Source organism: Populus nigra, chromosome 2, assembly GCF_951802175.1.
Source record: "Populus nigra chromosome 2, ddPopNigr1.1, whole genome shotgun sequence".
Lineage (NCBI taxonomy): Eukaryota > Viridiplantae > Streptophyta > Magnoliopsida > Malpighiales > Salicaceae > Populus > Populus nigra.
In genome coordinates, this window is record NC_084853.1 from 41,343,033 (window position 1) to 41,482,329 (window position 139,297).

A 139,297-nucleotide genomic window follows, 5' to 3' on the forward strand; every position below is an offset into this window, starting at 1 on the left:
TAATATATTTTTAAATAAAAAATAATTTAAAATATAAATACAACCACACTACCAAAAATATTGTTTAACTAGTAGACGAGGTAACAGGGATTGATATAATTCAAACGATGCGTGCGCTTGAAGCTGAAGGAAGCAGCACTGCTCCCTATTATATAAGCCCTTGGATTAATAAATGGTAACCCAAATCCAACAGCTCAGAGAGCAGCCACAGAACTAGCATTACATCATACCACTTCATATCTCTGTCTTTGGACTCGTTTCTTATTTCAAGTTCATCAACTACTCCCATATTCCGTTTCTTCTTCTGTAAGTAAATTCCCTCCCTCCCTCGCTCTGTGTGCGTGTTTTTTCCTTGATTAAAAATGGACTGGAATCTTGTTTTCTGTTTAATATATATATATATATATATATATATATATATATATATATATATATATATATATATATATACCGTCTCTCCTTCATCGTACTTGACGACTACTTCGATTTATCACTTCAAGATCAACTAACTGCTGCTGCGTTTGCTGTGAAACAAATACAGCAATGTATTTAGTAATAAGTGAAATTGTGTTTTGTATTGCGGATTTATTAAAAAATTAAGTATGAAATGCAGTATAAATCAGTTTTTTTAATTAAATATTGTAAAATCTTGTTTATTTTTGTGTTTTAAAAGTGTTTTTAAAAAAGGTTAAAATTTTTATATTTTTTTATTTCTTTAAATTGATATATTTTTTATCTTTTCAAATATTTTGATAAGTTAATATCAAAATTAATTTTTTTAAAATAAAAAAATATTATTTTAATATATTTTCATTTAAAAAACACTTTGAAAAGCAATTCTAATCATACTTTTACCAAATATTTTATATATATTTTTTGTTACACGTAAACTTCAATTATAATTTTACTAAATATATATTTAAATATAACTGCCACCAACTAACCATATTTTTTTAAACTTATTTTTTTAAAATCATAATCACAAAAACTACCTCAAAAAAATCACACACTAACTAAAAACCAATGTCTCCCATTTTCTGATCCTTTATTATTATTATTATTATTATTATTATTATTATTATTTTAATCTTTGGTTGTATTCAAATGACCTCCATTAAAAGTTGCTGATTTTTTTTGCGCTCTAGTGCAGCCGCAATACAAGTCTCTGCATATTCTGAGAGCAAATTGAGGATTAGATTAGTATCTTGAGGTTCGAGCGATGGCTGTCGAGAACGGCAGAAATGGTGATAAGAGTATGGATGACGCGAGCCCATCAAAAAGCCTGGAGGTGGAGGAGAAGAGTTCTGGTGGAAGGGGGGACCAACAAGAGACAGTGAAGAGTAAAGGAGATGAGGAAACTAAAACCGTTCCCTTTCTCAAGCTCTTTTCATTTGCGGATTCTACAGATATTTTGTTGATGATCCTTGGGACGATTGGTGCTGTTGGAAATGGAGCATCCTTTCAGATTATGTCAATACTGTTTGGTGATATGCTTAATTCTTTTGGACAAAACCAGAATAACAAAGATGTTGTGGATTTAGTTACTAAGGTAAACATAATCAACATATATGCCTGTTTCAATCGAAAAAAATGCTTTCAAGGATAAGTAACATTATGCACCTTTCTTTCTGCTCTGGAAGATGTACAATTGAATTTTTGGAACTCAGTTTCTGATATAGATATGCTACGAACTCTTCTTAGGTGTCTCTCAATTTTGTCTACTTGGGGATTGGTTCTGCTGTAGCAGCATTTCTTCGTAAGTACATTATTAACTCAACAATGCTACCTTACAGTTACAAAGGACTTGTTTAATGCATCAAGCATTGTGGATTTATAAACCTGTTCTTGTTGTTTGTCAGAGGTGGCTTGCTGGATGGTCACGGGAGAGAGACAAGCTGCTCGGATAAGGGGTACATATTTGAAAACCATACTGAAGCAAGACGTTGCCTTTTTTGATAAGGAAACAAACACTGGAGAGGTTGTTGGTAGAATGTCTGGTGACACTGTTCTTATACAAGATGCTATGGGTGAAAAGGTACAACACTGTTCTTATCAGATGGAAAAAAACACAGTGAATTTTATCCATATTGCCAATATTTTTTCTGGCTAAATAACCCGTAATGTTCGTGCAGGTTGGGAAATTTATACAGCTGGTATCAACATTCATTGGAGGCTTCATCGTTGCATTTGTTAAAGGGTGGCTGCTTACTCTTGTCATGTTATCCTCCATTCCCCTGGTTGTGATTGCTGGTGCAGGACTGGCCATCATAATAGCTAGGATGGCATCTCGTGGCCAAACTGCTTACGCTAAAGCAGCGACTGTAGTAGAACAGACTATTGGTTCAATTAGAACAGTACGTGTACATATAAAGAACAAGATATGCCTGGATACAAATTCACTATAGAATGTTAATTGTTTAACTTGTATCCAGGTTGCATCATTTACCGGGGAGAAGCAAGCCATAAGTAATTACAAGAAGTTTCTTGCTACTGCGTATAACTCTGGTGTTCAAGAAGGCTTTACTGCTGGATTAGGTCTTGGCATCGTTATGCTACTTGTGTTCTGCAGCTATGCTTTGGCAGTATGGTTTGGTGGAAAGATGATTTTGGAAAAAGGATACAATGGGGGTGATGTGCTTAGTGTGATTTTTGCTGTTTTAACCGGCTCTATGTGAGTTCCATTATGAAGCAATATCCACTTTAAAAAATTCTATGTTTGTTTAATTTTATGGTTTAATCATATGAATGGTTCAGGTCCCTAGGGCAAGCATCTCCCTGCATGAGTGCGTTTGCAGCTGGTCAAGCTGCAGCTTACAAGATGTCTGAGACTATAAATAGAAAGCCAGAGATAGATTCTTCCGATACAAGGGGAAAGATATTGGATGACATCAGTGGAGATGTAGAGTTGAGGGATGTGTATTTCACTTATCCAGCCAGACCAGATGAGCAGATATTTTCTGGATTCTCTCTTTTCATCCCTAGCGGAACAACTACCGCATTGGTTGGACAAAGTGGAAGCGGAAAGTCAACGGTGATCAGTCTGATAGAGAGATTTTATGATCCACAAGCTGGTGAAGTTCTCAAAGAGTTTCAGCTCAAGTGGATTCGGGAGAAAATTGGTCTTGTCAGCCAAGAACCTGTGTTGTTTGCATCCAGCATTAAGGATAACATTGCATATGGAAAAGATGGTGCAACTACTGAAGATATAAGAGCTGCAGCAGAACTTGCCAATGCTGCTAAATTCATCGATAAACTACCTCAGGTTTTAAACTGGTTCCCTCTTCACAAATTTCTAGTGGCGTCATTTTTTTATTTTTTGGAGAGGAGGAGGTTCAGATGGCCTCAGTTTTTTATCTAATTTGGTTTCAACTTTTGTATCCAGGGAATAGACACCATGGTTGGTGAACATGGAACTCAGCTGTCTGGGGGACAGAAACAGAGAATTGCCATAGCAAGAGCCATTCTGAAAGATCCACGGATTTTACTTTTGGATGAAGCTACAAGCGCACTTGATGCAGAATCAGAAAGGATAGTACAGGAGGCATTAGACCGCATTATGGTCAATCGAACAACTGTAATTGTTGCCCACCGTTTGAGCACTGTGAGAAATGCTGATATGATTGCAGTTATTTACCGTGGGAAGATGGTTGAGAAAGGTATATAATTAAGCATGCATGATTATCATATGAAGAAACATAAAAATATCTCGCGATCCTGCTGAGAAATTCCGTTGCTGTAAACTTTCTGGTCTCTGCACTGCCACATATTCTCTATAGATCCAGGATCCAAAATATTTGATATTTTCAGTCATTTTAAGGATTTTTATACACATCATACATTTTATCATACATCCTCCTTATTTACCTAGTTTCACATAGGCATATAGCAGATATATATTCTATGCTGCACCATCATGATTCACGAACTCATTTTCTGCAGCCAAATCATTTCTGCATTCTGCAATCTTAGTTAGGGTAATTTTCTGATTAATTCCTGAACTTGTTTAAGTCTTCTGGATAAGAGGGGTCAAGGGAACTTTCTGGATTTTCATACATTATGTGAAATATCCATTTCATTGATTGATCAGGTTCACATTCAGAACTCCTCAAGGATCCTGAAGGAGCTTATTCTCAGCTTATACGCTTACAAGAAGTTAACAAAGAGTCCAAACAAGAAACAGAAGACCCCAAGGAGTCATCTATTTCTGAAGAGTCCTTAAGACAGTCAAGTCAAAGAATCTCACTGAAGCGGTCCATAAGTCGAGGATCATCTGGTGTAGGACATAGCAGTCGCCACTCGTTGTCACTGTCATTTGGTTTGCCCACTGGATTCAATGTCCCGGATAATCCCACATCGGAATTAGAAGTTTCTCCACAGAAACAACAAACTCCAGATGTCCCGATCAGCCGCCTTGCGTATCTCAACAAGCCAGAGGTTCCAGTGCTGATTGCTGGATCTATAGCTGCAATTCTCAGTGGGGTCATATTTCCGATTTACAGTATACTACTTTCCAGCGTAATTAAAACATTTTTTGAACCACCTGATGAATTGAGAAAGGATTCCAAGTTCTGGGCACTAATGTTTATGACGCTTGGCCTGGCATCATTTGTGGTGTATCCATCACAAACATACTTATTTTCGGTGGCCGGTAGCAAATTAATCCAAAGGATCCGATCTATGTGTTTTGAGAAGGTGGTTCACATGGAGGTCGGTTGGTTCGACGAGCCTGAGCACTCAAGCGGAGCAATTGGTGCTAGGCTGTCAGCAGATGCAGCAACAGTGCGTGCTCTGGTCGGAGATTCTCTTTCCCAGTTGGTTCAGAACATCGCATCAGCTGTTGCGGGTTTGGTCATTGCCTTTGCTGCATCCTGGCAATTGGCATTGGTAATCCTTGTACTCGTTCCTTTAATAGGACTCAATGGATTTGTACAAGTAAAGTTCATGAAAGGATTCAGTGCAGATGCAAAGGTATACTCTTTAATTCATGACCTAGTGTTTTATTACAGCAGCGAGCAAAAGAATATGAGTTGACATTTAAAAGGAGTTTAATTCATGTTCCACGGAGCCTTTCTTAGAAATCACCATTTGCTGCCTTTTCTATTTTAAATTAATCATCAAATGTGCCAAAAAAAATAATCACTTTCCCTGCTCTAAATGGTTGTAGAAAATGTACGAGGAAGCAAGTCAAGTTGCGAATGACGCTGTTGGCAGCATAAGAACTGTTGCCTCTTTCTGTGCTGAAGAGAAGGTGATGCAATTATACAGAAGGAAATGTGAAGGCCCTATGAGGACAGGAATAAGGCAAGGGATGCTCAGTGGAACAGGATTTGGAGTCTCTTTCTTTTTACTGTATTCTGTCTACGCAACTACTTTCTATGTGGGAGCTCAACTTGTCCAGCATGGGAAAACAACTTTCGCGGAAGTTTTTCGAGTGGGTATATCTTCCTTGTGTATAAATTTTTCGATGAGATCTTTATAGACATTTTAATAATACTAAATTATGTGTCTCCTCGTAGGTTTTCTTTGCTTTAACCATGGCAGCAATTGGAATTTCTCAATCAAGCTCCTTTGCTCCTGATTCCTCAAAAGCCAAGGGAGCAGTTGCTTCCATATTTGCTATTATAGACCGAGAGTCGAAGATTGATCCAAGTGATGAGCCGGGAACGACATTAGACAATGTGAAAGGAGAAATTGAACTTCGTCATATAAGCTTCAAGTATCCAAGCAGGCCGGACATTGAAATTTTCCGAGACCTGAGCTTGGCTATTCATTCTGGCAAGGTCAATTATTCATGCTTTAAATCAAATCCTTTCAAGCATATAGTTTTAAGAACAATGGAATTCTGAAAGTAGGGAACTCATATCATTTAAAATGCCTTCTTTTAGACTGTTGCCCTGGTTGGAGAAAGTGGAAGTGGGAAATCAACGGTGATCTCATTATTGCAAAGATTTTATGATCCCGATTCAGGCCATATAACTCTTGATGGAATTGACATTCAGAGTCTCCAACTTAAGTGGTTGAGGCAGCAGATGGGGCTTGTGAGCCAAGAACCTGTTCTCTTTAATGAAACAATCCGTGCCAACATTGCATATGGAAAGGAAGGGAATGCAACGGAAGCAGAAATTCTAGCAGCATCGGAGCTGGCCAATGCACACAAGTTCATTAGTGGTTTACAACAGGTTAGAATTAACATTATATCAGTAATTGTTTCCATTGATATCATCTTCTGCAGGTACAAGTAGTAACTTAATTTGCTCAAGCAAGCAGCTGTGATATAACTTCCAATAGGCCTTTTGACTGATAAGAATCAAAGATAATTCATGCACTATCTTTAGGTTGTTGTTATCAGATTGAATATTTTGCTAAGATGCTTGTGTAATTTTGTTGACTGACGACCATGCAAAATGCAGGGGTACGATACTGTTGTCGGGGAGCGAGGAACCCAATTGTCAGGGGGGCAGAAACAAAGGGTGGCTATTGCTCGCGCTATGGTCAAAAGTCCCAAAATACTTCTATTGGATGAGGCTACCAGTGCGCTAGATGCTGAATCTGAAAGAGTGGTTCAAGATGCACTCAACAGAGTAATGGTGAGTAGGACTACAGTGGTTGTCGCCCATCGGTTATCGACAATCAAGAATGCAGATGTTATTGCCGTGGTGAAAAATGGAATTATTGTAGAGAAAGGAAAGCATGGGACTTTGATCCACATCAAAGATGGCTTTTATGCCTCCTTAGTAGCTCTTCACATGAGTGCCTCAACTTCTTGATTCACCCCTGCAATTTTTCTAGCACCCATTATTTATGAAGGGTTGTCATCTTTATTACGCATATAGCAGGATCCCCAAGATTCTCCTCAAATCATGTTGTATTTGTTAACAAAACTCAATCCCATGATTCTAGGCAATTCTTTGATTATAGACAGTAGTTATATATAGAAGGATATATTAACTCTGAATATTAATTACCTTGTTGTAATATTGCAAAAGAAACTCTATAAATGAGAACTACACCACCGGACAAAGACACGGTGGTTTTAATAAACCTTATAATGGTATCAGAGCTTCTCTAAGAATTCTCCTCTCTCGATCCAAATAGCCTTTGAAACTCCGTCCTCCACTCTGTCTTTCAACACAATGGTTCGTCTCTTGACCATCAAGTTATCTTCTTCCAACTTCCTCCTCTGGCGTAGCCAAGTGCTGCCATTACTGTAGTGCCAACATCTTCTTGGATATGTTGATGGCTCTATTAAACCTCTTGCTCTCAGTCCCTGCCTAACTCCCCTGTTAGTGCATTCCTTGAACCTGCTTCCATTTCAGTTGCTGACCCACCAATACAACCCAATCCTATACCACGTGCATGTGGATCTTGCTTAATTGACCCATCTGTTAGTGTTGTGCCTCTTTCAGGTTTACAGGCTCCTGCTATTGACTCCACTATTCCTTCGATGCATGAGTCTTTGTCTGCCTCACCTTTTATGTTTGCTGACCAAGATCCTATCCCTGATGCATCCTCTCCTATAGCCCCCAGCTATCCTTCCCAGAGTGTCACTCATCCGATGCAGACTAGTTTCAAATCAGGCATTTTCAAACCTTCTCATCGCTCCTATGTGTGCACAGTTCCTCACTCCAGCTTGTTCCATTCTCTTCTCACCATGCGCGAGCCCAAAGGCTTCAAGTCCGTTGCTAAACATCCCGGCTGGATTGCTGCTATGGATGCAGAAATTCAGGCCCTTCATCACAATCACGCCTGGGATCTAGTACCTAGATCACCCAACCAAAATGTTATAGGCTCCAAATGGGTTTTCCGCATCAAATACCTATCTGATGGTACTGTGGATCGTCTTAAGGCTTGTCTTATCGCAAAGGGCTACACGCAGCAACCGGGCATTGACTTCACCGATACTGTAATGTTTTGAATATAAAGACATAGGAAAAGGCAGGAAATACCCATGCTAACAGGGTAGTGTTAGTCTTTGTGCACATCGTATCTGAACCCTAGTTGGTCGGGGGAGTCACCAATCTCTGTGGACTGATCATCCCACAGTACGGAGCCTCATGCTCATTGCATTTTGATTTTCTGATGAACTTTACCATTTGATCTTCTTGTTATGGCCTATTTGAGAAACCTTTCTATAAGAACCTAGAGCCATACTTGTATATATATTTCTCATTGTTGTATTACCTCGTATGTGTATATTGAACGTTATCTATTCACTGAGTTGTTGAACTCACCATCTCATTATTTATCCTTTTCAGGCTTATAGCTTGATAGCAAGTCATTTTGTTGGACCTTCAGAACCTATTTTTTTGTTGTACTTTGTACCTTTCCTTTATGTCTAGTCAGTGCTCCAAAACTCTAAACTTTTATAAACTCTTGTATTAAGACAATTCAATTATATTATGAAGTTGATTTTGTTATTAATGCTGCGTTGAACTCTGATTGAGTTAGGATAAGTTTGTGTGTAAGTTTGGGTTCGCATAGGTATGGAACCTTGCAGGGGAACCTTGCCTATGTGTCGGTCATGGATCCGGGAATCGGGTCGTGACAAATACATTTAGCCCTATTGTCAAAGCTTCCACTGTTAGAGTTGTTTTGTCCCTGACAGTCTTAAATAATTGTCCTCTCCAGCAACTTGACGTCAATAATACCTTTCTTAATGGACTTTTGCAAGAAGAAGTTTACATGGATCAGCCATCCGATTATGTTGATTCTAAACATCCTACACATGTCTGTCGGCTTCGTCGTGCTCTTTATGGCCTCAAGCAAGCTCTCCGCGCATGGTTTCATCATTTCAGCTCCTTTCTCTTAGCCATTGGCTTCACTTATAGTTCTGTAGACCCATCTTTATTTGTGCTCTCCAAAGGTGATGACTTAATATACATTTTACTGAATGTTGATGATATTGTCATGACTGGCAGCAACTCAACACTCCTTCATTCCTTTATTGGCAAGCTAACTCATGAATTCTCCACCAAGGACCTTGGCTCTTTGAATTATTTATTGGGCTTGGAGGCTCATCGCACATCTACTGGTCTCTTTCTTAACCAAGCCAAGTATGCCTATGAGATTCTACAGCGTGCACAGTTGGTTGACTCCAAACCGGTGGGCACTCCCATGGTAGCTGCCCAACATCTTTCCATGGTTGGCCCTGATTTTGATGATCTATCTCTTTACCAGTCGCTTGTCTGGGCTCTTCAATATCTTACAATTACTCGTCCCGATATTGCTCACGCTGTAAGTGCTGTCAGTCAGTTCATGCACAAGCCATCTATTCTTCATTTTCAGGCTGTTAAATGGATACTACGTTATGTTAAGGGGACTCTTCGCTTCGGCGTATCCTTCACTCCATCTTCTTCTAAAGAACTCATTGCTTATTCGGATGCTAATTAGGCTGGATGTCCAGATACCCGTCGCTCAGTTTCTGGCTATGCCATTTATTTTGGTGGTGCTCTAGTGTCCTGGAGTTCTAAGAAGAAACCAACGGTTTCTCGGTCCAGCTGTGAATCTGAATATCAAGCATTGGCTCATACTGCCACAGAGGTTAAGTGGCTACGACATCTTTTTCAGGACCTTCATGTCTCTTCTCCATCTCCTCCGGTCCTGCTCTGTGATAATCAAAGCTCCATTTTTCTTGTTGTCAACCCAGTCTCCCATAAGCATTCTACGCATATTGATTTAGATTATCATTTTGTGAGAGAGCTGGTGACCTCCGGATCTCTCACCATTCGTTATGTTCCCACTCACTTACAAATTGCCAACATTTTCACCAAAAGCCTTAGCCACCCTGCATTTATTTTTTTTCCGTTCCAAGCTTCGCATCTCTGATTTTGAGATACTAGGCTTGCGGGGGGTATTACGCATATAGCAGGATCCCCAAGATTCTCCTCAAATCATGTTGTATCTTTTAACAAAACTCAATCCCATGATTCTAGGCAATTCCTTGATTATAGACAGTAGCTATATATAGAAGGATACGTTAACTCTGTATATTAATTACCTTGTTGTAATATTGCTAAAGAAACTCTATAAATGAGAACTGCACCACCACACGGTGGTTTTAATAAACCTTATCAATCTTCTTGTTTCAAACACTGACGAAATTTTGTAAACATCAAGTTTTCTTGTTTCTTTTACGGAATAACACTGCAATTTCTGGTATACAAGCGTGAACAACAGAAAAGGTTCCACTGTTGTAGTAATTGATTATCAATTAACACAGCTAATTAGCTTATTTTGGGAATTAGAACACATGAATGCTAATTAAAGCATCCATTGTTTATCTAATTTTTCCTTTTCAGGTTACCCAATTTAAATGTGGGGGTTTTGTGATTGGACTCATATTCTGCCACGCTATCTGTGATGGCCTTGGTGCTGCGCAATTCCTCAACACTGTTGGGGAGAATGCTAGAGGCCTTGAGCATCCAAGCACTACACCAGTGTGGTGTAGAGACTTTTGTCCGCTCCCACCCCAGCAAGAAAAGATGAATACTTTGCCAATACTACCACCAACAATGCCCAATTACAGGCTACAGCATGCCAACATAGACATTTCTCTTGATCAAATTAAAAAGGTCAAGACAGAATTTCATGATTCAACTAGTCAAATGTGCTCCAAATTTGAAGCCGCCGCGGCCACATTTTGGAAATTCCGGACTCTAGCTGTAAACTTCGAGCAAAATACTGAGGTCAAGATTGTTTTCTTTGCAAACTGTCGTCAGCTCTTGGAACCTCCGTTGCCTAAAGGATTCTATGGCAACTGTTTCTTCCCAGTGACAGTCACAACTTCAAGTGAGACACTAGCACAGGCATCAAATGTTGAGGTGATAAAGCTAATACAAGAAGCAAAAGGTAACCTACCAGTAGAATTCTCCAAGTATATGAAGGGTGACTATATGAAAAATGGAGAGGACCCGTTTGCACCACCGCTAATCTACACCACACTGTTTATATCAGAATGGGGCAGATTAGGATTCAATCAGGTGGATTATGGATGGGGTCCTCCAGTTCACATTGTTCCAATTCAAGGGTCTAGCATTATTCCTGTTGGCATTGTTGGATCACTGCCATTGCCGAAGAAAGGCATCTGTTTGATGACATGGTGTGTCGAAGAGGTCCATCGCCAACCATTCATCGATCAAATGATGAAAGTTATTTGAATTCCTGCAAATGCAAATTTGACAAAATAAAACAATAAATCGTTTTACTCTGAATTTGAATGTTTTTTTTAACTATGAAATAAAGGAGGATCGATGAAATTTAAGCATCTTTTTTTAAAAAAATGATAGAAGTAATGGTCCAAGCCTTGAACAGGTATGGTTTCTATATGGGCTTTGGGCGCAACCTTGAATAAAATACGGATCAGCCCAAACGTTTATCAATGGATTGAAACTTAATATTTTTTGCAATAGAGGAACTATGACGAGCCTCTGAAAATCACCGTTTGGCTTGTTGATCAAGAAAAAAAGTGTGTTTCCTTTTTCAATTTTGAGTTTGAACTTTGAGTATAACACTCGTATAAATTTTTTTATAATATAGAATTATGTTCTTAAGATATTAAAAATTAGTTAATTGAAGTATAATTTTATCAAGTAATATTTCTGATTGTTCAAATAAATAAAATAAGTTAAAAATGCAAAAAAAATAATCATTATATAATGCTACAGTTAATCGACTACTTACTATATCATGCTTGTAAAACAATCATGTTAAGGCCTCTAACGAACGGAAAGTGATTTTTTAGAAATTATTTTTAAAATTTTTCTATATTTATTTGTTATTAGAAAAGTTGATCCATGAAAAACACTTTCCAGTTAAAGAAAAATTTGGCTTGGTTTCCAGGAAAGTGTTTTCCTTTTATTTTGGATGGAAAACACTTTCTGAAAGTTGTAAAAAATTTAGAAATATTATATTATTTGCTGATTATATCAAATTTGGTCCTCAAACTTTTGATTGCTATATATATTTTGTTTTGAATATTTTTTTTCAATATCATCCCTTAGAATTTGATTTTTATATTAATTTTGGTCCTCATTTTTATAATTGTTATTTACTTTTCCCTTATTATTTTTTAATTTAAATTTTTTATCTATCAAATTTGGTTCTCATTGTTTTGATTGTTACTTATTTTATTTAAAATAATTTATGAAATGATAATTATTTTTATTTTTATTTCTTCATATTTCAGTTTTTTTATTTGTTAGATTTGATTTCTATTATTTTGATTATTATTTATTTTATGTGAAATAATTTATAAAATGATAATTATTATTATTTTAATTTCTTCATCTTTTAATTTTTTTTATTTGTTAGATTTGATCTATATTATTTTTATTATTATTTATTTTATTTGAGATAATTTATGAAATTATTTTTTTTCAATTTCATTCTCATTCAACTTTTTAATTTGTAAGATTTGTTCCTCATTATTTTAATAAACTTGAAAAAAATAAAACATTAATAAGTTATTTTTTAGCTCATTTTTCATGACATAACCAAATACTGAAAAGTGTTTTCCAACTTATTTTTCATTACACTAACAAACATCGGAAAATAATTCACTTTCTCGGAATTCACTTTTCAAAAAGAAACTACTTTTCAACAAACAAATGGAGCCTTATTTTGAGCGGAAAATACTTTCTGGAAGTTGTGAAAAATTTAGAAATGTCATATTATTTGCTGATTATATCAAATTTGGTCTTCAAACTTTTGATTGTTATATATATTTTGTTTTGAATATTTTTTTTTCAATTTCATCCCTTAGAATTTGATTTTTATATTAACTTTGGTCCTCATTTTTATAATTGTTATTTGCTTTTTCCTTATAATTTTTTAATTGAAATTTTTTATCTATCAAATTTGATCCTCATTCTTTTAATTGTTATTTATTTTATTTGAAATAATTTATGAAATGATAATTATTTTTATTTTTATTTCTTCATCTTTCAGTTTTTTTATTTGTTAGATTTGATCTCTATTATTTTAATTATTATTTATTTTATTTGAAATAATTTATAAAATAATAATAATTATTATTTTAATTTCTTCATCTTTCAATTTTTTTATTTGTTAGATTTGATTTCTATTATTTTGATTGTTATTTATTTTATTTGAGATAATTTATAAAATTATATATATATATATATATATTTAATTTTATTTCCATATTATAATTTTATTTAAAATTATATATATATATATATATATATATAATTTTATTTCCATTCAACTTTTTAATTTGTATGATCTGTTCCTTATTATTTTAATAAACTTGAAAAAAATAAAATATTAATAAGTTATTTTTCAGTTCATTTTCCATGACATAACCAAACACTAGAAAGTGTTTTCCAATTTATTTTCCATTACACTACCAAATATCAGAAAATAATTCACTTTTCCATAATTCACTTTCCAAAAAAAAATTATTTTCCAGCAAACAAACAGGGTTTAAGTTTGAAAAAAAAATATACTCTCTTTTTTTTCTTTTTTGCTTATGTTTTTCTTTTCTTTTCTTTTTTATGAAAAAAAATCAAATTCTAGAATTTAGAGAAAGAAGGGATGCTAATATCGATTGAACTGCAACTTCTTTGTAATATATATATATATATATATATATATATATATATATATATATATATATATATATATATATATATATATATAAAGTTTTCCCCCACCTAGTTTTGTTTTTTAAAGAAAAAAGAGGTGATGTATTATCTACTGTCACAAATTACAGCCATCATTGGTGGCTGAAAAATCCAGCAACAACTCTCTAAGAGTAAAAACTTTATTTTAATCTATTTTTTCAGTTTAAAACATTTAAAAAAAATCATAAAAATATCAAAAAACCAAATTTTTGATATTAAATCACCATTTAATTGATTAAAAAAATAAAATATCAACATGAATTAAAAAAAAATTAAGGTCGATCTAATGTTTTTTTGAAAAGAAAAATGAAACATAAGATTTAAATGAAACTCTACTATAAGTTTCATAGCAAAAAAATGAGTGTTTTTAACTTTTTCTTGTTCGTTGTAATCTAATAACTCTATCTTTTCTTTGAAGCTTTAAAACTCAAATGAAATAAAAATAAAACTTTGGATTTAATCATATAATTTCAAAACTAAAATGATCAAAAATAATTTTTGACAAAACAAAATGCATAGAGGCGCCAACCATTTTTTTTTAATATATATAAATAGGATGACAAATAATATTATTTTTTTAATATTTCATTGTCATTGAATGTTGGAAAGTTCCCTCTCACCAGCGAACCGCCAACCTCATCTAATTGTAAACTTGGTGCTAAACATCAAAAGTTTGCAGGAGAGGCAACTTTCCCAGCACAAGAACCTTGTGATTGTGCAGCTATCTATCCTCTCAATAAAACTTATCTCTTATCATCATCTTCTATTAAAAAATAATATAAATTATATTTTAAAATATTATTGAATAATTTAAATTATTAAATTGAAATAATTTTTTAATATAATATCAGAGTTTTTGATAATCAAACGGTTCATGAGTTCGAATTTTACCATTCTTATTTATTTGATAAAAATTAAATACAAGATAATATTAGTCTGTCTAAGTTTCAAGTCCAAAAATCTTTCATTTTAGATGACGTGTTAGAAAATAATATAAATTATATTTTAGAACCTCACCTGATAATTTAAATTATTAGATTAAAATAATTCTTCACAAACTCGGAAATTAAAAAGTGAAAATATAATCTTCACACAGATTCTCTCGATTTCAATATTAATCATGCTTATTTTTTTATCTAACTGGAAAAATAATTTTAGCTAGCATAGAGTATCATTTCCCACTTTATTCTACTCTACGCATAGGGGTTGACAGGAGGTGTTAATAGCATTTGAGCTGGAAGCCATTAATATGAATAAAGAAATCAACCATGTCTTGGATCATCCCTTTCTTAAAGTGGATATTCTTAAAGTAGGAGTAATTTCTTTTCCAAGATGAATATTCTACTTTTTCCGTCACTATGAATAAGGAAATCGGATCATTGCCATGGATGTATCCACTTATTCTGAATTTGGAATATTGAGTCATTCTTCACCTGTAGTTATTGTCCGACGTACCCAAAGCCATTAAACATCTCGAACCGCCCCCACTACTCAGAGTCCCACTCACAAAGAAGAATCATAACAAGGCTTGATAAGGTAATAAAATATCATATGACTTCATTGCGTTCGGTATGATTGTTAATATTCCGCTTCTGTCCGCTTTTGCTTTCTAATTTCTGGATGGTGAATGAAGGATATGCCCAGCACGATTGATGCCATTCATGACTTTCAATGGCTTTTGCTTTCTAATTTCTGGATAGTGAATGAAGGATATGCCCAGCACGATTGATGCCATTCATGACTTTCAATGGCTTTTGCTACAATGAAAGAGGCACTTGCTGTATATTTCACTATGCCCCTTCTCTTTCCCAAACTCATGGCCTCAGGTAGTGGGTTTGTCAGCGTTGGATTTCCCTTTGCATGTAACCAATAGCCAAAAAGGCTAGCAACATATCCCTCCTCAATCCAGAAAATGGGTTCCATGTCGAATTATCATTTTACTACTTGGCTCTGTCGCTTCATCATGACCATCCATGACCCTCTCTTCATTTTCTTAATATATAACCATCAAGCACGAACACACGCATGACCATACAATAGAACATTGAAAAAGGTCTGCTCCTGGTGGCTGAGCTCAACTAGTCAGGAGCTCCTCCTGAGTACAAGATCTGTGGCAAAATAATTTCTTGGTGCTATCAATATGATTGCAACATTATTTCTCCAATTTAGTCAATGTTTTATAACAACAATACGTGTACTTTTAAAAATGACACAACTCTATTTTAAAAAAAGCTCAAATCCACATCTTACATTGGAGATGCTCTAAAAGAAAGAAACTGGGGGCTGCTCTGTGTTTCCCATTTGAACAGGGGGAGGCCAATATTTGTGTAGATGGCCTTCACTGATTATTATCAAAACAACTAAATCAATATTTGAGATATATGAACCAGGTTAAATATTATTTGTTTAATCATTTTAATAACAGTTGCGTGCTGGAGCTCAGTGCTGGTTAATACGTAAGAGTGTAGGGATCACGTTAATGGAAGCAAAATATTTCACTTTTATTATTTTATACGGCTACAGATTGAAATATTGTTGCTTATTTTTTTCATCTAATTAAAAAAAAAAAACTTATTAAAACCAACCAGGGCTCTATAAATCGCTTCCTTTAGATTTCTTATTTTTTTAAAATGCATTTGTAGCACCTAGACTATAGTTGTCCTTTTCTTATTATAATTTTAGTTTCTATTTTAATTTATACCTTCTTTTGATATGTATTTTTTTAAATAATAAATTTATTTGTATTTCAATTAATGCCTCTTCTTTATGATTTTTTTTCTTATTTAGCCTTTTTTATATATATTTTTTTAAATATTTTATACGTATTTAAGTTTTGAAGATATCATTTTGATTCATATATAATTTTTTCATGTTTTATATAAATGATTTATATTTTTAAAAATTTATTTTTAGATAATATTTCTAATATATGTAGTTTTACATAATATTTTTTTTATTTAATGCAGTCAATTTCAAATGTGTGTCTATTTTCATTATTGTTTTATTGAATAAAAAAATAATTTTAATAGATAGTGTTTGGCGCTGTGGTTGCGGCTGCAGCTGCGTTTACAGAAAAACGCTATTTTATATATGTTTGGTTATGGTATAAACACAGTTTAAAGTTTGTGGGCTCCATTATAATCTGCGGTTAAACTACAAGATTTGCTGAAGCAACTTCAAGCTGCTTTGTTGTAAACTATGTTACAACACAGTAACCAGAGGCGCACAAGAAAAAGAGCAGAAACAATGCAAAAAAAAAGTTAACAGTGAACAATGAACAATGGAGAGCATTGGACCGTCAGTTCACCACCGACCTCCGTCATTTCCACCGCCAGCGTAGCCGACTCTTCCCTTTCTTCTTCTTCTTCTTCTTCTTCTTCTTCTGCACTTCCCTGTCTCCACTGTTCTGCAACGTGAACAGTGGAGAGCAGCTCCCTCACGACCGCCCTACACGCCCAGGGCCGCCAGCTCTTCCCCTTCTCCTTCTCCTTCTTCTTTTGCACTTCCATGTTTCCACTGTTCACGTTGAATAAAAATGGAGAGTAGCTCCCTCACCATTGCCGTTAACGCCCATGGCCGCCAGCTCTTCCCCTTCCCCTTCTCCTTCTTCTTCTTCTTCTACCGTATTTAGCTGCTCTCCACTGTTCTGCAAAGTGAATATTGGAGAGCAGCTCTATTGTTTATGGGTCAAACCGGGTCTGGCCTCAACCTAAATGCATTGAACAAGGTTTGATCCACGCCTAAATGCATTGGATCGGGCGTGACCCAGTAAAATAAAAAATCCAAAAAAAATTCTCAGATATTGTGTTTTATTCAAAAAAACTAATGTTTAACACGATTCAATAGCACTACATAATTACATTTGAAGAAGATCATATGATGACGTAGCATTTGCAGAATTTGATCGCAACCCAATTTTGTTCCTGATGATATTTTACTTGATGTTGTTGCACACTCAGGAAACCATGGAAACTATAGTTCTTATCAGATAGATTTCGTACGTGATGAAATTGCACATAGTTTAATGCAACAATAAAAAATACTTTATATAAAGTATTGTTTATTTCATAATGTAATAGCAGTAGTTAAATCTATAATATTTCAATTAAAAACCATCGATATTAATATGTCTTTTTTAGTTATTTTATAACCTCAATTTGAAAAACATTCTTTAACCAAATACATTAAACTACTTTTTGTTCAATCTCAATTTCAACCACAGTTTTAACCAAACAATATTTATCTAAACCAACCTCAACTAAAAGTACTTTTTATAAAAACAATTTTTTTTAAACCACAACCACAACAACTACCACAATACTAAAACACCCTAAATAAACTAGAGTTACCCCCCGCCTCTCTCACTGTTCATATGAATAGTAAAGGAGATGATTTTTTTTCTTTTTCTTAATTTGTTTTTTTAATTCTATTTTCCATTTTTTTTTCATGCATCATTTTCTATTAAATGCTTTTTAGTTTTTTTTTTTAATTTTATTCATTAAAATTTTATTAATTTTAAATTAATCATCATATTTCATAACTAAGGCTCACTACTCTTGCGGTCAGATAGAAAGCATAAAACACAATGCTAGAGAATTGTACCTGCCATGTGAAATTATTAATAAAGAGATTCGTTTTTTTTTTTTGTTACAATAGCCTTATGAGTTAAGAATTGATTAGGGAAAAAAAAAAGTAGACGAAGAAAAGTCTAAAAAGGATATTCAACCATGCAAGATAGCCCTAAAAAAAAATATATATGAACTTGCTTCAAAACCGTACTCAAACTCAATAGAAACCTGTTCATATGATGGTCTCCATCATCGCAGTTTATCCATAAAATATAACAAGTGTTTGTTTTTATGTTATAATTTGTTTTTTCTTTTAAGATCTTTTTCCAGTATTTTTAAATAATTTTAATTTGTTGATGCTAAAACTAAAAAAATATTTTAATATATTCTTAATTAAAAAACACTCTACAACACAATATCATATCATGCACATTTTAATGTAAATATCATCGAGATAGTATTCGATATTATGATAACGGTTGTTTTTTACGTGTTTTTTAGATAGAAATATATTAAAATAATATATATTTTTTATTTTTTACATTAATACATCAAGATAATTTAATAAAATTAAAAATTAATTTTTTAAAAAATTAAAAACTAATTTTTTTCATTGCAAAAATAAACATCGACAAGAGTAGTGGAATATTTGGATTCACTGCATGTACTAGTTGGCAAAAGGAAACCTTTTCTTCTTGACCACGCAAGATAAAGGGCAGAAAAAATCCAAACTCCTTTTGAAAAGAGGTGAAAAGCTCGTCTCTTTCTTGGGCACGTGTGTAATTAAAGATTCTGCTTTAAGAAAATCCCACATGTGAGAAAATTCAAAATTGAAATACGTCTATTTGAATAATTAAATAAATGGTTGAACTGAATTATTATCTTTTTGTCAACGTCATAGGTACAACTCGCTTGCAGTCAATTGGGTTTCTGAGTGAGATAGTGTTTGGTTTTTAATTTTTTTTAAAATATATTAAAATAATATTTTTTTTTATTTTTAAAAAATTATTTTTAATATCACAACATTAAAATAATTCAAAAGAATAAAAATAATTTAAAATTAAAAAATTAAAATTTTCATAATTCTTGTTTAAAATGCAATATCAAACAAGAGTTAAGTTGAATCGAGGCCACCAAAGAAATTGGTCTCATTCAAGAAGAAGAAACTAAAAAGGTTTATTTTATTTTTTTATTTTTACATTTAATCTTTGAAACTCATATTTAAATAAGTTTAATAATTTAACAAAACAGCACACCTTTTCATGTAAAAAATTAAGAAAAATAAATAAAAAGAATTAGGTAATTGGGTAATTATTAGAATAGAAAAAAAAATAAAATAATATCAGAAATGCTTTTTGATAAAATGATATTTTTTAAAAAGTCACGATTTACCGCTACAATTAATTAATGTCACGGTTTATAATCATAATATTAAAAATCTTAGTGTCCGTTTAGTATTGAAGATGAACATGTTTTTTTATTAAAATTTAATTTTTTTTAAAATTAATTTTTATTTAGTAGTTTTAAATCATTTTAATATATTAATATCAAAAGTAAATTTTAAAAAATAAAATAAATATTATTTTAATATATTTTCAAATAAAAAATACTATAAAAATATTACATTACAATCACACAGTATTATAGATTCGTTGCTTGCCGATGCCGTATAGCATTTGGGGTCTATGAAAAAACAACATTAAGGATTTTGCTTCGGTTTGTTTTTGCATTTTAAAAGTGTTTTTGAAAAAATTTAAAATTTAATTTTTTTTATTTTTTATTTGTTTCAAATTAATATTTTTTTAATGTTTTCATATCATTTTGATAGTTAATATTAAAAATAATTTTTAAAAAATAAAAAAATTAATTTAATATATTTTTAAATAAAAAACCAACACTACCAAACATATTCTTTAACTAGTTGACGAGGTAACAGGAATACCATTCAAACGATGCGTGCGCTTGAAGCTAAAGGAAGCAGTACGGCTCCCTATTATAAGCCCTTGAATTAATAAATGGTACCCCAAATCCAACAGCTCAGAGAGCAGCCACAGAACTAGCATTACATCGTACTACTTCATATCTCTGTCTTTGGACTCGTTTCTTATTTCAAGTTCATCAACTACTCCCATATTCCGTTTCTTCTTCTGTAAGTAAATTCCCTCCCTCCCTCGCTCTGTGTGCGTGTTTTTTCCTTAATTAAAAATGGACTGGAATCTTGTTTTCTGTTTAATATATATATATATATATATCTCCCGTCTCTCCTTCATCTTACTTGAAGAGTACTTCGATTTATCACTTCAAGATCGAACTAATAGGTGTGGTCAATCTAGGTGCCATTTTTCCCCCCCCTTGAACAGCTGAATAAGGCTGAGTTTGGTTCACTACTTCATCTTACTTGCTGGGTTTGCTGTAAAACAAATACAGCAATGTATTTAGTAATAAGTGAAATTGTGTTTTGTATTGCAGAATTATTAAAAAATTAAGTATGCAGCAATTTTTCTATGGTTTTTTTATTGAATTTTTTAAAATCTTGTTTATTTTTACGGTTTAAAAATGTTTTTTAAAAAAATTTAATTTTTTTTATTTTTTTCTTCAAATTAATATATTTTTGTTGTTTTTAGATCATTTTAATACGCTGATATTAAAAATAATTTTTTAAAAATAAAAAAAAATAATTTTAATATATTTTCAAGTAAAAAATATTTTGAAAAGCAACTCTAATTATACTTTCATCAAACATTTTATATATATTTTTTACTACACAAAAACTTCAGTTATAATTTTTATCAAACATGTATTTAAATTTATTTAAATACAACCACCACAACAAATCATACTTTTTTAAATTTATTTTTTTAAAATTATAATCACAAAAACTACCTGACAAAATCACACACTAACTAAAAACGAATGTCTCCCATTTTCTGATCCTTTATTATTATTATTATTATTATTTTAATCTTTGGTTGTATTCAAATGACCTCCATTAAAAGTTGCTGATTTTTTTTGCGCTCTAGTGCAGCCGCAATACAAGTCTCTGCATATTCTGAGAGCAAATTGAGGATTAGATTAGTATCTTGAGGTTCGAGCGATGGCTGTCGAGAACGGCAGAAATGGTGATAAGAGTATGGATGACGCGAGCCCATCAAAAAGCCTGGAGGTGGAGGAGAAGAGTTCTGGTGGAAGGGGGGACCAACAAGAGACAGTGAAGAGTAAAGGAGATGAGGAAACTAAAACCGTTCCCTTTCTCAAGCTCTTTTCATTTGCGGATTCTACAGATATTTTGTTGATGATCCTTGGGACGATTGGTGCTGTTGGAAATGGAGCATCCTTTCAGATTATGTCAATACTGTTTGGTGATATGCTTAATTCTTTTGGACAAAACCAGAATAACAAAGATGTTGTGGATTTAGTTACTAAGGTAAACATAATCAACATATATGCCTGTTTCAATCGAAAAAAATGCTTTCAAGGATAAGTAACATTATGCACCTTTCTTTCTGCTCTGGAAGATGTACAATTGAATTTTTGGAACTCAGTTTCTGATATAGATATGCTACGAACTCTTCTTAGGTGTCTCTCAATTTTGTCTACTTGGGGATTGGTTCTGCTGTAGCAGCATTTCTTCGTAAGTACATTATTAACTCAACAATGCTACCTTACAGTTACAAAGGACTTGTTTAATGCATCAAGCATTGTGGATTTATAAACCTGTTCTTGTTGTTTGTCAGAGGTGGCTTGCTGGATGGTCACGGGAGAGAGACAAGCTGCTCGGATAAGGGGTACATATTTGAAAACCATACTGAAGCAAGACGTTGCCTTTTTTGATAAGGAAACAAACACTGGAGAGGTTGTTGGTAGAATGTCTGGTGACACTGTTCTTATACAAGATGCTATGGGTGAAAAGGTACAACACTGTTCTTATCAGATGGAAAAAAACACAGTGAATTTTATCCATATTGCCAATATTTTTTCTGGCTAAATAACCCGTAATGTTCGTGCAGGTTGGGAAATTTATACAGCTGGTATCAACATTCATTGGAGGCTTCATCGTTGCATTTGTTAAAGGGTGGCTGCTTACTCTTGTCATGTTATCCTCCATTCCCCTGGTTGTGATTGCTGGTGCAGGACTGGCCATCATAATAGCTAGGATGGCATCTCGTGGCCAAACTGCTTACGCTAAAGCAGCGACTGTAGTAGAACAGACTATTGGTTCAATTAGAACAGTACGTGTACATATAAAGAACAAGATATGCCTGGATACAAATTCACTATAGAATGTTAATTGTTTAACTTGTATCCAGGTTGCATCATTTACCGGGGAGAAGCAAGCCATAAGTAATTACAAGAAGTTTCTTGCTACTGCGTATAACTCTGGTGTTCAAGAAGGCTTTACTGCTGGATTAGGTCTTGGCATCGTTATGCTACTTGTGTTCTGCAGCTATGCTTTGGCAGTATGGTTTGGTGGAAAGATGATTTTGGAAAAAGGATACAATGGGGGTGATGTGCTTAGTGTGATTTTTGCTGTTTTAACCGGCTCTATGTGAGTTCCATTATGAAGCAATATCCACTTTAAAAAATTCTTTCTTTGTTTAATTTTATGGTTTAATCATATGAATGGTTCAGGTCCCTAGGGCAAGCATCTCCCTGCATGAGTGCGTTTGCAGCTGGTCAAGCTGCAGCTTACAAGATGTTTGAGACTATAAATAGAAAGCCAGAGATAGATTCTTCCGATACAAGGGGAAAGATATTGGATGACATCAGTGGAGATGTAGAGTTGAGGGATGTGTATTTCACTTATCCAGCCAGACCAGATGAGCAGATATTTTCTGGATTCTCTCTTTTCATCCCTAGCGGAACAACTACCGCATTGGTTGGACAAAGTGGAAGCGGAAAGTCAACGGTGATCAGTCTGATAGAGAGATTTTATGATCCACAAGCTGGTGAAGTTCTCATAGATGGCACTAACCTCAAAGAGTTTCAGCTCAAGTGGATTCGGGAGAAAATTGGTCTTGTCAGCCAAGAACCTGTGTTGTTTGCATCCAGCATTAAGGATAACATTGCATATGGAAAAGATGGTGCAACTACTGAAGAGATAAGAGCTGCAGCTGAACTTGCCAATGCTGCTAAATTCATCGATAAACTACCTCAGGTTTTAAACTGGTTCCCTCTTCACAAATTTCTAGTGGTGTCATTTTTTAATTTTTTGGAAAGGAGGAGGTTCAGATCGCCTCAGTTTTTTTATCTAATTTGGTTTCAACTTTTGTATCCAGGGAATAGACACCATGGTTGGTGAACATGGAACTCAGCTGTCTGGGGGACAGAAACAGAGAATTGCCATAGCAAGAGCCATTCTGAAAGATCCACGGGTTTTACTTTTGGATGAAGCTACAAGCGCACTTGATGCAGAATCGGAAAGGATAGTACAGGAGGCATTAGACCGGATTATGGTCAATCGAACGACTGTAATTGTTGCCCACCGTTTGAGCACTGTGAGAAATGCTGATGTGATTGCAGTTATTTACCGTGGGAAGATGGTTGAGAAAGGTATATAATTAAGCATGCATGATTATCATATGAAGAAACATAAAAATATCTCGCGATCCTGCTGAGAAATTCCTTTGCTGTAAACTTTCTGCTCTCTGCACTGCCACATATTCTCTATAGATCCAGGATCCAAAATATTCGATATTTTCAGTCATTTTAAGGATTTTTATACACATTATACATTTTATTTAATATTTTATTAAACCTCCTACTTATTTACCTAGTTTCACATAGGCATATAGCAGATATATATTCTATGCTGCACCATCATGATTCACGAACTCATTTTCTGCAGCCAAATCATTTCTGCATTCTGCAATCTTAGTTAGGGTAATTTTCTGATTAATTCCTGAACTTGTTTAAGTCTTCTGGATAAGAGGGGTCAAGGGACCTTTCTGGATTTTCATACATAATGTGAAATATCCATTTCATTGATTTATCAGGTTCACATTCAGAACTCCTCAAGGATCCTGAAGGAGCTTATTCTCAACTTATACGCTTACAAGAAGTTAACAAAGAGTCCAAACAAGAAACAGAATACCCCAAGGAGTCATCTATTTCTGAAGAGTCCTTAAGACAGTCAAGTCAAAGAATCTCACTGAAACGGTCCATAAGTCGGGGATCATCTGGTGTAGGACATAGCAGTCGCCACTCGTTGTCACTGTCATTTGGTTTGCCTTCTGGATTCAATGTCCCGAATAATCCCACATCGGAATTAGAAGTTTCTCCACAGAAACAACAAACTCCAGATGTCCCGATCAGCCGCCTTGCGTATCTCAACAAGCCAGAGGTTCCAGTGCTGATTGCTGGATCTATAGCTGCAATTCTCAATGGGGTCATATTTCCGATTTACAGTATACTACTTTCCAGCGTAATTAAAACATTTTTTGAACCACCTGATGAATTGAGAAAGGATTCCAAGTTCTGGGCACTAATGTTTATGACGCTTGGCCTGGCATCATTTGTGGTGTATCCATCACAAACATACTTATTTTCGGTGGCCGGTTGCAAATTAATCCAAAGGATCCGATCTATGTGTTTTGAGAAGGTGGTTCACATGGAGGTCGGTTGGTTCGACGAGCCTGAGCACTCAAGCGGAGCAATTGGTGCTAGGCTGTCAGCAGATGCAGCAACAGTGCGTGCTCTGGTCGGAGATTCTCTTTCCCAGTTGGTTCAGAACATCGCATCAGCTGTTGCGGGTTTGGTCATTGCCTTTGCTGCATCCTGGCAATTGGCATTGGTAATCCTTGTACTCGTTCCTTTAATAGGACTCAATGGATTTGTACAAGTAAAGTTCATGAAAGGATTCAGTGCAGATGCAAAGGTATACTCTTTGATTCATGACCTAGTGTTTTATTACAGCAGCGAGCAAAAGAATATGAGTTTTAACATGTAAAAGAAGTTTAATTCATGTTCCACGGAGCCTTTCTCAGAAATCACCATTTGCTGCCTTTTCTATTTTAAATTAATCATCAAATGTGCCCAAAAAAAAAATCACATTCCCTGCTCTAAATGGTTGTAGAAAATGTACGAGGAAGCAAGTCAAGTTGCAAATGATGCTGTTGGCAGCATAAGAACTGTTGCCTCTTTCTGTGCTGAAGAGAAGGTGATGCAATTATACAGAAGGAAATGTGAAGGCCCTATGAGGACAGGAATAAGGCAAGGGATGCTCAGTGGAACAGGATTTGGAGTCTCTTTCTTTTTACTGTATTCTGTCTACGCAACTACTTTCTATGTGGGAGCTCAACTTGTCCAGCATGGGAAAACAACTTTCGCGGAAGTTTTTCGAGTGGGTATATCTTCCTTGTGTATAAATTTTTCGATGAGATCTTTAAAGACATTTTAATAATACTAAATTATGTGTCTACTCGTAGGTTTTCTTTGCTTTAACCATGGCAGCAATTGGAATTTCTCAATCAAGCTCCTTTGCTCCTGATTCCTCAAAAGGCAAGGGAGCAGTTGCTTCCATATTTGCTATTATAGACCGAAAGTCGAAGATTGATCCAAGTGATGAGTCGGGAACGACATTAGACAATGTGAAAGGAGAAATTGAACTTCGTCATATAAGCTTCAAGTATCCAAGCAGGCCGGACATTGAAATTTTCCGAGACCTGAGCTTGGCTATTCATTCTGGCAAGGTCAATTATTCATGCTTTAAATCAAATCCTTTCAAGCATATAGTTTTAAGAACAATGGAATTCTGAAAGTAGGGAACTCATATCATTTAAAATGCGTTCTTTTAGACTGTTGCCCTGGTTGGAGAAAGTGGAAGTGGGAAATCAACGGTGATCTCATTATTGCAAAGATTTTATGATCCCGATTCAGGCCATATAACTCTTGATGGAATTGACATTCAGAGTCTCCAACTTAAGTGGTTGAGGCAGCAGATGGGGCTTGTGAGCCAAGAACCTGTTCTCTTTAATGAAACAATCCGTGCCAACATTGCATATGGAAAGGAAGGGAATGCAACGGAAGCAGAAATTCTAGCAGCATCGGAGCTGGCCAATGCACACAAGTTCATTAGTGGTTTACAACAGGTTAGAATTAACATTATATCAGTAATTGTTTCCATTGATATCATCTTCTGCAGGTACAAGTAGTAACTTAATTTGCTCAAGCAAGCAGCTATGATATAACTTCCAATAGGCCTTTTGACTGATAAGAATCAAAGATAAATTCATGCACTATCTTTAGGTTGTTGTTATCAGATTGAATATTTTGCTAAGATGCTTGTTTCGACCATGCAAAATGCAGGGGTACGATACTGTTGTCGGGGAGCGAGGAACCCAATTGTCAGGGGGGCAGAAACAAAGGGTGGCTATTGCTCGCGCTATGGTCAAAAGTCCCAAAATACTTCTATTGGATGAGGCTACCAGTGCGCTAGATGCTGAATCTGAAAGAGTGGTTCAAGATGCACTGGACAGAGTAATGGTGAGTAGGACTACAGTGGTTGTCGCCCATCGGTTATCGACAATCAAGAATGCAGATGTTATTGCCGTGGTGAAAAATGGAATTATTGTAGAGAAAGGAAAGCATGAGACTTTGATCCACATCAAAGATGGCTTTTATGCCTCCTTAGTAGCTCTTCACATGAGTGCCTCAACTTCTTGATTCACCCCTGCAATTTTTCTAGCACCCATTATTTATGAAGGGCTGTCATCTTTATTACGCATATAGCAGGATCCCCAAGATTCTCCTCAATTCATGTTGTATTTGTTAACAAAACTCAATCCCATGATTCTAGGCAATTCCTTGATTATAGAAGGATACGTTAACTCTATATATTAATTACCTTGTTGTAATATTGCTAAAGAAACTTTATAAATGAGAACTGCACCACCAGACAAGTTTTAATAAACCTTATCATGGTATCAAAGCTTCTATAAGGATTCTCCTCCCTCGATTCAAATGGCCTCTGAAACTTCGTCCTCCACTCTGTCTTTCAACATAATGGTCCATCTCTTGACCATCAAATTATCTTCTTCCAACTTCCTTCTCTGGCGTAGCCAAGTGCTGCCATTACTGCAGTGCCAACATCTTCTTGGATATGTTGATGGCTCTATTAAATCTCTTGCTCTCGGTCCTTGCCTAACTCCCCTGTTAGTGCATTCCTTGAACCTGCTTCCATTTCAGTGGCTGACCCATCAACACAACCCAATCCTATACCACGTGCATGTGGATCTTGCTTAACTGACCCATCTGCTAGTGTTGTGCCTCTTTTAGGTTTACAGGCTCATGCTATTGACTCCACTATTCCTTCTATGCATGAGTCTTTGCCTGCCTCACCTTTTATGTTTGCTGACCAAGATCCTGTCCCTGATGCATCCTCTTCTATAGCCCCCAACTATCCTTCCCAGACTGGCACTCATCCGATGCAGACTAGTTCCAAATCAGGCATTTTCAAACCTTCTCACCGCTCCCATGTGTGCACAGTTCCTCACTCCAGCTTGTTCCATTCTCTTCTCACCATGCGCGAGCCCAAAGGCTTCAAGTCTGCTGCTAAGCATCCCGGCTGGATTGCTGCCATGGATGCAGAAATTCAGGCCTTTCATCACTGTAATGTTTTGAATATAAAGACATAGGAAAAGGCTAGAAAGCCCTTGAATGCTTAGATGTAGGAATAAATTAAATGAGGGGTATAGTAGTAATTGAATAAAGAGATGATAAATATAAATAGGAAGTAAAAAAAAAAGGGAAAGAGGGATCTGAATTTTGAGAGAGAACCGGCAGGGGAGAAAGGGAGAAAGAAGAAGAAGAAGAGAAAAGAGAGAAATTAGAAGGAAAATAAAAAGGAGTTGAAGGAAATAAGTTTAAAAGTAAGATTATGTATAAATATGTGTTAATTAAGCTTTAATTTCGGTTTTGATAAATGTTAGGGTTTGAAAATTTGTGTTTTGGGTTAATTGATGAATTAAGTTGAATGTTATGGGTTGATTGTTGTGGGTATTTGATTATTTGGTTGATTTTGAGAGATTGAATTGAAAGATGATGATTTTGAGTTATGAATTGTGTAAATGGTGAATGTTGAGTTAGAAATTTGGCAAGAACAGTAGGTAATCTGTGAGAATTCTGGGTTGGAGGTTGAAGATGATGAAAATTCAATTTGGTCCCTCAATTTTGGAAAATTACAGTTTAGTCCCCAAACTTTGGAAAATTTACAGATTGGTCCCTGGAGCATATTCCAAGATTCTGAACAGAATAACATATGAATTATGGGCAGAATTACTGTATAGATATGAAAATTTAACACTTTCAATTTGGTCCTCTAATTTGACAAAAAATACAATTTAACCCTAAAAATTTGGTAAAAATCCAGAATGGTCCCTGGAGCATATTCTGAGATTCTGAACAGAATAACATATGAATTATGGACAGAATTACTGTATAGATAAGAGAATTTAACACTTTCAATTTGATCCTCCAATTTGACAAAAATTACAATTTGACCCTAAAAATTTGGTGAAATTCCAGAATGGTTCCTGGAGCAAAATGATATATCCTGGATAGAATTGAGGATTAATAATGGTCATAATTTCAGTTTGGTCCTCCAATTAGACAAAAATTACAATTTGGCCCTAAAAATATGATAAATTCCAGATTAGTCCCTAGGTGTAATATTAGCTTTTTCAGATTAGTTTGATGAATAATTAAGGGTTATTTAGTGAATTATTGGCAATTTTATTAGTTGTTTTATTATGGATTAGATTTCGGAAAAACCGTTAAATTTTGGGTTTTTGAGAAAATTGACTAGTTAGTTCAAAAACATATAGGGTTACGGAATACACTATTAGTTAAGTTTATTAAATAGGTTAAATGTTCTTTTGAGTCGTTCTTGAATGTCTTCTTTGTATTCAGATAATCCTGATATTCTACCGACAGGACGTTAGTAGGATTTTCTTCGATGTCTGCTTTTGGCTTCTGTTTGCTTTTGAGTCAGGTGAGTGGATACTTTTCCATATGCATGAGAAATAGTATAAATATTTGATTTGTTAATATGAATTGAATCATTCTTCTTGATAATATATATGTTGATTATTATCCTTGTGATGATAAAGCATGATCAATTATTGAATCTGAATTCTTGATATGAACCAACATATATTTTGAATTGACTTCTGAATTGATAGCTCCTCATTTGATTGATATCATGAGTTGAGCTTTGAGATATGAATATGTTTGTTAGATTATGATTATGAACCTATGGTATGTCAGTCAGAATACCCATGCTAACAGGGTAGTGTTAGTCTTTGTGCACATTGTATATGAACCCTAGTTGGTCGGGGGAGTCATCAACCTGTATGGACTGATCATCCCACAGTACGGAGCCTCATGCTCATTGCATTTTGATTTTCTGACTAGTTTTACCATATGATATCTTTGTTATGGCCTATTTGAGAAACCTTCCTATAAGAACCTAAAGCCATACTTGTATATATATTTCTCATTGTTTTATTACCTCGTGTGTGTATATTGAACATTATCTACTCACTAAGTTGTTGAACTCACCCTCTCATTATTTATCCTTTTCAGGCTTATAGCTTAATAGCAGGTCACTTTTGTTAGACCTTCAGAACCTGCTCCTTTGGTTGTAATTTGTACATTTTCCTTTATGTCTAGTTAGTGCTCCAAAACTATAAAATTATATTAACTCTTGTATTAAGACAATTCAATTATATTATAAAGTTGATTTTGTTATTAATGCTGTGTTGAACTCTGATTGAGTTAGGATAAGTTTGTGTGTAAGTTTGGGTTCGCATAGGTATGGAACCTTGGAGGAGAACCTTGCCTATGTGTCGGTCATGGATCCGGGATTCGGGTCGTGACAATCACAATCAAGCCCGGGATCTAGTGCCTAGATCACCCACCAAAATGTTATAGGCTCCAAATGGGTTTTCCGCATCAAATACCTATCTGATGGTACTGTGGATCGTCTTAAGGATCGTTTTGTCGTAAAGGGCTACATACAGCAACCGGGCATTGACTTCACCGATACATTTAGCCCTATTGTCAAGGCTTCCACTGTTAGAGTTGTTTTGTCCCTAGCAGTCTCAAATAATTGGCCTCTCCGGCAACTTGACATCAATAATCCCTTTCTTAATGGACTTTTACAGGAAGAAGTTTACATGGATCAGCCATCCGGTTATGTTGATTCTAAACATCCTACACATGTCTGTCGGCTTCGTCGTGCTCTTTATAGCCTCAAGCAAGCTCCCCGTGCATGGTTTCATCATTTCAACTCCTTTCTCTTGGCCATTGGCTTCACTTGTAGTTCTGCAGACCCATCTTTATTTGTGCTCTCCAAAGGTGATGACTTAATATACATTTTACTGTATGTTGATGTTATTGTCATGACTGGCAGCAACTCAACACTCCTTCATTCCTTTATTGGCAAGCTAACTCATGAATTCTCCACCAAAGACCTTGGCTCTTTGAACTATTTCTTGGGCTTGGAGGCTCATCGCACATCTACTGGTCTCTTTCTTAGCCAAGCCAAGTATGCCTATGAGATTCTACATCGTGCACAATTGGTTGACTCCAAACCGGTGGGCACTCCCATGGTAGTTGCCCAGCATCTTTCCATGGCTGGCCCCGATTTTGATGATCCATCTCTTTACCGGTCACTTGTCGGGGCTCTTCAATATCTTACAATTACTCGTCTCGATATTGCTCACGCTGTAAGTGCTGTCAGTCAGTTCATGCACAAGCCATTTATTCCTCATTTTCAGGCTGTTAAACGGATACTACGTTATGTTAAGGGGACTCTTCGCTTCAGCTTATCCTTCACTCCATCTTCTCGTTATGTTAAGGGTCCAGATACCCGTCGCTTAGTTTCTGGCTATGCCATTTATTTTGGTGGTGCTCTAGTGTCCTGGAGTTCTAAGAAGTTTCTCGGTCCAGCTGTGAATCTGAATATCGGGCATTGGCTCATACTATTACAGAGGTTAAGTGGCTACGACATCTTCTTCAGGACCTTCATGTCTCTTCTTCATCTCCTCCGGTCCTGCTCTGTGATAATCAAAGCTCCATTTTTCTTGCTGTCAACCCAGTCTCCCATAAGCGTTCTAAGCATATTGATTTAGATTATCATTTTGTGAGAGAGCTGGTGACCTTCGGAGCTTTCACCATTCGTTATGTTCCCACTCACTTACAAATTGCCGACATTTTCACGCAAAGTCTTAGCCACCTTGCATTTATTTATTTTTCGTTCCAAGCTTCGCATCTCTGATTCTGAGATACTAGGCTTGCGGGGGGTATTACGCATATAGCAGATCCCCAAGATTCTCCTCAAATCATGTTGTATCTTTTAACAAAACTCAATCCCATGATTCTATGCAATTCCTTGATTATAGACAGTAGCTATATATAGAAAGATACGTTAACTCTGTATATTAATTACCTTGTTGTAATATTGCTAAAAAAACTCAATAAATAAAAACTGCACCACCAGACAAAGACACGGTGGTTTTAATAAACCTTATCAATCTTCTTGTTTCAAACACTGATGAAATTTTGTAAACATCAAGTTTTCTTGTTTCTTTTACGGAATAACACTGCAATTTCTGGTATACAAGCGTGAACAACAGAAAAGGTTCCACTGTGTAGTAATTGATTATCAATTAACATAGCTAATTAGCTTATTTTGGGAATTAGAACACATGAATGTTAATTAAAGCATCCATTGTTTATCTAATTTTTCCTGAAATCAGGTTACTCAATTTGAATGTGGGGGTTTTGTGATTGGACTCATATTCTGCCACGCTATCTGTGATGGCCTTGGTGCTGCGCAATTCCTCAACGCTGTTGGGGAGAATGCTAGAGGCCTTGAGCATCCAAGCACTACACCAGTGTGGTGTAGACACTTTTGTCCGCTCCCACCCCAGCAAGAAAAGATGAATACTTTGCCAATACTACCACCAGCAATGCCCAATTACAGGCTACAGCATGCCAACATAGACATTTCTCTTGATCAAATTAAACAGGTCAAGACAGAATTTCATGATTCAACTAGTCAAATGTGCTCCACATTTGAAGCCGTCGCGGCCACATTTTGTAAACTTCGAGCAAAATACTGAGGTCAAGCTTGTTTTCTTTGTAAACTGTCGTCAGCTCTTGGAACCTCCGTTGCCTAAAGGATTCTATGGCAACTGTTTCTTCCCAGTGACAGTCACAACTTCAAGTGAGACACTAGCACAAGCATCAAATGTTGAGGTGATAAAGCTAATACAAGAAGCAAAGGGTAAACTAACAGTAGAATTCTCCAAGTATATGAAGGGTGACTATATGAAAAATGGAGAGGACCCGTTCGCACCACCGCTAATCTACACCACTCTGTTTATATCAGAATGGGGCAGATTAGGATTCAATCAGGTGGATTATGGATGGGGTCCTCCAGTTCACATTGTTCCAATTCAAGGGTCTAGCATTATTCCTGTTGGCATTGTTGGATCACTGCCATTGCCGAAGAAAGGCATTTGTTTGATGACAGTGTGTGTCGAAGAGGTCCATCGCCAACCATTCATCGATCAAATGATGAAAGTTATTTGAATTCCTGCAAACGCAAATTTGACAAAATAAAACAATAAATCGTTTTACTCTGAATTTGAATGTTTTTTTTAACTATGAAATAAAGGAGGATCAATGAAATTTAAGCATCTTTTTTTAAAAAAATAATAGAAGTAATGGTCCAAGCCTTGAACAGGTATGGTTTTTATGTGGGCTTTGGGCGCAACCTTGAATAAAATACGGATCAGCCCAAACTTTTATCAATGGATTGAAACTTAATATTTTTTTCAATAGAGGACTAATGATGAGCCTCTGAAAATCACCGAAATATATATTTTTTCAGCCCAAAACATCTAGGAAATACTATAAAAACATTAAAAAAAAAGCTTATTTTTTTGGTATTAAATCACCATTTAATCGAATAAAAAAATAAATATCAACTTGAATCAAAATAAATTTTTTAAGCTTGATCTAATTTTTTTATGAAAAATAAAATCTAAATGGATTTCTCCTAAACAAATAGAACTCTTTAACATCAATAATAATAAATTTCATCACTAAAAAATGAGTGTTTTTAATTATTTTTTTCTCTTATTTGCCGTAATCTAGCAGCTCTCTCTTCTCTTTCAAGTTTTGAGACTCAAATGAAAAAGAAGAAGAAGCTTTGGATCTAGCCATGTAATTTTAAAAACTAAAATGACCAAAAATAATTTTTGACAAAACAAAAAAGGAGGCGCCAACCATTTTTTTTAAATATATATAAATAGGTTGACAAACAATATTATTTTTTTAATATTTCATTGTCATTGAAAATGGGAAAGTTCCCTCTCGCCAGCGAACTGCCGCCCTCATCTAATTGTATACTCCGTGCTAAACATCAAAAGCTTGCAGGAGAGGCAACTTTGCTTGCACAAGAACCTTGTGATTCTGCAACAGAGCCACGTATCCTCTCAATTAAAGTCAACTCAAAAATTACAATGTGGAAATATAATCTTCACACAGATTCTCTTAATTTCGATGTTAAATATACTAAAAATATATATGATTTATATTAAATTATTCATAACCTTTTAACCCAGCATATTATATGCGCGCGCGCATATATATATATATATATATATATATATATCTTTTATTCGAGTAATTAATTTATAAGCTAAAAAACTATATATTAAAAATAGAGAGTTAAACGAGATGTTAATTTATAACCCAATATTTTAGTGGAGGCAAATTCTCATCAACAGGCTTGGACTTGTATACACAAAAAAACGCAACACACACCAGATAAACAAATAAATTATACCCAGATAATTAAATATATACATATAAATAACAAATAATTTATTGTTTATTTTGTGTAAGTTTACTTAATATTTTATTCTATTGACGGCACAACCAAGAATAAAAAATATATAAAAAGGAAGAGTTTTAAAAATACTATAAATTTTTTGAATTATTAAAATGATGTAAGAATTTGTCTCTAATATTGTCTTTTATAACAACAATACGTGTACTTTTGAAAAGGACACAACACTATTTTAAATAATGCTTCCAATCCACATGCATCTTACGTTGGAGATGCTCTAAAAGAAACTGGGGGCTGCCTGCTAGCTCTGTGTTTCCCATTTGAACAGGGGGAGGCCAATATATATTTGTGTCCTAGCTAGGCTGATTGTTATCAAAACAACTAAACTATTAATTTCAGATATATGAACCAGATTAAAATATTTGTTTAATCATTTTAATAACAGTTGCGTGTTGCAGCTCAGTGCTGCTTAATACGTAAGAGTGTAGGGATCACGTTAATGAAAGCAAAATATTTTATTTTTAAAGTCTGATTGAGAGTTGGTTGTTTTTTATTTAAAAATGTATTAAAATAAAATATTTTTAGGGTTTTTTAAATTATTTTGACATGCTGATATAAAAAGTAAAGTAAAAAAAATAAAAAAAAATTAATTTTTTTTAAAATATTTTTAAAACATAAAAACAACCAAAATCTAAATGATAACATATTAAAATATTAGTGCTTATTTTTTTCATCTAATTTTTTAAAAAATTATTAAAACCAGTCAGGGCTATGTAAGTCGCTTGCTTTAGATTTCTTATTTTTTTGAAATGTATTTGTTTAACTTAGACTATCGTTGTTTTTTTTTCTTATTTTAATTTTAGTTTTTATTTTTATTTATAAATTTTTTTGATATGTATTTTTTAAAATAATAATTTTATTTATATTTCAATTAATGTCCTTTCTTTATGATTTTTTATTTTTCTTATTTAGCCTTTTTTTAATAGATTGTTTTAAAAAATATTTTGTATGTATTTAAGTTTTGAAGATATCATTTTTATTCATATATAATTTTATATATATATATATTATATAAATAACCTTTATTTTTAGATAATATTTCTAATATGTGCATTTCTACATATATTTTTTTAATTTAATGCAATCAATTTTAATTGTGTATCTATTTCTATTTCTATTATTATTTGATTGAATAAAAAATCAAATTTAATAAACAAATTCAATAAAATAATTATGAAAATATCTCATGTTATAAAATCAAATATTTTGATTTATATATGCCTTTTAATTTTTTTAATTTTATTTTAGTTATTTTTAATGACTTTTTATTTATTTATTTGTAAAAATAAACATTGACCAAGAGTAGTTGAATATTTGAATTTATTGTATGTACTAGTTGCCAAAAGAAAACCTTTTCTTCATGACCACGGCAGAAAAAATCCAAACTCTTTGAAAAGAGGTGAAAAGCTCGCCTCTTTCTTTGGCACGTGTTGAATTAAAGATTCTGCTATAAGAAAATCCCACATGTGAGAAAATTCAAAAGTGAAATACGTCTGTTTGAAAACATTAATTTAAAAGTGTTTTTTTAAAAAAAAATTATTTTAAATTAATATATTTTTTAATATTTTTAGATTATTTTTTATACTCTGACATTAAAAATAATTTAAAAAAATAAAAAAAATTATTTTAATATATTTTCAAATAAAAATCATTTTAAATAACAACCGCAACTACACTCCCCATCATTTTTTAAATAAATAGTTGAACTAAATTCTTAAAAGGTGGCTAAGAAGGTTGATTTTATTTTTAATTTTTTACATTTAATCTTTGAAACTCCCATTTAAATAAGTTTAATAATTTAACAAAATAGCCCACCTTTTCATGTAAAATATTAAGAAAAATAAATAAAAAGAATCGGGTAATTAGTATAGAAAATAAAACAACAAAATAATATCAGAAACTTTTTTTTAATAAATTGACATACTATTAAAACTTTCAATATACTATTACAATTAATTGATATCCCGATTATGAATCACAATATCAAAAATCTTAGTGTCGTTTAGTATGAAAGATGAACATATTTTTTATTAATTTTTTTTTAAATTAAATTTTATTTAGTGGTATGTGTTAATGTAAAAATTAAATTTTTAAAAATAAAATAAATATTATTTTAATATATTTTTAAATAAAACACTTTAATTTTAAAAAAAAAATAACAAGAAACACGCTGCAAACACTTGGTATTATAGATTCGTTGCTTGCCGATGCCGTATAGCATTTGGTGTCTATGAATAAACAATATTAAAGACGTGGACTAGTTGACGAAGTAACAGGAATTAATATAATTCAAACGATGCGTGCGCTTGAAGCTCAAGGAAGCAGTGCTGCTCGCTATTACATAAGCCCTTGAATTAATAAATGGTAACCCAAATCCAACAGCTCAGAGAGCAGGCACAGAACTAGCATTACATCATACTACTTCATATCTCTGTCTTTGGACTCGTTTCTTATTTCAAGTTCAACTACCCATATTCCGTTTCTTCTTCTGTAAGTAAATTCCCTCCCTCCCTCGCTCTGTGTGTGTGTTTTTTACTTTATTAAAAATGGACTGGAATCTTGTTTTCTGTTTAATATATATATATATACCTTCTCTCCTTCATCTTACTTGAAGACTACTTCGATTTATCACTTCAAGATCAAACTAATAGGTGTGGTCAATCTAGGTGCCATCTTTTTTTCTTGAACAGCTCAATAACTGAAAACGAATGTCTCCCATTTTCTGATCCTTTCTTATTATTATTATTTTAATATTTGGTTGCAATATAAATGACCTCCATTAAAAGTTGCTGATTTTTTGTGCTCTAGTGCAGCTGCAATACAAGTCTTTGCATATTCTGAGAGCAAATTGAGGATTAGATTAATATCTTGAGGTTCGAGCGATGGCTGTCGAGAACGGCAGAAATGGTGATAAGAGTATGGATGAGGCGAGCACATCAAAAAGCCTGGAGGTGGAGGAGAAGAGTTCTGGTGGAAGGGGGGACCAACAAGAGCCAGTGAAGAGTAAAGGAGATGAGGAAACTAAAACCGTTCCCTTTCTCAAGCTCTTTTCATTTGCGGATTCTACAGATATTTTGTTGATGATCCTTGGGACGATTGGTGCTGTTGGAAATGGAGCATCCTTTCCGATTATGTCAATACTGTTTGGTGATCTGGTTAATTCTTTTGGACAAAACCAGAATAACAAAGATGTCGTGGATTCAGTTACTAAGGTAAACATAATCAACACATATTCCAGTTTCAATCGAAAAAAATACTTTCAAGGATAAGCAACATTATGCACCTTTCTTTCTGCTCTGGAAGATGTACAATTGAATTTTTGGAACTCAGTTTCTGATATAGATATGCTACGAACTCTTCTTAGGTGGCTCTCAATTTTGTCTACTTGGGGATTGGTTCTGCTGTAGCAGCATTTCTTCGTAAGTACTTTATTCACTCAACAATGCTACCTTACAGTTACAAAGGACTTGTTTAATGCATCAAGCATTGTGGATTTATAAACCTGTTCTTGTTGTTTGTCAGAGGTGGCTTGCTGGATGGTCACGGGAGAGAGACAAGCTGCTCGGATAAGGGGTACATATTTGAAAACCATACTGAAGCAAGACGTTGCCTTTTTTGATAAGGAAACGAACACTGGAGAGGTTGTTGGTAGAATGTCTGGTGACACTGTTCTTATACAAGATGCTATGGGTGAAAAGGTACAACACTGTTCTTATCAGATGGAAAAAATACAGTGAATTTTATCCATATTGCCAATATTTTTTTTCTAGCTAAATAACCCGTAATGTTCGTGCAGGTTGGGAAATTTATACAGCTGGTATCAACATTCATTGGAGGCTTCATCATTGCATTTGTTAAAGGCTGGCTGCTTACTCTTGTCATGTTATCCTCCATTCCCCTGCTTGTGATTGCTGGTGCAGGACTGGCCATCATAATAGCTAGGATGGCATCTCGTGGCCAAACTGCTTACGCTAAAGCAGCTACTGTAGTAGAACAGGCTATTGGTTCAATTAGAACAGTACGTGTACATATAAAGAACAAGATATGCCTGGATAAAAATTCATTATAGAATGTTAATTGTTTAACTTGTATCCAGGTTGCATCATTTACCGGGGAGAAGCAAGCCATAAGTAATTACAAGAAGTTTCTTGCTACTGCGTATAACTCTGGTGTTCAAGAAGGCTTTACTGCTGGATTAGGTCTTGGCATCGTTATGCTACTTATTTTCTGCAGCTATGCTTTGGCAATATGGTTTGGTGGAAAGATGATTTTGGAAAAAGGATACAGTGGGGGTGATGTGATTAATGTGATTGTTGCTGTTTTAACCGGCTCTATGTGAGTTCCATTATGAAGCAATATCCACTTTAAAAAATTCTTTCTTTGTTTAATTTTATGGTTTAATTATATGAATGGTTCAGGTCCCTAGGGCAAGCATCTCCCTGCATAAGTGCGTTTGCAGCTGGTCAAGCTGCAGCTTACAAGATGTTTGAGACTATAAATAGAAAGCCAGAGATAGATTCTTCCGATACAAGGGGAAAGATATTGGATGACATCAGTGGAGATGTAGAGTTGAGGGATGTGTATTTCACTTATCCAGCCAGACCAGATGAGCAGATATTTTCTGGATTCTCTCTTTTCATCCCTAGCGGAACAACTACCGCATTGGTTGGACAAAGTGGAAGCGGAAAGTCAACGGTGATCAGTCTGATAGAGAGATTTTATGATCCACAAGCTGGTGAAGTTCTCATAGATGGCACTAACCTCAAAGAGTTTCAGCTCAAGTGGATTCGGGAGAAAATTGGTCTTGTCAGCCAAGAACCTGTGTTGTTTGCATCCAGCATTAAGGATAACATTGCATATGGAAAAGATGGTGCAACTACTGAAGAGATAAGAGCTGCAACTGAACTTGCCAATGCTGCTAAATTCATCGATAAACTACCTCAGGTTTTAAACTGGTTCCCTCTTCACAAATTTCTAGTGTTGTCATTTTTTTATTTTTTGGAGAGGAGGAGGTTCAGATCGCCGGCGCCTCAGTTTTTTTACCTAATTTGGTTTCAACTTTTGTATCCAGGGAATAGACACCATGGTTGGTGAACATGGAACTCAGCTGTCTGGGGGACAGAAACAGAGAATTGCCATAGCAAGAGCCATTCTGAAAGATCCACGGGTTTTACTTTTGGATGAAGCTACAAGCGCACTTGATGCAGAATCAGAAAGGATAGTGCAGGAGGCATTAGACCGGATTATGGTCAATCGAACAACTGTAATTGTTGCCCACCGTTTGAGCACTGTGAGAAATGCTGATATGATTGCAGTTATTTACCGTGGGAAGATGGTTGAGAAAGGTAAATAATAAAGCATGCATGATTATCATATGAAGAAACATAAAAATATGTCGCGATCCTGCTGAGAAATTCCTTTGCTGTAAACTTTCTGGTCTCTGCACTGCCACATATTCTCTATAGATCCAGGATCCAAAATATTTGATATTTTCAGTCATGTTAAGGATTTTTATACACATCACACATTTTATTTAATATTTTATGAAACCTCCTACTTATTTTCCTAGTTTCATATAGGCATATAGCAGATATATATTCTATGCTGCAGCATCATGATTCACGCACTCATTTTCTGCAGCCAAATCATTTCTGCAATCTACAATCTTAGTTAGGGTAATTTTCTGATTACTTCCAGAACTTGTTTAAGTCTTCTGGATTAGAGGGGTTAGGGGAACTTTCTGGATTTTCATACATTATGTGAAATATCCATTTCATTGATTGATCAGGTTCACATTCGGAACTCCTCAAGGATCCTGAAGGAGCTTATTCTCAGCTTATACGCTTACAAGAAGTTAACAAAGAGTCCAAACAAGAAACAGAAGACCCCAAGAAGTCAGCTCTTTCTGCAGAGTCCTTAAGACAGTCAAGTCAAAGAATCTCACTGAAACGGTCCATAAGCCGGGGATCATCTGGTGTAGGACATAGCAGTCGCAACTCGTTGTCAGTGTCATTTGGTTTGCCTACTGGATTCAATGTCCCTGATAATCCCACATCGGAATTAGAAGTTTCTCCACAGAAACAACAAACTCCAGATGTCCCGATCAGCCGCCTTGCGTATCTCAACAAGCCAGAGGTTCCAGTGTTGATTGCTGGATCTATAGCTGCAATTCTCAATGGGGTCATATTTCCGATTTACGGTCTACTACTTTCCAGCGTAATTAAAACATTTTTTGAACCACCTGATGAATTGAGAAAGGATTCCAAGTTCTGGGCACTAATGTTTATGACGCTTGGCCTGGCATCATTTGTGGTGTATCCAACACAAACATACTTATTTTCGGTGGCCGGTTGCAAATTAATCCAAAGGATCCGATCTATGTGTTTTGAGAAGGTGGTTCACATGGAGGTCGGTTGGTTCGACGAGCCTGAGCACTCAAGCGGAGCAATTGGTGCTAGGCTGTCAGCAGATGCAGCAACAGTGCGTGCTCTGGTCGGAGATTCTCTTTCCCAGTTGGTTCAGAACATCGCATCAGCTGTTGCGGGTTTGGTCATTGCCTTTACTGCATCCTGGCAATTGGCATTGGTAATCCTTGTACTCCTTCCTTTAATAGGACTCAATGGATTTGTACAGATAAAGTTCATGAAAGGATTCAGCGCAGATGCAAAGGTACACTCTTTGATTCATGACCTAGTATTTTATTACAGCAGCGAGCGAGTTTTGACATATAAAAGAAGTTTAACTCATGTTCCACGGAGCCTTTCTCAGAAATCACCATTTGCTGCCTTTTCTATTTTAAATTAATCATCAAATGTGCCCAAAAAAATAATATTCACATTCGCTGCTCTAAATGGTTGTAGAAAATGTACGAGGAAGCGAGTCAAGTTGCAAATGACGCTGTTGGCAGCATAAGAACTGTTGCCTCTTTCTGTGCTGAAGAGAAGGTGATGCAATTATACAGAAGGAAATGTGAAGGCCCTATGAGGACTGGAATAAGGCAAGGGATGATCAGTGGAACCGGATTTGGAGTTTCTTTCTTTTTACTGTTTTCTGTCTACGCAACCACTTTCTATGTGGGAGCTCAACTTGTCCGGCATGGGAAAACAAATTTCGCGGATGTTTTTCGAGTGGGTATATCTTCCTTGTGTATAAATTTTTCGATGAGATCTTTATAGACATTTTAATAATACTAAATTATGTGTCTGCTCGTAGGTTTTCTTTGCTTTAACCATGGCAGCAATTGGAATTTCTCAATCAAGCTCCTTTGCTCCTGATTCCTCAAAAGCCAAGGGAGCAGCTGCTTCCATATTTGCTATTATAGACCGAAAGTCGAAGATTGATCCAAGTGATGAGTCGGGAACGACATTAGACAATGTGAAAGGAGAAATTGAACTTCGTCATATAAGCTTCAAGTATCCAAGCAGGCCGGACATTGAAATTTTCCGAGACCTGAGCTTGGCTATTCATTCTGGCAAGGTCAATTATTCATGCTCTAAATCAAATCCTTTCAAGCATATTGTTTTAAGAATAATGGAATTCTGAAAGTAGGGAACTCATATCATTTAAAATGCCTTCTTTTAGACTGTTGCCCTGGTTGGAGAAAGTGGAAGTGGGAAATCAACGGTGATCTCATTATTGCAAAGATTTTATGATCCCGATTCAGGCCATATAACTCTTGATGGAATTGACATTCAGAGTCTCCAACTTAAGTGGTTGAGGCAGCAGATGGGGCTTGTGAGCCAAGAACCTGTTCTCTTTAATGAAACAATCCGTGCCAACATTGCATATGGAAAGGAAGGGAATGCAACGGAAGCAGAAATTCTAGCTGCATCGGAGCTGGCCAATGCACACAAGTTCATTAGTGGTTTACAACAGGTTAGAATTAACATTTTATCAGTAATTGTTTCCATTGATATCATCTTCTGCAGGTACAAGTAGTAACTTAATTTGCTCAAGCAAGCAGCTGTGATATAACTTCCAATAGGCCTTTTGACTGATAAGAATCAAAGATAATTCATGCACTATCTTTAGGTGGTTGTTATCAGATTGAATATTTTACTAAGATGCTTGTGTAATTTTGTTGACTTACGACCATGCAAAATGCAGGGGTACGATACTGTTGTCGGGGAGCGAGGAACCCAATTGTCAGGGGGGCAGAAACAAAGGGTGGCTATTGCTCGCGCTATGGTCAAAAGTCCCAAAATACTTCTATTGGATGAGGCTACCAGTGCGCTAGATGCTGAATCTGAAAGAGTGGTTCAAGATGCACTGGACAGAGTAATGGTGAGTAGGACTACAGTGGTTGTCGCCCATCGGTTATCTACAATCAAGAATGCAGACGTTATTACCGTGGTGAAAAATGGAGTTATTGTAGAGAAAGGAAAGCATGAGACTTTGATCCATATCAAAGACGGCTTTTATGCCTCCTTAGTAGCTCTTCACATGAGTGCATCAACTTCTTGATTCACCCCTGCAATTTTTCTAGCACCCATTATTTATGAAGGGCTGTCATCTTCTTGTTTCAAATACTGACGAAATTTTGTAAACATCAAGTTTTCTTGTTTCTTTTACGGAATAACACTGCAATTTCTGGTATACAAACGTGAACAACAGAAAAGGTTCCAATGTTGTAGTAATTGATTATCAATTAACACAGCTAATCAGCTTATTTTGGGAATTAGAAATTAAGGAGAAGGCAACATAAGAGGCAATGACTAAAGTTTTCATGAAATCCTCAGATTCATGCGAAGCTGGATATGAATCTGTTGTTGAGATCAAAGTAATGGATGACAGGTTGTGACCCATGTCCTATGGTTTAGTCTCGTCACCGTTTGTTGATACCTTGACACTGTAGTCATGCTAGATTCAAGGTTGGCCCTCCAATAATCACATCGCAGGCCTCATTAAATTAATAATAATCATTCCCTCTGCACAAGAGCATAGAAATTAATTAATATATAAAACAATCGTAGATACACTCAGGTAGATCAGTCGCCCATTAACTTGCAAGTAATCGATGTTGAATCTAAGATGACTTGATGTTCAGTAGAAAGTGACTGCCATATTAATTTTAACAAAACTTGCACTAGAAGCAAAAGGAAGACTCACTGCATAGGAGTGGTGGGAAAATTAAAAGCTGAAACAGGGAGAGCAACCACAAAAACTAGATCTGAAATAATGACTGTCGACCCAGTTGTTCGGTAACTTTTTGCTGATTCTTCTTTTAATAAGGTTTTTGGCTATCTTGATTTTTCTCTTTCATTTGTTATTTTCGCACTCTTTCGTTTTTTTTTAATGTTAATTAGTACTGTGCATGCTATTTTGTCTTTGAAGAATTTGGACTGCTGGAATTTATTTCTTCTAGAGGTGTATTATATTTGTTTCAGTAAAAATTTAGTAAGGCCTGCGATTTAATGTTGCAGATCTGCTTGTGCTCTGCAGCTGCAAACTTCGTTATATATATTCCGAGAGTAAATTGAGAAGCAGTAATACCTTTAGGTTGGTGTTATGGCCCCAGAGAACGGCAGAAATGTTGAGAGTATGGACGAGGCCACCACATCGAAAAGACAGGAAGGGAAGGAGAAAAGTTCAGGCCCGAATAATGAACTAGAAAAGCAAGAGAGGAGCAAAGAAGATGAGAAAACTAAAACTGTGCCATTCCCCAAGCTCTTTTCGTTTGCAGATTCCACAGATACTGTTTTGATGATCATTGGCTCGATTGGTGCTGTTGGAAATGGAATATCTTTGCCCCTTATGTCAATTCTATTAGGAGACGTGATTAATTCTTTCGGACAAAATCAGCATAATGAAAATGTGGTGCATTTAGTGTCCAAGGTAAGTACAATGAGCATTAATGTTTCTATCAGCTGAGATGCCTTAAGCACAAGTTAGTTCTGTATGTTTCTGATCAGGAGCATTAGATTTTTGGTTCTGTAATTATTTTTCTTCGCATAAAGATGTTGCTAATTTGTTAACTGCGAACATTTCAGGTATCTCTCAAATTTGTCTACTTGGCAGTGGGGTCTGGTGTAGGATCATTTCTGCGTGAGTACATACCCAATAATGCTAACGTACGGTAAGTGTCTTATTTTTCAGGAATTTGGGATTTATTAAAGCTTTTCTGTTGTTTGTCAGAGGTGGCTTGCTGGATGGTCACGGGAGAGAGGCAGGCTGCTCGGATACGGGGTACATATTTGAAAACTATACTAAGACAAGATGTTGCTTTTTTTGACAAGGAAACAAACACCGGAGAGGTTGTTGGTAGAATGTCTGGTGACGCTGTTCTTATACAAGATGCCGTGGGTGAAAAGGTGCTAAACTGTTCTTGTACTCTAACCAGAAGGAAAAACTACAGTGGATTTTATACAGATTGCCATGTTTTTGTGGTTAAATAAGCCTTGTTATTTCATTCAGGTTGGGAAATTTATACATCTGCTGCTATCAACATTCTTTGGAGGCTCTGCAATAGCATTTGTCCAAGGATGGCTTCTTACTCTTGTCATGTTATCCTCCATTCCCCTGATTGTGATAGCTGGTGCGGCCATGTCAATAATAATATCTAGGACAGCATCTCGTGGACAAACTGCTTATGCAAAAGCAGCAATTGTCGTTGAACAGACACGTGGCTCGATCAGAACTGTATGTTTACGTACGAAGAATCTAGTAACTTTCTCCTCTCTTTCAAGCTTTAAGACTCAAATGAAATAAAAATGAAGCTTTGGATCTAACCATGTAATTTCAAAATTAAAATGACCAAAAATAATTTTTAAACAAACCAAAAGGAGGCGCCAACAATTTCTTTTTTAATATATATAAATAGGTTGACAAATAATATCATTTTTTTAATATTTCAAGTCATTGAATGTGGGAAAGTTCCCTCACCAGCGAACCGCCAACCTCATCTAATTGTAAACTTGGTGCTAAACATCAATAGTTTGCCGGGGAGGCACCTTTGCGAGCACAGAGCTACGTATCCTCTCGATTAAAGTTCTACTCAAATTCTCACCAACAGGTTTAGACTTGTATGCACAAAAAACATAACACAATCTTAAAGTGTAGCTCACTGATCAAGTCTGAGATTTGCTCTTTAAAAATTACCAGTTTGAGTCTTATAAACCTCAAAGTTATTAAAATTTTACATGATTATTAACTTCAAAACCCATGAACATCCATAATAATAATAATAATAATAAAAGATAACACACACCAGATAAACAAATAAATTATACCCAGATAAATATATACATATAAATAGCAAATATGTGCACATAATTTAGACTCCTATTTTTTTCTCTCAGGTTCGTGCAAACGTAAACTTGAACAAACATATATAACTTGAACAGAAGCATGACAAGTATTTATCCAGAACTGGAATTTTCCCTTACAGCTATTTTTTTCCGATCTATTTTATTTTTTATTTTTCCCATATCAATAAAACTACAAAGAAACTATTATGCAACACAAAATTTCTTTACCCAGAGAATCAATGCAACAAGTATGCAAAGAATAGACAGCGAGGAATCTAACATAGCCATGGAATTTAACAGAAGATATCTACTTTACTTTTCCTACTAAAATCAACTTTTTATCTATGTCAACATGCAACCAGTTTATTTTTTACAAATTATTTATTTCATGAATAACCATATCGTATACATATATAGCCAAAATAAATTATTTTAAGAGGATATTCGACCATGCAAGAGAGCCCCAGGAAAAAAAAAAAATGAACCGGCTTCGAAGCCGTACTCAAACTTAATCAAAACCCGTTTATATAATGGTCTCTAAACATCACAGTTTATCCATAAGATATAACAAGTGTTTGTTTATATCTTATAGTTTGCGTTTTATTTAAAAAAAATTAAGTATTTTAAAATAATTTTAATTTGTTGATATCAAAAATTAAAAAAAATTAATACATTTTTAATTAAAAAGCCCTCTATATCACAATATCATACCATATATATTCTAGTGTAAATATCATTGAGAAAATGTTTGATATTGTAAAAACATGCTTTTTAAATATAAATATTTTAAAATAATATTGTTTTTATTTTTTATATTAATACATCAAAATAATTTAATAAAATCAAAAATTAATTTTACAAAAATTAAATTTTTTTTTTTCATTGCAAAAATAAACATTGACATGTGTAGTTGAATATTTGGATTCATTGCATGTACTAGTTGCCAAAAGGCAACCTTTTCTTCATGACCACGCAAGATAAAGGGCAGAAAAAATCCACTCTTTTTTAAAAGAGGTGAAAAGCTCGCCTCTTTCTTTGGCACGTGTTTAATTAAAGATTCTGCTTTAAGAAAATACCACATGTGAGAAAATTCAAAATTGAAATACGTCTATTTGAATAATTAAATAAATGGTTGAACTGAATTATTATTATTATTATTATTATTATTATTATTATTATTATGTTAACGTCGTAGATACAACTTGCTTGCAGTCAATTGAGTTTTTAAGAGTATTATTTTTTAATGTATTTTTATTTAAAAATATATTAAAATAATATTTTTTTATTTTTAAAAAATTACTTTTTATATTAGCATTAAGATCAAAATAATTTAAAAATAAAAAAATATATAATTTTAAATAAAAAATTCGAAATTTTCATAATCCTCATTTAAAACACAATACCAAACAGTAGTTAAGTTGAATTTATGCCACCAAAGAAATTGGGTCTAATACAAGAAGCTAAGAAGGTTTATTTTTTATTATTATTATTATTTACGTTTAATCTTTGAAACTCCTATTTAAATAAGTTTAATAATTTAACAAAACAGCCCACCTTTTCATGTAAAAAATTAAGAAAAATAAATAAAAAGAATCAGGTAATTGGGTAATTAGCATATAAAAACAAAAAACAAAATAATATCATAAATTTGTTATTGATAAAATAACATTCTTTTAAAAATAAGAATTTACCACTACAATTAATTAATATCACGGTTTATAATTGTAATATCAAAAATCTTTGTACCTGTTTATATTGAAATTAAAGATGAATATATTTTTTATTAAAATTTAAAAATATAATAAAATTAATTTTTATTTAATAATTTTAAATCATTTTAATATATTAATATTAAAAATAATTTATAAAATATCACACTACAATCCCACAGTATTATAAAAAAAAAAACAACATAAGGATTTGGACTGGTTGACGAGGTAACGGAATACAATCCAAACGATGGGTGCGCTTGAAGCTAAAGGAAGCAGTACTGCTCCCTGTTATATAAGCCACACACTCCCAAACAGGCTCCCGGGGTGAATGAATAAATGGTAACCCAAATCCAACAGCTCATAGAGCAGCCAAAGAACTACCATTAAATCATATCATACTACTTCTTAATTATTTCAAGTTCAACTACTCCCATATTCCGTTTCTTCTTCTGTAAGTAAATTCCCTCCCTCCCTTGTTCTGTGTGTGTGTTTTTTCCAACATTAAAAATGGACTGGAATCTTGTTTTCTGTTTAATATATATATATATATATATCTCCCGTCTCTCCTTCATCTTACTTGAAGAGTACTTCGATTTATCACTTCAAGATCAAACTAATAGGTGTGGTCAATCTAGGTGCCATTTTTTTTCCCCCTTGAACAGCTCAATAACTAAAAACGAATGTATCTCCCATTTTCTGATCCTTTATCATTTATTTTTTTTAATCTTTGGTTGCAATATTAAATGACCTCCATTAAAAGTTGCTGATTTTTTGTGCTCTAGTGCAGCTGCAATACAAGTCTTTGCATATTCTGAGAGCAAATTGAGGATTAGATTAATATCTTGAGGTTCGAGCGATGGCTGTCGAGAACGGCAGAAATGGTGATAAGAGTATGGATGAGGCGAGCACATCAAAAAGCCTGGAGGTGGAGGAGAAGAGTTCTGGTGGAAGGGGGGACCAACAAGAGCCAGTGAAGAGTAAAGGAGATGAGGAAACTAAAACCGTTCCCTTTCTCAAGCTCTTTTCATTTGCGGATTCTACAGATATATTGTTGATGATCCTTGGGACGATTGGTGCTGTTGGAAATGGAGCATCCTTTCCGATTATGTCAATACTGTTTGGTGATCTGGTTAATTCTTTTGGACAAAACCAGAATAACAAAGATGTTGTGGATTCAGTTACTAAGGTAAACATAATCAACATATATTCCTGTTTCAATCGAAAAAAATGCTTTCAAGGATAAGCAACATTATGCACCTTTCTTTCTGCTCTGGAAGATGTACAATTGAATTTTTGGAACTCAGTTTCTGATATAGATATGCTACGAACTCTTCTTAGGTGGCTCTCAATTTTGTCTACTTGGGAATTGGTTCTGCTGTAGCAGCATTTCTTCGTAAGTACATTATTAACTCAGCAATGCTACCTTGCTGTTACAAAGGACTTGTTTAATGCATCAAGCATTGTGGATTTATAAACCTGTTCTTGTTGTTTGTCAGAGGTGGCTTGCTGGATGGTCACGGGAGAGAGACAAGCTGCTCGGATAAGGGGTACATATTTGAAAACCATACTGAAGCAAGACGTTGCCTTTTTTGACAAGGAAACGAACACTGGAGAGGTTGTTGGTAGAATGTCTGGTGACACTGTTCTTATACAAGATGCTATGGGTGAAAAGGTACAACACTGTTCTTATCAGATGGAAAAAAACACAGTGAATTTTATCCATATTGCCAATATTTTTTTTCTGGCTAAATACACGTACTGTTCGTGCAGGTTGGGAAATTTATACAGCTGGTATCAACATTCATTGGAGGCTTCATCGTTGCATTTGTTAAAGGGTGGCTACTTACTCTTGTCATGTTATCCTCCATTCCCCTGCTTGTGATTTCTGGTGCAGGACTGGCCATCATAATAGCTAGGATGGCATCTCGTGGCCAAACTGCTTACGCTAAAGCAGCTACTGTAGTAGAACAGTCAATTGGTTCAATTAGAACAGTACGTGTACATATAAAGAACAAGATGTGCCTGGATAAAAATTCATTATAGAATGTTAATTGTTTAACTTGTATCCAGGTTGCATCATTTACCGGGGAGAAGCAAGCCATAAGTAATTACAAGAAGTTTCTTGCTACTGCGTATACCTCTGGTGTTCAAGAAGGCTTTACTGCTGGATTAGGCCTTGGCATCGTTACGCTACTTGTGTTCTGCAGCTACGCTTTGGCAATATGGTTTGGTGGAAAGATGATTTTGGAAAAAGGATACACTGGGGGTGATGTTACTAACGTGATTGTTGCTGTTTTAACCGGCTCTATGTGAGTTCCATTATGAAGCAATATCCACTTTAAAAAATTCTTTCTTTGTTTAATTTTATGGTTTAATCATATGAATGGTTCAGGTCCCTAGGGCAAGCATCTCCCTGCATGAGTGCGTTTGCAGCTGGTCAAGCTGCAGCTTACAAGATGTTTGAGACTATAAATAGAAAGCCAGAGATAGATTCTTCCGATACAAGGGGAAAGATATTGGATGACATCAGTGGAGATGTAGAGTTGAGGGATGTGTATTTCACTTATCCAGCCAGACCAGATGAGCAGATATTTTCTGGATTCTCTCTTTTCATCCCTAGCGGAACAACTACCGCATTGGTTGGACAAAGTGGAAGCGGAAAGTCAACGGTGATCAGTCTGATAGAGAGATTTTATGATCCACAAGCTGGTGAAGTTCTCATAGATGGCACTAACCTCAAAGAGTTTCAGCTCAAGTGGATTCGGGAGAAAATTGGTCTTGTCAGCCAAGAACCTGTGTTGTTTGCATCCAGCATTAAGGATAACATTGCATATGGAAAAGATGGTGCAACTACTGAAGAGATAAGAGCTGCAACTGAACTTGCCAATGCTGCTAAATTCATCGATAAACTACCTCAGGTTTTAAACTGGTTCCCTCTTCACAAATTTCTAGTGTTGTCATTTTTTTATTTTTTGGATAGGAGGAGGTTCAGATCGCCTCAGTTTTTTTATCTAATTTGGTTTCAACTTTTGTATCCAGGGAATAGACACCATGGTTGGTGAACATGGAACTCAGCTGTCTGGGGGACAGAAACAGAGAATTGCCATAGCAAGAGCCATTCTGAAAGATCCACGGGTTTTACTTTTGGATGAAGCTACAAGCGCACTTGATGCAGAATCGGAAAGGATAGTGCAGGAGGCATTAGACCGGATTATGGTCAATCGAACAACTGTAATTGTTGCCCACCGTTTGAGCACTGTGAGAAATGCTGATATGATTGCAGTTATTTACCGTGGGAAGATGGTTGAGAAAGGTATATAATTAAGCATGCATGATTATCATATGAAGAAACATAAAAATATGTCGCGATCCTGCTGAGAAATTCCTTTGCTGTAAACTTTCTGGTCTCTGCACTGCCACATATTCTCTATAGATCCAGGATCCAAAATATTTGATATTTTCAGTCATGTTAAGGATTTTTATACACATCATACATTTTATTTAATATTTTATGAAACCTCCTACTTATTTACCTAGTTTCACATAGGCATATAGCAGATATATATTCTATGCTGCACCATCATGATTCACGCACTCATTTTCTGCAGCAAAATCATTTCTGCAATCTACAATTTAGTTAGGGTAATTTTCTGACTAATTCCTGAACTTGTTTAAGTCTTCTGGATAAGAGGGGTCACGGAACTTCCTGGATTTTCATACATTATGTGAAATATCCATTTCATTGATTGATCAGGTTCACATTCAGATCTCCTCAAGGATCCTGAAGGAGCTTATTCTCAGCTTATACGCTTACAAGAAGTTAACAAAGAGTCCAAACAAGAAACAGAAGACCCCAAGAAGTCAGCTCTTTCTGCAGAGTCCTTAAGACAGTCGTCAAGTCAAAGAATCTCACTGAAACGGTCCATAAGTCGGGGATCATCTGGTGTAGGACATAGCGGTCGCAACTCGTTGTCACTGTCATTTGGTTTGCCTACTGGATTCAATGTCCCCGATAATCCCACATCGGAATTAGAAGTTTCTCCACAGACACAACAAACACCAGATGTCCCGATCAGCCGCCTTGCGTATCTCAACAAGCCAGAGGTTCCAGTGCTGATTGCTGGATCTATGGCTGCAATTCTCAATGGGGTCATACTTCCGATTTACGGTCTACTACTATCCAGCGTAATTAAAACATTTTTTGAACCGCCTGATGAATTGAGAAAGGATTCCAAGTTCTGGGCACTAATGTTTATGACGCTTGGCCTGGCATCATTTGTGGTGTATCCAACACAAACATACTTATTTTCGGTGGCCGGTTGCAAATTAATCCAAAGGATCCGATCTATGTGTTTTGAGAAGGTGGTTCACATGGAGGTCGGTTGGTTCGACGAGCCTGAGCACTCAAGCGGAGCAATTGGTGCTAGGCTGTCAGCAGATGCAGCAACAGTGCGTGCTCTGGTCGGAGATTCTCTTTCCCAGTTGGTTCAGAACATCGCATCAGCTGTTGCGGGTTTGGTCATTGCCTTTACTGCATCCTGGCAATTGGCATTGGTAATCCTTGTACTCCTTCCTTTAATAGGACTCAATGGATTTGTACAGATAAAGTTCATGAAAGGATTCAGCGCAGATGCAAAGGTACACTCTTTGATTCATGACCTAGTATTTTATTACAGCAGCGAGCGAGTTTTGACATGTAAAAGAAGTTTAACTCATGTTCCACGGAGCCTTTCTCAGAAATCACCATTTGCTGCCTTTTCTATTTTAAATTAATCATCAAATGTTCCCAAAAAAATAATAATCACATTCGCTGCTCTAAATGGTTGTAGAAAATGTACGAGGAAGCAAGTCAAGTTGCAAATGACGCTGTTGGCAGCATAAGAACCGTTGCCTCTTTCTGTGCTGAAGAGAAGGTGATGCAATTATACAGAAGGAAATGTGAAGGCCCTATGAGGACTGGAATAAGGCAAGGGATGATCAGTGGAACAGGATTTGGAGTTTCTTTCTTTTTACTGTATTCTGTCTACGCAACTACTTTCTATGTGGGAGCTCAACTTGTCCAGCATGGGAAAACAACTTTCGCGGATGTTTTTCGAGTGGGTATATCTTCCTTGTGTATAAATTTTTCGATGAGATCTTTATAGACATTTTAATAATACTAAATTATGTGTCTCCTCGTAGGTTTTCTTTGCTTTAACCATGGCAGCAATTGGAATTTCTCAATCAAGCTCCTTTGCTCCTGATTCCTCAAAAGCCAAGGGAGCAGCTGCTTCCATATTTGCTATTATAGACCGAAAGTCGAAGATTGATCCACGTGATGAGTCGGGAACGACATTAGACAATGTGAAAGGAGAAATTGAACTTCGTCATATAAGCTTCAAGTATCCAAGCAGGCCGGACATTGAAATTTTCCGAGACCTGAGCTTGGCTACTCATTCTGGCAAGGTCAATTATTCATGCTCTAAATCAAATCCTTTCAAGCATGTTTTTTTAAGAGTAATGGAATTCTGAAAGTAGGAAACTCATATCATTTAAAATGCCTTCTTTTAGACTGTTGCCCTGGTTGGAGAAAGTGGAAGTGGGAAATCAACGGTGATCTCATTATTGCAAAGATTTTACGATCCCGATTCAGGCCATATAACTCTTGATGGAATTGATATTCAGAGTCTCCAACTTAAGTGGCTGAGGCAGCAGATGGGGCTTGTGAGCCAAGAACCTGTTCTCTTTAATGAAACAATCCGTGCCAACATTGCATATGGAAAGGAAGGGAAGGCAACGGAAGCAGAAATTCTAGCTGCATCGGAGCTGGCCAATGCACACAAGTTCATTAGTGGTTTACAACAGGTTAGAATTAACATTTTATCAGTAATCGTTTCCATTGATATCATCTTCTGCAGGTACAAGTAGTAACTTAATTTGCTCAAGCAAGCAGCTGTGATATAACTTCCAATAGGCCTTTTGACTGATAAGAATCAAAGATAATTCATGCACTATCTTTAGGCGGTTGTTATCAGATTGAATATTTTGCTAAGATGCTTGTGTAATTTTGTTGACTTGCGACCATGCAAAATGCAGGGATACGATACTGTTGTCGGGGAGCGAGGAACCCAATTGTCAGGGGGGCAAAAACAAAGGGTGGCTATTGCTCGCGCTATGGTCAAAAGTCCCAAAATACTTCTATTGGATGAGGCTACCAGTGCGCTAGATGCTGAATCTGAAAGAGTGGTTCAAGATGCACTGGACAGAGTAATGGTGAGTAGGACTACAGTGGTTGTCGCCCATCGGTTATCTACAATCAAGAATGCAGACGTTATTGCCGTGGTGAAAAATGGAGTTATTGTAGAGAAAGGAAAGCATGAGACTTTGATCCATATCAAAGACGGCTTTTATGCCTCCTTAGTAGCTCTTCACATGAGTGCCTCAACTTCTTGATTCACCCCTGCAATTTTTCTAGCACGCATTATTTATAAAGGGCTGTCATCTTCTTGTTTCAAACACTGATGAAATTTTGTAAACATCAAGTTTTCTTGTTTTTTTTACGGAATAACACTGCAATTTCTGGTATACAAACGTGAACAAAAAAAAAGGTTCCACTGTTGTAGTAATTGATTATCAATTAACACAGCTAATCAGCTTATTTTGGGAATTAGAAATTAAGGAGAAGACAACATTAGAGGCAATGACCAAAGTTTTCATGAAATCCTCAGATTCATGCGAAGCTGGATATGAATCTGTTGTTGAGATCAAAGTAATGGATGACAGGTTGTGACCCATGTCCTATGGTTTAGTCGCGTCACCGTTTGATGGTACCTTGACACTGTAGTCATGCTAGATTCAAGGTTGGCCCTCCAATCATCACATCGCAGGCCTAATTAAATTAATAATACTCATTCCCTCTGCACAAGAACGAAGAAATTAATTACTATATAAAACAATCGTAGATACACTCAGGTAGATCAGTTGCCCATTAACTTGCAAGTAAACGATGTTGAATCTAACTCAGGTAGATCAGTTGCCCATTAACTTGCAAGTAATCGATGTTGAATCTAAGATGACTTGATGTTCAGTAGAAAGTGACTGCCATCTTAATTTTAACAAAACTTGCACTAGAAGCAAAAGGAAGACTCACTGCATAGGAGTGGTGGGGATTATTAAAAGCTGAAACAGGGAGAGCAACCACAAAAACCAAATCTGAAATAATGACTTTCGACCCAGTTGTTCGGTAACTTTTTGCTGATTCTTCTTTTAACAAGGTTTTTGGCCATCTTGATTTTTCTCTTTCATTTGTTATTCTCGCACTCTTTTTTTTTAATGTTAATTAGTACTGTGCATGCTATTTGGACTGCTGGAATTTTTTTCTTCTAGAGGTGTATTATATTTGTTTCAGTAAAAATTTAGTAAGGCCTGCGATTTAAAGTTGCAGATCTGCTTGTGCTCTGCAGCTGCAAACTTCGTTATATATATTCCGAGAGTAAATTGAGAACCGGTAATACCTTTAGGTTGGTGTTATGGCCCTAGAGAACGGCAGAAATGGTGAGAGTATGGACGAGGCCACCACATCGAAAAGACAGGAAGGGAAGGAGAAAAGTTCAGGCCCGAATAAGGAACTAGAAAAGCAAGAGAGGAGCAAAGAAGATGGGAAAACTAAAACTGTGCCATTCCCCAAGCTCTTTTCGTTTGCAGATTCCACAGATACTGTTTTGATGATCATTGGCTCGATTGGTGCTGTTGGAAATGGAATATCTTTGCCCCTTATGTCAATTCTATTGGGAGACGTGATTAATTCTTTCGGACAAAATCAGCATAATGAAAATGTGGTGCATTTAGTGTCCAAGGTAAGTACAATGAGCATTAATGTTTCTATCAGCTGAGATGCCTTAAGCACAAGTTAGTTCTGTATGTTTCTGATCAGGAGCATTAGATTTTTGGTTCTGTAATTATTTTTCTTCGCATAAAGATGTTGCTAATTTGTTAACTGCGAACATTTCAGGTATCTCTCAAATTTGTCTACTTGGCAGTGGGGTCTGGTGTAGGATCATTTCTGCGTGAGTACATACCCAATAATGCTAACGTACTGAAAGTGTCTTATTTTTCAGGAATTTGGGATTATTAAAGCTTTTCTGTTGTTTGTCAGAGGTGGCTTGCTGGATGGTCACGGGAGAGAGGCAGGCTGCTCGGATAAGGGGTACATATTTGAAAACCATACTGAAGCAAGACGTTGCCTTTTTTGATAAGGAAACAAACACTGGAGAGGTTGTTGGTAGAATGTCTGGTGACACTGTTCTTATACAAGATGCCATGGGTGAAAAGGTACTAAACTGTTCTTGTACTCTAACCAGAAGGAAAAACTACAGTGGATTTTATACATATTGCCATGTTTTTGTGGTTAGATAAGCCTTATTATTTCATTCAGGTTGGGAAATTTATACAGCTGCTATCAACATTCTTTGGAGGCTTTGCAATAGCATTTGTCCAAGGATGGCTTCTTACTCTTGTCATGTTATCTTCCATTCCCCTGATTGTGATAGCTGGTGCGGCCATGTCAATAATGATATCTAGGAAAGCATCTCTTGGACAAACTGCTTATGCAAAAGCAGCAATTGTCGTTGAACAGACACTTGGCTCGATCAGAACTGTATGTTTACATACGTAGAACTGGACTTTTCTTAGCAAAAAGGCAAAGAAAAACCAGTAAAGAGTGCTGATTGTTTAACTTTAATCCAGGTCGCGTCATTTACTTGTGAAGAGCAAGCCATAAGCAATTACCAGAAGTTTCTCATTACTGCTTACAAATCCGGGGTTCAAGAAGGCTTAGCGACTGGATTAGGTATTGGCATTGTTATGTTAGTAATCTTCAGCAGCTATGCTTTGGCAATATGGTTTGGTGGGAAGCTGATAGTGGAAAAAGGATACACTGGGGGCACAGTGATTAATGTGATTGTTGCTCTGTTGATCGGATCCACGTGAGTTCCTTTATGAAGCAAACATACACACACTTACATGCACAACGACGGCTGCAGAAACCAAAACATAAATTGATGTTCAAGCATTCAATATTTTTCTTAACAATTCGTCGTATTTTCTTTATGATTGACCATACGAATGTGTCAGGTCACTAGGTCAGGCATCTCCCTGCATGAGTGCATTTGTGGCTGGTCAAGCTGCAGCTTCTAAAATGTTTCAGACTATCAGTAGGGAGCCTAAGATAGACGCTTACGAAATGAGGGGAAAGATATTGAAGGACATCAACGGGGATATAGAATTGAGGGATGTGTATTTCAGTTATCCAGCCAGACCCGATGATCAAATATTTTCTGGTCTTTCTCTTCTCGTCCCAAGTGGCATAACTGCAGCTTTGGTTGGACAAAGTGGAAGTGGAAAGTCAACAGTCATCAGTCTGATAGAGAGATTTTATGATCCACAAGCTGGTGAAGTGCTCATAGATGGTATTAACCTCAAAGAATTTCAACTTAAGTGGATCCGAGAGAAAATTGGTCTTGTCAGCCAAGAACCTGTGTTGTTTACGTCCAGCATAAGGGATAACATTGCGTATGGAAAAGATGGTGCAACTACTGAAGAGATAAGAGCAGTAGCTGAACTTGCCAATGCTGCTAAATTCATAGATAAACTACCTCAGGTTATAAGTGGTTCCCTCTATTAGTTATTATACCCTCTATGCCAATTTATATTGTTTTCATTTTTATTTTTTTTGGTTGGGGGACTGGATCTCCAGGTTTTCCTTCTTTAATTTAATTTGGACCGTTGAATTTTGCTATCCAGGGACTAGACACCATGGTTGGTGAGCATGGAACTCAGATGTCAGGTGGGCAGAAACAGAGAATTGCAATAGCAAGAGCAATTCTGAAAGATCCACGAATTTTGCTTTTAGATGAAGCTACAAGTGCACTTGATGCAGAATCAGAAAGGATAGTGCAGGAGGCACTAGATAGGATTATGGTCAATCGAACAACTCTCATTGTTGCCCATCGTTTGAGCACTGTGAGAAATGTTGATTTGATTTCAGTTATTCACCATGGCAAGATAGTGGAAAAAGGTATCTCATAACTATCTACATATAGAGCAATGTCAGAAATGCTTGTCTAACTTCTTCTCACTGATATATATTCTTTATCCATTCTGAAACGTTTTGTGTATTTCCTTTCATGTTATGGATATTTATACATGCTGACATAGAATAATCCTACTCATTTACCTAGTTTCAATACACGTGTAGTAGCAGATATATGTGCTTAATTTGTTGTACCAGCATGCTCTAACTTTCGGCAGACAAGTCAGTTCTATATCGTACAAACTTAGAACAGCCTCCAGATTAAATTCCAAACTAGTTATTTCTCCTGGCTACTGAGGGATTATTTGTTCGGACATCTTGATTCTTGATGCAAAAGAAATAAGGAGATAATACAATTTAAAGCACTTCTGTTAATTGATCAGGCTCGCATTCAGAACTACTCAAGGATCCTGAAGGAGCTTACTCGCAGCTTATACGTTTACAAGAAGTAAATAAAGAGTCAGAGCATGAAACGGAAGACCACATGTCAGATATTACAATGGAATCCTTTAGACAGTCGAGTCCAAGAATTTCACTGGAACGATCTTTAAGCAGGGGATCTTCTGGAGCAGGAAATATAAGCCCACTCTCAGTCTCATTAGGTTTACATACTGCTGGATTCAGTGACCCTGACACTGATAATGCCCCGGGAGAAGTAGAAGCTTCTTCACATAAACCAAAAACTCCAGATGGCCCAATCCGCCGCCTTGCTTATCTGAACAAGCCAGAGATCCCGGTACTTATAGCTGGAGCTATCGCTGCAATTCTTAATGGTGTCATATTTCCAATTTTTGGCGTCCTACTTTCCAATGTGATTAAAACATTTTTTGAACCACCGCATGAATTGAGAAAGGATTCCAAGTTCTGGGCACTAATGTTTATGACGCTTGGCCTGGCATCATTTTTGGTGTTTCCAACACAAACATACTTATTTTCTGTGGCTGGATGCAAATTAATCCAAAGGATTCGATCTCTTTGTTTTGAGAAGGTAGTTCACATGGAGGTCGGCTGGTTCGATGAGCCTGAGCATTCAAGTGGGGTAATTGGTGCTAGACTCTCAGCAGATGCAGCAACAGTGCGTGCTCTGGTTGGAGACTCTCTAGCTCAGATGGTTCAAAACATCGCATCAGCAACAGCAGGTTTGGTCATTGCCTTCACTGCATGTTGGCAATTGGCCTTGATTATCCTTGTACTAATTCCTCTAGTAGGACTCAATGGAATTATTCAAATAAAGTTCATGAAAGGATTTAGTGCAGATGCAAAGGTATTGTTTTTAACTCGTGACCTTGTATTTGATTGCAGTAATAAGCTAAAGAATTTGAATTTTGACAAGTAAAAGAAGTTTTATTCATGTTCCCAGCCTTCTCTCAGAAATTACTATTTGTCAAGTTTACCATTTGAAATTAATCGTCGAATCACTAATCGAAATGGCTGCAGATGATGTATGAGGAAGCAAGTCAAGTTGCAAATGATGCTGTAGGCAGCATAAGAACTGTTGCCTCTTTCTGTGCTGAAGAGAAGGTGATGCAATTATACAAAAAGAAATGTGAAGGCCCTATGGAGACAGGAATAAAGCAAGGGCTGATCTGTGGAACAGGATTTGGAGTTTCTTTCTTCTTACTGTTTTCTGTCTATGCAACCAGTTTCTATGCGGGAGCTCAACTTGTCCAGCATGGGAAAACAACATTTACAGAAGTTTTTCGGGTGGGCATATCTTCCTAATTATTTTCATGGAGACTACTAACGTTTTAATGATACTTATCCATGTGTCTTCTGGCAGGTTTTCTTCGCTTTGACCATGGCAGCTATTGGAATTTCTCAAACAAGTTCCTTCGGTCCTGATTCCTCCAGTGCCAAGACTGCAGCTGCATCCATATTCTCTATTATAGACCGAAAGTCAAAGATGGATCCAAGTGACGAGTCAGGTACGAAATTAGACAGTGTGAGAGGAGAGATTGAACTTCATCACATAAGCTTCAAGTATCCAACTAGGCCAGATATTCAAATTTTCCGAGACCTCAGCTTGGTGATTCATTCTGGCAAGGTAATTTCTCATGCTTTAAAACCCATCTGCTTAATTGTTCCTAGCATATTGTCTTAAGAAAAATGGAATCCTGGAACCAGTGCTGTCATTTCGTTTGAAATGTCAATTTCTTAATTGTTTTAGTTTGAATCTGTTGTCTTAGACTGTAGCCCTGGTTGGAGAGAGTGGAAGTGGGAAATCAACGGTGATATCATTGTTGCAAAGATTTTATGATCCTCATTCAGGTCATATAACTCTAGATGGAGTTGACATTCAAAGTCTCCAACTCAAGTGGCTGAGGCAGCAGATGGGACTCGTGAGCCAAGAACCAGTCCTATTTAATGATACAATCCGTGCCAACATTGCATATGGAAAACAAGGGAAAGCGACGGAGACAGAGATTTTAGCTGCATCAGAGCTAGCCAATGCACACAATTTCATCAGTAGTCTACAACAGGTAATTAGAGAATTATGGAGCAGTGATCATCTCCTGATATTAAGTACACGGCTACATTTGTTAAAGCAAGCAGCTATGGTAGAGGTTCTATCTAGTAGGCTTTTGCAGAAATAGCTAGGAATAAAAACTCAGGCATGCACTCTCTTAATGTTGTTACTGGAAGCCAAGATGCTAATATCATAACGCAAAATGCAGGGTTATGATACCATAGTAGGAGAGCGAGGTGTCCAATTGTCAGGGGGGCAGAAACAAAGGGTAGCCATTGCACGTGCTATAGTCAAAAGTCCCAGAGTGCTTCTACTGGACGAGGCTACCAGTGCACTGGATGCTGAATCTGAGAGAACTGTTCAAGATGCACTGGACCGAGTCGTGGTGAACAGGACTACGGTCGTTGTAGCCCACCGGTTATCTACAATCAAGAATGCAGATGTTATTGCAGTGGTTAAAAATGGAGTTATTGTAGAGAAAGGCAAGCATGATACTTTGATCAATATCAAAGATGGTTTTTACGCCTCCTTGGTTGCCCTCCACATGACTGCCTCGACAGCTTAAGTCAACGAACTCAGCACTTCCAATTATTCAGCCACTTCATTATTTAATGGCGGGCTGCTATCTCCTCTTTTTCCAAACCTGTTTGTCTTCTTTTAAAATGTAGTGCAAGTTCTGACCAATGAATACTGGCAGCGAAAGAAGCTATACGCTACAGATTTGTTGCTTAGCTTACAGAGTGTCGTTGGATTTTCAAAAAAGTAACCCTAATGCAGCATCAATAAACAGTATTTAAGATTATGATAAAACTGTTTTTTTTCTTTAAAATATATCAAATTAATATTATTAGATAATATTTAAAATTAAAAAATTACTTTTTAAAATGTTTTTTTGCTTAAAAATATATTGAAATAATTTTTTATTTTTTTTAAATTTATTTTTGATATTAACATACCAAAACAATATAAAAATACTAAAAAATTTAATTTAAAAAAATCAAACTTTTTAAAAGCAGGGGCAGACAGAAAAAGTCAAAAAACAAACACAGTACTTGCTTGTAGCTCATTATGTGGAGTAAGAATATAAACAGTTGACCATTTTGGTGGGAATCGGTGTGGAAAAAACTAAAGAGAGCTAGCCAATGACTCCAGTTTTTAACGAATTCCGAAATTCCTACGGCGTTGGAAATGAATTTTAATTCAGGAGATCAAAAGTCATAGATGGGCTGCGAGTCTTGTCCCTATCATTCAAATATTCTGTCCCATCTTTAATATATATATATATATATAAAAAAAAAAAGAGAGAAGATTTTGGCCACTCCTAGTTTATCAAGCGAGTAAGGAACCGGTGGGGAGGACCCCCTGAAATTGACTTGGACGATGATGATTTATTGGTGGCTTCATTTTAGTCATGAAACTGCAAGATGCCTGGAAAACACACCATCTTCAAAGGGCTATGGTTTTGATCCACTTGGCTATAATTTCTTGGCGTGCTCCGAAGAAAAGAGCAGTCTAATCTTTCTCCAATCAACCTCTTATTTTGTCAAAATCTATCTCATATATTTCCACAGCAGTTCCCTGGAAAGTCATCCTGCTGGGGGCGTGAGATCATCGGTTTCAAACTTGCTAGCCTTTTGCCAAATTAATTCCTTATACGGTCAAGCCTTCAAGCTTTTTATATATATATATATTCTATCAGGTCAAGAGTTTCATTTGTGAATTAAGTTGTCACTGAAGGCAGAAGGACTGCACGATCTTCTTCTTATATAAATTAAGAAATTCAAGTGATATGGTAGCAATCTTTACAAGATCTTAAAACGTCGTGTCATCTTCGGCGATGGCTACATTGCATTTCCCTATGGCTTTTCTTACGCTGCGAAGAACCATTACTTAATAATTCAAGAAATCAAATTAAATAACCATAATTATCCCAATTCTTCCGTGTGATCTTGAACTGCTGGTCATCAGAAACTGCACTGCAGTACTGGCTGCCACCATCTTGACCATTGCTTCATCTCCCCTCCTGCCTCTCCTTTGACCTTTTCAAGATTCAAGACAGGGTTTTCTTAAAAAAGAAAATCCTTACATAAGAGAATTCTGTGTTTTGGCATTGCGTTTGTAACTGTGTTTTATCAAAATTTGAATTTTTTTTTTTTGCTAAAATTGAGTGTGATTTGTATTTTTTGGATCGTTTTGATATGCTGATGTCAAAAATGATTTTTAAAAAATAAAAATACATCATTGGCATGCATTTCGGCACGAAAAGTTATTTGAAAAGCACCCGCAACCACACCGTCAAACACGCTCCATGGTCATTTATTTATTAATTGTTCTTGTTTTATTTTATTTTTATTCGAGATTGTTACTTTCCTTTTTTTTTATGGGTAGTGGTGGTACTGCTGTTGTTTTCATATTATTATTTTAAAAATATATATATTAAAATAATTTATTTTATTTTTTAAAAAAATATTTTTTATATCACCAGTTAAAATAATTTAAGAATATTAAAGAAAAATACAAAAACACCCGCCAAAATACACAGTAATTAAAACTCATGCCGGCAAAACATAACACGTTGCGCAATCTTGTAATGATTGAGGATCGGGTTTCAAGGAACATCTCATTCCTGGAAAGATCCTGATATAGTAATTTTCTAAGCATAAGGAGTACTTTGTTTGACGAGTCCATGCGGTGTTTCAGGATCCATCCAGATCTCTATAATATTTGGCCCTTTCTTGATTTGGCTTTTTCTTATCATATCAGAAGAGTATCAAAATTATCAATTTAAAAAGAAAAAAAGTTTGATCAACAAATTAATTAATTATATATATATAGCACGTAAATCCACGTAGTATGGTGGAATATTATACCAAAAAAAGTATAATATGTAAATCCATTTAAATAGATGACTAAGTACGTATTATAATTATACTCTCTTTTTTTTTGGTGAAATTAGAAGAAAAAAAAACTTAAATAAAAAAAAACATTGTTACAATTAATAATTTTTCGTGAGTGTGAATACAATGAATTAGCCACAACATTTAATATTTTGTTAATTAGATCATTGATTTCTGCTACGCTGTTAGTCGAATCAATTTTTTCTTAACATAAAAAAATATTTAAGTTTTGCTAGCATGTTTTCTAATAAAAAAATAATTATAAACTCAAAATATAATGCATGTTAGACAATATCTCTTTTAAAATATTAATACAACGATTTATTTGATGATATTAAAAAAAAACATTGAGAATACAACATATTGGATCAATCATGGTTAACCTATCAAATTTATGAACTGAGTTATGAGACCATAATAACCGTATAGAAAGTAAATAAAAATAAATTATAAAGGTCAATTCCTAATCAACCCAATATTGAAGGAAAAAAATTAAGAAAAGAATATATATATTAAATTAAAAAATAACAAAAAAAATACTCGAGTTAACATGTCAAATTTGCAACTCGGGTCATGAGATCATAACAACCTCATAGAGAGTATAAAAAAAAACTACGAAGCGTAATTTTCAACCATCATAGTATTAAAGGATGAAAAGCAAATCTATTAAAAAAGAAAAAAAAAATCAATCAGGGCTAACATGTTAAACCTGCAACATGAGACTAGGACAACTTCATAAAAATAAAATAAAATAAACCATGAAGCTTTTTCCCAATAAATTCAACATTGAAAGTTGAAGTCAAGACAAAAAAAAAATTTATAAGACTGAGATAACTTTACAAAAAACATGTTGAAAAAAAATTACAAAACTCAATTCCCAAACAATTTAATGTTGAAAAATAATTTTTTTAAAAAAAAACTAAATAGAAAAAAAGAAGATTGAGTTATTAGATGATGAAGTTGAAAAAATATATATTTAATTAAAATATGACAAAAAAATGAATTAAATCAACTCGGGTCAATCTATCGAACTCGCGATCTGGTTCATGAGATGAGGATAACCTCATGGAAAAGAAAAAAAAACTCTATTAAAAAATATATTCAAGTTAAAAAATGATCCTAAAAAATAAACAGAGTCAACTTATTAAACCTGCAACTCGTGTTGTGAAATCAAAATAATCTCATAGAAAACATATTGAAAGAAACTAAAAAGTTAATTTCCAATCAATATAAAGTTGAAGGATGAAATTGAAAAATAATTAATTAAAAAAAAGTGAACTAAATAAATAACATGAGTCAATTTTTTAAACTTACGACATGAATCATAAGATTAAGATAGATTAATAAAAAAAATATAAATTTTTTTTCCAAACAGATCCAGATTAGTAAATAACCCAACTATAAAAAAATTAAAAAAAACCCCATAAAGTTGAAGAATAAATTTTAAAAAATAGTTGTTGAAAGGTTAAATTAAAAAAATAATATTATGTGAGCAGTGCGGCTTTGTTAATGTTAGTTAATTAACTATAAAAGGCGTATAAACGTTGTTATTGGTTCGCTTTTTAATGATTCCGGATGCTAAGGAGCACGCCATGCTTGACAAGGTTATATCGCACAGGATCATTTTCACGTGATCAGCGCTGGAAGAACTTCTGTCGGTGCACCATTTGAATCCCGGATTGACCGGGTGGGTTGAATTAGGATCCAGTCAACCTGATCCTAAAACTGGTCCGGGTGAAGGTAAAAATCTGCTTGGAAGTTGACCCGGTAAAACCCGATAAACCCGGATGAGACCTGACCTTATTTTCTTTGGCAACTGTCTTGCTCTTCGTCTCTCCTTCCATGGCAACTGTCTTGCCCAAGGTTTCTCTATACACTGTCTATCATTTTATTTCTCTACACAATAAAAGAAAAAAAATGGAAAAAACAAGTGAAATTGAAGGGCTAATATCAGCAATAACAGCCTCCTTTTCTTTTTCTCAATCAAATTTTGTTTTTTTTTTTTTTTCTGATGGCCCTTTTAGTTTCTCTTCTTCAAACCCTTCTCCTTCCCCTCAATCTTCTTCGTCTTCTTCTTCTGTACAATCTCAGCCATCCACTTTGCCTCAATCAACAGCGGGGGGTAATCTAGAGCTCCTAGGAATGGTCATCCACGAACAACACTGCTGGGTTTGATCATGAAGCTTTAGAGAGAGGTGCTAAGGTTTTGAGAGAGTAATCCTCTTTTTTTCATGCTAAAAAGGTTGAAAGTTTTCAAGGTGTCCACAAATACAATTTGTATGGTGCTTTTACTTTTTTATGTTTTTGGTGGTGGGATTCATGGAAAATTTATGGAAATGGATTTTCAGGTTTGCTTGTTTACAAATATAGTTTGTAAGGGTGTCAGCAAAAAAAATTCACGAAACCCAATAAACTTTTCGTTGGTTTTGCTGGGTTTTTTAATTGGAATTGATTTTCTTTATTGAGTTTTTTTATTGGGTTTTTAATTGGAAGTATTTTTGTAAAATTTCTTACCAATTTTTTTTGGTCTTGTACAAGAAATGACAGCATCAACGTGGATGGGGTATAACTATACAATTCATGGGATATAACAGGCAAAATTAATTATGTTGCCTAAACTGAAAGTTGCTTTTTGGAGCATTTGCTTTAGTGAGAAGTTGAAATCCAATAGGTTTTTTTTTAGGTTGATCCGGGTTAACCCGGGTCAATTTATCTGATCTATAATCCAATTATTAGACCAGATCGATTACCAGATAGGGTTTAAAACTATGCACGCAACCATGTATGCAATTCTTATTGATGCTGGAATCATGAACAGTTGGGAGTTTTTCTAACAAAGATTTTACGTTGGAAAAGTTAAAATACCTAAAAGATATCTTTAAATAAGTTTATATGTGAACTGAGATTAAATTAATTATATATATATATATATATATATAATGTGCATCCTTGTATTATTCTAATATATTCACTTAATGTATTTAAAAATAAATTCTCAAGAAGCATGGACAAATACTATTTTTAATCCAAAAATTCACAAGTATCCTCTCTATTTTTTCTTTCCATACAATAAATATTTGACTGTACCTTTTATTTTAATCTCGTGTAGGAATTTAACTTGGATTATATGTATTAATAATTTTTTTATGATTTTAGACTATTTAATGTGTTAATGTTAAAAATTAATTTTAAAAAATAAAAAATATATTATTGTGTAACATTGTTATATTCATATCAATAAAACTCCATTTTACATTATATAAAAAAAACTAATAATATTCTAAAATTTTCATGTGAGCTACAGAAGTGAAAACAATAGAATATAATAAATGAACGTGATTTCTGCGGCGACTGAGTCTAATTTGTGAATTGTTTTTTTTTTTTTTTGCGGAATAGAACAAAATATACGGCTTCTAGAAGACAGGGAATTAACAATAAAGGTGTACAGCTGTGCAGACTATAGAGGAGGAGTAATTTAGTCACTTATCCTTGAATAAAAATGAAAAGACAAAACGGTTGACAATCACGAGAGCGAAACATTTGACTCTTTTTATTTTATATTTATATTTTTATTATTTTCATATTAAAATAAATTTTAAAAAATAAAAAATATTATTTTAATATATTCAAAATAGTGTAATAATAGTTTTTTAAAAAATATGTTTTTGCTTAATTTTTTTTTTAAAAAAATATTTTTTATTATTTAAAATTTATTTTTAATATTAATACAAAATAAAATCATAAAAAAATATTATTATTTTTTAAAAAAATATTCCAAAGAGACACGGCCTGTTTGCCTTGTTTGTCATCCAGTTAAATTTTTGTTATTGTTATTTGTATTCGAAGAAAACCATGATAACTACAACGTGACTGGAAAACTGTCACTAGCTAAAACACGATATGCCTGCCTGAAGGCACCAAGATTTCATTACTCAAGTCCACAGTGCCAAAATCCTAAGGTATTTTGCTCATTTCAGCCCCCCTCCCTCCTTTTGGCTCTCTTTGCTAATTAATTTACTTATCAAAGAAATTCTCTTTTGTATCGTTCTTTGGATATTTGCTTGGTTTATTATGGTTTGCTATGCTTTAATGGGTTGTGGGGGTGGTGGAAATGATTTCATTGGAATAGAAAGTCATCTTGCCTTGCTGCTTTTCTTTTCTTTTCTTTTCAAGTGCTAGTTGAATGGACACCATAGATTGCAAGTGTTTCTTTCTTTTCTTGAATGAACGAAGACATGAGACACCTCTCTCTCTCTCTCTCTCTCTCTTCCGAATACAAGAGAAAGAGCTTGTCAGCCAGCCTCTTATCTTTCAAGTACTGAATTAAAAAAACAGGGCGAGGATCAGTTGTTTTCACAAACATGGGCTCTTCTCTTTAATTATCACAACCGAGCTATATACTCTTGCATGGAGTGTCTAAACATTTCATGTTATAGATTCCTAGCTGCTTAGAGTATTTGTCATAAGGCCATCAACAAACTAGTTAATCCCTCCAAGCGGGTAAATCAATAACATGACAGTTGCCAACGAACAGCTGCCAGTTTGAGGATTCAAAGAAGATTGAAAAGATGAGTTCTGTGGTCGAATTAAGATGACAAGAAATTTAATGAAAATCTGCCACAAGAGGTGATGTTTGATGGTGATGGAGTAAGGGCGAATTGAATATTCAGAGGGGGGGGGGGGCCTTTTATCTTCTAAAATATGGTAACAGGGATGGAGCGTGACAACTTTGAATCAGCACCTCCATTATGGTCCATTTGACTTTCTAGAAGGTGGCGAATTCTTCTTTTCCGGACCAATTTTCGCTTGTTTGTCCCGCTTGCCATGCCATTTAATATGCATTTGAAGTAAAATATCAGGAACTTTCAGTCCTTTCGAATCCTGCTAGTTATTTAAATCAAATGAAGACTGTTCAAACGCACTTGTAAAGAAAGTCCTTGACTAGGATTAGTGATTAAGGTGCTATTGGGATTTTCTATTACGAATATTGATCCATCCACTGAAGTTTTTCAATTTTCTAAAAACATTGAATACAACTACAGTTTTTCCACTTAGTTGATTAAACTTGGCGAGTATATGTGCTCTGCAGACTGCAACATAAATTCTGTGAGTTTTGAGACCGGTGGAGAGTCTGATTTAATATCTGGTTCAGGATGATGGAAAATGGCTTGGAAGGTGATGCAAGGATCCCTCAAGCCACCACCTCTTCACCATACAACGATGATGAGAGGCACCTCGGCGATAACGGGATTGAAGAAGAACCTGAGAATAGCAAAGAAGATGAGAAGAGTAAATCAGTTCCATTTTTTAAGCTCTTCTCGTTTTCAGATTCTACTGATTTCCTGTTGATGTTCTTGGGCACACTTGGTGCAATTGGGAACGGCTTGGCCATGCCTCTCATGACTTTACTGTTGGGAGACGTGATCAATGCATTTGGAAATAACCAGCTTAGCAAAGACATGACTGATTTGGTCTCCAAGGTATAAAAATGCTGTCATATGCTTAAGCGTACAGTACCAGGCTAGTTTTCATATTTTTGTTGTTGGAACCATGCCTATAGAATTGGACTTACCTGACATCTGATAATAATTTTCCCTCAATAGTTAGGCTGTAAATTGGGATTTGACATTAGGGATTTTACCAATCCCCCTGTTGTTTCGTTCTTGAATTGTTTGAATTGGAAGTATAAATATTTTACTAATGGTACCTGCAAATATTTTAGGTCTCTCTGAAGTATGTCTACTTGGCAATCGGTTCTGGAATAGCAGCTTGCCTTCGTAAGCACATCTCACTCTTAAAACCAAAATAAATTTTTGCGATGAATTGTGAATTAACAGGAAAAAGCCACGTGTTTGGTTCTTGTCAGAGGTGACTTGCTGGATAGTCACAGGGGAAAGACAGTCATCACGCATAAGGAGTTTGTATTTGAAAACTATATTGAGACAAGACATTGCTTTCTTTGACAAGGAAACGAACACAGGAGAGGTTGTTGGTAGAATGTCCGGTGACACGGTTCTTATACAAGATGCAATGGGTGAAAAGGTACTATTCTGCTAAAATGGGGATAAATTCACCAAAAGAAAAAGGCGCAATGACTTTTCATAGGACTTTCCATGCTATCCCCATGTCAAATAATTCTGCTTATTTTGTGCAGGTTGGAAAATTTGTGCAGCTGATGGCAACATTTATAGGAGGCTTTTCGGTGGCATTTTACAAAGGATGGTTGCTAGCCGTTGTCATGCTATCGGCTATTCCCCTCCTAGTGCTAGCTGGAGCGTCTATGGCCCTTTTTATATCCAAAATGGCAGCTCGTGGACAAAATGCTTATGCAGAAGCAGCAAATGTAGTGGAACAGACGATTGGAGGAATCAGAACTGTATGTTACATTAAGAAAAATAATTGCTTAGAACAGAAAATAAACGTCTAGTTTCACCATCTATTGCTTGGTCAAACCATGATGATATTTCTTTGATATTCCAGGTTGCATCATTTACTGGAGAGAAGAGAGCTGTAAATATTTACAACCAGCTTCTTGTAATTGCTTATCGATCAGGTGTGCAAGAAGGCATTTTTTCGGGATTTGGTGTTGGTGTGGTTATGTTAATTGTTTTCTGTAGTTATGCTGTGGCTGTATGGTTTGGTGCAAAGATGGTGTTGGAAAAGGGATATACTGGGGGTGAAGTGATTAATGTGATTGTTGCTGTTTTGACTGGTTCCATGTAAGTTCATTCTTTAATTTGTTGTATATGTAATATGATTGCTTGGAAGTTGGGACTATATCTTCTTTGATGAGTCATTTTGCTTATTTCTGGCATTACTGTGTCGATTTCATAGGTCTTTGGGACAAGCGTCTCCCTGCATGAGTGCTTTTTCTGCTGGTCGAGCTGCAGCATATAAGATGTTTGAAACTATTAACAGGCAGCCAGAGATAGATGCTTATGATAAGAGAGGAAAAGTATTGGATGAAATTCACGGAGACATAGAATTGCGGGATGTGTATTTCAGTTATCCAGCCAGACCAGATGAGCCAATATTTAGTGGATTCTCTCTTTCAATCCCAAGTGGCACAACAGCAGCTTTGGTTGGGCATAGTGGAAGTGGGAAATCAACAGTGATCAGTCTGTTAGAGAGATTTTACGATCCCCTATCTGGAGAAGTTCTTATAGATGGCATTAACATCAAAGAACTTCAACTTAAATGGATTAGAGAAAAAACTGGTCTTGTCAGCCAGGAACCGGTGTTGTTTGCATCTAGCATCAAGGAGAATATTGCATATGGGAAGGATGGTGCAACAATTGAAGAGATAAGAGCTGCAGCTGAACTTGCCAATGCTGCCAAATTCATTGATAAACTACCTCAGGTTCTTAACAACTGCCTGTTTGTTAACTAATTCAAGTGCTTATTTCAATTTTATGATTACATGAATCAATCATTAACCTTAACAATTTTCATATTTGCATCCAGGGTTTTGACACCATGGTTGGAGAGCATGGAACTCAGCTTTCTGGTGGACAGAAGCAGAGAATTGCAATAGCCAGGGCAATCTTGAAGAACCCCCGGATTTTACTTTTAGATGAAGCTACAAGTGCACTTGATGCAGAATCTGAGAGGGTAGTGCAAGAGGCATTGGACAATATTATGGTGGACCGAACTACTGTTATTGTTGCTCATCGATTGACCACTGTGAGAAATGCCGATATGATCGCGGTCATCCATCGAGGAAAGATGGTTGAAAAAGGTACATCTCACAAAAATCTCGTTAGCATTTGACATGCTGGCAGGTTAGCATGAAATGCACTTTTCAGCATGCTATTCACTTGTTAAATTCTACTGGAGTTAGAACTTTTTTATTTCTTCACATCCTAGCATGTTCTTTAGAAATTTGAATTTTTACCATGTAATATAGTTTTGTTCTTTCTTGATGTTTATCTTGAATATATCTATTAGTACTTCTACTAAGAGAAAGGAAACAACTCTTTTTTATTACATGATGCGACGGTAATAGAGTCGGAGACAAACATGTTAATACATGTGTCAATTGAGCAGGTACACATTCAGAACTACTTGAGGATCCTGATGGAGCATACTCTCAGCTTGTACGCTTACAAGAAATGAACAAAGGGTCAGAACAAGCAGCACTTGAATCAGAAATTACCATGGAATCATTTAGACAATCAAGTCAAAGAAGATCAATTCGACGATCCATAAGTCGAGGATCATCAATCGGTAGCAGCCGCCACTCTTTCACCCTCCCATTTGGTTTACCAACAGGATTCAGTGTCCATGACAATGTGTATGATGAGCCAGATGATATTCTGCCACCAGAAGATGCCCCAGATGTCCCAATCAGCCGCCTTGCCTCTCTCAACAAGCCAGAAATCCCAGTTCTTATAATTGGCACTATTGCAGCATGTATCCATGGTACAATACTACCAATTTATGGCACGCTAATGTCCAAAGCAATCAAAACATTTTTCCTACCACCACATGAACTAAGAAAGGATTCGAAATTCTGGGCAGTAATGTTTATGGTGCTTGGTGTGGCTGCATTTGTGGTAATTCCAGTGAGATCATACTTCTTTTCAGTGGCTGGATGTAAGTTAATCCAGAGGATTAGATCAATGTGTTTTGAGAAGGTGGTTAACATGGAGGTTAGCTGGTTCGATGAGCCTCAGCACTCAAGTGGGGCAATTGGTGCTAGGCTTGCAGCAGATGCTTCAATAGTCCGTTCTCTGGTGGGAGATCAATTAGCTTCTATTGTTCAAAATATTGCTACTGTAACGTCAGCTATGATCATTGCTTTTACTGCAAGCTGGCAACTAGCACTTGTTATCCTTGCATTGATCCCTCTCATAGGCATCAATGGAGTTATCCAAATGAAGTTCATGAAAGGATTCAGCGCAGATGCAAAGGTATGCCCTTAAAGCTAATCAGCCTGTATTTTAGTTGAAAAAGGTAAAGGAATATAGTTGAATTCATCTATCTAACAACCCACTGGAACAGTCAAACCGCCGCATCCAAAGCTTCTATTTTATTTTGCTAGGAAGTTTATAGTGTTGCGAGATTCTTGACAACATAATTTTTCATTATATAAATGTAACCTATAACTTACACATTTAAAGCTAGTTATTGTGACAAATTAAACTGGTTTTTGTAGATGATGTATGAAGAAGCAAGCCAAGTGGCTAATGATGCTGTTTGCAGCATAAGAACAGTTGCTTCTTTCTGTGCCGAAGAAAAGGTGATGCAACTTTACCTAGGCAAATGTCGAGGTCCCATGAAGGCGGGAGTAAGGCTAGGATGGGTCAGTGGTATCGGATTTGGAGTATCTTCTTTCTTACTGTATTGTTTCTATGCGACTAGTTTCTATGCTGGAGCTCGTCTAGTTGACACCGGCCACATAACATTCCAAGATGTTTTTCAAGTGGGTATTTCTTATATTTCTTTAAGTTTTGTCCCTAGAATTTTAGAGCTTCAAAAGGATAAAATATAGTTTCAAACGATATTGAGGTACTTATTCTCCTTGCAGGTTTTCTTTGCTTTGACATTGGCATCTGTAGGAATTTCTCATTCAAGCACATTCACTACCGATACCACCAAAGCAAAAGGTGCTGCTGCTTCTGTATTTTCAATCATAGACCGGAAGTCAAAGATCGACCCCAGTGACGAGTCGGGAATAACATTAGAGAATGTGAAGGGAGAAATTGAGCTTCGTCATGTGAGCTTTAAGTATCCAACCAGGCCAGATATCCAAATCTTCCGGGACATCAACTTGTTTATGCGTGCTGGGAAGGTAAGTCTTCTATGGTGTCATAACTTGTTGTTTCAAGCATTTAGTATATGAACTAAAAAAGAGAGCATCGATTAATAATGTGTCAGAAGTTATATTTATTTGATTGAATTTCTTTCAGACTGTAGCTCTGGTTGGAGAAAGCGGGAGTGGGAAATCAACTGTGGTCGCATTGTTGCAAAGATTTTATGATCCGGACTCAGGTCACATCACTCTTGATGGAACTGAAATTCAAAAGCTACAATTAAAGTGGTTAAGGCAGCAAATGGGGCTTGTAGGCCAGGAGCCTGTTTTGTTCAATGACACAATCCGTGCCAACATTGCATATGGGAAGGGAGGAGATGCAACTGAGGCAGAAATTATATCTGCAGCAGAGTTGGCCAATGCCCACAAGTTCATTAGTGGTTTACAACAGGTAGGGTTTAGTCAAGTCTGTTTTTCCATTGATCAATCATAGATCAAAGATATAATGCAGAAACACTGACCAAGTTCTTGTTTCCTGTGGCAATGCAAAATGCAGGGATATAACACTGGAGTAGGAGACCGCGGAATCCAGTTATCTGGGGGGCAGAAGCAAAGGGTAGCCATTGCCCGCGCCATAGTGAAAAATCCAAAGATTTTACTGTTAGATGAGGCTACAAGTGCATTAGATGCTGAGTCTGAAAGAGTGGTTCAATCTGCATTAGAACGAGTCATGGTAAACAGGACTACAGTTGTTGTAGCCCATCGATTATCCACAATCAGGAATGCAGATCTAATCGCAGTGGTTAAAAATGGAGTTATTGTAGAAAAAGGAAGGCATGAGAGTTTGATCAACATCAAAGATGGTTACTATGCCTCCTTAGTGGCACTTCACACAAATGCAAAAACTGCATGAGCTCCTCGCACAAGGAAAGTGGGAGCAACAAAATCTTTTTTTTTTTTTTAGAGGTTCTTAAATATTCACTGGTAGATGAATAAGAAAAGAGCCAAGTTGCAAGTAGTCAGAAATCTTTCTAAAATAGCACAGTTCTTTTCTTATTATAAAAGAAAGTAAGCTAAGAAATTTGTAATATATATTACATTACATTATATTATAATTAAGTCATATATCTTTTCCATGGTGATCCACGGTGCTTTTTTTTATTATCATTTTAGTCATTGATTATCCTTTTGTGGCTGAATTAATCGCTAATTTCTTATAATTTATTATGTAAAGCAAATCATTAAAAATGGGAATCAAAGTGTAGAACGTGGAAAACATGCATGGTTGCTTTGAAATTCACACAAAAAATTTCATTTCAATCCCCTTATTTTTCTTTTAGTCTCTTTAGTTTCTATAATTTTATTTTTGGTTCATAATTGTATCATGTTTATTTTTTGATAAAAAATAGTTTCTATAATTTTATTTTTGGTTCATAATTGTATCATGTTTATTTTTTGATTCCTGGTTCAAGAGAATGGAAAAAAATTACTAGAAAACATGTTAAATTTAGTATTGATGGGTTTTATTCAATAAAAAAAGTTTAATTGAAAAGTTGTTTGACTCTCATTTTGATGAAAAAAGTTGATGGAGGTTAAGAGATATATTTTATTAGGTTGATTTTGTGTTTTTTGAATTGATTTAAAGTTTTTTTTTACTTGATAAAATTAGTTTATTGAGGTGTTAAGAATTTTTATTAGAAGTTTTTAGTTCAAAATAGCTTGAAATGGATTTTTAAGCCAAAGAAAAAATCAAAGCTTGATTTTCCAATTATATTTCAGTGATTGAAATCTGGATAAGTAAAAAACGTGTGACTTACTATTTATTTTTTTATTTTATTTTTTAAATAATAAATAACATGTTGTCTGTTTTTTTTATAAAAAAAAATCGGCCACGGAGACCTAACTTTACAGACCTACTCATGTTTAGCACTTTTTCTATTAACCCGAGCTCTATCTTTTTATATTTTTTTATCAGATTTATATTTAAATACAGTAATAAAAAAAATTCTTTAGCATTGTTAAAAAAAATTAATTTGTCCCGACACAAAAGAAAAAACATTAGTTAAAAATATATGAGTTTTTTTTGTAAGTTGAATGTGAGTGTCCGAGCTAGCTTGCTCGTACATCAACTAATTTCACGGGCTCTGAAGTTAACGACCATGTAAGTCTCCAGTGGCTATCATATGAGCAACAACGGGCTCAAACATAAGATCACATGGAAAATAAATTTTTTGATTTTAAATTCTTATGATTGAGCTATCATCATGATAGTTAAATACATGGGTTTTTAATTAATTAGCCTGGTGCGGTTTCTTCCACTCAATAGTTTGAAAAATTGATGTGGCGTGAAGAAGTAAAAGAAGGCGGCGGGTATCCTTTCAAGTGAGCTCCCCAACTTGTTTTCTTGACTGCAGCTTTTCCGTGATCATTTCTCTTAACACTTGTCAAAAGCATCCAGTTTTTAAATTTCTGTGAACACTGGCTTGGCATTTGCGTTTGACCGTTGCTGTGTTTGATTGTCAACGTTCACGATGGGATGAAGGTTCCTTCCATGGCCAGAAAAAATCATTTCTTTTCTGCAGCCCTCCACTCCCTAGTCCCTACCAGATACAAAGCGAGAAGAAAAACCTCGAGGAACGTTGAAGATTTCGTAGAATCATGCCATTCTTCTGCCAACAGGTCGTCCAGTATGGTTTACAGATTCTAGTTTTTAATATATGGCCAGTTGCTGCCATGGCCCTGCTTGCTAAAACATAATGTCAAGAGCAGATTCATAATTTCTTTTTCCATCACAGATCATAACGCCCATAAGCCTTCTGACTTCTGCTTCTTCAAGAGTGGGTTGGACCACCTCTCCCTGTAAATGTGAAGTGTTATCAGACAAAGCTTCCCAGTCTCATCAGACTGCAATGAATTAATAAACATGAACCTCAGCTACGTATTGGCATGTCTCATCAACTCGATTATCTATTTCTCTTACAAAAATAATTTCTAAATTAATTAAAAATAAAATAATCAAGATAGTTAATTTAATTTATTTTCATAAGTCTTCCAAACAATTTAATTGAATTCAATTTTGTGTTTTAGTATTTTATCACAAACATAAAAATTATAATAAGTTGTCAATTAAATTAAAATTTTGCTTCTGAATTCAATCCAAGTCAAAATGTAATTTGGGTCCAAACAAGATATTAAGATGACTTTTTTGAAATTTAGCATAAAAAAATAGAAAATAACATAATTCTAAACTTAATTGGAGAAGTAGCTCAGTTTAGCAAGCCACAAATAGTATCTTACCACTTGTATTTTTCAACTACATGTAAGTTTGTGATCAATTGAGGACCTCAAGTTACGGGCTCTCTCTTGTGGTTTTGCTCTTGAAAGTGGTCGTCCACTCGTGAATCATGTTTTGGAGTGTGTCTATGATATAAAAAAAATAGATGATATCTACGACTCGCAAGTTGCATGTCACTTATAACTCTCTTAAATTATTAAATGGATTGACATAAATTACAATGAAAAGAAAAAAAATATGGAAAGAGACCTGTGAGGCATTCCAAAACTCCAATAACAGCACTATCGATACCGTTAAAAAAATAAAAATCTCGATAAAACGAATCTAATAACATAAATAAAGACATCAACGATGACTAGAATGAGCCACATAAGTTATCCAAAAGTAAATGAGTCACTCACCACCTTTAGATAATTTATGTGGCTCATTTCGGTTATTATTGATTACTTGTTTTGATGTCGTTGAATTTTTCTAGTTGAGTTTTTTTTTATAGTATCAATGATGTTATTATTGAAGTTTTGATATGAATCTAAAATCTTTATTTATTTATTTATTTCATCTCTCTTCTATCTTCACAAATTGTAATAATGAGACAATAATGAGGATATGATTTTTATTACGTGACAATTTCTCCCTAAATATTTTCAAGACTATCTTATTTTAAAAAAAATAATTGTTACAAGTGCCATCTATAAATCTATTTTCTTCCTTGTAAGTTCTCGTCTCAATAAAAATATTAGATTTTATTTTTCATATGTTATAATATGAATATAGTGTAACAATTTGTTATATATGGAAGATGAGATTGTATTGTTATAAAGCCAATTCCAATAGATTTATCGGAGTTTCCATTAGCATGCATCTCATCCTATGAATTCTCTAATTATGAGTTGTACGAATTGAATTGAAGCTGTGAATTCTCCATTTATGAGTTGGATGTTTTAACTATTTCAGCCATGAATACTTAGTGAGATTCTCATAAATGATGAATAACTAAATTACAATTGAAATAAAATTTTTAGGATAAATTAATACAATTTAAATTGAGGAATCAATGAAATAACATCAATTCAAATCCTGAATTTTCAAATGGAAAGAGATATTGAGAGGGAGATAAAGTTAAAATGGGTTATTTCCCTGGTTATTTTCTCAATATTTTCTAGGACTATAGCGCATATTCACGAAGTCCAAGCTCGACTGAAAACATTTACTATTCAAGCCCACTGCAGTTCCTTTTCGGCTGACTGTAGCGTAGCATGTCCAGCATGTTTACAGCCCAACCAAAAGGTTATTCCGCAAGAATTAGAGACCATTTTCTTCACTGAAGAGTTTCCGTGTTTTTAAGAAAGAAACAAACACACACACCCCTTGCCATCTGCTTCCCTTATGCATGTATGCAAGAAAATGGAACGCAGTGCACTTGAGGTTGTGGCCCACGGTGGAAAGAATTTATTCCCTTCCTTTACACCAGGATTCAAGTTTTATTGTGCATGTTTATCACACCCGTGATGTCTTGTATGTTTACTAGGCTTGCAAGATATTCAATAGGTCTGGAAATTAGTTGTGGTGTGTATAAACTGACTTGAACACCCGGATTACCAAAAAAACAAAAAAAAGAAGAAAATGGAACGCAGTAAACGAAATTCAATCAAGTGATAATAAATATCCAAGGTATCTTTAGCAAAAACTACTAATCATCATCTTCACTTTCATCACTGTATGAAACAAGACCAGTTTTAGCAACATCATTGCTAGGTACTTTCACCGTGTCTGAAGATTTTTCCATATTAACATCAGGAGTTTTCCCTGTCTCTAAATGTTCTTCGACATTTCCCTGGTCCATCTTCGCTTTCTTCGCCTGAGGTTTGACTTTGATAATCATACTTAATGGGCGCGCAGGTGGATTCTTCCTCCCAATTGATTTTTGCTCCTGCGCACAGAATAAGTTGCATTTATAAGCAACAATAACAGCTGTAAGGCGATTCTGGCTTGAACCAGAATTTTCAACCAGACTGACTATAAACATGCTCCATAATTATTAGAACCTATCTTTTTATCATATTGGAATGAGTAGAGTGCTCAAGTTATTGTGCATAGCGACAATACCATCTTCATAATTTAAATTCAATTTTTTATATGAGCTATTACAATTCATTTTTAAGGCTCACGATGTCTATTATTCCTTGGTAGAACTGGTGATGTCTAAATATTAGAAATCAGAATCATTTTGCATTAAAAAATTCAAGCATCAAAAACTCTTGAAAGCAATAAATGTTACAAAGTCAATCATCAATGCAGCAGTTCTGGCAATTTGTAGGTCAGACACTTGTGCATGCACATATATATTGTCAAGTGAAACATTCCAAATAGTTTGATAGAAATAGAAAACTAACCGGGACTGGAGGAACAAGTGGTGTTTCCTTCAAATCATCCACACTGAATGACTGAGCTGCAACTGCTGCCTGAAAGCGAAACAATAACAACTGGGATGACAGATATACTGAATAAGAAAGATCAAAAGTTCTGAGCATGCCATTCAGAAAGGGAAAAGGAGTTCTGAGTAAGTTCATGCAAAGTTACCAGGCTACATTGGTCTACTGGTACAAGAATTTGTAAGCCCCTCACAAACGTTTCTTTTTTGTTTTGGAAATTGGAAGAGAAGCAACGTGGGGCTACTCCAATGTATGCATATGGTAACAAAAACATAGCATATAATCACTTTTTCCCGATTCCCAATAGCTCAGACACTTAAAGATCACAAATGAGGAGATGAATCTCCAAGAATGCATTCTAATTTCCCATGAAGAAAACATTGTTCAATAGGCTAATTCTTTTTAATGAAATGAAAAAGAAGTTCAATCACCACGAGTTTTTAATATATAATATTACAACACCATGACAATGCCGATCATCAAATTCAGAATCCTCAGCATGAACTCAAGGCAAAGCACATGTAGCACCTCAAGTAGCGCATAAAATTAGTTAACAAATTACTTGGAAACTCCGAAGCTGTCGGGCTTCCTCATCTGCTATCTGCTGCTCATATTCCTTCTTTGACTGCTTGCACAATAAACATATTAAAAAGAGAAAAGGGAAAAGGGAAAAGGCATTAATAATAACTCTTGAAAAATTAGTTAACAAATAAATACTATGATCACAATGTCTCGACAGTCAAACCAAAAATTAACTTGTGATCCCAACTCTTTCTATGTAACAGATATTTTCAAAAGAGCTCAATGGGTCTTAAAGCATAGTCTCACCATTTCTAAATTATCAAGAAACTCAGTCTCATCTTCATCCAAAGCTTTCGGTGGTCCTGAAACAAAACCAAGTCATTAAAGCTCCTCCATTCTTCCTTATTACAAATGGGTTCGAGAAGAAAAACCCCAAGACACGAAATAACAATTAATCTAGAAGAAAACCCGGAGGAACTCACTATGCTTGAGTCGTTCATTAAATTCAGCATCCTTCTTGTCCTTATTCTCCTTTAAAATCTACATTTAAAAAATATATAAAAATGACATGATACTGCAGTATGGTTCTAAATCATTACAGTAATCAGCATAAAGTAAAAGGGAAAGGAAAGATGAAAGAGACCTCGAAGAGGGGCCTGTCTCTCTGGGCAGTACCATCCTCAACTCGCTCACCCCTTGATTTCTTTGCTTCATCCAACTGTCATTTACAGTCATCCAATTTGTCAAGAATTTCAAGAACGAAAGAAATAAAATTAGGGTTTTAAGAGGTAGGTAATTATTAATCAGGCAAAACAATTACCTGTTCCTCGGATACGAAATTCATCAACCTTACTGGAAGCCGTAATTCCTCTTCCATCTTGTTTGAATTTTCAATTAACTGTCAAATCCTAACAGATTCCAATTCTATGTTTGTTTTTCCCTCTCCAGAGCTTGATGAAAAAACATAAAGTGTCTCATCAGCGCTAGAGAGCAGGACCTAGGCTGGGAGAGAGAAGGTTCTATGTCGTGCGACTGAGCCCATAGTTATGGATGGGCCTTCATTACTATTCTATGGGCACGTCTACTGTTTTCTTTGACTTATTAGGCCCACTAGGCCCAATATGTCTTGCCGGGTGGCACTAGAGTCGAACCACACGTTCATGATCTTCAAGTTCTGAATTATTCAGGGAACCACAGCTTGAATGGATTATGAATTTTAAAGAAATTGTTAGATTTTGATTTCTCACCGTTTGAAGTTGCCTCCCTGTGATCTGGGCACTGGGAATCCTAGGGTTTCATCTAGAGTAAAAAGTCACAAAGGTATTTTGAGCAGTGGATTTTCTAGCTAAAATACTACATGTATCTTCAGCCAGGTGTGGCGGAAAGAAAGAGAAGAACAAAGAGATAAAAACAGAGAAAAAGAAGCTCGAGTAGATGAAAAGATTGTGCAGGGACTTGCCCATTTTTTCCCATACGGTCTTGGTAAAGAGGGTAGCTCTGGTGTGATTGGTGAAGTTGAGGAGATGATGATATCGGTGAGTACGCGGGAGAAGTCTTCTTTTCTTTGTGTTCTTATCAGTGTAATGATTTTAGCAAGCCATTCATGTTCTTATCATTCACCTTCATCTGAGTCAAGTGACGGTGATTGTGAAGAGGTCTTGTCCATGAAACAATTGAGAAGCAATGATTTGAACCAGTTTATAGAGATTGAATCAGCGTACGTAATTGAAGAAGCAGCTACTCAAGAAGACCAGCGCACGGAGATAGTATTAGGGGCTAATGATTCAAGTCCCTCGAAATCTCAGGGAAGCTTCCTATAATTTGGACCTTACAATGAGAGTAGCAATTGAGTTTTTCGTAGCGGTAATAAGAGCGATGGCACTAGCGTCGGAGCATCTGGCAGGAAGGTTGAGATATGCATGGGCGGCAAGCGGAGGGAATCGGGAGCATCTGCTCTGCTGGAAGAATTTGAAAGGAAGGTCGGAATGGGGGGTACTGCTGTAGGGTGCAAGTGCATGGGGAAGTGCTAGAATGGTCCTAATGTCAAGGTATCCGATTGTCCTAGGGAAGCTGAAGACATGAGAATGGAGATTTCTGTGCATCCTCCACTTTATCCTCCATGCATTGGAGTTGGTTTGGAAGATGTGGGAATCATTGTTACTCAACTTCTGGGCAATGGGAAATACAGGAATCATGCATATCTGATGGCGCCTTCATGAGGAGAGAGATATATTTTACCTTTTTCCTTGTAATTAATTTGAGCAGTTCATTTTCGCGTCGCGTCAATTGCAATCGTGATGCTGACTATTGGCACAGTTTCTAGTTAAAAAGGACAGAAGAAGAAGAAGAAAACCAAAGAGGCCTTCATAGGTTACACAATCTGATAAATGACGATGATTTGCACTGATTGAAATTTAACTTTTAAAAGGAGAATCAGACTGCTTCATGAGTTCATGAATTTTTTTTTTCCCTTTTGCTTGTCTGCAAGTTTAGCTTTTCTGGCAGTGTAATTACTATTATTTTTTAAGTAATTTTTTTATATCAAAATTCATGTGAATAATTTTTTTTATTTTTTAAAAATTATTTTTGATATCAACACATCAAAACGATTTAAAATATACAAATTATATTAAATTTTAACAAAATAAAAATTAAAATTTTTAAAAACCACGGTTTGCACTGCTTTTCCGTCTTAATTTTCTGCTAAATACAACAGCAATGAGTTTCAGGATTGGGATTATGGTTATGCTGTGCCGGTTACTTGGTTTCTGGCCGTTTATCAGTGGGATGGCCATCTGCGGGTGCATCCGGCAGGCAAAATCTTGAAATTTGCGTCCACAAACCAATACTGGAAGGTAATATCTGGATTCTAGGTTGCAATCAAGCACCTCTTTCAAAAGATTTAGTAGTGGAAATTGAGATGGTCCGTGCAATCTATGTTATTCATACTGGAAGTGCATATCCTCAGTCCTACACAAATGGGTGCCAAAAAAAAAAGAATGCTGCTTTAACGAGGCTTGCGTGATTTTAATAACATTAACCACACACCTGCAATTATACATGAAGCAACACAGGATGTCACGACTGAGTTTGCAGGAAAACGGGAAAGTAGAGCTAAATTCAGCTGAAGGCAGAAAACTTGCTGAGTGAATTGCTGACATTCATAAAATTATTGCCATATCTACAGTTGTAGATACAAGGAGCAATAAAGTAGCAGCTCAGTCGAGAAATTCTAGAGAACTCCTGTGGCTTCAATGAGCAGACACACTAATCTTCTACGTGGTGTCTTCCAAATTTTATTGGTTTGATATTGGGCCATCTACGATAAACCATGGGAGACACAAATTTATTTGATCGAAGGCGGCTCCAATGTTCACCACCAACTGCCAAAAAAGAACACAGACGAATTAAAGAAAGACACTTCTGAGTTTCGCATCAAGATAAATATGTTAGTGTATAAGAAAGGTCTTTAACTCAAGACATTCCTCCCAATATCTGAAAATGAACCGCATGGAAAGAGTCTAGAAATCAAATATCCAAATCTAAATTAATCTACACGTAAATTCAGAACTAGGATCAATAAGTATTCCTAGTCCAAGAAGGACACAGGGAGGCTAAAAACAAATAGAAGGTACTCCATCTACACAGGAAGTATACTGGGGAAGCACCAAAAAGGAGTGTTAAGAAGAAATAAATAAGAGTAGTTGAGAAAGAATAAGAAATTCAAAAAATAAAATACACTTAGCCCTAAAATTTAGAGCAAGAGTGGAAACCTCCTGGTCTGAATGCACGCACAGCATGAGACAACCTTTTCCTAAAACATCCCAGTTTTAAATAATACTTGAGATGTCACTCTCCAGATACACCTTATACCCAAAGGCAGGCTTTCTCTCTGCAGATGCATCCCATCGTCTGATAGACCATTCACAGCAAAATTCACAGCAAGATCTGTGTGATCACCATTCACTTATTATATCTACTAGACCTTTTCCCAAGCTATTCTTCAGCCACAGACATAAATGGAAACATGTCATGTAATTACTGAGTCATTCCTTTCTAAATTAGCTTCTATTTTTTCATGGACTTGGTTCTCGCTGCCCAACCACTCTAACGTTTATATATATATAATAGAACTCTGATGGTTTTTATATTGATTTTCCTTAAAAACATGTCTAGTGCTGTTTCAAATTCATCCATCAGCAAGGGCAAGAAACTAAACTCAACATAATGCCAAGCTCATGCATTCTGAAACTTGAACCGAGAAAAAAAAATTCTTCGAGGAATTTTGTGGTTTCGGGTTCATCTTCTGCTCCAGCAGAGAGCAGAGATATCGAGTAAATAAATCAAACAACTGTTAGAAGTCATTTCATGAGATTCTAAAGTCCATAGCAAATCACAGCATTCAAATGGACAAGTGCTAGAAGCAAAACAAGTATCAAGGTGTTCTTAGGTCACGAGAACTAATAAAAGACCACATACAAGGCTTATTATGCATAAGAAAGCAAATCAGTAGAATAGACAAAACAGAACTGGTCCAGGATAATACATTGAACTGCAACAAGATTTTTTTTCTTTTTTCTGAAACAAAATTATCAATACTATATTCAATTTTTATTTCTCATAGACATTGTTTTAAAGAAACTATGAGGAGGCAATACAGCTATTATTAATTTAACTGGTCCAAATGTCCCTTGTGCTAAAATGTAACATAAAGAATGGTCACGAAAAGCAAACATACAGAAATTACACGTTATGAGTACAAACAGCATACTTCATTATTGTGAAGAAGACATACCTTCTCACTCTGGAGAAATAGTTCTGCGAATCTGTCGATTCTCAGCAAGATGATTTACAGCATCCCTAAACCTGCAATAATCCTCAAACTTGTTATAAATCTGATGAGAAATCCTTGCATATGCTGTTATAACACCATCCTTATCTTTCACCCCCTCCTCACCATCTCTTAAACCCTGATAGTGTATTGGAACCTCAACCCCATGACACTCACGCAAATGCGACCTTAACCTCGAAGCATCATCTTCACTTGAAACACGCAATCTTGAAGGCAAACCAACCATGATCATTCCTGCACACATCTCCGGCGGAGAACCAAGATTTGTCCTCCATGATTCCGCCAACATTTTCCCCATCTTAACAACCTCCTCATGGTTCCTCTTCATTATCCCATGAATTCCATCCTCAAACCGATTAACAAACTCCAAAGCCGCCGGCACCACTAATTGCGAGCTATAATCCCTAGTCCCAACCCAGGCACTCTCAATCGGCAATCCATTTCCGTACTCATGTGAAACAACCGGATGATGCACATCAAATTCCAAACTCGCTTTCTTACAATACAGAAATGAAACTGATGGCGGACAAAAAAACCACTTGTGCAAATTACTAACGTAAAAATCAGCCCCGATTTCTTTAACATTTATATCAACACTGCCAATAGCATGAGCTGCATCAACAAAAACCTGCTCCACGCCTTCTTCTCTACAAATTTTAACCAACTCCTTAACCGGAATAACAACACACGGCATCGCCGTTATATGATCAATTATTGCTAACCTAATCTTTCTACCGTTAGCTTTGCCTTTTCCTAATCCTCTCTTAAACTCCGCAATTATCTCCTCATTCGAATTAACCGGAAACGGTAACTGAACCTCAATAACAGAACCCCCGGCACGCGTGACGTAAGCTTGAATGGATTTCTTAACCGCTTCGTAAGCACAGTGGAGCATTAAAACGGTATCGTTTTTAGCAAACTTACCTTCAGCGAAGGCACGGCCAATTTGTTGAAGGACGATGGCGGCCGCAGTGGTGGCGTTATCGACGAGGGAGATTTCATCGACATCATCAGCGTTGATGAGGTTTTTTATGACAGTACGTGAGTGGAGAATTCCTTTTCGGAGAGTATTGAAGTAGAAGTCGTCGGGTTGTTGAAGGAACTGAAGCTGCCAGTTTTTTTGAGCAGCGAGTACAGATCCGGGGCAGCTACCGAAGCTACCGTTGTTAATTCTGGCTACGTTAAGATTATGGTGAGAGAATTCTTCGTGGATTTCCTGTTCTGTTATGTGGCCACTGGTGCGAGGTTTTTTGGAGACCTGCTTTGGCGACGAATCGCCGCCGTTTCGAGGGTCTTTGGCTCCTTCCATTTATTTTTATTTTTTTATTAGGGATTTTGAGAGAAGGAAGGCATAGTAACCGAAAGAAATAGAAGAAAATCTAGGGATTTTATTTTATTGAAAGAGAGAGCTCGGTGCAGTGAGGTACTGTTTCTCGAGGGTTATGTTTAGTTAGATTACATTTCAGGGATAAGGGGGAGGACGACGGCGTTTCTTTCTCTCTATTTTTACGATACTGTTTTACCCTGTGTTCTGGAGATAATTATTTAGAATGTTTGTTTCGGCATCTTGTGGACCGGTGAATGCTTAATGCTGATCTCAGGAGGGTTAAAGTGCTGGTTATCGAAGAGATACGATCACGTGATTAAGGTACCCACGTGATGGCGGTGAAATAATTAATTAAGCCTATGTTTGTTTTTTAAAATTTACTTTTTAAAACATTATTTTTCAAACTTTTCTATATTTATTTGCCATTAGAAAAGTTAGTCAACAGAAAAAACTTTTCTATCAAAGAAAAATTTAGCTTGATTTTTAGAAAAGTGTTTTCCTAAAAAATTTGGACGGAAAACACTTTCTGAAAGTTATGAAAAATTTAGAGATGTCATATTATTTGCTAATTATATCAAATTTGATCCTCAAACTTTTGATTGTTATATATATTTTGTTTTGAATATTTTATTTTCAATTTCATCTCTTAAAATTTAATTTTTATATTAACTTTGGTCCTCATTTTTATAATTGTTATTTGCTTTTTTCTTATCATTTTTTTATTGAAATTTTTTATGTATCAAATTTGGTCCTTATTCTTTTGATTGTTACTTATTTTATTTCAAATAATTTATGAAATTTTAATTATTATTACTTTAATTTCTTCATCTTTTATTTTTTTATTTTTTAGATTTGATCTCTATTATTTTGATTATTATTTATTTTATTTGAGATAATTTATGAAATTATATTTTTTTTCAATTTCATTATTATTCAACTTTTTAATTTGTAAGATTTGTTTCTTGTTATTTTAATAAACTTGAGAAAAATAAAATATTAATAAGTTATTTTCCAGCTTGTTTTCCATGACATAACCGAACATTAGAAAATATTTTCCAATTTATTTTCCATTACACTATCAAACATCATAAAATAATTCACTTTCCCGGAATTCACTTTCCCAAAATTCACTTTCCAAAAAAAAACTATTTTTCAATAAACAAACGGAGCTTAAGGCGCAAACTAATTTATGTGGCAACTTCACTGCCCATTGTTAGTGAAATTGCTATGGATTTCAATAAGCTTCATCTTTTGTTTTTCTTTTTCCTTACATGTGATATTTGTTAATTTTTTAATTTGATAATATGTTTTGATTTATTTTTAATAGAATTATTGTAATTTTAAAAAAGTATCTTGATATTTGATTAGTAGTTGATTTTTAAAAATAAATATCATTTTTATTTCTTATAAAGAAAAAATGAAATTGTGAAGATTAAAAAAAAAGAATGCGAGTTTTTTTTTTAACATGGTTCAAGATATTTTTTTTATGGATTATAGCCTCTAAAATTATTATTTTTTATTTTTTAAAAAAATCAATATTAACATCGATGAGTTTTGTTTGGAAAGAGAAGTTCAATTTAAGTGTTTTTTATTCCTTATCTTGTAAAAAAAATCTAAACTTGCAAAAAAATTATTCAATTTATTTTTTATTTCCTTATAGAGTAAAAGTTTATTTAAGACAATAAATTGATTTTGTTGAGATACATAAGGATGTTTACAGGAGTTTTAAGTTTAAAATTTTGTTGAAAGTGAGTTTTTTAAGTCAACTTAGTTAGGATTAAACTTTCAAGGCATCAAAAATAGTGAATCTACACAAGCATGCGACATATTCTATACCACTACAGGGACACGTTTTTTGTTTTGTTTGTTTTTTTAATAAAATGTGGGGGGGGGGGATTAAAAAAAAAGCTAGGTGAGTGATCATGATTTACTAACCTGTGTATGTATGTTTGGTTATCTTTTTGTTGACCGGATTGTGTAGAACTATCAAGGGCAATATAGATATGCTTTTTTAAAACAATCTTTTTTAAAAAAATTTGATTAAAATTAATTATAATAAAATCATATAAATTATATTTAGAATTTTATTGCATTAAATACAATTTAATAATACATCACCACTAGTGCCAACATAGAATTCAACCACATGATGGTTGAAGATTAGGGAAAGGGGTTATTTGGTCTAAAAATATATTTTTTTCAAGTTATTTTCACAAAAAAAAACCCTCAAAACATCATAAAAACATCCATAAACAACCTATTAACCCCTAAACACTATAAAACCACAAAAAAAAAATCAACTAGACACAAAAATTAAAACGAATCTCGATTTATTTTTTAGGCATATTTATAAGTAAAAATCATCATCATTGAACCTATCTCATCAAATGAAACCTGTTAATATTAAGAACAATGATCTCACCAATAACTTGTTTTTTTTCTTATTATTTTGAGGCAATTCTCTTCCTTCTCAGACCAAGAAACTGAGATATTAAAAAAATAAATTTTGGAGTAAAAATGAAAATTACAAAGACTATGAAGAGAAAGCAAAGTGAGAAGATGAAAAAAGAATTTCCTAGTAATTTCATGGTGTGGATGAGTTTTCTTTTTATTTTATACCTTATTTCTTTTTTGTTAAATTCTGTCTCTTCTAAGAAAATTTTGATAAATTGATCATGAAATTAGATATTGAAAATTGCAATAAAAAAAAAGGTTTGAGAATGAAAATAAAAAAACAAAAGGGTCCTGTGGATAATTATAATAATTTACCTGGTTCTTTCACAATATTTTTGAATTTTTCTAAACTGATTTCAATGAAGAAGTTTTGATGAAATCACATGTTTGGAACAATTTTGAGTTGCAAGAAATGAATTTTAAATAGAATTTAACCTTTAAAAATGATATAAAAGTAGATTAGAATTCAACTCCTGATTTACTAAACTAAGAGAATAAATTAATGTTAAAACTAGCATTTTTAAAATATTCACCTTAGTGTCTTTTTTCTTAAATCTTTTAAAAAATAAAATAAATTAAACTTTTTTTTATATAAACATGTAAATTATCTCACTGATAAAGTTTAATTAGAATATTTTGTAAACGTAATTTGTAATTTAGTGTTTTCTTTTTATTTGATTCACAAAAAGTGGGGCTTTGGAGGCGCAAAGTAATGTGGGCCGTAATTCGGAGGAAATTGAATTAATTTAACGAAGGGTTGGAACGACATCGGAGATGTTCATTCACGATTCATCCTGTTACAGAAAGACAAATAAAAAATGGCCTGTTGAGTTTATGTGGACCAATCTGTAACGGAGCTGTCTTCTCTCTCTCGTGTAAAAGGAAAATCGAACACAACAGGAGACGACAGAGAGAGCTCCCTAGCTTGCGAGGACAAAGGACCCAGATTCCTAAAAGATTATAAAATCACTTCGAAAATATTTCCATTTTTTAATTGAGATTTTAAAAAAAGGGACTGAAGATTTACTCTGCAAATCTTTCAATTTTCCTTCTCTCCCTCTCAGGTACGTCGATTCTATTGTCCTCGTCTCGTCTCGTCTCAATTTCATTCAATATTAGTTTTGTTTTGCTGAAGAAAACTAGATCCTTTTCCTTGACACAAAGTTGAATTCTAACTGGTCTCTTTTTCTTTCAGATGTCTGTGCGAGAGGAAGATTTTGGTGCCCGATTGTGCAGAGAGATCAGGTTTTCTTGCATTCAATTTGATCTTTGAAACTGATAATTTTGGTTCTTTAGTTGGGTTCTTGACTGTACTGGGGATTTCTTGAACTGGGTTTGCATCAAAACCCTTTCTTGCTCTGGGGTTTTAGATTTTACTGGGGGGTTTTGGTTTGTCAAGGTCCTCCCATTCGGTATCTTCTTCCGCATCAACATTGAGATTGGATCGCAATTCTTGAGCTGCTGGTGTATCAGACCTTTGTAGGCTGTTTTGTTTATGATTCTTAATTGAATTTCAATCAATAATCAATTGACAGTCTCAAAGTTGTCACTTTGAATTCTCTTGTCATAATTGGCCCTGGGATACAACTGTCTGTAGCTTTATATAGAGTTTGATTTTGGCTTCTAGGTTATTCTTGATTATTCGATAAAGAAACTTTGAATTGCAATGACTAATCCACCACCACCTTCCCTTGGATATTCTGTTACTGTTACTCCCTCAAACCCTGACTCATCAACCCCTCAACCAGTGAAAAATTCTGCTCCTCCTCCTACAATGTTACCTGGAGCTCCGCGATTTCCTCCTCCTAAATTGCAACAAGATCAGATCCCTTCTCCTTTTTTTCAGAACCCAAATTTGTTGTCACCTGCCAATGGGGTTAGGAGCCCAGTTCCTCATCTAAGCACCCCCCCTGGTCCTCCTGTTTTTAAATCGCCAGTCCGGCCTGCTGCTGTGCCTTTTTGGACTTCTCCTGCAACTCCTCAACCAATTGCTTTCTCATCAGGCTCAACATTGCCAACATCCTCGCCTCCTCATTTTTCAAATGGTTCAGTTGAGTTGCAGCACCAAGTTCCCCTCGCTACAGAGGACTCAACACTTGTCAATGAATCATCATGTGCTTTGTTCTCTGCTCACAAGGTATCTCTATCATTCTCTCTCCTGTTCAAACTGAAGGCACCAATTGTTGTGGGATTTTTTTTCTTTTTTGTCTTTTATGAGATTGTTGTTATGATTTTGAGAGCACCTTTTTGTTTGGTTAATAAATTGTTGTCTGATTATCCTTTCTTTCCAAATGCCTCGCCTATATATATATGCTTGAATCTTGTGATTTTTTTGTTTACATTAAAGTTGCAATTTTCAATTGAACTTGAGCTCGGCTCATTTTGTTATTAGGTCTTGAAGCAAAAGAAACTAACAAATGTTCCAAGTTTGGGCTTTGGGGCATTATTTTCTCCTGGGAGAGAGATTTTTCCAGGTCCTCAAATATTACAGCGTGATCCTCATCGTTGCCACAATTGTGGAGCTTATGCAAATCTTTATTGCAAGATATTACTTGGTTCAGGCCAGTGGCAATGTGTGATTTGCCGGAAACTGAATGGAAGTGAAGGTGAATATGTAGCTCCAAGCAAAGAAGATCTTCGCAACTTTCCAGAACTTTCATCACCCATTGTTGATTATGTTCGAACTGGGAACAAGAGACCTGGTTTTATTCCTGTTTCTGATTCCAGAATGTCTGCACCCGTCGTACTTGTTATAGATGACTGTTTAGATGAACCCCACCTGCAGCATTTGCAAAGCTCTTTGCATGCATTTGTGGATTCACTCCCCCCTACAGCAAGAATTGGAATAATACTATATGGTCGTACAGTGTCAGTTTATGATTTTTCAGAGGAATCAATGGCATCTGCTGATGTACTTCCTGGTGACAAATCACCTATCCAAGAGTCCTTGAAAGCATTGATCTATGGAACTGGTGTGTACTTGTCACCAATGCATGCTTCAAAGGAAGTAGCGCACAAAATATTCTCATCTTTGAGACCGTATAAATCGAACATTGCAGAAGCTTTAAGAGATCGGTGCCTGGGTACTGCAGTTGAGGTTGCTCTGGCTATAATTCAAGGACCATCAGCAGAAATGTCCCGAGGTGCAGTTAAAAGGAATGGAGGCAATAGCAGGATCATCGTGTGTGCTGGCGGGCCTAATACATATGGCCCTGGATCAGTTCCTCATTCTTTTAGCCACCCAAATTATCCTCATCTGGAAAAAACAGCCTTGAAATGGATGGAGAACCTGGGTCGTGAAGCCCATAGAAATAATGCAGTAGTTGACATTCTGTGTGCTGGAACTTGCCCTGTTAGAATTCCAGTTTTGCAGCCGCTTGCAAAGGCATCTGGAGGTGTTTTGGTTCTTCACGATGACTTTGGGGAGGCCTTTGGTGTGAATTTGCAAAGGGCATCTTCTAGGGCATCAGGTTCCCATGGTTTGTTGGAGATTCGATGTTCTGATGATATTTTAATTACTCAAGTTGTGGGTCCTGGTGAAGAAGCGCATGTTGACACACACGAAACTTTCAAGAATGACAATGCACTCTGCATTCAAATGCTAAGTGTTGAAGAAACACAAAGCTTTGCACTCTCTATGGAAACTAAAGGAGACATCAAGAGCGATTGTGTATTTTTCCAGTTTACTGTTGAATACACAAATGTTTATCAAGCTGATATTTCAAGAGTGGTTACTGTCAAGTTGCCTACTGTGGATAGTGTTTCAGCATATCTTGAAAGTTTTCAAGATGAAGTGGCTGCAATCCTTATCGCCAAGAGAACCCTCTTGCGAGCCAAAAACCATTCAGATGCCATGGATATGCGTGGAACAATAGATGAAAGAATTAAAGACATTGCTTTAAAATTTGGGTCCCTAGTACCCAAGTCAAAACTTCATAGATTTCCTAAAGAACTCTCTGCATTACCAGAGCTCCTTTTCCATCTTAGAAGGGGCCCTCTTTTGGGAAGCATTGTTGGTCATGAAGATGAGAGGTCTGTGTTGCGGAATTTGTTTTTGAATGCATCTTTTGATCTTTCACTCCGAATGGTAGCACCTCGTTGTCTAATGCACCGAGAAGGGGGAACTTTTGAGGAACTTCCAGCTTATGACCTTGCAATGCAGTCTGATACAGCTGTTGTTCTTGACCATGGTACAGATGTCTTCATTTGGTTGGTAAGTGACTTGACTTTTCTTCTTGCTGTTTTATGTTGGCATCCTTTTGCAATTCCCTGATATTGCTAATTATTGAATATTTTTATTTTGTATGTTTATTTCCCCTGCGTTTCTCATGAACTGAGCATCTTCAACTGTGGGTGTGTTTGCTGTCTGTTTTTGCATGGTTTGTGAGCACTTTTGTGTCATGGATAAAAAATTTGGTATTTTCTGTTCAAGTTTGTGACCGGGAAGGAAATTCAAGAATTTATTGCAGATATAGGGAGGAGACAAACACTCGACTGTGCTATGGTTTATGTAATGATCTAATTTCAGGAGATGGAAAAACATAGAAGCACAACATTTCCTGGCAGAAATATTGATAGGTGAAACAAATGGAAAACATTTATTGCTTCCCTGCTTATAATTGTTTCAGAAAAAAGAATCCTTTTGTGATTCAATAAAAAAAGAAATTTAGAATCCTTTTGTGATTCAATAAAAAAAGAAATTTAGAGGCATTTTTTCTAATTCTGAAGTAATAGATTGAAGGTAAGAAGCATGCTAGTACCTCTAATGATGCCAGTCTTCCACTTAAATATCAATTTCTATATTTTCAGCTGGCAGCTTTTATGTTAATTTTCCTCACTACGACTGCCTGTTTCTGAGAGGATATCTGATTGCTATGTACATGCATATATCAAACTAGTGCTGGTTTGAGTCCACTAGTCTATTTCTCGAGTTTCTTTCTGTATCGGCTGGCATTTAAGTCCTGATATACAAAGACACTTTCTCAATAACTTTTTACTACAGGGTGCTGAGCTAGCCGCTGATGAAGGAAGAAGTGCAGCTGCTTTAGCAGCTTGCAGAACATTAGCTGAAGAGATAACTGAATTGCGGTTTCCAGCACCTAGAATCCTTGCATTCAAGGTTTTTTTTTCCTTGATTCTTTGCAATCCATTTCTATGCACCTTTGTCCTTAATTTTTTCCTTTTTGTGGCCTAACTGATCAACTTGTTGGTTTGGGTTAATGACAGGAGGGAAGCTCTCAAGCTAGATATTTTGTTTCTCGGCTGATACCTGCGCACAAGGACCCACCTTATGAACAGGTTAGGGTGGAAAAGAGAAAAATAAGCTCTTGGTCAATAATATTAGTAGGCTTATAGTGTTGGATTTTTACCAATTTGATGGAACTTGATTGCAGGAGGCAAGATTCCCGCAGCTTCGATCTCTGACAACAGAACAACGAACAAAGCTAAAAAGCAGCTTTATTCACTTTGATGATCCAAGTTTCTGTGAGTGGATGCGAAGTCTGAAAGTGGTGCCCCCAGAACCAAGTTAATTTGTAGTTTTACATAATTTAATTGCTAATGTACTTCCAGAAAAAGGGAGTCTTGGGAACTGCATCCTGCGTCGCCTGTGGAAATCCATCTTCTCCTGTCGCTATATTTTTTTTTCTTTCCGTGGTCGAGGGGGTGTTACCTGGATGGCGTCTTCGGTGGCTATCATCTCATCCTTAATTTTTTTTTTTTCACAAAGAAAACATCTGTTCTCACCGTCACTTGAAAAGGTTTGAAATGGTCCCCGTCCTATTCTGTTTCCCGGTTGAAATGCTTTGGATGAGCAATAAAGCCTTCGTGGTTTTGTTCCATCTTCACCGTTATTTTGATAGCATATCGGATCTCCTTTGCTCCGCCTCTTTCAGGCATGATTCTTCATGAAGTTTTCCATTTGCTAGAGCAGGTGTCATGCCCCACGTGTTGGATGTTGACCTTTTAATCTCTTTTATCTCAGATGAACATCCTCCATCATTTTGCTTTGCCTAGGGCAGGGTGTGATTTGAAGTGTGAAGCCGGTGTTGCTTCGCAGAGGAAATGGTTTTCTTCATTTCTGAATCCAACACGAGAGCCACCAGATTACATTAGTGTTTTTGGAGAAAAAATATTTACCCTGAAGGAGGGGATACTGTTTACCATGGAACTGCTCACTCACAATTCATTAATCTTGTCATCTAACCGCTTCATCCTACACCGTCTGATAAATTTTATGGTGTTTCAGGAGTAACTATCAATATTTATTTTGCAGGAGAGACATAATGAGAGAGAAACAAGAAGGAAAAAATGATAAAAAAAAATATTTTTGAATTTATATGGAAATATTTTTATCTTTAAGGGTCTAAATGAGTGTTTTTCTTTTATTATATTTCTCTCTTTTCAAAGTGAGTTTATAAAATAAATATTATTAGTTATTCTTGGAATATTCTAGAATTTTTCTATTATTTTTATTATCACTATTATTATTATAATTATTCTATTATTTCACGACTAATATTGAAAACAAACATTATTTTGAGAAAAATATAAAATATTTTTTTTAACATGGATAAACAGTGAAATGAAAAAAGACTTGTTTTTGCAAGATATCTTTTTTTTGACAAGATAGATAGTCTTGGAGTAATTCACTTTAAAAAATAATAATAAAAGGAAACTATCATGATCAAATAATTATGGCATATATCTCATATATTATTTTTTTATATAAGAAAAGGTTTATATAAGTTATCCAATGAGGAAAGATAGAAAAGGTAAAAAAAGAAAAAGAAAAAGACCATGGTAATATATTAAAGTTTCAATTTTAATATCAACAATATCATTAGAAAGATCTTCCAATAATATCACCAATAATAATAACTAGAGTAGATCATATTTGTTGTTAAAGATAAGTGGGTCATCCTGATTCGTTCAAATTAATATTAATAATTTTTTTTAGTGTAATTAAATTTCTCTCGTCAATATTCTTTTATAGTACTAGCGGTCATTAATCAATTTATATAAAAAAAAAACAAATTTTTTTTAATGTTTCGTCGTTCCTTTTTTTATTTTTATTATTGTTAACAGGTTTGAAATCATGTTAATTGAAAAGAGATGAGAAACACAAGTGTATCAATTTGCCAGATATTGTTTTGTTTGTTGGTTCTAGAAGTGTGGATTGTTTGCTTGACATGGTCTAATACTAGTGTAGCAGTTTGCCAGATACAATTGTATTGTCAGGTAGAAAGGTTGCTAAACAAGTATAACTAGCTCTTTGTCATGAAGAAGAAGGCACAATTGTCAGGTATCTATCTCTGGTTGGTCTTAATTGTTACAGTCTCGGTCTTTGCTTGAACCATGGCGGCCATGGTTTCTGGGTTCTTGAAGAGATGTCTTCAGCGAACTTCCTGATGAATTTGGTGCTGCGGTGAACCAGCTACGGTTTTTTTCTTCTTTTTTTTTGGTTACTGAACAGGGTCGTAGCCTCTCTCTCTTTTCCATAAATCATATTTGTAGTTTATATCCCTTTTAAGTTAGTGCCCTGTATATTACAGTCTCGAAATAAAATCCATGAATTCAATCTACAACGTAGGGAAAGACCTACGTCGATCTATACCATTATTCAAGATATCTTAATTATTTGTTATTGGAAAAAACTCAGCTTGAAAAGCAACAAATATTATTTAGCAAAATAAAAACCTGAGAGACTAGAGGTAAATGATTTTGGATAGGTGTTGTTGAAAATGTATTTTAGACACTGAATGATACATGATACAGTGTTTATGGATATAATTAGTTTGAGTTTGAGTTTATAATTTTATTTATTTTAACTTTTAATATTTTATAAATTATAAATTCAATCTATTTAATTTTGTTTTAGATTCAAATGAGCTAAATATATTAAATTGAACTATTATTTTTTTGGGAACATTACAAATATTCATAGTTTGGATTTATATTATTAATTTTTATGGGTTTGTATTTTAGGGTGGGCCTGCAAGGAGGTGCAATAACACCTCTAATGTTAGGTATAATTTTTATACCTCACTCTATCATTAAATTCGGACAAACTTTTTTCTTTTGCATTGAAGAAATTTAATAAGAAGTAAACTAAAAGGAATTTTGAGCTTAAACAATTTTAAATAAAATAAAATAAATGTTCAAATCATAAACTATCAAATATATTTATTTTAAGGGTCTTATGTAGTTCCAACTCGATATTTTGCTTGGGATTGTCGAGATAAGAAAATTAATATGCCTAACTCGCAAATATCTATAATATTTATAAAATTTTTAGCTCACTCCGGTATATCAAACACACTCGGGTCAAAGAAAAAAATTAAAGGGGTTGGATTTATATTTTGTAAAATATAAAAAATTGGATTGAATACCATTATAAGTTCAAACTCAACTCATTATATTTATGAATACTCTTAAGTGATATATAACCCAGTAAAAAAAATTAAAAGAAATTATGAAATATAATTTTTAAAATAATTTAATATTGAAGAGTAAAATTTAAAAATATATATATAAAAAATGAGTTGTTGAAAGTTAAAGTTAAAGAAAAAACATAAAACACTATTATATTGTTTATATATTTTTATAATAAAGGTGGTAATTTACTTCACCTAGGCAGGCAATTTCACTTTGCGCTTTGATGCAAGGCATTGTTTGGTAACTGGTATATCGGAGCAAAAACATTATTTTTAATATTTTTATTGATAAACTACAAGTTGCATTGTAGGTGCAAGTTGCCAAACAGGCACTAAGACCAACTCCAACGAATGTACTAAATAGAAATTTAAAAAATTTAAAAATATTATTTTGAATTTTTTATACTTGTTTTATGTACCACAAAGGGAGTACTAAATAAAATGTTAAAATATATTTTTTCCCATAAAAATTTTATTCCTATATATTTTTCAAAAAAATAAAAACCAATAAAGTATACCCAATAAAAAAATAAATTAATTAAATATAGCAATGTAGAAAAGAAAATGACATCAAACTCAATAAGAAAAAATAAAACACTTATTTCTCTCACTCCAACACAATTAGTTTTTAAAAAGATTTTTTTCATTAAAGTGTACATGGTAAAAAAAACTATATTTATACTATTTAAAATATTATTTTATCGATTTAATTCTTTAAAATAACATCTCTTCTCATATAAGCTCTAAGACTAAAACTTGTCTTGATAGTTGGCGTTGTATGTTAGGGGCCAAACATGTCAAGATTATACCAATAAAATATATTATTGAAAAATTATGACACATGTTAATTAATTAAATATTTTTAAATTTATAATTAAGACAAAACATAAATTACATCGCATCACAAAAATAAATAAAGCCTAAAACTAAGGATTAAAGAGTAACGTGTAATGAGTAACGTTAATATTTGTTTATAGTTAAAAATAAAGAAAAAAAATCATTAATATTTAAAGTTATTTTAAAAAATATTATTTCGCTTAAAAATATATTAAAATAATATTTTTTAAATTTTTTTAAATTTTTTTATTTTGTAATATCAACCTATTAAAATTATATAAAAATATTAAAAAATCAATTATTTTTTTTAAAAAAACACTATTGGCCCCGATACATATTAAAGTAGAAACTTAACATTTTTTTGTAATTAGAAGAAATTAATTTGTAATCGTGCTAAAAGTGTGGGGTAATCTAATTTTGAAAAAGAAGCTTCCGATCCAAAATACGAATTTTTCTGTTAATCCGACCCGCAAATAGTGTAAACCCGGTTCAGTGATCAATCAGAACAAATATATATATATAAAAATTAAAGTCGATTTTTTTCAACGCTATCTAGGGTTTTACTTTAAGACAGAGAGAGAGCTCCTTTGTGTTATCCTCCACTGCACTCGCTTTTGTTCTCTCCTGCTGTGGATACAAAACAACGCCACCACCAGCGTCAACCCGATTCGTACTCTCTCTCTCTCTCCCTTTTATCTTTTTATCAACTGTAATAATTTTATTTGATGAAACCACAAATTGGGTTTCATCACCTAAAACTCATTTTTCCAGATCTGAAACACTGCTGTTTCTGCTGACTTCCTGATTTGCTGATTAGCAACTAATCGGAGATTAGCAATTCTCTTTTTTATTTCTATTTTTTGGGATTCGAATTTTAACACTCAATCTTGTTTTCAATCTCGGTAAAGGTTTATTAGTATTGGGTGAAATGCGAGTTACTGTTTATGATTTCTGTTTAAGCTAGATGATTGAAGCTTTTTTTCTGGTAAATAATTTCTGAGCAGGTGTAATTTTTAAGCTGTGAAAAATGGCTGGTGGTAAAAAGAAGGAGGTTAAGAAAGAGACTGGGTTAGGTCTCTCTTTCAAAAAGGAAGAGAATTTTGGGGAATGGTACTCAGAGGTGAGTGAATCTTTAGTTTATTCTGTGCAATAGATTCTATGTAGACAATCATGAATTGCTGATCATTCTATGAGGAATTATTCAGTAATGCGAGCATGATGCATAATGATTTAGTGAACACTTAAATTCCCGGCTTTCACTGTGAATTTGTTTTCCTTTTGGCTTGTACAGGTGGTTGTGAATGGGGAGATGATTGAATATTATGACATTTCTGGTTGCTATATTCTGAGGCCATGGGCAATGTCAATATGGGAGATTATGCAAGTAAGTTTGTACTTCACATATCATCTGTTGTTTATTTCTTGATTTTAGTATCTTCTATACTTTATGGGTGATTGATTTTCTCTTGTTTCTTCTCCCTTTACCGAAAGTCGAAAGTACTTTTGACTATTATCAATTGTACTGGTGATGACATTTGAATCCTTCTACTGGTTTTTAATTTTTAATGTAGCAGTTGTTTTTCTATGTTATATGAATTTAATCATTCCTTGTTCTTTCTAATTTATAGGTCATTGTGGTAATATATTTTTCAATCTCAATGATGTCAATCTGCAGGTATTCTTTGATGCAGAAATCAAGAAAATGAAAATTAAGAATTGCTACTTCCCTCTTTTTGTTTCATCTAGTGTTCTGGAAAAGGAAAAGGATCACATTGAGGGCTTTGCTCCAGAGGTCAGTGTTCCTCTCTCTTTTCTCTGCACCATCCGGGATTTGAACTTTGTTTGTTGACTTTGGTAGGTGGGTTACTATGCTTTCGAATTTGGAAGCCATTCATTTTGTCACTTTAAAAATTGCCTTGTTTTGTATGTAAAATTGCACTCTGCCATAAACCATTATAAATTAAAATAAAATTTTATTGTAAATTTGTAGTGTTACTAGTCATGAAATATAAGGTTTAATAGGTACAAACACATCTGCTCAGTTCATTATTCCTTTTGAAATGATTCTGAGTTTAAATCCAGTCCAGAGTACAAGTAAAGTTTATGGTCTTATAATTGAGGTTAAGTTGTACTGTTTTTGTTTCGGAATCAGGAACATATCTCATGTTCTTAGATTGGTGTTGTTTGGTTTGGGACCATACCTCACCATAAGAGTGCAGGTTCATTGCTAGAGAACATGCTTAATTGAAATTTTTTGTAGGATAGCTTTGTTTCCAAATTCTCATCATGGACCCATATTGTTGTGATCATAACTGGGTAATAGGATCTTAAAATTTTGGTGTTACTCAACCAACAACAATTTTTTATCTGCTGTAGCAATTTATTTTCCTGTGCAAGAAAGCAACTTTTTATATACAGAAAAGAAAAGAGTTCCTTACTTTATCAACTTGGTCTTTTCCAGGTTGCTTGGGTGACAAAGTCAGGAAAATCTGAGTTGGAGATTCCTATTGCCATCCGTCCAACTAGTGAGACTGTTATGTATCCCTATTTTTCTAAGTGGATCAGGGGACACCGTGACCTGCCTCTGAAACTCAACCAATGGTGCAATGTTGTTCGTTGGGAGTTCAGCAATCCTACACCATTTATCAGGTAGTTTGTTTTGGATTTCTTCATGGTTAACTGTTTTTTTCCGTGATGAATTGGATGTAAGATATTTGATTTATATTGTAAAAACTCACTTCTGTGTTGTGTCATGTGTTGTGTCATGCAAAGATCTTAAGATGTTTTTATTCATTTTCTTAAAGAAACCGCTTTATTTAATCCGTGGAAGCTAGCTGCCAAAAAATCCTGGTCTGCAGAAAGAATTTTAACTCATATTAGTCCATACTGATGGATTATCCATTTGTTTTAGGAGCCGGGAGTTCCTCTGGCAGGAAGGGCACACTGCTTTTGCAACAAAGCAAGAAGCAGATGAAGAGGTATGAATTTGAGAACTTAAGTTCCTGTCCTTGCAGAAGTAAAACATTTTAAAAACTTGAATTTTGTGTCTAGAGAGAAAAACATCTTGAAATTATTAATGACATCCATCTTTCTTCTTTCTTACGGCTAGCTTTTTTCTTTCTTTCATTTTTTGTTGTTGATTTGGTATATGATCATGATAAGTGCATTTATCTTTAGAGGAGCCAATCAATCCATAAACAAGTCAATCATATTCTGGTTTGGAGCACGTATACTTACGTGATGACATTTTCTTTACATGAAATTATCATTTTACTTTGCCATCTTATTATAGTTCACATGAAACACATATTTCTAACCTTTCATTGAATCTTGAAGCGGTTATATTACCGAATGGGCTGGGGGGCAGTCATTCCCTTTGTTGTTAGCTGCTCATATTATAATTCTCTTAACTATAAAAAAAGCTAGATAGGTTTGGGATGTTGTGAATACTCTAACCCACTTATCAAGAAGTACTTCTTTTGTATAAAGATATTTCTCTGGTATTTTTTATAAGCATGTTTGTTTGGTTTCTGATAATCAAATCTCATAACCCATACATTAAATATGAGTAATGTTATTATACTTCTCTAAAATAAAGTTTCATTTGTAATTTTGGTGTCTTTTTTTATGCATCAGGTCCTTCAAATATTGGAACTGTACAGGCGCATATATGAAGAATTCTTGGCTATTCCTATTATAAAGGGCAAGAAAAGTGAGATGGAGAAGTTTGCTGGTGGACTTTACACAACTAGCGTTGAGGTATGTAAAACATAACGCAGACAAGAAAATCCCATGTCATATTTATTGAATTTTAAGGCATTTGCATTTCCTACTTACTAGCATGTTTTAGTCTGAATCTTATTGTTTGAAATTTGTGTGTTTCCACTAGGCATTTATTCCCAACACTGGACGTGGTATCCAAGGTGCAACGTCTCATTGTCTGGGCCAAAATTTTGCAAAAATGTTTGAAATAAACTTCGAAAATGAGAAGGGGGAGAGGGGAATGGCCTGGCAGAACTCTTGGGCCTATAGTACTCGAACGGTAAACTTTCTGATTTTTATCATCTGGAGTTGTACTATTGCCACTCATTACCTAGAAAACATATTCTTTCTTTCTTTTCTTTTCTAGGTGGTATGATTCGTAGGTAGTCCCTTTTATGCTTCAGAGTTGCCTAGCTATCACATTGATGCATTTGTTAATGTTCGTTTATCTTGATGCCATTTCATCTCATCCTTTTCCTTTTACAGATTGGAGTTATGGTGATGGTTCATGGTGATGACAAAGGCTTGGTTCTGCCACCTAAAGTGTCATCTGTCCAAGTTATTGTCGTTCCTGTGCCTTTCAAAGATGCTAATACTCAAGGAATCTTTGATGCATGTGCTGCAACTGTGGATACTTTGTGTGAAGCAGGTATTCGTGCTGAGGCTGATTACAGAGAGAATTACTCACCTGGTTGGAAATACTCTCACTGGGAAATGAAAGGTGTTCCTCTGAGGATTGAAATTGGGCCCAAAGATTTGGCAAATAATCAGGTGAGTATCCCTTCCCTCCATTTTACTGTACTGGTTTCATTGTCTTCCATCTGCACTGCTCTTTCCTATATTGTTTCACCTAATTTGTTCTGTTTATTGCTAGAGTCAAATGCTAATAGTAATTTTCTTTCTGCTCACAGGTACGTGCAGTTCGCCGTGACAATGCAGCAAAAGTGGATATCAGCTGTGACAATTTGGCGGAGAAAGTAAAGGATATGCTGGATGATATTCAAAAGAGCATGTTCGATGCTGCTAAACAAAAGCGAGATGCTTGCATTCAAGTTGCGAAAACTTGGGATGAATTCAAGGAAGCTCTCAGTCAAAGGAAAATGATCTTAGCTCCTTGGTGTGATGAAGAGGTATGATATCATCATTGCTAACCTTTTCATTGTGTATGATTTAAATTTTTTGCTCTTTGCAAAGTTCTTTGTTGATTACGAGGTTTCATTCGTATGCTTTTGTTTAGTCCATTCCAGTGTTGTGTGCATTTGTTTTTCATACTTTTGTCCCAGTTTGAATTGCTATGACACAAGTATTGTGACAAAAAGTTATTTGGGTTCATATTTTTCTACTTGATTGCCCCACGTTTTCATTACTAATTTATTCTTGTCTTATTTGAATGCTAGGTCTGTTTAGTGATGCATTCTATCAATACTTTGGATTTATTTGTCTAGTAAAGTTTGGTCTTTTGCTCTGTACTTGCCAAATAAATTTAGTAAACTCCCTTTTAGATATAGATAGATCTCATTACCACATAATGTTTTTTGTAATTATATATCATTTCTAACTAACAGGTTTTTGTTTTTACAGGAGGTGGAAAAGGATGTGAAAGATCGAACAAGAGGTGAAATGGGAGCAGCCAAGAGTCTTTGTTCCCCATTTGACCAGCCCGAGCTCCCTGAAGGTACTAGTACTCCCTCTTATTTCATGTCATGGTCACTCCTTTCACTATTGCTTTTACCTGTAATCTAATTTCAGTCAAGAATGCTGTGTCAATTTTTGTCAATTCTGCTCTGTTACTTCAGAAACTTATGATAGTGGAAAAGACTTATCTAGGCTTGAAAGCTGCTTCTTTCTACTTATGTTTCAATATGAAGAAATTAATTTCATACTGGGGGTTTGGTAAATTCTTGACATTGGGACAATGTTGTAAATGCACAGGCGCTAGAAATCTAATGGCTTGTATTTTAGATAGAAGTGTATAAGCCTGTGGTTGTGTGGTTTGTCCTACAGATTTCCATCATTGTGTGAGTATGTCTTAAGGGCGATGAATCTAGCAGAATTAAGCAAATTAATGTCAATGGGAAGCCTCTGTGCTCTCAATGGATCAAATATTCATAGCAAGAAATATGCAGCTTGCAGTTTCATCCCAAGTTGATCCCTGAATACTGCTTAATGTATTTTTTTTTTTGGTTAAATTTTATAGGTACTACATGCTTTGCTTCTGGAAAGCCTGCAAAAAAGTGGACCTACTGGGGCAGGAGTTACTAGATTATCAGGTCTTGGTGCAATCTTCCTTCTCAATTTTCAAATTGTTTGAATTTCAGGTGCTTATGTACTTCAGTTGGAGCACATACTAAACTAATTTGTCAGCAGAACATAGAAAATGAGGGGAATATACTAAGTTTTGTTTCTTGAAATTGTAATCGATTTCTGACTTTGATTCCACTTGAAATGTTGGGTTGCGAAGTTCAAATCAGACACAACAAATAGGTTGCCACATAATATATACAATCTTTTTAATGATTAATCGGGTTCTTTTGTGGACCAAGTTTGCCAGTGTTTTAACTTCTTTCACAGGTGTTTTTATTTCACTTTTCAGCAACAGAAAAGATGCATCTTTTTAAAGGTTATATTAGTGATTGGTCAAAATACCTCAGGCGAGGGGAATAGACATTTGAAGAGGGTAGCTCTTGGTTTTAAAAAAGGGTTCGGAGCTAAAAGGCTAGCCAACTTCACTGTCAAAGCCAGACATGCTCGCAATGTTTAAATCTTGTTTTAGATTCCAACTTCCCTCTCGCGAAGAGTGTTCAAGAAGGAAAAGGAAGAGAGGGCACGTCTCTTTATGATCAAAACGTGCAGTTTATCAATAAGTCTTTCCGGAAATGTGGGCTTGATTTTTCTGTGCGCCACAAACAACAAATTTCAAACTATTTACAAATATTCGTCATCTTGCAATATAATTTAGAGAAAACTTGGATGTTTGTGTTTAATCTTAGTTATTGTTTGGCTATTGTTCTGATAAAGACAAGGCAATAAGGACAGAGGAGACAAGATAGAACAAGAGATGGAGATAAAATTGTGTGAGTGGTCTGCAAGACAAGAAATGAAGAGAGAATTGTGTTTGATAATGGTGTAGAAGATAGACCAAGTGTTTTTATATCATGTTTGTATAATGTTGGATAAGATAACAAAATTTGAAAAAGTAAATTATATCATTAATATGTGTTACTTATAAGCTTATATATTTAATAAACATACACATATTATAGTTTATATTAAGTGTTGAAATTAATAATAATATAATAACTTTAGTTCGGTGGGACGACTATGACCCAACTAACCCTAGTCCTAGATTAGTTCAAGCTTAAAAAGTCAAAAGACTGACTTGACTTGATTCGATCAAAACTAAGGTTGATCGTAACATGGTCGATACGGGTTTAAATCTATATTAAAAACTCGTTAGACTTATGATTTTTTTATATGATTTTTTTTAATCAAAATGATGTTTTTTTTATCCCTTTTAAAAAAATCTGGGGTTAACCTTCTTATACAATGACTTGAGCATTGTCCTGAACTAGTCCAAGTTAACAAAAAACAGAAAAAAGATTGGTCTAGCTTGATCCAATCAAAACTAGGGTTGACCGCAACATTATCGACCCAGGGTAAATCTCATATAAAAAACTTGTTAGATTTTTGTTTTCATTTTTTTTTTGGATCAAAATGATGCTATTATTATACTTTTTTTAAAAAAAAAAAATTAGAGATGACCCTCATGTATTGTGACCTGGGCATTGTCTCAGATCGGGTTTTAAATTATTATAATAACTACTTTTATCCTTATATGTCTTAGATATTTTTTTGAATTAAAATTTTTTTATAAGGATATTTTAAAGGTAATTATAATAAATATTTTTTCCAGAGATATGTTCACTATGTATTTAATGTTTTGGAAGTTTAAAAATTCACTTCAAAATTGTCTCAAAGACATATTTATATCTTTATCTCTTTAACTGAAAAATATTTTTGTTTGTGTTGTTTGTCTTTTTAAATATCAACATTGCATCACCTTAGCATCCAAGTAGGCTCTCAAAAACTTCTTATTTTTATGAAAACATTTCACCGCTTATATGATTTTATGATAAAAAGAACTAAAAAATGATACTATTCATATAATGCAAGGTTTCATGGTATTCTTAAACTTCTTTTAAGTTAATATATAATTTGTTGTTAGTGACTTCTCAGTGATTTGATTGTGTAAAAATAAAAATAACAATCATTATTTAGTTTTATAATAATTAAAAATCTTAACTGATTTTTTAGATATGTTTAGGCAAGAAGCTAATTATGCTAAAAAAAAAAGATGAAAATAACTTTAAAACAAAATACTTAAAGTAAGTTGCATTGTTGTTTTATTTAAATGATAGAAATACTCATTGTGCATACATGCTAATGTTTTGTCTAAACTAAATACTTTGTATTTATTAGAGGTAAAAATTCATAGGATATTGATTTGGGATTTAGGCTCGACAATGAAGTCAAATCCTCGCCTTTTAGATTATGGGATGAGATTTGAAACAACGATGAATGGAGATTCAAGTTTTGACTTGTTTCCTTTAATTACCTAATTTATATTAACCCAACATAAATGAATTATTTTACCAAGCATAATCACCATAAATAACTACCAATATTCCAATAATTCAATTAATATAAATGAGCATAATCAAATATGAAAAGAAAATCATGAATACAATATGAATTTATCCAAAACATCAACATACATTTGAGGTTTGAAATTTCAAAAATATTATTCGAACAACAAATAAATCACATATGTAGATTGAAATTGACTTTTACAAGTCATCGAAGTCGGCTAGAATGAGAAGAAAATTGCTAGAAAAAAAAGAAACAATCCTGACTCGTATGCAATATGTGCCATATGACTAATCTTGCTTTCAAGGCATTTTGTCATGTATCACCAGGGCATGGTGGCACGTGGACCACTCTGTAGGGTGGCTCACTAGTTCCTTTTTCTTTTAGAGGCGGTGATGTATACCATCTCTCACTTTATCGAGAGATCGACATCAAGAAGTTAATACAATTGTTGAGTTTTTATAGGTTGTTTTTCTACAACTTTGAGAGGCTAGGTTTTTTGTGTGTTTTTTTGTTCCCTTGTTCTTTTGTTATTGTTTGCTTAAATTTTTCTTTGTAAATGTCTCTCCTTTGGTATTTTTGTTTGTATGTCCTTTCTTTGTGGTTTCTTTTTTATTTATATTGTCCAGAATCCTTTACAAAACAGGAAAAACTAAACTAAAAAATAATGTTAGGTAATTATATTGTTTCCTTCTTAACCATTGATTCCCAATTAATTAAATTTCCCTTTCTTAACATGCAAAATATCTTTCAATAATTTTCCAAATTTGCTTGATCCTCTTATCTAATTTTTTGTGTGCACAATCTCTTATCTTGTTAGTTAATCCTTGTTCTTTATTTATTCTTATTTTACCCCTAGACTCTTTTTTCTTTTTCTTCTTCACTTTTTTTTTATTATCATGAAAACAATTAAATTAATTATCAAAAATAAAATCAAAATGAATATCTAATTTTTGAAAACATATAAAAAAAATTGGGGGTTAAAAAGGGTCATGACACAACTCATCAAGTTTTTGATCTATTATTCCATGCTTGGTTTCAAATAATCTATTAGCTATTTAACTCGTCGCAGTAGGTTATATAATTTTTTTTTTCAAAAAAATACTCGTATCCAAGTTGATTCAATGTGTTTTTTCACATAAAAAAATTTAAAGTATAAATTGAAAAGTTTATGCAAGTTAGGTTAAGATATTCCTTAACATAAAATGAGATGTGTATCCTATTGTGTTTATTGAACTTATTTATTTAAATAAATAAAAGATAAGTCCACAACCTAAAACATCTGTAACTTAAAAGATAAACATAGATGAATATGACTAAATAAACCCATGCTATAAAAAATATTACGTAAGGTTGAACGCATCAACAATATAATTTAAAATGAATATGTTTTATTTTAAAAAATAAACTTCATTTGTATAAAAAAAACTATAGATGAATTAGAATAATACTTTGAAAAATAAAATAGAAACAAAACAACTAAAAAAACCTTATATTAGAAAAAGGCATGCAAAAATCGTGATTTAGGTCAAGAAATCGGGATAAACTCATAGAAAAAACTTGATGATAATCACAAAACCAATATTAAAAAAAAAACTAATGCATAACAATAAAATCATATGAAATAAAATTCTTAACAAATTAAATGTTGAAAGATGAAACCAGGAAAAAAAATTAATTACACGAAAGGATGGAAAAAAAACAATTAAAGGGATTAAAATTTTCAATTGGAGGGTTTAATTGAATTGAAAAATAACTTTCATAAAAAAGAAAAAAAAATCACAGAATGAGAGTCAAACTGAAAAAAATAAAACAATGAAAAATTTGATTTTATGATGGAATTGAAAGGAAAAAAAACTTCAACAAAAGTGCCAAGGACAAAATTAGAAATTTTAAAAAATGAGGACCAAAATAAAAAACCAAACATATGAGAAATTGCAATTGAAAGACTGGATTGAAAAGAATAAAAACTTCTATAAATAGAAAAGGAATAAAAAAAATAGAATGAGGATTGAAATTGAAAATTAAGAAACAAAGAGGATAATGGTGTACATAACATGTTAGGAGAGAGAAAAGAAAGAGAAAAGAAAGAGAAAAAATCAAACGACCACGGTAAGTTGCTACACGCCACTCTAAATGAAAGAGAACACGATGACATATTTGAAAGAAAGGATGAAAGGCAAGTTACATCCATTAGGTGGCGCTCACACGTGCTGGGATATGTCGAGCATGCTCTAACAACTTTTAACATTAAGAAATTTGAGCAAAATACTAAAATGCCCCCCACGTCCCTAGTAATTACACAAAATACTCATATAAAAATATAAAAAATAACCCCAAATGCTAGGCTTATGTTTTGTCTCTTTCAAAGTTAAAGATGTAATTGCATCATATACTAAAATTTGAAAATTCTAAAACATTCTTATCTAGCATCTCAATAATTTTTTTTGATTATGAGAGCAAATATATATTGTTATTGTTAAAATTTAAAAACTCTAAAACACCTCATTCAAGAGATTTAATTGCTTTAGACTAAAAGGCACAAAGATAATTTTATTCTAGTCCAAGACACTTTTTATAATGAAATGAACTATACTAAAAACGCCCGACCATTTAATTTTTTAGGTAATAAAAGCACGTGTAGTTAGTATAAAATCAATATTTATTATTCTTGATAAATTTAAGCGAGATCCATTCATGAACATTGATTTGGAAATTTACTAGAAAAATTTGAAAAAAATATTAAAGTATATTCTTTTTATACCATAAGAACTTATCTCATCATGTTGTAACTTAATTAACTACTCTATAATTTCAAATCATGGGTTCAAAGAGTTTATTAATTATTTTTTAAATATTAAGTTGATAATGAGCATTGTTTGTAAAATCATTTGAAAAGTAAATTGGTTTTGATCAATACGCGTATGATGAGGGATAATTACAAAAAAACTTACATTGGTTTATTATATCGCTCATGACACATTAAAAAAATCAATAAAAATAATGAATTGTTAACAAAATTGCTATTATATCTTATTTTATAATTAATAAACTATTTCAATATTAATATTATAAATTTTTCATTGAACTAAAAAAGGTTTAATATATATATTTTTTTATTTTAATAAGAAAAAGTGCTCAAATATATTAGAAAAACATAAATATGAATTTCAGTTATAAAAAGGTGATTAATAGCGTATAAAGCATTGTGTGATTTAAATTATATTTTTTTTATGTATTTTTAAAATTTTAAAAAATTTAATTTTAAATAAAAATAAAAAAATATTTTTTTAGAAATATCACCTTTTCAAACGCATTTCAAAACAAAATTAAAAAATAAAAATTTTGTTTGCTAGAATTTAAGCCAATGTGGTTCCCTTCCATGTGTTATTTTTTTGAAAAAAAAAAGAGCAAGATTTCCCCCACATGTCATGATTTCTCTCGCTTTTAGCTTACCTTATCCCCCCCCCCCCCCCCCCCACCCCCCCTCTCTCTTCAATCTCCAATGAGCAGAAACAGAAACAAAAACAGACACCCTCTCCTTCTTAACTGAAACATGTTTACGATAATAGTTCCCTTCTCACCACTTCCTCCAACAATATAAACCCCACTCTGTAATAACTCCCATCTTGTTTTTGCGTCTGATTTTTCTATGTTTCCACCCTTAAAAACAATGGCCGCACCACCTCTAGTGAAGCACTCTACTTCTATCTCATCTTTCCCTTCTAATTCTCTACTACTACCCCATCAAGATTTTTACAAAAAGACCAATCCGTGCTCTTCATTTTTTGGTGAAAATTCCCTAAATATGTTGAATTATGGAGCCAAGACGTCTAGATTGGTGAGTAATACAAGGAGGAAAATGTGTGCAGTGGCTTCATTAGGAGGTTTGCTAGGTGGGATTTTTAAAGGGACGGATACAGGTGAGTCCACTAGGAAACAGTATGCTCCAACTGTGAGTTTGATCAATCAATTGGAAGCTGAGATGTCTGCTTTGTCTGATTCTCAATTGAGAGACAAGACTGCTGCTTTAAAGGAGCGTGCCCAACTCGGTGAATCTTTGGATTCCCTTTTACCTGTAAGAGCTTTTTTTTTCCATTCAATTTCTTGCTTTATATACTTGTTTAAATTTAATCCATGAGTTGTTTTGGAATGGGGTGGGTAGAAATTGGCTATAACTCAATGCACTAGAATTGCGGAAGTTAAATGTTTGGTACATGAGTAAATGAAGCTCTTTACTTGGTCGTTGTTTTTATCCGTTGGTAAGTATTTCTAGTGGCATAGCTTATCTTATTACCATGACAATAAAAGTGCCTGCATTGCAGGAAGCATTTGCTGTAGTGAGAGAGGCTTCCAAAAGGGTTATAGGTCTCCGCCCGTTTGATGTGCAACTGATAGGTAAACTATTATGCGTGTATTGTGTTTAATTTCTTTGAGTTTTATATGTGCAAATGGTGGAAAGGTTCTGTGCATTGGGGTTTGCTCCACCAAACGCTTAGGCTACGTGGGAAGTAATCTTGTTGTGATTCTTGTGAACATGGTTTCGTATTCTTGTCATGCAGGGGGCATGGTTCTTCATAAGGGGGAAATAGCTGAAATGAGGACTGGAGAAGGAAAGACGCTTGTTGCCATTTTGCCAGCTTATTTGAATGCATTAAGTGGGAAAGGAGTTCATATTGTTACGGTCAATGATTATTTAGCTCGGAGAGATTGTGAATGGGTTGGTCAAGTTCCTCGTTTCCTTGGATTGAAGGTTGGCCTAATCCAACGTATGTCACATACTTTTACATATGTTTACTACATGTTCCATTTCCTTTACTACACAAGCACGTGCACTTATGTGTGTTTGTTATGTGTGTGTATACGTCTAGATTATGCACTTTTCATTCTTACATGAATCACTGGGTATGGCTCAGGTCTTGATTTTTTTAACTGTTTTCAATTAATCCTGCCTGCCTATACGAGGAGGTGTACTGTATTTGCATCCGCTGTTCTCTTCTTGTACTTGGGAGCTTGGGTCTTCTTCCTTTTTTTAGTCTCTGGGTATTGCTTCTTCATTTTAGCTTGTGAATTTGATTGTCACGATAACACAAGTGTTTGTTTTCATTGGCAGAGAATATGACAAGTGAACAAAGAAGAGAGAATTACATGTGTGACATCACATATGTTACCAACAGTGAGCTTGGTTTTGACTACTTGAGAGATAATCTTGCCATGGAAAGTAATTCTTTCTTTATGTTATAATTAGTTCTAGATTATTCTATTATCAATACTTTGATTTTGTTCAGTGAAGCTTTGTAGGTATCATTTCTTCCCTAGCTGAATGTGTTTTTTTTCTTACCAAAGCTGACTATTTTTAGAAAGTACAGACTGTTGAGGAGCTCGTCTTGAGGGATTTCAATTACTGTGTAATTGACGAGGTTGATTCCATCCTTATTGATGAAGCAAGGACCCCTCTCATTATATCTGGACCAGCAGAAAAACCAAGTGATCGGTATTACAAAGCTGCAAAAATTGCTACAGCCTTTGAACGAGACATACATTACACTGTAAGACTCTGTTTTAATAACTAGTTTTCCCGCTGGAGTTTTTGCTGCCATTTGGTATCCTTTGCAGCTCCTCTCTTTTTTTCTTTTTTTTCCTTAAAACAGAAACAGAATATTTGTTCATATTGTTTTTTAGTTTTTGTTATTGTTAACTGTAAAAAAAACTCAAGTTTTGAAAAGGTTAGGTGATTTGCTTTTATTGCTTACTCAAAGTGCACAGTATACAATCACATTTTCATGTTGTGGCTCTTGAAAAATTGGACTGAGCCATTACAGGGAGTTGTAAATAAAATGGCTTCAGGCACCTGACATGTAACAAATACTTACAAATATGTCATAGCCACTTTTTAACGTTTATCTTATTAAGGAATTTTCTAAGACAAGGCAGTATAGGACTAGAAGCTATAGGCTGGGAGCATCTCATGCTCAGAATATTCGATGTGTAGATATAAATTGTCCTTCCTTACTTGCATGTTTCTCTGGACTGGCTGATTAGTCATAGTCATACTGCCCAAATGCAGAGCAAAATCACTGAAAGTCTTTCTAGAACGACTGGACGTGGAACAAGTGGTCAGCAAGGGGCTTTTCTGTGTTTATTTTTATTTTTTTGCTGGGAGGGGGGTTATCTTGGATGCACGGCTGATATTGATCATCAAAAAATAAAATAAAATAAAATAAAATTCAATTGGATGAAAAATCTTCATCAAATTGTGTGAAAGATCAAATCTTAAATCTAAATATTTTGGTTTCTTTCTTCTTTCATGTTTTCAGTTTTGCCTTCTCACAATTATAATCCAAACTATAGCCAGGTTGAAAATAGAATGGTGATCTTTTTCAGTTTTATTCAAAGGATGAGAAGAAAAATTACTACACACCTTTAAAATATCAAATTGCTGCATGATTGTGTCCAGTGCCTATGTCCAAGAGACATGGCTTTATAACTATAACTGGTATATTATTCTGGAAAGTGAGATGGATCAATTGGTGGAATAATTAAGGAAGAGACTCCTTACTGGGTCAACCCTTTATCAAGATAATGAAAAGGGAAACAAAAGGAAAAAGAGATCATGAAAAAATATGCAACATCACATGTGAAAATATTGTAATCATTGACTCTTGTGCGTAGAACATCATTGATTGAGAATGAGAGAGTTTTAATCTTCTTCATGAGTCAAAATAATTTCAAGTTTTCAATAATCAGAAACAGTATCCGTGCAGATTCTGATGGTGATGAAAGGCAATTTTTTTCTAGTTATTTTCCTTACCCAGGCTATTTTTGCAGGTGGATGAAAAGCAGAAAACAGTTCTCCTTACAGAACAGGGTTATGGGGATACTGAAGAGATTTTGGATGTGAAGGATTTGTATGATCCTCGAGAACAGTGGGCTTCGTATATTCTGAATGCAATAAAAGCAAAAGAACTATTTCTTAGAGATGTCAACTATATCATACGTGGCAAAGAGGTGCTTATCGTGGATGAGTTTACTGGTCGAGTTATGCAGGTGATCTTGTTTACCTAAGCAGTAAAGGTTACTGTTAGAAGTAGTTTGATTTGATTGTTTATCTATCAGATGAATTTAATTATGAATATATAGAGTATTTAACTATAAATGACTAAAGGAAAACATTATTTGTGTTTTTTCTGTAAGGGGAGGAGATGGAGTGATGGACTTCACCAAGCAGTTGAAGCAAAGGAAGGTTTGCCAATTCAAAATGAAACTGTAACCCTGGCATCAATCAGCTACCAGAACTTCTTTCTCCAGGTCATCTTTCCGCTGACTGTATGAAACAATTTTTGAAATTTGTTCTTTCTTAACCTCTTAATTCTCATCATATGCACTGCTGCAGTTCCCAAAACTTTGTGGAATGACTGGCACTGCAGCGACTGAAAGTACAGAGTTTGAAAGTATTTACAAACTTAAAGTTACAATTGTGCCTACAAACAAGCCCATGATGAGAAAGGTTTGTTTTAGCATTCTATCCATATTTATATTTCTAGAATCATGCTGGTTGCTGTCACAGCAATAATTGAAGACAGCAGACGTGGAAGATGATGTATAGTTTTGTAACTATTTTTTATTTTCCTGTAATACTTGTAAATTAATAACAATATGTGAAAGGAGGGATGATTTTATCATTCTTATTGGAACATAGGAAGTCTATGAGTTGTTCAGCACCTATGCACAGTCAACTTAATGCACAACTTGCTTAGATAGCTTGATGCTCACCAACACCAACATCTTCTCAATTCCTCCTCAGGATGAGTCCGATGTAGTTTTCAGGGCAACTTCTGGAAAATGGCGAGCAGTTGTTGTAGAAATTTCTAGAATGAACAAGACAGGTCGACCCGTCCTTGTCGGTACAACAAGTGTTGAGCAGAGTGATGCACTAGCAGGACAGTTGCTAGAAGCTGGAATTCCGCATGAGGTGAGGCATCCACTCACCTGGAGGAATAAAAGTAGAATTAGGTTAATTTAACATGAAAGTGAATTTTATACAAACAAGTATATAAGAAATGAAGTTGCTTGTGTTATTTTGCTACCTATTTTTTTCTCTTCCCTGGTGAACATGTTCCTTTTCTCTACACATGCTTTTTGTGACCAAGTTTGAAGGAAGCACAAATGGTAACCTATTGGATAAATTTTCTCTGGGTGAGGAATTTTAACAAAAATATTTCTCCTCAAGGTTCTCAATGCAAAACCAGAGAATGTAGAGAGAGAAGCGGAAATTGTGGCACAGAGTGGTCGTGTAGGAGCGGTGACAATCGCTACAAATATGGCAGGTCGTGGAACAGATATAATTCTCGGTGGAAATGCAGAATTTATGGCCAGGTTGAAGCTACGTGAGATGCTTATGCCAAGGTATCTTCTTTTTCAACCCTTGCCTATACACACCACCAAAAAAGAAAAAAACCTCATACATATCTGCAGCCCAGTTTCCAAGTGGTTAAAACTGTTAACTTATTGTTACTCATATTTCCACTTTAACTTCCTTTTCCTGATGCTTCTTAAAAAAACTAGAGATGAATACTGCCTAAAGAATTTAAGATAACATGTAGATACTCAAATATGGAGACTTAAACTGGTGTAACACCATCAAATACATTTTTGAAATTCTGTTAGCTTAAATTATGTTGGCTCACCTTTTCTTATTCTGATGTATAAGAGTAACATGCATTAGGAAAAAGAGAAGCCATTTGCACTAGGCAATTCTTCTCATTATTGAATTTAAGGTATCTACTACAGGGGCTACAAGCTTGTTCATCTCCAGCACTAGTGCCCTTGCATGTGTTGAATACCACAATCTGAAAGAGGATCTATTAAAATGATATGCATACCTATTGCCATTTATATTGGTTAAAGTATCTTTAATGTGATATAAATATTGCAGAGTTGTTAGGCCAGCTGAAGGAGTTTTTGTATCAGTGAAGAAATCCCTTCCTCAGAAGACATGGAAGGTATGATTTTTGTCTTTTTATTGACATAGAAATTGGCTTTGCCTATGAGCACATACTGGTTTAAATGATGCTCGTAGTGTTATAGTGTTATGTGTCTCATCTGTATGGGGCTTGTTATTTGCAATATATCAGGTGAATGAAAGTTTATTTCCATGCAAACTATCCAATGAGAATACTAAATTGGCCGAGGAAGCAGTACAATTGGCTGTAGGATCTTGGGGCCAAAGATCATTGACTGAGCTTGAAGCAGAGGAGCGCCTATCTTACTCCTGTGAAAAGGTATGATAGATGGAGAATAAATTTTACATTTGCAAATCAATTTGACAGACTGTTAAATTTTATTCCAAATGCTCAGCATTTTTCTGAAAACTATACCATGCTATTTTCCTTCTGTTTTTTTATTTAAAAATAATATCCTCCGAATGCATACAGCTCATGAGTGTCATAACTTTTCTGTTTTAGGGCCCTGCTCAGGATGAAGTCATAGCCAAGTTGCGTAGTGCATTTTTAGAAATTGTTAAAGAATTTAAGGAGTACACTGAGGAAGAAAGGAAGAAGGTTAGCTTAGTTCCCAAAAGTAAATTTGTCCCTGAATTTTACAGGATAGTGTTACTTGCAACTTAATTTATGTCTGCATACTGCAGGTTGTGTCTGCTGGTGGATTACATGTGGTGGGAACAGAAAGGCATGAATCCCGCCGGATTGATAATCAGGTTAAATTTGATTATTTTTTTTAAACTTAGTTCTCCTTTCATATTTTCTTTTAAAATGAAAATCTTCTTTCTACAATACATGTTATGTGTAACTTCAGAATATATTAAACCAGAACTTGAATGTTGTATATGGCAGCTTCGTGGTCGAAGTGGTCGCCAAGGGGATCCTGGAAGTTCCCGCTTCTTCCTAAGTCTTGAAGATAACCTCTTTAGGATTTTTGGAGGAGACCGAATCCAGGTTTGACCTGTGCTTGTTGTTCATTGTCTAGTTTTTAGTGCTCCCCTAGATATGCCTGTTAAAACATTCTCAACATTGCCACTTAGGGTTTGATGAGAGCTTTTAGAGTTGAAGACCTACCAATTGAGTCCAATATGTTGACGAAATCACTAGATGAAGCTCAGAGGAAAGTGGAGAACTATTTTTTTGATATCAGGAAGCAACTATTTGAGTATGATGAAGTCCTGAACAGCCAGAGAGACCGTGTTTATTCTGAGAGAAGGCGAGCCCTTGAATCTGACAACCTCCAGTCTCTTATTATTGAATATGCTGAACTGACAATGGATGACATCTTAGAGGTAACCTGTTTGAGAACTTCATTGGTCACATCATATCTGTTTTTCCCTCAGGTTTTGAGTATTACTGAGACTATTTTTATTTTAAATGTATGAGTAGGCGAATATTGGTTCTGATGCTCCGGTGGGAAGTTGGGATCTTGAAAAGCTTATTGCAAAAGTTCAGCAGTAAGAGGCTTCCTTCATTCTCTTTGCTTAATGCTTGACGAGATTGAAACTCAAATTCTGTATGGATTTTTGATGAATCAGAACTATTTCTGTTTTTGTTGAAAGTAACATGCTCACAATCAGATCAATGATATTTGTAGATAAAACAAAGAGGCACCCGAGGATAAGATCTCAATATAGCGGATCTCCCTTTTGTTTAATGTCTCTCCAAAATAATTTTTTCTGACATGTATTACTGTAATTTTAGGTACTGCTATTTGCTAAATGATTTGACTCCAGATTTGCTGCGAAGTAAGTGTTCAAGTTATGAAGATTTGCAGGATTACCTATGTCTTCGTGGTCGTGAAGCATATTTACAGAAAAGGGTCAGTAAAACAGTCTTTTTGGCTCAGATGGCTTTTCCTTTTTATCACGAAATCCTTCCTCATCTAGGCCGTACTCCTTAAAATAGTCAAACAAGACAAGATCTTCAATGAATCCTAACAAGTCTAATACATATAGCCATGGCTGAACTATGCGGCCCAAATCCTGCCTAAAAGCAACCCATCAGTCTAGCAACTGTTAACCTAACCTTGCTCTTTGCTATTCATTGCAAGAAGAGTTTCTGGATGTTTGGGTGGTGCTTGGAGGTTTACCCTGGGAGATCTCCAGCATAAGCTGAAAACTTTGAGTGTAGATTATTTGTTTTTGCTTAGCATCACTAAGTGTGTGCTGTGGCAAAGTGCAACACTTTCGATTTTCTAAAATGCCTAGACACATGCTACATGAATTTTGTATTTATCTTCCTGTTTAACCTGTGCTACAAGGATATTGTGGAGAAAGAAGCGCCCGGCTTGATGAAGGAAGCTGAGAGGTTCTTGATTTTGAGCAATATTGACCGCTTGTGGAAGGAACATTTACAAGCAATCAAGTTCGTTCAGCAAGCTGTAGGCTTGCGTGGCTATGCACAGCGCGATCCTCTTATTGAGTACAAGCTTGAAGGCTACAATCTGTTCCTGGAGATGATGGCTCAGATAAGAAGAAATGTTATATACTCCATATATCAGGTCTGTACTAAATTACTGCATCCTTGATGTTTTAGAACGTGCTATTTCTTCTTAATAACGTGCATGTGTTTTTGCTGCTCCTTTTCTTTTTGGCAGTTCCAACCTGTGATGGTAAAGAAAGACCAGGAACAAAGCCAGAATGACAAATCAACCAAAGTTGTCAGAAATGGTAGGGGTGGTAAGAAAAAACCCAATCCAGTTGGCACCACGGAGCCGTCATCAGCTGCCAGCCCTCAGGCTAGTGCATAAGGCCTATATCAAGAAAGGATTTCGGCCAGAATTTGAAGGATATGAACAATACGTAAAGCATCTTCTTCTCAAACAGTGATAGGAGCTTGAAATCATTCGTTGTAAACCTGATTCGTGCACATACTGTGAAAAAAAGGGAATGTATATTTAATTGTACCATAGAGGAACCACACCACACGATTTAAACGAGGGAGGAATTGTGACACTAACTAGAGCTGAATTTTATTTTAATCCTTTTCTTTTTGTGACGAGGCGAAATGAATCGAACATGAATTGCATACGTCCTCTTTGATTGCTATCACTTTTCTGGTCAAAGCTAATTAATTTCCACCATTGTTAGTCATGATATGCTATCCTAAGATGTTTTAAAGTTTTTTTATTTTCACTTGGATGCTTTTCAACGAGAAGCACAAGATCAAGATAGAACTAAAATTCTCCGAAGGAGAGAAGAAGACCGTTGGACGCCTTTGCCACTAAAGCGGTAGAGCCTTTTGGCTGCTTTCTCATCATTGTAATGTTGGATATGCTTTCGTAGTGGCGATTGATCGCTATTGACTGTCCGTGCATGTGTAAGTGCTAGAGAGCGGTGCATGTGTAAGTGCTAGAGAGCGGTGCTGGAACAAGGAACATAACATAAACGTGTAATTGCGATTGCGAAAATTGCCTAGGATAAAAGAGGACATGTACATAAAACTACCATATCTACTGGAAAGTCGACTCGTGCACTCAAAATGCATGCTGCATCGATTGTAATTTGATATAACACTAGACATGTTGAAGTGTCCAACAAAGGATTGTGAGAAATAGTAAGCAAAGTGACCAGGTGAAGCCTTTGTCTCAAGTTTTCTTCTGCAAGCACGTCAAGAAGCATGGACCACGATTGCCAACCTTGTTCATTATCTTGGGAGAGAAAACATTCGCCCAAAATACGATTGCCAACCTTGTTCATTATCTTGGGAGAGAAAACATTCGCCCAAAATTATAAAATGTCTATAAGCCAAACTTTGTGATCGCAGTAGCTCATTCCCAATTCAGTTCTATTGTTCCCGCCCTTCTACCCTGACTTAATGCACGTCTGTACAAACAGCAAGCCCATTGACAGGGCGTGGAAGGCGTCTCATTCAATTTTGGCAATCTGTATCAAGGTTTGTTTCATTTCCGCAAAGAATTCCTACAATTTCATTGATAGCATTTCCTCTAGCCTGCATGAAATAAAACCATCAATTAAAATCCGAATAATATTCCCAAGCAGAATTCCTTTGGCAGGAATGCAAAATATGCGATCTGCAAAAGATAGCACTTACTTTCACTCCAATGGCAATTGCAGTTTTTAGCTTAACAAGTTCACCTAATCTCAAGGATCCTCCTCGTTTATCTTTGACAAAGATCAGTGGCACCTTCCTTGACGAAGCCAAACTTGGTAGATGTCTTGTTAGCCATTTTGGGTTGCAATCAGAAGCTATTAATATGGCCTGCACACATGATTAGAGATTCACTATTTTCAATCTTTCCTAAACATCCACAAATCAAAGGATAGAGTTCCGAGTCATAAAAATTCTGATTAAATGCCATACAAAAACATAATAAAAGAAAAAAAGAAAAGAAAACTTTGGAAAATTGTCCTCGTAATATGAAAGGCATTACGACAACTATGGTTTAGATCCTTCAAAATTCTCCCTTCAATGAATATCTACATCAAACAAAAAAGCAACAAGTGCTACAAGCAAGTTTGCTTTCATTCTAGCAGCAGATAGCATAACATAGAAAAGATTATAATATACAATTCACATCTTGCATTTCATGAGTCCCGTCATCTACAAACCCAGGATTCAAATTATTGATTGAACACGAAAACCATAAACCAGAATTCTACAAATCACTTGAAGCAATTATTTTAAGTAGAAACAAAAAACCTGAAGGTGAACAGAAGGCACTTTGTGATTTTTGATAGCATGAGACCGTTGAAGGGAGCTTCCACTCTCGGACACAGGCGACATACGTTCAAGAACACGAGTAACTTCATTGACCCCAATTGCAAATTGTTGCTACAAAAAGACACCACCACCATCATCCATGTTAATTACAATACATCACACAGCTAAACTAAAAGCATAAGAACATCAAAGTAAATGCTGTATTAGTGATTACCTTGAACCAAAATTTCTCGGGAAGCGAGCTTCCTTCCAAAGTTTTTGTTGATTCTATTTCTCTGTTACCATTTAATAAAAAACATTAATTATTGATTCATTAATGATAAAAAGAAAAAGAAACTGCGAAAAGAGTGAGTAACGTTAACGTTTACTTGTGAATTGATTTGAGCAAACGAGCAAGACGTTCCCCTTCATAGTAACTACTACTACTGCTACTTACACAATCAAGCACCCACCACATAAACAGAAAACAGAAAGAATTAGAAAAACCCAGAAAAATAAATCAACAAAATAAAAGGAACCAACTTACTCTTTTTCCTGAGTAACTGAATTTTTTGGAGCTCTGTTTCTGTTTCGCATGATTGTTCAAGCACGGTTTTTTGTTTTTTGTTTTATTGGGGTTTAGGCAAGAGGGTTTCGTTGCCTTCCTTTTGTTTTCTGGACAAAAAGCAATAGATTGGGTCAAATAAAGACAAGCCCAAGACATTCTCCGAAGCCCATTAATAAGAGGTCGATTTGGACCCGAGCTGATGTCCACTCATTCAGCTACATGGGCCTGCTTTTTCTTTTTTCTTTTTTCTTTTTTAACTAAGAAACGAGTGACAAATCACAGCGCCCACCGCTCCATATTAAATTTGTAACCCCCAAAAAAATGAAAACACATATGAAAATGAAAATATAAATCATCTGAACTTTAATACATACATACACGTGACATATGAAGCTTACTATTAGTGCTTTGTTAATATCTATATTTTATAATTAGAATTATTCCACTAAATACAACGAGATGATGCAAGTATCTTTTTTTTATAATTAATGTGGGTGTTCGGATCAGCTTGTACTTACTTTGATTAATTTTACAGGCTCTGAAGTTAATGATCATATAAATCTTCAGTGGTCTTAAAATTTATAAGATTTAAATTAATAATTTTTAAAATATAAACTTAAAATTTAACCAGTTAAACTATGTTTCTTTAGACTACGAGGCAAGTAGTTTTAGCATGAATAACTTGATTCATGCAAGTATTTTTAACATGAATCGAAGTTATTTTCAATTTGTACCAAAAAATAATAATAATAAATTACGATGGTCCCTAGCCTAGGTTGCTCCTAGCATGTGTGAGTAGCAGGTTTATTATTATTCGCAGGAGGCCGAAATAGTACCAATAATAACTTGACAGAAAGGTAGAGAATATTTATTTTTTATCAGCCAATTAATTTAATACGTGCAAGCCAAGACACTGGAAATATATATAGGAAAAATAGACCAGACTTGTGACTTTAGTGATCCTATCCTATAATGTCTTTTTATTTATTTATTTATTTATTTATAGAAGGAATTAAAAAAACAAGCAAGTATACTATAAAATTTGGGATGCGTTCTATTATGCTGAATATCCTCTGCAAGCAAACAATCAACCAATGTACTGAGAGCTAGAGAGTGATTTTCATGTATATTTTGATCGTGGGCGATATTTTCTCTGGATCTGGTAATGAACTTGGAGGTCAAAGGAAACACAGACGTGTATGCTATGACAATAAAACTAAGCAAGAGACAGCCCATGTGTACTCCTCGGCTCATTAATCTCTGGTCAAAGTCTATGTGTATTCATTTTTTTTATTTATTAATTTAATTAATTTTATAAGTTTTGAAGTTAATAAATATATAAATCTTTAAATAATCTTAAAATTTATAGATTTGAACTAATAATTTACATTGCGAATTAAATTACTCGGTTATCTAACTATTGTTTATTAAATACAAGGGTGGGTGGGTTCTGTACAGTGTAACTGGCTAGCTAACTGCCTGCCTACCTCCATTGAAGTCATCTGTGAATTCTTCTGGGAGGCTTGAGAATTGGTCAGTCAAAGTATAATTGATATTAACATGCCAAGGACAAACAAACAAGTGGCTCCATGCAATTATACTGCGCCAGCTCTCTATCATCATACATAAATTGTGAAATACATTAGTGTTTATAAGATAGTGATTCACAATTGAGAGCGTAAAGAGTTGTTTAGGAGGTTTTTCAATCGGGTTTTTGAAAATCTTAATTTTTTTTTTGTTTTAAATAAATTATATTTTTGTATAATTGGATCATTTTAATGTACTAATATCAAAAATAAATAAATAAATTATCTCAATGTATTTTTAAGCAAAAAAATATTTTAAAAAATAACTATAATCATTTCTAAACATCCAAAATAAGATGATATGATTAATATAATTAGTAATTGCATAGCAAGTAGCTATATAAAAATGCTGGTACTAACTTAGTTAGCCCTCATGGAAGATTTTCATGGCAGCCAATTATCAGCGAGGTATGATTATGCGTGTCAAGTTAGACAATTGATTAAGTGAATTAGTTTATATATATATATATATATATAAAATCCATAGCTCATGCTGCAGAAAAGCAATAGTTCGCTTTTGGTAGATGTCCAGTGCTGCCTGCGAGGGACCGGTGACAATACAGACATGGACATTAATTTGTGTGTGTGTCACTGCCATCACCTCTACTGGAGAGCATTTATGAGAGCACATTGATTTCACACGTGTCATTTTCGTTTTCACAGCGGCTGGGTGGGGGGGGGGGAGCCGTCGTCTCTGCTTGTCAACGTGGATTAAGGGAATAAAGGAAGAAGAATGTTGTGGAGATTGAAGAAGAACTCCTCCTGCTTGGAATGCTTAATCTTTTTAATTTGAAAATATCAAAGAAGGAACAGCTACCCATCTCTTTAATTCCATCTGACATTCCTTTTATCTACTTCCCTTGACAATTATAGTTTTTAATTATCACGTGATGAATCGGCTCCTGGAAATTGATGGTTTGTTGCTGGAAATTAACGTCTACTAAAATAGCTACTTGTAGCGTGATTACTGTTAATCATGTCATGATTTAGTTATTTTAAACCTAAATTAGTACTAAATAGCATTTTTTTTTTGAGAAAGAGTTAAGTTGAAAAATAAATGATTAGAGTGGAAAAAATAGGTGAGATTGTTGACAATTTTAAAATTTATCTTAAAAATTCATTTTAATTTCTTTTTTTTTTAATGGGTAACCGATACTTTTAATATTAAAAAATTTAACTTTGATATCAAACTTCATAATTTAACTTCATGTTTAGGTCACGAGTTTCACATGTTTGTTCAACTTTGTTTATAACAATATTTTTTTATTTGTTATTGTTACCTTATTTTTTTATCGTATTATTAAATTAATCAATATTTAACTTGATTATCTAATTTTTAAAAAATAATTGTCTTCTAAATTTTTTTAAGTTAATTTTTTTATATTCGAAAGTAGCATTATGATTGCTAAGAATCTAATTTAATTCTAAAATAGATTGGTTAGCTTTCTGGTTTGAGATATGCTTTTATAATTCCTGTGTGTAGAATTGATATAAAATATCCTGATTAATTTTTTTTATTCAACAGGAAAAAAATATTCTTGAACTAATTTTTATGTCAACAGAAACAATTTTTTTTTTCCAAACAATATCTGTTATATTAGCATTTTTACATTTGAATACATTTTTCTAAATACTAGTTCTAAGATTCAAACTTAAAAAAGTAAATAATAAAAGAAGGAACAAACTTTGTTGACTACCAGTTAACCCCTTGAAACTATTTCTTGATTTAATTTGAAATAAAATGAATTAAATGATGAGCTACATCTTCACACAATAGTGAAAAAAAAAATTACTTTGAAATTAAAATTCATTTTGGAACTAAAAATTCAGCTATTGTGGCAAGTTTGGAATTTCTTCTCAAGTCAGTAAAGGTCAGAGTGGATCTATCTTAAACGCCTTTATATACAATCATTAGAAACAAAACATGATAAAAAGAACAGTAAAAATTGCTGACAAAATAAGTAAGAATTAGACCACAGGGATTATGTTCTTTCATCAGACATTATTATTAGCTTGATCATAATCCTTTGACATGAGACTGATACAAACAAAATAAAAGGTTGCCCAAAATTCAAACATTGTTTGTACCTGGTTAGACCGCATGAGATCATGAAGATCTGAGAAAGATTTAAAGAGGTAAAATGCAGTTAAATGATCCTAAAAAGGAAAGTTAAGTAGGTGAGTCATGCGGACCATACATGTAAGGGTGCATATAAATGTGTTAGCTATTGTTTTTTAAAATAATTTTTGTTTAGAAATATATTAAAATAATAATATTTTTTAATTTTTTAAAAGATTAATTTTGATATTAACATATCAAAATGATTCAAATATATATATATATATATATAATAATTTTAAACAAAAAAAATTAAATTTTATTAAGACATGACAGTAATGCTGGATAGTAATATGTTATTTCTTCTTATACACAAAATTGTTAGCCGCACTCTAAGATATAACTCAACGGGTCAGGTCTTGAATTTGCTCTCCAATAATCACAAATTCAAGTCTTTTTAGAACCACCAAAAATTTATAAAATTAATCAAGACAACAGGTTAGAACAACTACATTAATTAAAAAACAAAAATCGTGTTTGGTTCATGGGGTCATTGGATACCTGATCTTGGAAACCTTAACTCTCTCTCTTTTTTTTTTTCCTCCCTTGCAGTGCTGCTCAAGACTCGAGACTTCTCTTTGCATTGTATTTTTCCTTGTACTGCCTCGGACTCTGCCCCCCTCTTTTTGGTCAAATTTTCTTAATTGGTCAAGAAACTATCTGTACTCGATGGATTGGCCCCCTCTGCCCTTTGAAAGCTTGCAAAATGCTCTTAAACTCGATGGCATCTTGAGGGTGTTTTGGTAAGTGCAGCTATGAATAATGACTACCTTTATTGCCCACACATTCTCCCTGTTCTTGTCTGGTTTTAGCACTTTAAGCCCTAACAAGTATATTGATTAGGTTTTGGGTTTTTCTTGTCTGGTATGCGAATCCTCTTGTTGAATTCTTTATTTTTTTTCCCTCTTTAATTTCTTTCCCCTTTTACTTGTATAGCTTAACAATCATGATGTTCGCAAATCTTTAGATATAGGATATCCCAAGAGGTTTAATCCGAGGAGCAATGCTAGCTAGCTATATATCAAAGTGAAAATGCAAATCTTGAGTCCATAGCTATAATTGATGCCCAATATAGAACTTGTTCTTACAAAAGCAGAAGCAGATTGCCTTTTCTTTTTAATTTTGACAATCTTTTCTCTTCAAAGTCTTAAAAACTCTAAATTATCAAGGAAACTTCAGCACAACCTGAAATCAAATTCAGATTTAGGATTGCTTTATAATTGAATTAAAAATATTTTTACCATAAAAATCATTTTAATTTTCTGTGAAATATAGAGGGTATAACTGCCACTCATTAATTGTTTTTTAGATTTTAAACCATGACAAACAATAATTATAGTAACGATTGTTTTTTAAAGTATTTTTCATTAGAAAATATATTAAAATAATAATTTTATATTTTTTTAAATTTATTTTTAATATTAGTACATAAACGATTTGAAAAAAAAAATTAGAGCAAGAAAAAAATTTTAAAATTTTTTGGAAACGTTTTTATAATGTAAAAACAAAACAGGCCGTTGAATGGTCCCAAGCTTTAAAGCCAAAGGAGTAGAAGAGTCCACACTTGAATTGAATTCTGAGGCTTGGCTAAACATGGAGTCACAGCTCAGCTTTTTTTTTATGCCCTTTCTCTTTTGTTAGAGTTTAATCAGTACTGGTGCGAAGATCAGTCAAGGTCAAGCGTGCTATTTCGATTTTTTATTAAAGCAAAATTAACCTTTTTAGTTTTTAACGGTTTCTGAAATCATGAAATGGGGATTCGTGTTTTGGCAGTTCAAACATTTTTGCCAGTTGCAGAATTACAATAGCTAAGCACAGCTGTGTTTTCTCTCTATGAATGCAGGCAATGGGCAATAAATAAATCGCAAGCAATGGTTTTCATGGAGCTAGGGCCCATCACTTCCCAAAAACCACAGCACAGCTGTGTTCCCATAAGCTAGTTCTTGTCCTTGTCGAGTCCCTCCCTCCGCCTCCTCCTTCCAGCTATGATCGCAACTCCATAAAACTACAAGAATAAAAACAGAAACAGGTGAAAAGATGGCACTTTTTTGAAAGGGCATGCATTTTTTTACCTTAATGTACCGACAGGGAAATATTAAAAATCTCGAGCTCAAGGTTTTCTTGTTCCTGCACCACTCTCTTCGCCTAAACTACCTTACCGATCGTTGGTCTTCGACACAACGTCTGAAAACGAAATAGCTGATTGTTAACGAGCCTAATTATACTATATATTTTTCAAAATAATTTTATATAGGATTGTGTGTATCCTCGTGTCCGTTTTCATATATTTAGAGTAATTGACTCCATCTCTCTTTGAAGATATATTTAGAGTAATTGACTCCATCTTTCTTACCTCGTCAAAGATATATACGCTTTTCATGTCAAGACCAAGGAATTTATGAAGATTTTGATCCTCATGGCCTTAACCTCCTCGTATTTTGATGGAAATATATAACCAAAATTACTTTGAATTTTCATAAAACAACGTGACCATATTCTATTTTCTTCCATTTCCTGCAACCATGTAATGTCAAAAAAGGGAAATTATACTTCACGAGAAAATCTTTGACTTGTAAATACATGCGTGTAATTTTTCTTTTGCATATATTGGGATTTTTGGTTGGGAAAAGGGAAGTGTGTGAGTGTGTGTGTGTATATATATATATATTATTTTCATGAGAACATGATATGTTTATATATACGAATCCATCCATAAAAATAATGGAAGAGGCTAGCTGCAATAGTTTTTTTTTTAAATCTTTCAGATTCCAGTACTACGATATTTAAATCTGCAGTCAAATTTCTATCCAAAGAAAAAGGTTAATTCATGAAATCCCATAAAAAAGATTTCCCTCTCGGCGAAAAGGCTTCCTAAAAATGGGGGCCAAGTGAATGATGATTGAAGAAGTAAAATCACAGGGCAGGTGAGTTTTGGGATTAGATTCTCCAAACCTTAAACTAAAAATGTGAGTTTGTCACATGAGAAGACAGGCCTATAGAGAGGAGGGAGACGGAGAAAGAAAGTAAGAGAGAGGTGTACCCCTCCTCATCCCATGCACACACACACACACTCACACAATCTCTCTCTAGGAAAAATCAACTCTCGTCAGTGTTAATTAGCTCCCATCAAGGGAAATATAGAAGAACTAAAACCATCAAAGTGAAAAACAGACACCACTGTTTTAGCTCGATTATCAGTGTTTAAACACCAACCCAACTTCGATTTCATCGAGTGTTTCCAGTCACTTTTGCTTTTTTCGAGTGTTCATTAATTAGTTCAAAGTGTAGTGGTAATCTTTGAAGAAGAACATGTGAGTGAGTGAAGTAATGGAGTAGCAGGTTAAGTGAAGGAACAATTAGGGGGACCTACTGCTTGATTTTTGGCTGGCAGCAACGGTCACTTTCAATGATTTTTTTTTTCTTTGGATGGTTTTGTTGGTGGTTGTTTGTCTCAATATCTAATCAGTAATCACACTCACAGACAGCAGACACACTTGAATTTCTTGCTTAGGGAGAGATCTTGATCATCAAGATCCCGCCCCTCATCTTTATCAAGCTCTCTACTTTGAGGGAATTTGTTTGTTGGGTTTTATTATCTGGTAAACAAGGTGGAAAGGTTAAGCTGCTTGGGCTCAAAAAAGGAAACAGCAGATCTTAGTCATATGAGGAGATCTTTTACTGTGAGTTGCTTGATCATTTCTTAATTTAACTCCTTTTGTTCTTGTTTCCTTGTTTAGACTCTCTTTTTCCCCTGTAGATAATTAAATTAGTGTATGATCTCAAGAAAATGTAAAGCATTGCCTGACTCAGCCTCTTTCATTCAGAAATTACAGTCATGAAGTCTAGAACATTTATGAAACGAAAATCATTTGATTGGGATCTGATTGAGAAGAGTCCCTCCTTCTCTTTCTTTGTTATTAAGTGTTGACCCAGAGCTGTTTGTTAATTTTCCTTTTCTTGGCCAAAAACTAGGCTGTTTGTCCAGTTTAATATCTTTCTGGCAAAATGTAGCTCAACTGGCTAGCTTTTCTATCCATCAGTAACTGATATGGCATGAAATCCGTGATCTATTGCTTATGAATTGGTATAAAGATACATTCTCGCCTGTTTAAAGTGTTTCACTCAACATGTATCTTTCAGTATTTCTTCCAATTTTGATTTACATTGTAGTTTACATGACTTGCCTTCTTTATATCCTGTTTCCGTATAAGCTAGCTTCTGAGTTTTTAAGATGATCAAGGATACCAACATTACCCTACTTGTATATAAGAATTCATCATTGCTCACTATGATTAGCTAGTAACACAAGGAAATAAACGAAAAGACTTTAATTCAGATCTCTTAACTCTACTTAATGATCTCTGACTATATTTTTCAGCTAGTGGATGTGCTGCTGTTACTTGCGTTGTTCATTGATGCTCCATGGGCTATCAGGGGCAGCTCACATTGCCAATGGGGCAACCCGGCAGTGATTCGACCTCACAGTGTTGCTATTACTGAATTTGGTGCGGTTGGAGATGGGGTCACTCTCAACACAAAGGCATTCCAGAATGCCATCTTCTATCTCAATTCATTTGCTGACAAGGGTGGGGCCAAGCTCTTTGTCCCAGCTGGCCAGTGGTTGACAGGAAGCTTTGATCTGATCAGTCATCTGACATTGTGGTTAGATAAGGATGCCATCATTCTTGGATCAACTGTGAGTCCTTACATCCATGCCGGAGAATATGTGCACAAAATGTTTCTTAAAATCCTTTCCAGTTATCTGCAGTCTATTTGTTTGCTGTTATTCTATCTGTAAAATTTGGACGGTGTTAATCTAAAAGCTAGAAACTATTGTTTTGATAAAATAGGTTGTTAGGCTGTGCATGACAGTAAAGTTATCTTTACCTGAATATGAGAAAATCTATATTCCATGGGATTGATCTACTAATTGATGCAAGAGTGATAATTAACCTATGATTTTTCGTGCCTTAGTGCTAGTCCATCTGTGCAAATTGCCCCCCAGTTTAAATATGCAGTGCCCTTTTCTTTTGATTCTGGGTCTATAGGTATGATATTTTAGCCATAGTACTAAATAACTTAACCTGAAAATTCCAGAACTCTGATGATTGGCCAGTTATTGATTCACTACCATCATATGGCCGAGGGAGGGAGTTGCCTGGGAGGAGACACAAAAGCCTCATTTATGGTCGTAATTTAACAGATGTTATTATAACAGGTCAGTGACATCTACAAGTATTCATTTCCTTTTGCGAGTACTTGTATTTAGGTATGCTTTAGTAGTGGTACTGGTTTCACCATGCAGGTGACAATGGGACTATTGATGGTCAAGGCAGCATATGGTGGAACTGGTTCCGAAATGAAACCCTGGACTACACCCGACCCCATCTGGTTGAATTGATGAACACTACTGGGGTGGTCATCTCAAACCTGACCTTCTTAAATTCACCTTTCTGGACCATCCACCCTGTTTACTGCAGGTTCGTCCTCTCCAAATCATTTATATTGCATATCTCTTCCTTGTTTGTTAGACTTGAAGTGTCTACATTATCATATAAAACTGTGCAAAAGTGAAGCGTTTATGAATTAGGGGGAGACTTGAGACTGTTTTTCTGGATGAACAGCCAAGTTATTGTCCAGAATGTCACGATCCTTGCTCCTCTTGATTCACCAAACACTGATGGGATTGATCCAGGTGAGCTTTCTCTACCAGGCTGGAAAATGTTCACCTGTAGTTTATGAACCCTAAATCTATAGTTTGAGATGCAAATTATAAATAAGAAAGTTCACATTTCTCTTTGGTCAAAATCAAACTCACGAGTTTTTACTAGTAAGTTTCATTTACTTTTCTTGCTCTCATGTACTGTCATAGAATGCGGCTATTTTGTTGCTTGGTTTTTAAAGTTAGAAATATCTCTGCAAGATGCAAGTTACCTTCTCATTGTCCTACCCATTTTCAATTACTTTCTGTAAATACTTCATAGGGCTCTTACCCATGTGTTTAAATGGACTCAGATTCTTCTGATGATGTTTGCATTGAAGACTGTTATATTAGCACCGGCGATGATATAATTGCCATCAAAAGTGGGTGGGATGAGTATGGCACATCATATGCTCGTCCTAGCAAAAACATTACCATTCGTGGGCTTGTTGGACAAACTACTAGTGCAGGGATTGCAATTGGAAGCGAGATGTCTGGAGGAGTGTCAGAGGTTCATGCAGAAAATCTTACCTTCTACAATTCAACTACAGGTATCAGGATAAAAACGGCTCCTGGAAGGGGGGGCTATGTGAGGAACATCTATATATCAAATATGAGCTTGACTGATGTCAAAACAGCTATAAGGTTCACTGGTCAATATGGAGAGCACCCAGATGAGTCTTATGATCCAAAGGCTCTCCCTTTAATAGAACGGATAACCATTGATGATGTCACAGGACAGAACGTTAAATATGCTGGCCTTTTAGAAGGTTTAGAAGGGGATACTTTTCTTGACATTTGCCTATCGAACATAAACCTCAGTGTGACCTCCAAGTCTCCATGGAATTGTTCATATATCCAAGGATATTCTGAAGCTGTTTCCCCAGAAATTTGTGAGCCTCTCAGGGAGACAATCATCCCTGACCATTACTCAGGTTGTTACTATCCATCACATCACTTGCAAAGTTCAAGTAATGAAACAGAGGTGCTTGATTGTCTTGGTAAATTTATGGTGGCATAATAGCATTTGTTTGGTGATTAATTCACGCTCTACTGTGAACGTTCAACGTAGTTCAAGATTTGATTCTTGCCACGCTCCACACCGCCGCTCATTACCTTTAAGAGGAAATCCTGACATATAAAGTTGCTTGAAGTTGCTGATTTGTGGTTGTTGACTTGTGAAAGCAGTCCCGAGAGATGATTTTTCCTGTAACTCTGTGTGCAGTAACAAATAATCCAGTGATTTTTTTTTCTTTCATCATAAAGTGATAATAGAACGGGCTTATATCTTCAAAACTCTCTCTGTGTAGGCGTGGAAAACAACAAAAAGAAAATAGCATTTCACACCATTTTGGACATTCTCGTTTTGTGATCCTTTGGTGTCGAAGAAATTGCAGAAAGTGAAAGTATTAGGCTGGTCTCTCTTGGTCTCTGTAGAATAAGAACAGGACTGAGAGAAAACCATCTCAATTACTCTGGATAAATTGCCTAATGCCTAACTATGCCGAAAGAACAACAGCACGTATGGTGGTACTTCTGAATCATTTTGGATTTTACTTCTGCTTGACAGAAAAGAGCCAAGTGTTTCCAGTTTTCATGATAGGAGCAGGTAAACGCCTAAACATGTACGACCTGTAAACTGAAGGACCCAGACTAAAAATAGAGAACACATTTGAGAGAAGATGACTCAGAAAATATTCCAGGGAAAGGATCGTACACTTGGTCCTTCTTTCCCAATGAAAAAAAGAATCTGTACTGAGTGCTCCAGGTAATACAAAATTCGTAAATAAAGGAACAAAACACATGTATAGATTAAACACTTCACTTAGAAACTCGTCTATAATACACTTAATTAATCGACAGATCTTTCTCAGAGGCTGAGAATTCGAGAACTCAAGCGCATAAATTATTTTGGGGACGCCTCATGGGCATCTTTCTTCATAACAGAACATAAAACCTGCTTCGAAATATAGGTTTCAAGCTCCCTGGAAACTTCTGTCAACTTCAAATCAAAACTACTTCTGTACTTATTCTTTGGCGAAGGAATAAAGCCAGAAAACATGCTCTGGGAGCCAGAAAATCGCCTTCTTGGACTTGAGAACCTTCCGGGTGACACTGGGGCCCTCCCTTTGGAAACGAGTGGTGTTGAACCTGATTCCATAGTGGTCATATTCTTGTCTTGGTTCATCAATGGTCCACATTTTGTCTCCAAGGGTAGGGGCCTTAATGGTTGCTCTACTGGTTTCTGTTTCATAATCCTTTCTCTGGTCTTCTCGGCTGCTAGCAGAGCTTTCTCTTTGCTCAACTTGATTAGTTTCCATGGATTGATGCTTGCGTGAAAGCCTTGTTTCTTGGTTAAGGTAGAAGACTCGGGATCTCTATCAATTCTTATTGACAGACTTGCAGGGTTCTGAAAATAGATGAACCATGTATTAGATTGATATTATCTCCTCAAAGTGCAACATCAAGGTAGGCAGTCTAATATGTACCTGATTTCCCCTATGACCACAAATAAAGCGTGAAACAATTGTTGATTTTTTAGGAGAGTCAAAATCAGAGTCTGAAGAGAAATCTGAATCATCAAATGGATCTAGTTCCATTGATTCGTTCACCTCTCTCATAGCCAGGATATAATCATATGTTCTCATTCCCTGCAGCCATAAATAATCAAAACACTAGTTTATATTAGGGAAGCAATTAACATCAAAACTTCATAGTGCAGTGCAGGACGAACTAAAAATGTTTTGGTTTGTGTTGTTTCTAAATCTGAACCAGCAAAAAAGGGCCCCGATTTGTTAGCATCCTTTAGTGCTCAGAAGGTAATCCTTTCAGTGCATCATTCCCCTATGGAACATGGTGTCACTTGACATGATGACAATCCTAATCCTTAATATCTCGCTCAGAGATACAAACTACTATGTAGAAGGTTGGCAAATCAAGAGAGTCATCGCACAGGTTATATTTGACATGATTCTCAATGCCAACCAACCAGATAAAAATTAGGAATTGATTTAGTCTACTTGTATGGTTTAAGGTATCTGCATCTATCATGCGATGCATGAATCTGCCAAAAGAAACTGGGTTGCCGTTACTTCTAAACATGTGCCAGAACTATGAAAGTAATGGAAATTGTCATTTTCCTTGTATCTTGCATCTAGAAACACATTTTTGCGTTCCTAACACCAAGACAAGTGCTCGTTTTTTGAGGCTCCAACCCAACAACTCGTTTCTTGTTGAACGAAGTGGGGGTAATTGGAAGCAGGCAGCAGAAATGAACAAAGATAGCCAGGTGGATCACGTTTCTTAGCCATCAAGTCCTTGCTTTGCCTCACTAACCCAACATAAATGATGTTTTCAGTAATGGTTTCCAAGGCAAACATTATAATTACCTTGCGTATGAGAACCACATGAAAAAAGAAAAGTTGTCCCATGGCTGCTGAACTATAAGCTGTCATTAAAACCAACAAAACCTGTAACATTGTGACAAGTAGAAACTAATGAATACCGAAAATCAGATAAAAAATTATAAAACATCCACCGAAGAATGTAACATAAGCTATATATTACTGATATTGTGGCAAGAACCGCTCTTGGGAACTCTACATGTAGCCTCCTCTCCAGCTCCCTCTCTATTCCTTTCTTATCAGTAAAACACCTCACGAATATGGCAGTGGCAGTTCCTCCTTCTATAATCAACTGTATAACAATTTGATTGAAAAAGCGAGCAAGTTCATTAGGAAACATAATTAGCTGTTTCTAACAATCTAAAGACACAAACATAATTAGCTGTTTCTAACAATCTAAAGACACAAAGCTACTGACCATTAACAAGACAAATATCATCAGAAGAATGAAAGTTGTGTAATTCCTCTTGCCAACACAGTTGTTTAGCCACTGGACCACAAAAAATTTTAACTTCATGAGAAACAAAGGCAGAAGATGATCATTAATTCAATACTTGAAGAAACACCCAAATCCATACCCTGCAATGGTGATCAAATCCTTCAACGCACCTGTTACAGGTCCTACAGTGCTTACTGTGCTTCTTTACCTGAGACATATATATTGCAGTCAGCAATGTATTATCCAAATGAGATATTGATAATTAAAGTAAATATGCCCAGACCTCAAAATCACATAGCGAGCAATAAGATATGTCATCATCTTTTGGATCAGGTGAAACTGCATCATCCTTCATGACAAGTGGAAATGGAAGCAATGGCTCCATTTGAGGACTGACCTTTAAAGGGTCCAAATACCTTCTCCTTATAAAAGTTTTAAGGATCTTTCTTTCTATCCTTCTAAAAAACCTCACAAATATCTGACTCAATATAAACCCATAATTTAACTTTGAAAACCCATTTGATTTAGCTCTTTTCTTCTTTCTAAACCTGGTCTTATCAGTTGGATCAATGGCAATGCACCTAATAAACAGGAACATAACCGAAACTGCCTGAAAAAAAAGGAGAGAGAAATGAATCATGGGTTAATTTTTCGGTCAGTTTGTAAAGAAAGGACAGATTTTAGGCATGTTTTGACATCAACATTACCACAAAAGTAAAGATTGCAGTGACTGTAATTTCAGCAATTCTGTTTCCAAGGAAAAGTCCAAGGAATGCGTAGAAGGCCACAACCAGAAAACAGTAAACTGCCATTCCCACCATCTGCAATGCAACAATGAATATAACAATTGGATGGTTTAAACTTTAAACTGCACTGTGGCATTCAAAAATTAAGGAATTCAGCAGATGGGATATTCATTTTTTTTTTTCATTTTTCAAGTACAAAGACAACAAGTCCGTAAACGAGTACTACAAAACTAGTGTTACTATTTATGGGTTGCTCGATCGAAGAAAAGGAAGAGCCTTTCTATATTCATTCAAGAACCCAACAAATAAATAAAAAAAAAAAAAAATATATATATATATATATATATATATATATATATATATATATATATAGAGTTTAAACAGTTAATTTTTCAGAATACAGAGAGGTTGAAGTTAAAAGAAAATGCGAGATGCACCTGTAAAGGGTGGAGAGGGCGTTGCCAGCCATGGCGCCTCATGAACATCATCTCTGTTTGGAGGTGTGTATTTCTTGTTGAAGTTTTTTAATCCGAAGTAAAAGCAGAGAAATTTGGGGTATAGTTTAAGCTGTGATCCATAGAATTTTTGACAGACTTTTGTCCTTGAGTGAGCTAAGCCCTATTGCTGTTTAGATTTAGATCGTTTGCTTGAAGTTGACGCTCAAAGTTCAAAAAAATCGGAACAACTCTCTTCTCTAACGGTCGACTATTGGGGAGGGTATTTGAAATTTGAGCGGCTACTTTCAGATCTAGGTTGATCAAACGGTTCTCAGCAGCTAACTTAAAAACCCAAAAAAAAAAAAGAGATAAAAAAAATATATGGGACCCAATATAAATCACTTCTACATTATTAATTAAAAACAACTAAAACTCTTCAGTACTTTACTGTAGACTATAAGGTAATTTACTGTGGACTTCCACATTGTAATTATTATTTTACTCTTTTCTGCATAAAGTTTTTGCTTTGCTTGCAGGGTTATAATGATAATTTTTTATGACATCTGAATGTTATTTGCAAATTGATTATGAACATTTTAGTAGTTTATATTTTTTTTGTACAGTTGAATTATATAAAAGCCCTTAAAAGGCAAAACAACGAAGAAGAAAGGCGACAAGGGATTTTGTGAATAGTTGAAAGTCAAGATAATGAGTCAAAGCGTATTTCAGTATTTTTAGTATGGTTTTATTCTTTTTTGTTATACTCTATTTGGATTAAGGAAAAATTACTATTTTTATAAATAAAATAATAATAAAAAAAAAGTTGTTGGCACACTAACAAGTAAACGCCGCTATCACCCCTCAGGCAGCACATGCCACAACCAAAATTTCTCAACCATCATGTTCGAAGTGTCTAGTGGCAACAAAGCTTATAAGGTGGTGCGTGTTACTCAAATTATGACGGTTGTTTTTTTTTCTCCACTCTTATTTCCTCTCTTCACTCGAAATTTGTGCTAGGTTAACCAAAAATCAAGGTTGTCCTTTTATTTATTTTTTCTTTTAACTATGATTATTTTTCTTTTAATTGGTTTTTTTTTGTTTTGGATTCTTTTTAGATTGCTTTTTTTTTTTAATTTCATCATTTTTCATTTGATTTTGTTTTGTTTTTATATCAGATATAATACTCATTCTCTTTATTGTTTTTTTATCCTTTTCTTGGTTTATTTTTTTCTTCTAATTTTGTTCCTCAACATTTTATTTCATTTCTTTTTTTTCCAGATTGATCCTTATTTTTTTAATTGCTTTTTTTTTTCATTTTCTTAATTTTTTTCTTTCAATTAGTCCCTCAACAATTTGTTTCATTTGTTTTTTTCTTGAATTTTGGTCATCGTTCTTTTAATTTTTTTTATATTATTTTTTAATTTGTTTTTTCTTTCAATTTCTCCCTCAATATTTTATTTCATTTGTTTTTTTAATCCAGTTTTCGTTCTCATTCTTTTAGTTGCTTTTGTTTATCATTTACTTATTTTATTTTTTGATTAAGTCTCTTATTATTTTATTTTATTAGTTTTTATATCAAATTTGATCCTTATTATTTGGATTACTATTTGTTTTATTTTTTATTTTTTGATGTTAAGAATTTTGTTCAAGATTTTTTCTTTGTCTTTTGTAGAGTCATTTTGGTTTTATGACTAGAGTTACTAGTTTTGAAGATTAGTCTGATTAATAAAGCACATAAACAACCATTTCAAACCAATAGTTTTCAAAGCCATGCTCACTTGATTTAATTTACACTAATGTTTGGGGTCTCTCAAATCCAATTATCGTTGATGACTTAAGGTATTATTTGATTTTGGTTGATCATTTTACAAAATGTATTTGGTTTTATCCAATGGAAATGAAATCTAGGATCAACATAATATTTCCTCAATTTAAGTATTTTGTCGAAAATCGATTTCAATAAAAAAAAATAAAAAGTATCTACTCAGATAATGGTGGTGAATTTGTTGCTTTAAATAAATAGTTTTCCATACATGGTACAAATCATTACACTACTGCTCCTCACACACTATAACAAAATGATGTATCCAAGCATTTTCATTGTCATTTGGTAGAAACGAGTCTTACCCTTTCACATGATGCATCTTTAACTCTCTCCTATTGGTTTTATGCTTTTTCAACAACCACCTACCTTATAAATAGATAACTAGTACCCCTTCTACATAACAAATCACCCTTTGAAGCATCATTTCATCAACCACCAAACTACCTTAAACTATATTTCCCCCTTACCAGGCCTCATAACACAAATAAGTTGCAGGCTAAGGCAATTGCTATTCCCCAATCTAAAATGCATATAAATGCCTTGACCCAAAAACTCCATCTATTTAGGCATGTTCTATTAGAAAAAAAAAAGCCAAAAACATCCTCCTTCTTATAGGATTGAAAAACATAAGCCAACTTTATCTCCTTCATCCATGACAGTTGTGCCACTCATCACTATGTAATCTTTGTCAAAACCACCATTAGTGACATTAAGAGGCAACACCATTTCCACATCATCTTCAAGTAGCCGCGCTCCACCTCTCATTCTTTTAATTTTCAAGATATATAATCCTTAAATTCATGCTATAATTCCTCTTAGCCACGTCAACATTTTCCTTCTCTTTTACCTTCACACACCACTCAAGCCTTAGAAAACATGATAGCTCAAGATGCATATCACATATTGATCCACCTTTATTTGATTCTTACTAAACCCACACAATGACCAATCAGTTAATGAATAACTTCATAAACCCAAACAGTAAAATTCTGTGACCAAACACCCACTCCTACCAAGTATTAAACCAATATGTATAACCCAAGCACTCTGCAATACTCACTAGAGACAAGCTATATCAGATGAACTCATTGCCCCCATGCATTATGGTACATGAAGCCTTGTTTCCCTACCTTTAAATTGCAATCCTGTTTACAGGTTACGTAAAGTCCTCTATGGCCTTAAACAGGCCCCAAAAGCTTGGTATTCAGCTCTTACACTTGCAATTATAGGTCTTGGCTTTCATAACTCTATATCCAACTTATCTATTTTTATATATAGTCATAATTCTGTTACATGCTATTTATTAGTATATGTGGATGATTTGGTTATTACTAGTAATAACATTTGCTTTATGTTTGAGATTATTACTCAACTTGGTAATCGATTTTCTTTAAAAGATATGAGACAACTTTTTTTTTCTTGGGAATTAAGGTTATTTCAACAAAATCTAGGATTTTTTTTCTTGGCACAAGTACATTCAAGATGTCCTACTTAAAACCAATATGATTAGTGCAAAAAATGTCCCTATACCATTGTCAACTAGCACATCCTTCAAATTGGTTGATAGTTCTTCACCCATAAATAGTACAAATTTTATAAGTTTTATTGGTGCCCCTTAATATATGTCACTCACACATCCTGATATCTTTTTCTTAGTATATAAACTTTCACAATTTATACACAAGCGTACAGTGACACATTGGACAACTATTAAACGACTTCTTTGTTATTTAAAGCAAACTATCTTTTCTGAAATTCACATCAAGAAAAAATCTAGATTTGAACTCATTTCATACTCTAATGCAGATTGGGTGAGTAACTATGATAACCGAACATCCACATAAGCATATATCAGCTTTCTTTGTGTCAATCCTATCTCCTGGTATTCAAATAAGCAAGTGGCAGTAACATATTCATCCACTAAAGTAGAATATAGAGCACTTGTTAATGCAGCTTCAAAGACATCATGACTTCTCTTTTTATTCAAAAAGCTTGACTTGTCATTATCTGGACAACCTAATTTGCTATGTAATAACTTAGAGGTGACACATCTAAGTTTTAATCTTATATAACACTCTTGAATGAAACATATTTATATTGACCTACACTTTGTTCAAGACATGGTACAATATGGAATCATTAATGTCCATCATGTTAACACACAGGACCAGCTAGTTGATCTACTAGCAAAAGCTCTTTCACGACAAAGGACAAAAATTCTAAGAGACAAGATTGGCTTATCTAATGGCAACTCAATCTTGCAGAGGTGTATAACAAAAGAGTCCTCAAATCACGCAACTAAAGACAGTGCAAATCCTAAGCCTTAATTCAAGGGTGTAACAACTATTTTATTTTATGTTTTTACTCTGTAATTGATAGCCTTAATTCTAGGGTACTTACTTAAAATAGTCTTTGTAAATGTTTATATATTTTCCATACAAACACTTACAATCTGTGTGTGCAATATCTTTCAAAACTGAGTAGTAATACAATTAAATTTTCAAAACTCCATCGGAATTGATTTGTTTCGGTAACTTAGATCTACTTTACTAATGAGACAATCAGAGAGATTCACAATAAAAATATAAGATATTATAAGATGTAACATAAAATTACTCTCTCATCTAAAATCTCAAAATAATTAAAAACTTATTTTTTATCTTCTCTTTGTGACCACCAAAGTGTAGAGAATGAAATTATTTATAAATAAATCTTATTCTAAAACATGACAGGTTTATGTTTTTATATAAATTAAATACAAGAGCATTACTTTTCTCACTTTGAAGTACAATTTAAGAAAAACTTAACACAATTTATAATTTATCGTATCCATTATCATACTTTTGGATTTTTGTTACTTTTAGGTCTTGTTAAATTCCATGGGAAACAAACATTAACAAGGGACTTAAGTAACTTTAGTAAGGAACGCGATTAATGTATTTCACCTTACTACAAGGAGAATTTGTCTTATACAAAATATTGACACCTTCCCAAAAGAGACAGAATTAATTCAGTTAGACTATCTGCTAAAAATAAAATAAAATAAAATCAGTTACACTACGATCGATCATTTACAACCCCAGCCCGTAAAATTCTTTACACTAAAATTTATTAAAATAAAAAAATGAATGCATGCCAACCAAGCCGAACTCCTATATTGTCCTGATTATTTGATGTTTTTATACTTCATTATTTTTTTCGCTCTCGTTTTTAAGCAGAGGGCCTAAAACAAGTCCAATCAGAAAACCATTCATGAACGTGGAATATAAGATTTAATTCTGTTTGGGTTGCTCGTCTAGGAGGGTTCATTTAAGTTCCTCCTTGGTCTTTGCTAGTAGTTAGTTCAAATCATAGACAACTTGTTTATGAATGCTGCTGTAGTCCTTAGTATTTGCAGGTCCATAATGAGGGTATGCTCATGGTTATTCTCAGTTGGCAGGTCTTGGTTCTTCGCATTGGGTGCTGTTTTCCTATGCTGCAACTTCCTGATCTACAGGCCCCTGCATATGCATGGCTGCTATTACTTTCTTCGCCATTGTCTTATCATGAATCCTTGCTACTAGTTCCTCTTGTAGCTGCAAGAGCTTTCTTCATGAGGATATTGGTCTCTGTCAGTTTTGCTTCCAAGGGCTCTACTTTTACCATGCCACATTTTGTTGCTAGATCTCGCGGCTGCAGCTTCTCCAGTGATGATTCTCTTCAATTTTATTCCTTCGCAAGCATTGGCCTTTGTTTTCTGCATTTGTAAATATAGTTTGTCTTCAGAATGACTAGAGGTCTGTTTTGATTTTGCTCTCTCTACCAGTGGTGCAACGATGTCCATAACTTTCCTTTCCTCAAAAGACGCTATAAATCAATTGTCTTTCAAAAGAAAAATAAGGTTCAATTAAGTTTATGATTTATTTTCTTTTATTTTAAATTTTGTCGTGTGTGTCAATGGAAAGTTTCATATTAGGACACTAATACGTAC

At 34.7% G+C, this 139,297-nt stretch overlaps 14 protein-coding genes across 29 annotated transcripts; 10 read left to right on the forward strand and 4 right to left on the reverse strand.

The window, feature by feature from the left end:
* Positions 1 to 216: 216 nt before the first annotated feature.
* On the forward strand, positions 217 to 6,915 carry LOC133682199 (ABC transporter B family member 4-like). 2 transcript variants are annotated; one of them, XM_062105485.1, is made up of 13 exons: positions 219 to 306; positions 1,151 to 1,549; positions 1,702 to 1,756; positions 1,860 to 2,035; positions 2,133 to 2,354; positions 2,433 to 2,671; positions 2,755 to 3,262; positions 3,383 to 3,656; positions 4,088 to 4,968; positions 5,165 to 5,431; positions 5,517 to 5,780; positions 5,886 to 6,179; positions 6,411 to 6,915. In XM_062105485.1, exons 2-13 carry the CDS (start codon positions 1,220 to 1,222, stop codon positions 6,765 to 6,767), a joined length of 3,867 nt encoding a protein of 1,288 aa, XP_061961469.1. In that variant the 5' UTR covers positions 219 to 306; positions 1,151 to 1,219; the 3' UTR covers positions 6,768 to 6,915. The 2 variants fall into 2 exon arrangements, with proteins under 2 accessions (XP_061961470.1, XP_061961469.1); XM_062105486.1 differs by lacking the exons at positions 5,886 to 6,179; positions 6,411 to 6,915 and having other exon boundaries at positions 217 to 306; positions 5,590 to 5,730.
* A 13,276-nt stretch (positions 6,916 to 20,191) lies between these two features.
* LOC133682024 (ABC transporter B family member 21-like) lies at positions 20,192 to 27,108 on the forward strand. Of its 2 annotated transcripts, none has more exons than XM_062105261.1 (13): positions 20,192 to 20,360; positions 21,232 to 21,635; positions 21,788 to 21,842; positions 21,946 to 22,121; positions 22,219 to 22,440; positions 22,519 to 22,757; positions 22,841 to 23,366; positions 23,488 to 23,761; positions 24,205 to 25,085; positions 25,284 to 25,550; positions 25,636 to 25,899; positions 26,005 to 26,298; positions 26,516 to 27,108. In XM_062105261.1, the coding sequence occupies exons 2-13, from the start codon at positions 21,306 to 21,308 to the stop codon at positions 26,870 to 26,872; spliced, it is 3,885 nt and encodes a 1,294-aa protein (XP_061961245.1). In that variant the 5' UTR covers positions 20,192 to 20,360; positions 21,232 to 21,305; the 3' UTR covers positions 26,873 to 27,108. The 2 variants fall into 2 exon arrangements, with proteins under 2 accessions (XP_061961245.1, XP_061961246.1); XM_062105262.1 differs by having other exon boundaries at positions 21,237 to 21,635.
* Positions 27,109 to 36,494: 9,386 nt separating this feature from the next.
* Positions 36,495 to 42,695, forward strand: LOC133682100 (ABC transporter B family member 11-like). Its single transcript, XM_062105364.1, has 13 exons — positions 36,495 to 36,620; positions 36,944 to 37,342; positions 37,495 to 37,549; positions 37,653 to 37,828; positions 37,927 to 38,148; positions 38,227 to 38,465; positions 38,549 to 39,074; positions 39,202 to 39,475; positions 39,919 to 40,799; positions 40,991 to 41,257; positions 41,343 to 41,606; positions 41,712 to 42,005; positions 42,237 to 42,695. Exons 2-13 carry the CDS (start codon positions 37,013 to 37,015, stop codon positions 42,591 to 42,593), a joined length of 3,885 nt encoding a protein of 1,294 aa, XP_061961348.1. The 5' UTR covers positions 36,495 to 36,620; positions 36,944 to 37,012; the 3' UTR covers positions 42,594 to 42,695.
* A 927-nt stretch (positions 42,696 to 43,622) lies between these two features.
* On the forward strand, positions 43,623 to 53,627 carry LOC133682112 (ABC transporter B family member 21-like). Of its 3 annotated transcripts, none has more exons than XM_062105375.1 (13): positions 47,335 to 47,539; positions 47,871 to 48,274; positions 48,427 to 48,481; positions 48,585 to 48,760; positions 48,859 to 49,080; positions 49,159 to 49,397; positions 49,481 to 50,006; positions 50,128 to 50,401; positions 50,843 to 51,726; positions 51,918 to 52,184; positions 52,270 to 52,533; positions 52,639 to 52,932; positions 53,164 to 53,627. In XM_062105375.1, the coding sequence occupies exons 2-13, from the start codon at positions 47,945 to 47,947 to the stop codon at positions 53,518 to 53,520; spliced, it is 3,888 nt and encodes a 1,295-aa protein (XP_061961359.1). In that variant the 5' UTR covers positions 47,335 to 47,539; positions 47,871 to 47,944; the 3' UTR covers positions 53,521 to 53,627. The 3 variants fall into 3 exon arrangements, with proteins under 3 accessions (XP_061961360.1, XP_061961359.1, XP_061961358.1); XM_062105374.1 differs by having other exon boundaries at positions 47,876 to 48,274; XM_062105376.1 differs by lacking the exons at positions 47,335 to 47,539; positions 47,871 to 48,274; positions 48,427 to 48,481 and adding exons at positions 43,623 to 43,964; positions 44,120 to 44,174.
* Positions 53,628 to 54,565: 938 nt separating this feature from the next.
* On the forward strand, positions 54,566 to 60,355 carry LOC133681335 (ABC transporter B family member 11-like). Its single transcript, XM_062104373.1, has 12 exons — positions 54,566 to 54,923; positions 55,079 to 55,133; positions 55,223 to 55,398; positions 55,502 to 55,723; positions 55,813 to 56,051; positions 56,200 to 56,725; positions 56,869 to 57,142; positions 57,541 to 58,421; positions 58,595 to 58,861; positions 58,938 to 59,201; positions 59,344 to 59,637; positions 59,833 to 60,355. The coding sequence occupies exons 1-12, from the start codon at positions 54,597 to 54,599 to the stop codon at positions 60,187 to 60,189; spliced, it is 3,882 nt and encodes a 1,293-aa protein (XP_061960357.1). The 5' UTR covers positions 54,566 to 54,596; the 3' UTR covers positions 60,190 to 60,355.
* Positions 60,356 to 66,333: 5,978 nt separating this feature from the next.
* On the forward strand, positions 66,334 to 73,417 carry LOC133683102 (ABC transporter B family member 11-like). 2 transcript variants are annotated; one of them, XM_062106624.1, is made up of 13 exons: positions 66,334 to 66,480; positions 67,611 to 68,001; positions 68,244 to 68,298; positions 68,388 to 68,563; positions 68,676 to 68,897; positions 69,002 to 69,240; positions 69,356 to 69,881; positions 69,986 to 70,259; positions 70,568 to 71,433; positions 71,679 to 71,945; positions 72,051 to 72,314; positions 72,433 to 72,726; positions 72,832 to 73,417. In XM_062106624.1, the coding sequence occupies exons 2-13, from the start codon at positions 67,675 to 67,677 to the stop codon at positions 73,186 to 73,188; spliced, it is 3,867 nt and encodes a 1,288-aa protein (XP_061962608.1). In that variant the 5' UTR covers positions 66,334 to 66,480; positions 67,611 to 67,674; the 3' UTR covers positions 73,189 to 73,417. The 2 variants fall into 2 exon arrangements, with proteins under 2 accessions (XP_061962608.1, XP_061962609.1); XM_062106625.1 differs by having other exon boundaries at positions 67,674 to 68,001.
* Positions 73,418 to 77,204: 3,787 nt separating this feature from the next.
* LOC133682338 (uncharacterized) lies at positions 77,205 to 79,545 on the reverse strand. The gene is made up of 7 exons (XM_062105632.1): positions 79,345 to 79,545; positions 79,168 to 79,242; positions 79,007 to 79,064; positions 78,831 to 78,886; positions 78,565 to 78,627; positions 77,964 to 78,032; positions 77,205 to 77,500 (listed from the first exon to the last, which is right to left on the reverse strand). Exons 1-7 carry the CDS (start codon positions 79,399 to 79,401, stop codon positions 77,261 to 77,263), a joined length of 618 nt encoding a protein of 205 aa, XP_061961616.1. The 5' UTR covers positions 79,402 to 79,545; the 3' UTR covers positions 77,205 to 77,260.
* A 1,880-nt stretch (positions 79,546 to 81,425) lies between these two features.
* LOC133682337 (L-cysteine desulfhydrase) lies at positions 81,426 to 84,923 on the reverse strand. The gene is made up of 2 exons (XM_062105631.1): positions 83,320 to 84,923; positions 81,426 to 81,907 (listed from the first exon to the last, which is right to left on the reverse strand). The coding sequence occupies exon 1, from the start codon at positions 84,683 to 84,685 to the stop codon at positions 83,324 to 83,326; it is 1,362 nt and encodes a 453-aa protein (XP_061961615.1). The 5' UTR covers positions 84,686 to 84,923; the 3' UTR covers positions 81,426 to 81,907; positions 83,320 to 83,323.
* Positions 84,924 to 87,908: 2,985 nt separating this feature from the next.
* On the forward strand, positions 87,909 to 92,997 carry LOC133682480 (protein transport protein SEC23 A). Its single transcript, XM_062105823.1, has 6 exons — positions 87,909 to 88,221; positions 88,353 to 89,294; positions 89,550 to 91,370; positions 92,160 to 92,276; positions 92,384 to 92,455; positions 92,551 to 92,997. The coding sequence occupies exons 2-6, from the start codon at positions 88,824 to 88,826 to the stop codon at positions 92,686 to 92,688; spliced, it is 2,619 nt and encodes an 872-aa protein (XP_061961807.1). The 5' UTR covers positions 87,909 to 88,221; positions 88,353 to 88,823; the 3' UTR covers positions 92,689 to 92,997.
* A 3,947-nt stretch (positions 92,998 to 96,944) lies between these two features.
* Positions 96,945 to 103,400, forward strand: LOC133682552 (proline--tRNA ligase, cytoplasmic). 8 transcript variants are annotated; one of them, XM_062105934.1, is made up of 13 exons: positions 96,945 to 97,099; positions 97,434 to 97,549; positions 97,721 to 97,813; positions 98,105 to 98,221; positions 98,891 to 99,078; positions 99,341 to 99,407; positions 100,066 to 100,188; positions 100,319 to 100,471; positions 100,678 to 100,962; positions 101,103 to 101,321; positions 101,773 to 101,866; positions 102,389 to 102,461; positions 103,210 to 103,400. In XM_062105934.1, the coding sequence occupies exons 2-12, from the start codon at positions 97,457 to 97,459 to the stop codon at positions 102,451 to 102,453; spliced, it is 1,497 nt and encodes a 498-aa protein (XP_061961918.1). In that variant the 5' UTR covers positions 96,945 to 97,099; positions 97,434 to 97,456; the 3' UTR covers positions 102,454 to 102,461; positions 103,210 to 103,400. The 8 variants fall into 8 exon arrangements, with proteins under 8 accessions (XP_061961918.1, XP_061961921.1, XP_061961922.1 ...); XM_062105937.1 differs by having other exon boundaries at positions 103,214 to 103,400; XM_062105938.1 differs by lacking the exon at positions 103,210 to 103,400 and adding an exon at positions 102,763 to 103,175.
* A 4,902-nt stretch (positions 103,401 to 108,302) lies between these two features.
* LOC133682268 (protein translocase subunit SECA1, chloroplastic) lies at positions 108,303 to 116,869 on the forward strand. 2 transcript variants are annotated; one of them, XM_062105551.1, is made up of 20 exons: positions 108,303 to 108,916; positions 109,164 to 109,236; positions 109,401 to 109,607; positions 109,952 to 110,054; positions 110,207 to 110,387; positions 111,667 to 111,885; positions 112,033 to 112,146; positions 112,232 to 112,345; positions 112,643 to 112,810; positions 113,069 to 113,244; positions 113,774 to 113,840; positions 113,973 to 114,119; positions 114,303 to 114,398; positions 114,485 to 114,553; positions 114,690 to 114,791; positions 114,878 to 115,129; positions 115,227 to 115,294; positions 115,542 to 115,659; positions 116,101 to 116,340; positions 116,437 to 116,869. In XM_062105551.1, exons 1-20 carry the CDS (start codon positions 108,491 to 108,493, stop codon positions 116,587 to 116,589), a joined length of 3,093 nt encoding a protein of 1,030 aa, XP_061961535.1. In that variant the 5' UTR covers positions 108,303 to 108,490; the 3' UTR covers positions 116,590 to 116,869. The 2 variants fall into 2 exon arrangements, with proteins under 2 accessions (XP_061961535.1, XP_061961536.1); XM_062105552.1 differs by having other exon boundaries at positions 108,789 to 108,916; positions 109,150 to 109,236.
* Positions 116,870 to 117,218: 349 nt separating this feature from the next.
* On the reverse strand, positions 117,219 to 119,158 carry LOC133682056 (uncharacterized). Of its 3 annotated transcripts, XR_009836601.1 has the most exons (7): positions 119,050 to 119,158; positions 118,892 to 118,951; positions 118,738 to 118,798; positions 118,503 to 118,634; positions 117,894 to 118,061; positions 117,530 to 117,791; positions 117,219 to 117,477 (listed from the first exon to the last, which is right to left on the reverse strand). XR_009836601.1 is itself a non-coding variant. In XM_062105297.1 (6 exons), exons 1-6 carry the CDS (start codon positions 119,097 to 119,099, stop codon positions 117,711 to 117,713), a joined length of 549 nt encoding a protein of 182 aa, XP_061961281.1. In that variant the 5' UTR covers positions 119,100 to 119,158; the 3' UTR covers positions 117,219 to 117,710. The 3 variants fall into 3 exon arrangements, 2 of the variants coding, with proteins under 2 accessions (XP_061961281.1, XP_061961280.1); XM_062105297.1 differs by having other exon boundaries at positions 117,219 to 117,791; positions 118,892 to 118,948; XM_062105296.1 differs by having other exon boundaries at positions 117,219 to 117,791.
* A 6,423-nt stretch (positions 119,159 to 125,581) lies between these two features.
* LOC133682626 (probable polygalacturonase) lies at positions 125,582 to 129,772 on the forward strand. The gene is made up of 6 exons (XM_062106049.1): positions 125,582 to 126,455; positions 127,154 to 127,471; positions 127,873 to 127,993; positions 128,081 to 128,255; positions 128,400 to 128,470; positions 128,791 to 129,772. Exons 1-6 carry the CDS (start codon positions 126,438 to 126,440, stop codon positions 129,495 to 129,497), a joined length of 1,410 nt encoding a protein of 469 aa, XP_061962033.1. The 5' UTR covers positions 125,582 to 126,437; the 3' UTR covers positions 129,498 to 129,772.
* Positions 129,773 to 130,171: 399 nt separating this feature from the next.
* On the reverse strand, positions 130,172 to 133,776 carry LOC133682625 (protein S-acyltransferase 18). Its single transcript, XM_062106048.1, has 9 exons — positions 133,503 to 133,776; positions 133,027 to 133,140; positions 132,603 to 132,929; positions 132,459 to 132,527; positions 132,299 to 132,370; positions 132,044 to 132,172; positions 131,866 to 131,946; positions 130,966 to 131,127; positions 130,172 to 130,886 (listed from the first exon to the last, which is right to left on the reverse strand). Exons 1-9 carry the CDS (start codon positions 133,551 to 133,553, stop codon positions 130,383 to 130,385), a joined length of 1,509 nt encoding a protein of 502 aa, XP_061962032.1. The 5' UTR covers positions 133,554 to 133,776; the 3' UTR covers positions 130,172 to 130,382.
* Positions 133,777 to 139,297: the final 5,521 nt, after the last annotated feature.

Excerpts from the sequence above, each read along its gene's own strand:
- LOC133682112 (XM_062105375.1), top strand. The coding sequence starts at position 47,945 with ATGGCTGTCGAGAACGGCAGAAATGGTGATAAGAGTATGGATGAGGCG. Across the intron at positions 48,275-48,426 it reads TTGTGGATTCAGTTACTAAG|GTGGCTCTCAATTTTGTCTA; the intron begins GTAAACATAATC and ends AACTCTTCTTAG. Across the intron at positions 49,398-49,480 it reads GCTGTTTTAACCGGCTCTAT|GTCCCTAGGGCAAGCATCTC; the intron begins GTGAGTTCCATT and ends TGAATGGTTCAG.
- LOC133682337 (XM_062105631.1), bottom strand. The coding sequence starts at position 84,685 with ATGGAAGGAGCCAAAGACCCTCGAAACGGCGGCGATTCGTCGCCAAAG.
- LOC133682625 (XM_062106048.1), bottom strand. The coding sequence starts at position 133,553 with ATGATGTTCATGAGGCGCCATGGCTGGCAACGCCCTCTCCACCCTTTA. Across the intron at positions 132,173-132,298 it reads TGATATTTGTCTTGTTAATG|TTGATTATAGAAGGAGGAAC; the intron begins GTCAGTAGCTTT and ends ATTGTTATACAG. Across the intron at positions 131,128-131,865 it reads ATGTGGTTCTCATACGCAAG|GGAATGAGAACATATGATTA; the intron begins GTAATTATAATG and ends TTATGGCTGCAG.
- LOC133681335 (XM_062104373.1), top strand. The coding sequence starts at position 54,597 with ATGGCCCTAGAGAACGGCAGAAATGGTGAGAGTATGGACGAGGCCACC. Across the intron at positions 54,924-55,078 it reads TGGTGCATTTAGTGTCCAAG|GTATCTCTCAAATTTGTCTA; the intron begins GTAAGTACAATG and ends CGAACATTTCAG. Across the intron at positions 55,134-55,222 it reads TGGTGTAGGATCATTTCTGC|AGGTGGCTTGCTGGATGGTC; the intron begins GTGAGTACATAC and ends GTTGTTTGTCAG.
- LOC133682056 (XM_062105296.1), bottom strand. The coding sequence starts at position 119,099 with ATGCGAAACAGAAACAGAGCTCCAAAAAATTCAGTTACTCAGGAAAAA. Across the intron at positions 118,635-118,737 it reads CCGAGAAATTTTGGTTCAAG|CAACAATTTGCAATTGGGGT; the intron begins GTAATCACTAAT and ends GTCTTTTTGTAG. Across the intron at positions 117,792-117,893 it reads CAATTGCCATTGGAGTGAAA|GCTAGAGGAAATGCTATCAA; the intron begins GTAAGTGCTATC and ends TATTTCATGCAG.
- LOC133682024 (XM_062105261.1), top strand. The coding sequence starts at position 21,306 with ATGGCTGTCGAGAACGGCAGAAATGGTGATAAGAGTATGGATGACGCG. Across the intron at positions 23,367-23,487 it reads TCATCGATAAACTACCTCAG|GGAATAGACACCATGGTTGG; the intron begins GTTTTAAACTGG and ends TTTTGTATCCAG. Across the intron at positions 26,299-26,515 it reads TCATTAGTGGTTTACAACAG|GGGTACGATACTGTTGTCGG; the intron begins GTTAGAATTAAC and ends TGCAAAATGCAG.
- LOC133682338 (XM_062105632.1), bottom strand. The coding sequence starts at position 79,401 with ATGGAAGAGGAATTACGGCTTCCAGTAAGGTTGATGAATTTCGTATCC. Across the intron at positions 79,243-79,344 it reads ATTTCGTATCCGAGGAACAG|TTGGATGAAGCAAAGAAATC; the intron begins GTAATTGTTTTG and ends TGTAAATGACAG. Across the intron at positions 78,033-78,564 it reads GACAGCTTCGGAGTTTCCAA|GCAGCAGTTGCAGCTCAGTC; the intron begins GTAATTTGTTAA and ends TTTCGCTTTCAG.
- LOC133682199 (XM_062105485.1), top strand. The coding sequence starts at position 1,220 with ATGGCTGTCGAGAACGGCAGAAATGGTGATAAGAGTATGGATGACGCG. Across the intron at positions 2,355-2,432 it reads CTATTGGTTCAATTAGAACA|GTTGCATCATTTACCGGGGA; the intron begins GTACGTGTACAT and ends ACTTGTATCCAG. Across the intron at positions 5,432-5,516 it reads CTTTCGCGGAAGTTTTTCGA|GTTTTCTTTGCTTTAACCAT; the intron begins GTGGGTATATCT and ends GTCTCCTCGTAG.
- LOC133682100 (XM_062105364.1), top strand. The coding sequence starts at position 37,013 with ATGGCTGTCGAGAACGGCAGAAATGGTGATAAGAGTATGGATGAGGCG. Across the intron at positions 37,829-37,926 it reads AAGATGCTATGGGTGAAAAG|GTTGGGAAATTTATACAGCT; the intron begins GTACAACACTGT and ends ATGTTCGTGCAG. Across the intron at positions 42,006-42,236 it reads TCATTAGTGGTTTACAACAG|GGGTACGATACTGTTGTCGG; the intron begins GTTAGAATTAAC and ends TGCAAAATGCAG.
- LOC133683102 (XM_062106624.1), top strand. The coding sequence starts at position 67,675 with ATGATGGAAAATGGCTTGGAAGGTGATGCAAGGATCCCTCAAGCCACC. Across the intron at positions 71,434-71,678 it reads GATTCAGCGCAGATGCAAAG|ATGATGTATGAAGAAGCAAG; the intron begins GTATGCCCTTAA and ends TGGTTTTTGTAG. Across the intron at positions 72,315-72,432 it reads TGTTTATGCGTGCTGGGAAG|ACTGTAGCTCTGGTTGGAGA; the intron begins GTAAGTCTTCTA and ends AATTTCTTTCAG.
- LOC133682552 (XM_062105934.1), top strand. The coding sequence starts at position 97,457 with ATGGCTGGTGGTAAAAAGAAGGAGGTTAAGAAAGAGACTGGGTTAGGT. Across the intron at positions 97,550-97,720 it reads TTGGGGAATGGTACTCAGAG|GTGGTTGTGAATGGGGAGAT; the intron begins GTGAGTGAATCT and ends TGGCTTGTACAG. Across the intron at positions 100,963-101,102 it reads AAGATTTGGCAAATAATCAG|GTACGTGCAGTTCGCCGTGA; the intron begins GTGAGTATCCCT and ends TTCTGCTCACAG.
- LOC133682268 (XM_062105551.1), top strand. The coding sequence starts at position 108,491 with ATGTTTCCACCCTTAAAAACAATGGCCGCACCACCTCTAGTGAAGCAC. Across the intron at positions 110,388-111,666 it reads AACGAGACATACATTACACT|GTGGATGAAAAGCAGAAAAC; the intron begins GTAAGACTCTGT and ends CTATTTTTGCAG. Across the intron at positions 115,660-116,100 it reads AAGCATATTTACAGAAAAGG|GATATTGTGGAGAAAGAAGC; the intron begins GTCAGTAAAACA and ends CTGTGCTACAAG.
- LOC133682480 (XM_062105823.1), top strand. The coding sequence starts at position 88,824 with ATGACTAATCCACCACCACCTTCCCTTGGATATTCTGTTACTGTTACT. Across the intron at positions 91,371-92,159 it reads CAGATGTCTTCATTTGGTTG|GGTGCTGAGCTAGCCGCTGA; the intron begins GTAAGTGACTTG and ends TTTTTACTACAG. Across the intron at positions 92,277-92,383 it reads CTAGAATCCTTGCATTCAAG|GAGGGAAGCTCTCAAGCTAG; the intron begins GTTTTTTTTTCC and ends GGTTAATGACAG.
- LOC133682626 (XM_062106049.1), top strand. Across the intron at positions 127,472-127,872 it reads CCATCATTCTTGGATCAACT|AACTCTGATGATTGGCCAGT; the intron begins GTGAGTCCTTAC and ends TGAAAATTCCAG. Across the intron at positions 127,994-128,080 it reads AACAGATGTTATTATAACAG|GTGACAATGGGACTATTGAT; the intron begins GTCAGTGACATC and ends TTCACCATGCAG.